The sequence below is a fragment of the Pezoporus wallicus genome, unplaced genomic scaffold (genome assembly GCF_028554395.1).
Source record: "Pezoporus wallicus isolate ANWC-B61680 ecotype Strahan unplaced genomic scaffold, APGP_CSIRO_Pwel_v1 contig_6936, whole genome shotgun sequence".
Taxonomy (NCBI): Eukaryota; Metazoa; Chordata; class Aves; order Psittaciformes; family Psittacidae; genus Pezoporus; species Pezoporus wallicus.
The window spans coordinates 373,577-509,520 of record NW_026642285.1 but is presented as its reverse complement, the minus strand read 5'-3'; the positions used below and the strand labels follow the sequence as shown (position 1 = coordinate 509,520).

The 135,944-nt window shown below is 42.0% G+C and overlaps 1 protein-coding gene across 1 annotated transcript; it reads left to right on the top strand.

The window, feature by feature from the left end:
• Nucleotides 1–42,495: 42,495 nt before the first annotated feature.
• On the top strand, nt 42,496–121,980 carry CLMN (calmin). Its single transcript, XM_057428392.1, has 13 exons — nt 42,496–42,631; nt 101,016–101,077; nt 104,024–104,119; nt 105,381–105,464; nt 108,091–108,183; nt 110,117–110,307; nt 112,112–112,305; nt 113,283–113,365; nt 114,810–116,111; nt 117,122–117,303; nt 118,823–118,883; nt 119,905–119,966; nt 121,517–121,980. The coding sequence occupies exons 1-13, from the start codon at nt 42,550–42,552 to the stop codon at nt 121,668–121,670; spliced, it is 2,646 nt and encodes an 881-aa protein (XP_057284375.1). The 5' UTR covers nt 42,496–42,549; the 3' UTR covers nt 121,671–121,980.
• Nucleotides 121,981–135,944: the final 13,964 nt, after the last annotated feature.

Sequence of the window (135,944 nt, the reverse complement as noted above, 5' to 3'; positions counted from 1 at the left end):
CTAAGATGATGACAACTTGCCATTTATTTACCTAAGCTTATGCCTGATCTATCAAATTTTTGAATATACATTTTAAGATTGCCTTTAATTTAAAAGCAATTCTCACTGTACTGTGATGCAGCCATTCTTAGTAGTGTTTTTACCCAATTGACTCATGAGAGAAAAGGTAATTTCTACAAGTTTGTGCCATTTCTGAAAGCTATCCCTTGTCATCTCATGTTTTTAGCCACAGTAGTAATCATGGAAAAAAATGTATTAACAGAAGAAACAGTTACTTTCCCGTTCTGGCAGTGTGGCAGAGGAACTTGTCTTCGGGGTATCAGTATGGTGTATTCAGTATTGTTTTCCAAATAAGTTCCAAAATAGTATTAAATTTGTGGTACAGGTAAATTATGTAGTGGCTGAGAGACTGGAGGAGGAAGTCACACTTTAACAAAACCATGAAAGTTTTGCTAAAGGAGCAAACGTGGGTAGAACAGGGAGGCGTAGCAGCAAGGAGCTCATTATGAGCGCATATGAGGGAGAACAGGCAGATGTGAAAGAGAACTAACTAAAGCTAAGAGATGAGAGGTGTCCAACAATTTATAAAGCCTAAGAAATGGAGTCACGGTGAGCACAGAGGACTAGGAGGTTCTGTGGAGGAAAAATGTGAATCTTTTTAGTTCCCTCTCTCTGCTACAATATTGGTACTACTGCATATTAAACAGTTTTTCTTCAGTAAGGTTTAAAATGGGGTAAGTAACAGGGACTCTACCAGTGTCCTGAAGAGACTCTTCTACCACTAAGACTCTGTCACTGTGTTTCTAATAATGCTTCCAACTACACAAGTTTGCTAGAGTTGGATAAAAATTCTGATAAAGTGGAGAGTAAATTAGAAGGGTGAGAGTAGGCATGGTGAAGGTATTCAGGTAGAATGCACAGGGAGCATGAGGAGGAGCTGAAATGATGCTGGTTAAAACCTGTCAGGAAGTAGCAGAAGAGCTCTAGAGAGCAGGCAGAGAATGTACACTGAGCAATCAGACATTCACATCTAAATGGGAAGCAAAGGAAGGTCTGTGATTTCATTCATGAAGGAGCCAGATGGAGAGGAGCTATAATTTGTCTGAAAATGGGGCAGATGAATTCCTTCTTTGCAACGGTTCTTTCTGGTGACAGAGGACATACCTCCTCTCCTCTGATTAGCTATGCAAGAGCCATGAACTTGCCCACAGCTTTCCTCTAAAAATTGCTGCCAGCCCTGAGGGAATGAACCCCTGTGGCTGGACAGCAAGGAGCTAATAGTCACACACATCTCCATTTCAAATTAAATGCACCAGTAGTAAGAAGTGTGGGGAAAGAAGGGCAGTAACAAAACTTCCTGTATGTGGTTGTGGATATTTTTACTTGTGCACACACTTTTCTGTGACATACCAACATTGCACTTCTCTGGCTTTTGGTGAGCTGTTCCAAGTTAATTTCCAAAGCAAAATGCCAGTGAGAAAGTAAAAATAACAAGAAATAATATAGCTGAAGGTGAAAATCAGTAGGGAGAGAGACAAGTTTTTCTATAAAAGCACAAAATTTCACATCAGATTTCTTTCTGCCTGGTCTGATCTGAATGATTTTTATGGGTTCACAAATGTATGGAACTGTAGGATAAAATTGCTACAGAGAGGTCCATAACAGAATAACTGCATTGTTACCTTGATGTTTCAGTGTTGTGGCAGGTTTAAAAAAATCCCCAAAATAACAACAACAAAAACCACCTGAAACCAAACAACCAAAAATCCAAAAACCAAAACCTCAAAACCTAAATTAGAAACATGCTTTTGCTGCTGGGTTTGCATTCAGTTTATTCTGAGCTTGTAAACTGTTTGTGCATCTAGCTCAGGCCACATAGCCTATGCTGGATGGTGATATCCACAGAGCAGAGCTCTTGGGTGTCTCTCCAAGCTCTTTTTGCCTGCATTGTTGCACCCAGTATTTGATCAACTGTGTTAATGACCCTTCAGCATTGAAGGCAAAACCCTGCACTCCAGTGCCCATGCGTTAAACTAAGAATTCTGCACACCCCCAAAGGTACACCTCAAACACAATCTTTGGAGTGAAAGCAAGCCTAATCATAGGATCATAGAATCGGCTAGGTTGGAAAAGACCTTTAAAATTATCAAGTCCAACCTTTACCCCAGGACTGCCAAGTCCACCACTAAACCATATCACTGAGGGCCTCATCTACATGGTTTTTGAACACCTCCAGGGACAGTGATTCCACCACTTCCCTGGGCAGCCTGTTCCAATACTTGACAACCCTTTTTGTAAAGAAATCTTTCCTAATATCCAGTCTAATCCTCCCCTGGTACAGCTTGAGGCCATTACGTCTTGTCCTATCACTTGTTACTTGGGAGAAGAGACCAGCCACCTCCTCTCTCCGTCCTCCTTTCGGGTAGTTGTAGAGAGCAGTAAGGTCCCTCCTAAGCCTTCTCTTCCTTATATTATACACCCCCAGTTCCCTCAGCCGCTCCTCATAAGACTTGTGCTCCAGGCCCTGCACCAGATTTGTTGCAGTTCTGATTTATAATTATAATTGATTTTGTATCCAGATGCTTTCAACAGAATTTTCCATGACTACAATACAGTGAGGTAGAAAACTGCCATTGTGCCACATGTCTATTAAGAGCCCTTTCTCTAATTCCAGCTAGCACTTTAGGTTGTATTAAATGTTATTTATATATGCACATGCCAGAAATCTCCATATGAAAATCATGTTCAATTCTGTGCACACACATTAAAAAGGTAGTCTCCTTCTTTTACCACAGAATCCCCAGAGCAGTCATGATTTCTGCCAAGTACTAGCTTTTTTTTCCCTGATAGAGTTACTTAATAATTTCGAGAATTTGGGCCTGAAAAAGCAAGTTATGAGCATAACTAATCAAACCACTTAATGATCGCTGAATAATCTGGAGAGATTTTAGAATGGCCTTCTGATTCTCCTTAATCCTTTTCACTTGGGGTAGTTGAAGACCTCAAAGAGAAGAAATGTTTCAAAAAATATCCATCACTCGATAAGCAGATGGTAATCTCTGCATGTCAGAAGAAATAGGATGTTCTCTTTAGCTGCTCTAGGAGCTCAGGAGTTTGCTCTGTCTTATCTCCTCTTCAGCATTAAATAGGAATTGTTTTATTTTGATGTGTGTTCACACACATCTCATTAGCACTAAAGATATTCGAAGGGTGAGTTCATATACAGGAGTTCTTGTAACCTGTGTCAGCAAATGAGTACATTGTCTTATTTTCTCCAGAAAAAATAGAACTGCTATATGGTAGAGATTCCCAAAGCAAACAAAACCTTTAGGAATAACTGAAGATTACACACTGAAATTAAATTATCCACCCTGCTAAACTGAAGAAATAGTTTTTCCTTTCAAGAAGTGCTGGTATAAATACCCCAGTAGAAATATTTTTGACAGGCATCATACATGTCTTTCAGGTCATAGGTTATGTACCATCTGGCTGTAAGAACTGCTTTTGGACACTTTACTGGATAGTATCAGTTGCTAGTCTGCAGCTGAAAACACGTTTGCTCAATGAACTGTATCAGCTTCTTTCAGAGTTGCTGAGGGCTGTTGAGGTTATTCTTAGTACTCAGATCGTTGACCTGCTCTGAGCCAGTACAAGTTTATTGCATTAATCTGTCAGCAGTTGGCAACTCTCAGAAACCAGTTTATTAAAATACTAAAGATAATATTGTTGATAGAGACATCATGATTCAGTCAGAAACCAATCTTATTTTTGCCATATTTAGACATAATCATCTATTGGTCATGATGGATTATAAACAGATTAGTTGTAGGTGTTGGGTAACTGAGTGGTATGTTTTAGGCACAGATGACTTTTTTGACTTGCACACACTGAGAATTGTCAGTTCATTTTGCACTTGCACAGTGGTAAAACAAAGCAGACCAAAAGTTCTTGAATGTAGCATTTAAAAAGAAAAATTTAAATCAGGATGGAATAACCTGTCATGCAGTTTATTTTTGTTATTATCTCTTGTCTATCCAATTTAAAATATGAATGTGTCTACCAGAGAGTTATCAGTAGATCTGGAAAGGAAAAGGATGTGTATATCAGGGATATACCAATTCAAGCAGCAGCCTACATGGTGCCTGTGTTACCAAACCTAGTTCAGCAATTGCCAGATTTTAGCTTATTGTACCTGTGAGCTAGCCAGTTTACTCTTAGTAAAGCATGCATGAGGTGAAACTGCACAGGTTAAGGTACAACATCCCAGTGGACACAGCAAGAGGTATTAGGTCTTCAAAAGGCAATCTGTTATCTTGATGCAAGAGTTGAACATGTAGATTTGGCATAATGAGAGCAACCCAGGACTAGTGGCATAGGATCAAGGGTTAGTTGTCCTCTGCCAGACAAAATTTTGACAGTGTCCTCACTGTCCGGTTTCACATCCCTGACTGTGGGAGGAGGCTCCCCTGAGCGTGGTACACTCTACCTGAGATTTGAGCCTTGGGAGTGTTCTTTTCATTAAATGCAGGAGAAACTGTTAAATCAACCCCCTCAGTGACAGATTAATGGTAAGTGGTGGGTGCTGATGCTCCAGGAAAAGATGGAGGAAATGCATAGAATGATAGTCATGAAGGCTTCTGTTCAATCTCTAGGAATTAGAGATTCATTGTAGAACTGAAGTGGAAGGTTTTCTGTTTCTTTGCAAGTAAATGCCAGGTGTTGCCTTTAGTTTTCTGGATTTTGAGGACAAGTCTGTTCAGTGCCTTACTGAATGCTAGTGGCTTTCTGGCTTCAGAGCCATTTATGGCAGTGAGTTCTACATCCTTCCTATGAGTTGTGTGAAAAGGTATTCCCCTGAATTAGTTTTGAATCAGAAAGCTTTTGTTTAGCTGTGGGGGCTGTTTGTTTTTCCCTTTTTGGCCTCTACATGTTGAATTCGAGGAAGCAGAAAGACCAACACTACCCTGTCCAGACCATGCTTTGTCTTTCCTTCTTTTATCAGAGCAGAGATTTGGCTTGGTCTCCTACCTAAAGTAAATGATCTCAGTCTTTTCTGCTGCTTTTCATATTACAGTTCTTCCACATCCTTGATCATTCCTGTCACCTTTCTGTTAACTGTCTCTGGTGCCAGTTCTTCCTCCATACATACAGAAAAAAATCTGGTGCTGTTTCAGTAAATTGAAATTTAATACATTTTTCTCCCGTTGAGGTTCCTCCTGCAGGTTCTCTGTCTGTTTCTGCTGCCCCTGTGTCAAAACAGCCTTCATTGCTATCTGAGGGGACTCTGGTCCTGGCCACCCATCTCTTCCATGTCTCCTGGCCCTGTCCTGCCCTCATTTGCCTTCTGTGTTGGTTCAGGGACTGGCCTTAATATTCACAACTGCAGATGGGAGTGCAAAGGTGTTGCTTGACAAACAATTATTAATAGTGAAAGCCTTGCCATTAGCATTGTTCTTAACCTGCCCAGACCCTTTTCTCTCTAAGCAGATTTTGATGTGTAATCCCATTACTGCATGCAGAAAAATGCCCCTTTATCAGTGAGGAGGGCTGTTGTTTCAGTTTGTATTATCCTTTCATTGTCACTCGCTGTGAAAGTGCTCCCATGTACTGCTGGGCCCGGGGCCCCAGGATGTGTGCCCTTGAGCAGCCAGGGGTGTTTGAATGTGCTGTTGTGCACCCTAATAAGCCAGGACCATTTTTTTAACTTCTGAGCTGGGGAAAAGGGAGAAAAAAAAAAAAAAAGGAAAGAAAAAGAAAATGGTCACTTTGGTCACTTTTGAAAAACTGATTTCACAACTCATTTGTCAAGCCCTATAGCAAACCATTTATTTTAGCTCCTTTTTGCTCCATCAAGAGCTGTATGTTAAAAGGGAGAGGTGAATTTTGAGAGGCTGGGAACTGAAGGCAGGCTGCAGTGCCACCCACCCTCACTGGCACTTTCCCGGGAGGCCTCCAGCCACAGTTCAGGGGTAGGAGCTGTTATTTTCCCTGAATTGACTCTGCTTTCAAAATCAAATTATTTCTTTTGTCAAGTCCCATAAACATTGAACACCACAGACTTCGTTTCACTACAGATATGAATGAGTGCCTCTGTATAGTACTTTCCATTGACATGAAATATATATGTATGTATATATATATGTAATGGGGAGTGTAATTATTGCTCTACTTAAAGGTGACATTCCACTTCAGTGTAACTTTCAAGTGCAGCTTTTAAGAGAAACCTTGACTTAAAGAGAAGCTGGAAGAGTTTAGAGGTATGTGTTTTAATAAGCTTTAATGAGGTTTAATAAGCTTGGAGTTAGGGCTGCAGGTTCTAAGACAAAAAGAACCCAAGATGATTTTCCCATCACTTTCCCAGATCAGACCCTGTAAGAGTTTAACCTGGAAGTCACTGCTTGAGCACTGGTAGTTCTTAAGGGTATTTGGATGCTGCATGGTACTGTGTGTCTGTCCCCAGACACCAGTCTTTATTCAGTACATGTACTTGACCAGAAGGTGAAAGACACAGCTTTGTCTTGCTCCAAGACCCTGATGGTCTTCTTTTTTCTTTTGATTTGTGCTAATTGAGTTTATTGGGTGATCCTAGTAGGGCACACTCCACCTGCCCAGCCTCAGAGCTTCCTTTCCAACAGCATACCTTCTTCTCATTTGTTTACTTGGGTATACTGGACCACTGTGAAGTAATTACACAAGCAATAACACGGGTGTTGCATTTTCCTGTCATTGCCTTTTGTAAGACATAACACACCACTGACATTGAAAAAGGGTACAAGACTCAGAAGCTGCATTACTGTTTGCTAGCAATATAACCGATGTACCGTGCTTCTACAGGGGACCTGTCCTCACTCCTCAAAGCAGCTGGCTGTCTTGGGCCCAATTTAATTCACAAGGCCAGATTATAAACAATGTTGGATCCCTTTACCAACACTCCATCAATCTTGCTTCCATCATTTTTTGTGCTTTTGCGTAGTTTCAAGCTAGAAGAAAGTTTAAAGAAATGTGCTAACACTCCCATATAGGGTGAGTAAACATCCCATTTATTTCACAAAAATTACAACAAAATGAGGGGACTTACTCTATCTTGTACAGAATTAATAAGTAGTTACTTTGGACATATTAAAAACTTATTAAGAACAGCCTGGAGTGAAGTTTCCACAGTCAAACTGTTCTCTGTTTTTCATTTAAAAATCAACAAATACTGAGGTACGTTTTGCCACCTTCTGGTAGAAGTGACCTGAAACTGAACTGTGAATCCTCCTGAATGGGAGTTTTACTGAAGCAAATGGAAATGTTACCAGAATGTCCCATGTTAGATCACCCACTTCTGGGCAGAGAGGAAACGTAAGGTTGTGCACAAGAGAAACTCCTATTGTGAATGGTTTTAAAGTCCTTCAGATCTCCTATCTATTTCCAAATATTGAGAATGGGAAGGATCAGAAACCTTCCCATAAACCCTGTGCATTTTGTGTGTTGAAGTCCCTGGCTTGAATTCAGGTCTCCAGCTGCATGTAAATGTTAATATTCAAGTAGAACAAAAACATTAGAAGCAATTACAGCATGAACATCTCTTCTTGTTTATGTATAGTAGCTGATAGCAGAGTCTGTAATAATAATCTGTGTTTATACATGTGCTGTTCAATGTAACAGTTGGGTACAAAATACTTTTTAACTGTCACAAGAAAGTAACTGGATTGATGTCACTTTTTGCTTGTATGAATATAATTATTTGCTTTGCAGGGACCAGTTCCACTTTTGTCATGTTATTTATGATTTTTAAATACATTTGTGATAAATTAGGCTCTTTTCTAAGGTAAATAATACTGGAGCCAAGCAGCTCTCTGTACATGTGCATGTTATCACAGCTGATATCAAATCCAAGTCAGACTCCTTGTCTTGCTTGGAGCTTTCCTTAACCTTTCTAGCTTATTCAGGGAAATGCAGACCAGTCTATTTTCTTATTTAAAATACAGCATTTTGAAAAGCTGAACTTATTTTTTAAATCCTTTCTTTTTACAATTACTGATTCAGAAAGACTGTAACAATTGTATTTTTCTAAACTACCAATTGCTTGTGTTGGGAAATTATGTATAGATATATATTTTATTCTACAGATTTCTGTGTAGTTTTGAAACTCTGTTTTCATATATATCCTCCTGTTTGCTGAATTTATCTCAAAAAGCTGTAAGCTTCTGTGTACTGATCTATGAAAATGTGTAAAAATGTAGCTGCATAAAAAGGCTGACTTTTTACTTAAATTGTTAGAGCTAAGTTATCCCTAGTGTTACACCATGCAAGATGTACTGGAAGAAATCAGGTCATTGTTTCAAAATGCTGGACAGTGTTACATGACACTTCCTAAAATGCCTGGACTGAAAGGTAGGAGAATTTACCCTAGAAATGGTGCCATTTCAGGGCGTGATTCTACAGTTTATTCACACTGTTTAGGCCCGTATTTCAAAATTACTTCCATGAAATTTCATGGGAAATATTAAAAAATAAGAGTCTATGATTTGTGAATAGCAGTGATAGAATAAAGGTCTTTTCTAATGAAGAATGGGTCCTTTTAACCAGTTAAAAGGCTGTATTTTGAGTACTTCAGGGCAACTTCTTGTGTTCTTTTCTGCACTGTGGACTCCTGCTGTGTATTCTGGATTTATTCCATAGCTGAAATGCTAGATTAAATCCATCTAAGCCTCATGCACAGATGAACTTAATGGAAAGCCGCAGTGAAATGTTGCAGAAAATGGCCTGATCTCATTCTTCAGAACAATAATTAAAGTAACTCACAGCTTTGGCTTCTGTGCACCTGTGAAGCAGAGGCCCTTGCTTTGTACCTTGGCTGTGGTGTAACATGTAAGGATTTCTGCTCTCTGCCTGGGAAATACTGTCAATTCCTCAGCCTTGTTAGAAGCGTAATATTTTCTCAAGTAAAAAAATCTGATTCTGTAAGACACATTGGGGAGTTAAAGGGCAGTTGGGACCTGCAATCAGGCTGCATTATTCCAAAATTTTATCCCTCAGTGGAAAAAGAATAAAAAATGATGTGGCTTTTCTGTTTGCAAGTAGGACAAAGAGACTGGAAATTCATTACCCCAAGCCCTAGCCTTGTGACTGTTCTGTGATGCTCCACTGTTACCAATGAACTATGTTGAATCAGATTATAAAATCAGAGTATTTTACTGCATGTGTCCTTTTTTGTAATGAAATATAGTTATATCTGATGTTGCAGTTACAATGCAGTAAATAAACACACATGTGTTTCTTTTTAAGGACTTTTAAATTATTCTGGGGGGGTGGTTTCACATTTTTGCTGTGCTTATTTCTTACTGTCTGAGTATTTGGGCTGACCTAGAAATACCCAGAACAAGTGAAGCAAGGATAAAATTTGCTGCTGCCTGTCTTGTCTGCCCATGTACTACTGAAAGAAGATTGTGCTGAATGGTACCTACTTCATTCTAGCCCTTTAATCGAAAATACCAGTTTTTCTATGAGACTGTGCAGTTGTTTGAATAGAATTGCCCCCACAAAATTAATTTGCTAACTCACATTGCAACTCAGTATGATTTCTTCTGGTGCTGGCCTCTGATGCTCTCTGTGGGGTTCCCCAAGATAAAGGGAAATTTTTTGAGAACCTCAGATTTAAAGTCAAAGCCAGTTGCATGTGGCGAGCAAGCAGTGTATGAGTTTAACCACTGTTGATTTGTCTGGAAAGTAATCACTGCAGCATGTATGTGGGGATGCACAACTCTCATTAGTATCCAGGTAATTGCTGGTTTCTTTCCTGAATCTTTATGAGTTGAAGTCTGCCAGGATCTCTGACATCAAAGGGCTCCACAGGCAGTTACTTCTGGGGGAGTGGAAAACCACCACAAGTTTTGGTGAACCTGTAGCCTAGGTTCCCCGTTGCTTTTATGAATATGCTGAGCATTATCCAAGGCTTTGACTTCTCTCAGGTATTTGGACCATGTACTCCTGTGCCTTCCTGTAAGCTGTCTTCTGCTAAGCCCCCAAATGTACTAATGCAAACACTTCCCCTGATTATAACTGAGTCAAGATCAGAGCAGCAGCTCGAATCCCTCCCAGAAGAGAAGAGAGTAAAATTCCAGGGCTGTAGGAGCAACAGACTGTCATGGTGGGACAGTTACATTCCCATAAGGGATACAATGAGTGCACAAAAGAAATTTCTGTTGGATTTGCTTGGGGTTTTTTTGTTTTTCTCCTTTGCAATGCATTTTTTTCATCTTGCAGTTTGTTGGGTTTTATTTTTGGAGCCAGAAAGTAGGCTTCTTTGTGCATATCGGGCCTGCTCTTCTGGAACCAGCGAAGAAACCTGGGACTTGATTTTGTCCCAGACACAGTACATAGACCAGGAAAGACTGATGTCCAGTAGGGGCAAAAAGTGGCTAAGAATAGCTAAAACAGCTCATGCTTGTATAGTGAATGAATATTTGTTGCCCAGGTTCAGGCTGCAAACAACTAGAGCTGATTGGTGGGAGTTGAGACCATCACGAGAATTATTATAAACACTGTTAGACGACAGTGCAATAGTCCAGGCAGTTATAAATCTCTTAAGTCATATATTACTGGAGAAATACCTGATTTAGATAGCAACCCTGCTGCTAGAGGATGGAAGTATCTGTTTAGGTTGTAGCAGCAAAAGGTGGCAAGTTCAATAAATAAAAGTAATAAGGTAAGACCCTCAAGTGGAGTAAATCAGTGTAGGTTCATTGGAGCTGTTGGAACTGAGTCAATTTGTGGCAGTAAGAATCTGGCTTGTAGTCAACGGGGAATTTACAGAATGCTTAAAACCTCTCCACTTAGTGAGTTCTCCTCTGCCTTATGCCTGTGCACTAAATTGCATCCACACAAAAGTCCTTGCCAGTATAATGAGGTCATTTCGGATGTGAGCATTCATTATACACTTAGGTAAATTAAGGAGAAAAAAATATGTCATTAGCAAAGTCTTAAATAAAGGATGGAGCAAGGTTAGCGAGTGAGGACTATGTAAATAAAATGTATCTCAGTCCTGGAGAATTAAAGGGGAGTGGTTTTCCTTGGAAAAAGGCTGATGGTGTGTTGATGCTGCACGTAGAAGCTGAGCCCTACAGCCATAAGAGATTAGAAGGGGTGGTGAGGTTTTTTCTGCATTAATATTTCAAGCTTTCTAATTGCATTCTGTGACATACCATGGATGCAGCCTTGGTTTCCAACTGCAGCAAAAGATAAACACATATTGCTGGAGCAAATGAAACTGAAGGCTCATCCGGTTTTACTGTAGCAGTCGTGGTATTAAGAGGGATTGTAATATAATCCTCTTCAATGAATAACCCTAACAGATGTTATCAGGGTTGCTCTGTACGAGCCGTGGACCTCTTGCTAGAACTCCCTCTGTGGAAGTCTAGTTCATAAATTGTCCTAATGGGCTGCCTGCTTCGTCCCGCTGCTCCAGCAGCATGAAAAGGGGGTGGTTATCGGTGGCCTTGAAAGCTGGCATTATTCCCATCTGGTTTGCATTACAATACTGCTAAATATTTCATGCTTTTTGTTTTACAAACAAATAAGAGCAGAACTAATCTTTTTGCTTAGTGGTTTTTTTTGTTTAATGTTCCTTGATTGGCAGCTCAGCCAGGAAAAGAAGTTTGGGGTTTGTTTTGATTTTTTTTTTCCCCTCTTCAGATCTTAGCGTGGCTCTGCAAAAGCTTTTAGTGGAAGAGCAGATTTCTGTCAACTTTTCTGGTGGGCTTTTTATGGCACCATTGGTACAGGAAAAGATACAGGCAAAATCCAGATGATGAATGTGCTGTTCAATCAGCTGGGATTTCTTTGCTTGAGAGGAGATAACTCGATGAAGTGCAAACGGAGACAGGGAGCAGACGCTGACTGCTTGTCAGCTATATACAGAACTATCTCTGGCTGGGGCTGCTGGAAAAGACAGCAGCTATTAGTACCCCTTTGCCCTTTCACAGCGCCCTGTCAGAGGGTCCCCAAGCACTGCAGCAAGAGCCATCTATTAAACCACAGAGGAAAGAGTCTGTTTAATCACTGCTGCTTTTCGGGGAGGGGAGCTGCAGCCCCGAGAGGATTCAGCCAGTATATTAACCTCCTGGTTCCCTGACCTCCTGCCATCCCAGGTGGATGAGCAAAGGCACTCCCACCAGCGCTGCATGTCCCTGGCAGTGGATGCCACCTTTTTCCCCATGGGATGTGGGTGACCCATATCCACACAGGGACTTTCATCCACAGGGCAGAGATTGCAGGGTATCAGGACTCTCCATGGGATGCACAGTCAGCCCTCAGGCATCCACCTGGGAAAATGCCTACTGAAGGCTTTGGGCAGTTTACTTCCAACCCAAAGAAAGCCCTGGCACAGAGCAGGGCCTCTCAGCCAGCATCTTCAGCAGGGTAACCATTAGCCTGCCTTAGCAGTGAGGGCCAATTGCTGGGTGGAATGAAAGGCATGAAATGTCACTCAGAGAGGGCTCAATATTGAGCAAAGATAAATATTCACTCAGCCTGTTGCAGCTTGGCCATGCGCAGGGTGATGGTGTGTCAGTATGTATAATTAAATCACCGTACTACATTTGACCATTAGCAATATTTTTTTATGTCATTACATAAACAGAATCAAGTTTGTCCAATTCACTCTTGAGACAAATTCCCTGCACCTATTGCAGGATGACTTTTCCCCTGATGACACATCAGTCATCCCACCCCTTCCTCCCACGATGGCTGCCCTGAATTTAGAGGCAAAAGTGAGTCTTGGGGACTAACCCTCATGCTTGCTTGCAAATAGGCTTTATGACTTACCCTGAGCAAGACACCCAAGCAGTAAAATGATATACTGCTTTCCATATTATGTTTCTTATTTTTCTAGCATTTCCTCCTGAGGAACTCAGGGCCTACTGCAAGGTTTAACTAATTCTCAACAGTCATCTGTGAATGAAGATCTTTTTGCTAATTACAGGTTGCAGCTCTTGAGCATCTCTCTACAGTAGCACATGATAGTTCCACTCAGGATTGTAAAAATAAATTGTAACTTGTAACTGCCACAGTTCCTTGCATTCGATCATTTTCATTGTGGATTTTGACTTTCCACTTAAAAAAAATTCAAATTCAGGAACAGTAAATGCCAAGTCATAAAAGCTTAGGAAATGGGTTGAATCCACAAAGCAAAGCAGCATTACAGTGTCTGATCTGCTGTCGCTGATAATACCCTCACAAGACAAGGGTCTCTCTTTTTTTTTTCTTTTTTCATTCCTGAACAAATGAATTGCAGCGTGTATGAAATCTCCAGAGGCCATCTGTGACTGTTATTCATTTACCCACCATATTATGGAACAGATTTTCGACTGAGTTCAAAACTCAGGAAAAGGGGGAAGGGAATAGTACAATGCAAAGGATCTGTGATCCATATCTGCAAATAAAAATATTATTCAATTGTCATATTTGATGGATAAAGTGTCTAACACACCAGGCGAAGCCATAGCAACTAGATAAATATGTTTAAAGCATTTAATTTTGATATATTAAGAATGAGTTGGAGCAGGGGCTTATTGACACTGAAATTAAGCAGACATTTCTAAGTTCCTAAAAGCCTCTGATTTTGTTTAGCTTGGAAGAAATTTTACTGTACATAACTTGGAAGTGTAAGGGGAAGTTGGACTTGGTGCACCAAGGAGCAGCTCTGACAGGTCAGGACTAGCAATTACCTTTCTTCATGTTCTTTTCCAAGCACCAGCAGCCCCTACCTGATTAGCGTTAGACCACACGAGGCCCCTCGGCAAACTTACAGACCCTTGGCTTCTGCTTTCAGATTGAAAATACTATGTTCACTTATGACCCTAGCTGCTACAAAAATATTTTCATAGAATCATAGAACAGTTAGGGTTGGAAAGGACCTTAAGATCATCTAGTTCCAACCCCCCTGCCGTGGGCAGGGACACCTCACGCTAAATCGTATCACCCAAGGCCTTGTCCAACCTGGTCTTGAACACTGCCAGGGATGGAGCATTCACAACCTCCCTGGACAACCCATTCTAGTGCCTCACCACCCTTACAGTAAAGAACTTCTTCCTTATATCCAATGTAAACTTCCCCTGTTTAAGTTTTAACCCGTTACCCCTTGTCCTGTCACTACAGTCCCTAATGAAGGGTCCCTCCCCAGCATCCCTGTAGTCCCCCTTCAGATACTGAACGGCTGCTGTGAGGTCTCCACACAGCCTTCTCTTCTTCAGGCTGAACAGCCCCAACTTCCTCAGCCTGTCTTCATACGGGAGGTGCTCCAGTCCACTCATCATCCTCGTGGCCCTTCTCTGGACTTGTTCCAACAGTTTCATGTCCTTTTTATGTTGAGGACACCAGAACTGCACACAATACTCCAGGTGAGGTCTCATTTTTGTATGTGTACATATTTGTATGTAAGTTGCTCTCAATACTTCAGTACTACTGCTGTTAACATTCAATAATTGTAATTAATAACACACCGTCATGAGCAGCCAATTGCTAATGTGGCTGTAAGCATTGGATTTCCTCACAGAGTAATTCCAAGGATGCACCAAAGGTATGTCAGGAATGAATCCAGACCACAGTGGCTGGCAGGGTTAGTGTTTATACTGTGTGTCATGTTGGTACCAGCTGAAGGGTTGTATGTTCTGCCAGGTCCTGTGTTTCTTCATCGAGTGATACCGTGCAGAAAAGGGAGACTGAAAACTTCTTTCTGTAGACATTTGCCCAAGAGTTATGGCTGAAGGAGGAGAATGTTCATTTCCATGCAGTAATTAAGGGGATGTGTCAGAGCAGAGAGGGGTGGAAAGAAGGCAAGAGAAGGAGCAACATCCAGGAAGAGCAATTTAGCTTGCTATCAGACTGAAAACAATGGTGTGCCCACAGCCCCCAGCACTTGCAAGCACCAGCATCAACTTCTTCCTCCTGCCACATCAGGCTTTGAAGTACCTTTTTATGTGCTGGTGCAGAAGTGAAGAAGACACACACAGCTGCTTGGTTTGTTCTCCTCCTCTTCACAGGACTGCTGAAGCACTCATCCCACCTAGCTGACATGGGTGCTGTGGGGCACAGGCTGAGAAGGGGCTCAGGTCCATCTGAGTGTTAACAGCCCAGCTTCCAGGCTCTGGAGAAGGACCCACACCTCTTCAGTTGCGCAAAGCAGGCCAAGCGGGCTTGCTTGGGGGGCTAAATGTAGCCTAACACTGCTAATACTGCTACATTACTGCTTTCAGCATGACCACCACAGCCCATTAAGGATGAAATAGCTGGAGATCGTATTTCTTTCTTGCTCACACCTTCACATGTATAGCAGATAAAATTCTTCACAGAATCCGTACTGCTGAGTGTGGCTTTTTGCCTGGAACATTACAATACTGGCAAAATAGTAAGTGAGAGGACATGGTTTACACCAGTAAAACTGTGTCTTTTTAACAACATTGCTTTTTTTTTTTTTTTTCCAGTGGAGAATTAAGACACATTGGCAGAAATATGCTTTTAGTGGTACAACTATGTCATGCAACAGGCTTTTTTTTTACATGCCTATATATCTATACCATGACACTCCTGATCAGCAATATTTGTAGTGTCAGGCTTGTCTTAGTGAATGCAGACACTAGGCAAGATATTGGTGAGTAAAAGCAGTTTAGGCTCCTCTGTGTCTCAGCTCTGCTTGTTCCTCTCAAATATGGGAAGATGATGAGAAATGTGGCCACTTTGGCATTACTGCTTAATTGACACAGGGTGGCATCTTGGTCCCAGAAAAGTAAAATCACATTCAAAGAAAACCAAAAATCATTCAACTCCCAAAATGTCCAAGGCAAAACCAAGGAAATAAAAATAAAGGAAAGATGCGACAGCAAGGTTTAAAAATATAAAAGAATAATAGCATTTATATACAGAAAATAAAAAGGGTAAATGACAAATGAAGTGACAGCTTTCTAACAAAGGGAAGAGGAAAGTGAGGTGAGCTGCAGAGGGAAATGCTGCACCTGGGAGAAGAGGAACAACCCAGCACGGAGTGGGCAGGAAGGAGAGGGCTACCCACGATGTCAAGGGCAAGGCTGGCCCAGTGGGAGGGTGACACAAAGGTGGCAGCTTAATGCCAGAGCGGGACTTTTGTGGAGGCACCGGATGGGGCTGAGATCTCTGCTCTGCCTCTGGCTGGGTCACAGGTGTCCTTTGGTCTCTGAGGAAACTGGGGTCAAATCCTGCTGCCTCCAGGATATCATTGCCAAAACTGCCCTTGGGTTTCATTGGTGTTGCAGTGCAATGGTGATTTCACATTTTGGGAATCTGGCTCATATAAGTGAAGAGGAACTGGGGGTGGCTCAATGTTTTCCATGACCAGCTATGGGTACCTGACTTGCAGGAGACCCACGGGAGGGAGTACTCCGGGTTGGAGCAAAGGCACAGTCTTAGGGTTGGAGCAAAGGCATAGTCTCAGGCACAATGATGTACCCTGGGTATGGGAGCCTCATTCTGCTGCTTCTAGGGGATGCCAGTGCCACCTCCCTTCCACCCTGGATAGCCAAGGTGCAGGGAGACCTCCAGGAGCTGATCTGGAAAAAAGGGATAAACAGGGCTCCACAGTGCTTCCTATGGGTCTGATGAAATTGAGGTCCCTGATACATGCCCTGAAGCAGTGCTGGGTTTCCCAAGGGGGAGGAGGCAGCAGAGCAGCATCCTGGGCAGTCAGGCTCCAGCATGGGAATAGCCATCAGCCTGGAAAAGCACAGCCACACTGTGGATCAACCTGTTTCCTCAGAGATGAGCAGTAAAACAAATTGCCCTCTGCTAACAATCATGTCTAGAGGTACTTTTTAACAACATCTCCTGTCAGAAATCCCATCGCTTGTGGTGAGGAATTCCAAACTGGTCTTCTTCCATGTTGTCACTGTCTTGCTGTGTTTGGCTCTCCAGCCTTCTTTTGGCAGCTAGCAGGGAAAGAGTGCTCCTGGCACAGGGGGATCCCCATCCTCTGCGGAAGAGCCAGAGGCTGCACAGCAGCTCCAGCCTGCCAGGCAGGGAACCTCGGGGCTGGTGTCCAACAGATGTTTGGTAGAACTAACTCAGGATGTTATAACCAGCAGTGATTTAATGGCTCCAGTTTCCCTCCAAAACCAGATCGACAGTGTTGTACTGCAAGTCTGAGGCCAACAGAAATCAGCTTCTGTCCATGCTTCTTGACACACAGCACCCACATGCCGTGTCTGTGCCTCCTGGGCTATCTCCATCTGCCTCGGCCTTCTTTCAGCCCCTGCAGTGGGGTGCTGGGGGGGGGGGGGGCAGCATGGCTGCATGCCAGCATCACAGTCCTCTCCAGAGGGCAGCCAGCAAATTCTGAGGAAAGCTAGAGGGGAAAGTGTGCTGGAGAGCAAGGTTAAATTCCTGCATGAGCGCAGTCAGCCCTTGCTAGTGCCAGCCTGCAGAATGGTGGCCAGTGAGTCTGGGTATTTCCTTTTGCTTCAGAGCAATACCAAAATATGAGCTTTCATCCCAGGATGAGCAAGCTTGGGCTCTCTTGCCTTCCTGGGATGGAAGTTTTGAGAAGAGCTCTTGTACACAGTGCCCTTTCTTGCAGTGATGAATGGTTTGTATTTGTCCTTGATAGAAGCCTGGCCTTGTCTGAGTAATTTTTACACTATTTATTTTAGGCACTAGCCATCCACCTTTGTTTTGCTGTGGGAAGAGCTAAATGCAGCAGTTAGATAGAAGTGGTAGGGAGCCACAATATTTCATGGTGTATTTTGTAGCCCTGTCCCCTACCCCCCCTGATGTGGTTGAGTGCATTACCCTGTGAGTTGGCAAGGGTCACACAGATGGGGATGGCCAATACATGCATTGCTGGGTGATTCCTCCAAGACAGCAAAAAGGTGTTCAATTTCTTATGACAGAAAACTAGTTCAAGAGAAGAAGACTTTTGTTAAGGAGGAGGAGAAATGTAAGCATATTCTTTGGTGCCGCTTTCTTCCCAGCCTCTGAAAATGGAAGTCAACATCCTGGAGAGCTTTGTTGGACCAAGCTGGTAATCCAAGGTAGCAGATGCTACTGTGAGCATGGGTGTCATGCTGTCAGTATCTGAAGCTGGATGTCACACTGCTCTGGACATCTTTGCCTATACTTGGGGCAAAACTTGGGTTCAATAAAAACTGACACTAGTTGTATCAGGGCACAGGCAGTTCTTGCTTGCACTTGTGCAAATCTGTTGACGCTGGAGAGGGACAAAAGCCAGAAAATTTCTACTGGCACCTAACAAGTATCTAACAAAAAACACACTCACGTGTGCATGCCATGCTGCTCACTCTCTCCTCAGATGAGCAGTGGTAGAAGTGTCAGCAGCTGTCAGTAATAGGACCACTTCTATTGTTAAACCCATTCATGTTAGTTTCTTACCTGAATTGCCCAGTATCCAGGGTCTTCACAGAGAGGCATATTGCCATAGTGCTGGACATTCACTCAATAGAAAAGTGACACATGAGAGGGGCTGGGACAGGACTATGATCTGCAGAATGAGAAATATTCTGATTTTTCAGTGGTTTGTGGGTTTTTTTGGATGACATGGCTGATAGGACCCTTCTTGGAGAGCCCATATGCTGACTTTGGAGCACTTACGTTCCCAGTTTATATCTCCAATTTGCACTGCTGCTATGAGAAGATTTTCTGAGGGCACATGAGCGTGCATGCACCCATGAAGCTGTGCATGCTTCTCAAGGAAAGGTGGCAGGCTCCATTTCCTCTGCTTCTTTCATACCATGGCCTGAAACATTTGTGTTTAAATTCCGTCACATCATGTAAAACCTCTGTTTCAACTGGCCAAAGCCAGCTGCTATTTCTTCTTTTGTTGGAAACAGCAAAGCAAAACGGTGTTTACTTTAATTCTTGAGAGTGTCACAGATAATCTGTGGGATGGAGTCCTCATTTTCCATGCACTCTGAAACCTCTGAGCATCACGCACAGCTGTCGGTAGTACATAAAATGAAATCAAGTTGCTCAGCTCAGACAAAAGCAGATTAAAGTTCTGTATGTGCTTTCCTACAATAAAAAGGGAGGAAGGGATGAGAAGAATCTTAATATAAAAGAAATGTGAGGATTTTAGACACTCACCAGAGGATAAAAGAATCTGAAATCTGCCAGTAAAGAGGGATCTGTTGCTTTTGTGAAGCTGGGGATCTAATTACTCTTCCCCCCCCTTCATTATAAAGCAACTATTGCAGAACATAAATGACCTTGTAGACTCACTAGATATTCCTGCCAAAAAGCTTATCCATTATCAAGTAATACATTTTCTGCTTGTGTAGTTCCAGTGTGCTCTTTTGAAAAGCAGCAAGTTCTCTTCTGACTCCCTTATCACATTTCAGGATGCCTTTAGTCATGGGACTCTGCTTATTCAGTAGTTCATGTCAAATTTACTTCTCTAAGCAAAACCTAGAGTTCTTTGAGAATTGCTTGCCTGCTCCCCAGTGAGGGAGGTGTTGGGCTTGCACCTTTTCTCACTAAAACATGTTTGAGGTTTGCTATTGATTTCATAGAGGACACAAAGGCACAAAACAATCCTTCTCAAGACCAAATCTCTCTGGAGCTATGCTAATTCACACCATCTGAAATGTCTTTTTGCAAGAAACCAGCAGCAAAAAGAAAACCAGCATTTGGGAGCAGCAGTTCAGAAAGTTAGTAAGTAATTTTAATTTACTGCAGAGTTCAAATCATCCTGGCTGGCTGTATGGCTACCCAATTTGCATATCATGAAACCTGGGTCTCTGGTAGGAAATAACTTTAGAATGACCATTCTGTGATTCTGTGTGGTCAGAGAACAGTAATCCTCGATAAACAGTAAAACCCCCAGTACTAGAAGCAATCTGAAATGGTGCAGCTGCACCTCAGTGCCTTCGGGTGACAGTCATGGCCAGCCCTCCCTCCTGAGCTGTTCTCAGCAGCAGCTCAGGACTGTGCTAGTTAGCATCAGCTGCAACCACATCACAGGCTATCCCAACAGATTAACCACATCATAGCTAACCAAAGAGTGGAAACGGTCAGTGTGAAAAGAAGTACTATAAATGTATTTTAGATTCCCATGTTGAGGTAAATATGTTGGCCTCTGATGCCAAAACCTCTGTTTGAGTACTTTGCTTCATGAGACATTAAATGCCACAATAATTAGAGATTATGGCTTTGTTAAGTGAAAAAATATTCCCTATTTTTGGCTTAGAGAGGAAGCATTTTGTTTGCTCAAAGCAGCTCCTAAATGGGATTTGTGCCCTTAAGAATATAGCTAATTGCTTTCATTTAAGAAAAATTAAAATTGTTATTTTTATTGTGTCCCACATTTTATTCAGCGATAATTGTACTTGGGTTTTTATTGTTAGTGTAAAATATTCAGGCATTTGAGTCCCATGGGGGGATGAAACACCAACCGTCTGTGTGTGTTGCATTGCCTATTTGCAGGTTTGCAACAAAAGAAGAGAAGAAAGAAGGGTTAGCAGCAAAAGCTTCCCAGAAATGCAGAAAAATGTTCTGATTTTTTTTTTGTTTCTTGTTAGGATCTGTCGGTTATGACAGCCTCCCCAGCTTGCTGAAATACTGAGTGTCCCACATTCACACCAGGGTCCTTAATGGCTGTCTCATGTGCTCTGTGCACCCAGAGGAAGACATCGTATCTCTGTTGTTTTGTGGTTTCCCTGAATTTTGACACAGAGAAAGATGGACTTTCTCTGTTCTGCATTAGATATTTCAGGCTTTTATTGGCCTAAGAAGTCCAGTGTCACCACAAGGCTGAGATTCATAGCTCTTCCTGCTTCCAGTCTTGCCTCCCACCCACCCTCTTGACACATGGGAAAAGGGCAACATCTAAGCGTGCTTTAGTAGAAGTCCAAGACGTTGCTCAACAGGCTACATAAATGAAGGTTGATGTGGATGAATAGTCCACTTCAGCAGCAAATACTTTGGTTTTGGCATTATTAAGGTTACTCTTTATTTCTTGTTGCAGATGGGGCCAGAAAGTTCTTCTGCAGGATTTGGAATGACCAATACCTAGCCCATTATGTTGTGGAAATAATAACAAATACTTGAAAGAAGATCCCCTTCAAGATTAGTGCCATTGTCGCCACTTGCAGATGTACAGGGAGGGAACATAGTATGCCTTGCACAGGGTTTCCTGGCAGAACAAGGGCTTCAGGATGACAAGGCTGGTGTGACAGTCCTTCATAAGAAGTCCAGGTTTGGGGGTGGGGAGCTTTTCTTGAGCCGAGCATCCCTCTTGAGCCAATGTCACCCCAGTGAACTGTGCAATGATGCTCTAGGGAGAGAGATGCCTGGGATGGCACCTAACTGCTCAATCTCCCCACATGCTGTGCTGTACCACAGTCTGCATGTGACCCAGCCATGGACAAAATGAACCTGGTTTATGGTTTGCTGGAAGGAAACAAGCAACAACCCCCATTGATTCTGCAGGAATGGGGCTTCTGGCAAAACGTTCAAGAACCACTCATATATTGGACCAAGCAGTCCCTAACAGCTCGTCACAAAGTTCTCCATGTTGGTTTGAACAGAATGAATAAAAAGTAAGGATTTACAGCTTCTGTTTTAATTTCTATTGATCAGTTATTTTTTTTCTTCTTGTTTGCAAATTAGGCAGGTAATATTTGGTTTTTAAACCAGCCTTTTCCCCACTGATAGTGTCCCAAAAAAACTATTGATATTTTTGAGACTACTAATAAAATAAATGACATAGAATAGCTTTATAACTAGCTCTAAGCTAACATCCACATCTATCAGCATCAGAAGCAGCAGATCCTGCTTTCAGGTGCATTTGCAACTTGTAGTGGATTTTTGGTTTTTAATCTGGGTCAGGCTAAAGCTGCAGCATGTGTTTGTGAGGGGAGAGAGGACTTTATGAGTGCCCTTAGTACCAGAAAAAGCTCAATTGGTATTACCTTTTATTACACACAGGATATGTTCTTCATCTGGGAAAGACAACTTAAATGATGGGTGGATTTTTATGTCTAATAAAGCATTAACTGTGATCTGAACTTTGCCTGCAGTTGAAGTATTTAGAATGTCTCTTTCCTGTGTGGGTTCTCTGATGTCTCTCTCCTCTACCTGGCTGCTTATTTAATATAGAAATTGCAGGAGCATCTTATATTTGTGACTTCTTCTTCTTGGTCACATCTGGTTGAAACTGGTCCATGAGTTCAAAAGTTATGGGAAGGGCAGACAGAGAAGCACAAGCACACACGCATGCAGAGTGTGATCACATTAAGCCCTTTTATCCAAGCTAAAAATAGAAAACCAATGAAATACCCCAAAATTACTTGAAAAGATGAAGCTTAGGCTGGAGACAGACCTTTTTTCATCTCCTGTATTAACCATCGGTGTTTTTCTGTCTGCCTATGAGGTGCAGGGCAATCCACTGGCCCTGCAGTGGTTTCTGTGGTGTGAACACTGGGCAATTGTACCTCAGCCTCATTACATGATGTTAGTACACGGGTGCAATTGTCACATTTGGGGAGGAAAAGCTGCTGGTCATACTCTGTACAGCTAGGCTACCAGATCATCCCTTCTGCAGAAGCCTCTCCAGAGCATGACACAGTCCCCCAACTTACATATTTGGACATCACAAATAGCCATAGAAGAGGGATTAAGCCAAGACTCAGATGAGATTTTCTGTTGAAATCTGAATCAAAATCCTCACAGCATGACCCTGTGGGCACTGGGAGCATCCAGCATCAGTTTCTTGCTGATGTGCCTGTGATGGGTACACCACTCTTTTGTTGTAGGACCTTCCCCAGGACAACAAACCCACTAACCCAAAAGACACCAAGTCCATCTCTTTAAATGAAGATGAAGTACCCTGATGCACCCGAGTGGGGCACGGCTTACCCAAGCAAAAGCCATTGGGTCAGTTTATCAAAGAGTAGCTTTTTACAGACATTCAACCTGCTTTGCTTTGTCTATCAAAAGCCCAGGATTTCTTGGTTTTGTAGAGAACTCTTTGCATTTCACCTGCTGCCAGCCACAAAGGTGTATTTGTGCTGCCATGCGAAACAGAGGTGGCTGCAGAAAAGCACCCAGACCGCCCCCACAAAAGGCCCTAAATGTGAGGAAAACGTAAAAAAAAAAACCAAAAAAAAACCAGGAGGTGTAGCTCAGCCAATACAAACATGTACAAAACTGCAAGGGTTCAGTAGAGAAACCAGACTGCTGCTGAAATAGCTGGTTAACATTTTTGTCTGGAAGCACAGCTTCAATAAAATAGGTAAGGAAACCAGCTAAGGACCCCCAATGGCAAACATATTTATTGAGAATCCAATAAAAGTCTCAGAACAAATAGCCTGAAGGACCTGTAGACACAGCCTCTGCTGTAATAAAAATGCAATACAAGGCATGAGGGAAATGGTAAGGGAAAAGGGCTCCTCCATGAGAAAACCAAACAAGAATCCCAGAGCACAAGGCCTGGAGACACAGGCTGGGATGTAATAAAATATCTGCCACTGGGGAAAAAGAAAGGAAAACAAAACATCTAACAACAGCACAAAGAAGCCCCAGATACCCCAGCTAGTCTAGAAAATCACAAGTTGCCATAAAAACACATGGGAAAATAGGAAAAGAATAATGGCTGCAAAGTGATCAACTCCTGCAGGTACCTAAATGCAGCACGTAGGCAAAAGTCCACAGGAAGCCATGTCAGCTGCAGTAAACTCTGAGGGTGCCTAGGAGACAAAGCTGTAAAAGGTGACAAAACAGTGGCCTCAGAGAGGCTAAATCTCTGCCGTGGAGTGAGCTTTACATTAAATGAAAATGCCTCCATTGCACAGAGCTGCAGCTCTTGTGTTGTTAATTTTGGTCAGCAAAACATTTCAGTAGGTACAAAAAGATGCTGGAGAATTTCTGTTATAAGTGCACAGGAAAAAATGTTTTTAGAGACATCTGTTGGCTCAAAGGGTTCAGTCTGTACCTGCTTATTATGACTTTTCATGTACCATAAAAGCAGCCAGAAAAATGGGCACTTATCGGCAAAGTCATTGCCGTGCTAAGTGCTGTTAACAAAAATGGCATAAAATACAGGTTTGTAGGAATAAGCAAGATTTTTTATTAAGGCAAATGTGTAAATTGAGAAAGAGGGTGATTTTCATTTCCTGGCTTCAGTCGCACACTGCAGGTCATGGCCATAAAAGTGCAGTGCCTGTCGCAAGGCAAGAACCAGCATTCTCAAGCTCTGCTGCTGCCTGGACCCCTGCCCTGTGAATGGAAAGTGTGTGTGGACAACACAGGTCTAGGCTGGCATGTCAGCAGCACATCCACCTGCTTGATGGCAATTCAGCATGCCTCACTGCAGAGAGATGTTTCATTATATGTAGGTCTGCCACAGACGTTCCTCATCACTGACCCTTGTTTTATCATCAGTTCTGACTGGGTTTGGGTGAGGATGCCCTCAGGACAACCCAAGGTGCAGATGTCAGGTGATTTTCTCCAAATAAATGCCTTGGAGGAGCTGTGGCACACACTCATGCCATGGATAACACAGCTCTGCATCTGGGATTTTTGAGTTTCATGCCCAGAGATTTTTATTTTCTTTTTTTTGTTGTTAGATCCATATACTTCTCCTGGAACAACAGCAGAGTTAATTTGTTTAGAAATGCGCTAGAAGTTGGCAGTAACAAAGTATAGCTTTGTTTACAAGCCTCTGAACCAGGAAACCGAACACTGACAGTGCTAGGTTAGACCCATGAGTCCACTTGTCAAGTTCTACTTGCTGCCAAAGAAGTATGTGCTTTTCCAACAGTTGTTCTTTCACCTGTTTGTCAGCTCTGTTCCTTGCACCAATCCCTCTCGACAATTTATATTCCTGCAGTTGTACTTCCTGAACTGGACTTCCTGGGCTGCAGTGGCCTCCAGGGCTTACTAGACACATGGTTTAATAGTATAGGATCGTACCTTTCAGATTTCTGAACAACTCTTCAGCTGAGCAGGCAGAGGGTGTTCCTCACAGCCTAGATCTCCCCAGCTCCCATTGACATCTTGGGGTAGGTTTTGCTCTCCTTGGGTTATTTTAGGTTACAGCCACTTCTTCCAGTTGTCAGCTCTCCTGACATGCATTTATCCATCATTACCCAAGTAGTTTCCTGCTACACCACAAATTGCCATGAGGACACAGCAGTGTCTGCAGTTCACAAAGCCATACGTGCAGAGGTGCTCTCATCACATGCAGGGCTGGAAGGAAGAAAACCCACAAACACCACTTACAGCAGAAAGGCTAAGCTGTTATGTCTGTGGTCCAAAAGAGTGGCGAGCTGAGCTCATTCCACCAAGTCTCTTGCTACTCTGGTGCTCTCATGGGTGTGAAATATTATCGGCTGTTAGAGTTATTAACCAGTGTTAACCAGGTAGTGCGTGCACCAAGCTGTGTTTAAGGTTAACTGTGCCATTAAGGGCTTACAAACTCAATTAAAGATTTTTAGTGCTCAACAGTTAATAGTTAATTTCTGCAGATGTCCTGTTTTCAATTACTATCCATATATAATGTAAGCAGCATGGCATCACACTTCAACTCAGGCAGGCCAATTTGTTTTTAAATACATTTTATACCAGCAGAAGGTTTCATTTAATTGTGTAATACCCAATATTTAGTATTCCTGGAGTGTCTTTGAAATCCCTCTTAAACCCCAAGTATTTTCACCTTTCTTTTTCTATTACCATCACTGCTCCTCTCCTCATTTGTTCTTATCTGACCCCAAAGGCGGATGGAGGTGTTCTCTGTGTTGTGCCATGACCCTGCTCCTCGATGGAGAGGAAACTGTGCTCAGAAATGGCCCTCCTGGTCCCCACAGCCACAGAGAGAGAATTGGAGACTTTCTTTTTTCCCATCTCATTTGAAATGATGTGGAAGCTCACAGCCGCCAAAGTGACCTGAGGAGCTCAAATGCAGATTTAAAAACTTACATTTCAGCCCTCTGAGTCTGGAAAATTTTAAACAACAAAAACCCTCTCGTAAGGCTGACTCTGATAAGGGAATAATTGACTAAATCTGCAGATGGAGTTAACTGAGTCCTGGAGTTCTACCCAGGTGAAAAGAAACCTGTTACTGTCGGTAAAGAGAAAGAGTGAATAAATCAGCTTTCAACTAATGAGACAAATAAATTCATAACTTGAATCACCTTTTAGGAAAAATCAATTCCTTTCTATACACACAATTGTGATATTCCTCCTGAGAAATACTCTTATTTCAGGGAAGAACATGAATGCAAGGACCTAACTGCACATGCAAATAAATCTAAGCTTAGAATTAAATTTAAGTTAAGAATATAATTAAATTGAAATTAAATATCAAATGACTTAAGAATTACTCATGAGCTTGACATTCAGCCATTTAAATGCAATGTTGAACTGAGGCCTCTGGGATGCAATGTTGAACTGAGGCCCCTGGGAGGAAAGGACCTGGGGAGATGCACACTGTGCTAGGCTTGCAAAACCCTATGGGACAGTTTCACAAGCATTTTCAGCCATCCAATGATTGCACTGCTATTAAAAAGGCATGTCCTGCCTCTTTTCCCTGCCATGCTTCCCCAGTACAGCAACCAACGGGTTGTTTGACCAACAGCCTCATCAAACTGATCCGGACAAAAAGCAATCCTGCAAAACCTTCAGCCATTTTCATATAGGTGTGTTCTCTGATTCATCTAATTGCATGGCCATGCCACTGCAGGTGCTGGGGATGGGGTGATCTCACCCTTTTGGGTGGCTGCAGAGTCTTCAGAAGGGCAGGTTGATAAGGAAACCTTTTGTGCTCTGAGGGCCTGTTACTGCTACGAAGTTCACATAACTTGGGAAGTCCCTGCAGCCACTTCTGATCTGTTCTGTTGCTTGTGACATTGTGGCTCTTTGAGTCATTCGTCCAGGTACAGGAGCTTTCTGGAGGATATCTAAGGAGATGCTGTTCTTTTAGATTTACAAATATGCAGCTTCAGTGCCTCCTGTGCCTCTGTGGTCTCTGCAGAAAAGGTGTGAGCCACTCAATGGTATCTACTTTCTTCTAAAAGAAACATCAACAGGAGTCATTAACTCCAGTGGCATAATTGTGCTCAGCCATTGTAAACTGGGAAACATCCCTGGCAGTGTTCAAGGCCAGGCTGGACAGGGCCTTGAGTGACATGGTTTAGTGTGAGGTGTCCCTGTCCATGGCAGTTGGGTTGGAACTAGATGATCTTAATGTCCTTTCCAACCCTAACTATTCTATGATTCTATGATCTGAACATGAGGTTAACAGAAGAAAGGTACAACTTCAGCTATTAAATACTGTCCTGGGTTCAGCAGTAGCAGTCATTTTTCTCCTCCTTGGTAGCTGGTGCAGCGCTGTGTTTTGACTTTCAGCTCAGGAACAGAGCTGATAACAATGATGTTTTGGTTTGGCCAAGGACTTTGTGAGCCTCATGCTCTGCCAGGGAGGAGGGGAAGGTGGAAGGAAGCAGAGACAGGACACCTTACTCAAGCTAGCCAAAGAGGTATTCCATACCACAGCACGTCATGCCCAGGATGTGACTGGGAGTTAGCTGGAAGGGCTGGGAGACTGCAGGGTTGGAGGAGGTATCAGTTGGTGCTTGGTCGGTAGTAGGGGGAGGGCAAGAAGAAGGGGGGCAGTGAGTGAAGGAGCTCTGCCTGGTTTTAAACCACGACAAATACAAAAGAGGCAGTGCTAAGTTCCTGTGGTGGCTTATCTAAAAATTATCATATATGAAGACAAGACGGTTGGGGCTCAGAATTGCCTAGATGTCTCTGAAGTTCTGGGGGGAGACCCATCTTTATGAGATGTACACAGAAGTTTTACAGTGTGGGTAGAGCTGCCCTGGGCAGAAGTCTGCACTCCAGAAGCTGTGGCAGAAATCGAGCAGGATGGTAACACCCATCCTTATACTCAGTGTTCTTGCTCCAAATGTTAGAGGCACTTCTCAACCTTGGCATCTCCCACAGAAATACAGGCTATTGGGCACCTCTAAATGCCTGATTTAGTTCCCAGATGGAAGAGACCAGCCCACACAAGCCTGTAAATGGAGAGCAGGTGAGGGGAAGAATGAAGCACGTACTTCCAACCCTAACTTTTCTATGATTCTGTAATTCTATGACAGATATTCAGCATGTTCTTCAAGGCATCCCTGGATGAGGTTAACTTGGGCCATGTGAGTATAAGCAGTGCAGAACAGATACAAAACCATAGGATTTATCTATTAAAAGACAATATGTAGCTGACTTTTGACTTCATGTAAGCTAGTGAAAATGAAGGAACAGACAATCCTGCTTAAGGGCCTGTTTCCACTTAGTGCAGAGCACTTCACTATGACATCTGTTTTTATCAGGCATTTATTTTACAATAGTGGTGGCACCTCTAACCAAGACCAGGCCACCAGAGCAGAGAATAACCCAGCTCCCTACAAAGAGACAAAATCAACTGGCAACTTGAAACGGTTTCTCAGGCCTCATAGGATTTTTCTTTGCTTTTTTTCTTTCTCAGTGGAGACTCAGAAAAACACTCAGGTGGATGGCAAAGTGTCTCACGAGTACGTTGTATAATCTGGCAACCACCATGTTCCACATCTAATTTCATTACAGCATGTTGAATGTTTTGGGGTTTTTTACAATGGTTTTTGCACCTTTAACAACATGTTGATTATTGCATTCTGAAATAACTCACTTCTTTAAGAACAGCTTAAGTGAAAATTTCATTTAGAATTGCGACACCTGGAGAAAATCAACATCATGTGACATGTAGGCACTTCTAAACAGGAAATACTCCATTTATTTTTTTAGCTGTGTTTGTGTAATAAAGTCTAGCATCCAAGTGTGAGCAACACATTTTCTTGTTTTATTAAACAGCATGAAAGGATTTATTACTTCTCCACTGAATGCACTTCTGGCACCAAATGGAGCTGGACAATAATTGTCAGGCACTGAGTTTAACATTACAAGAAAACACCTTTGGTGGAGTTCAGAGTTTACTGTATAATGAAAAATACACCTAGATGGTGAGGCTTCCTTTGAGAATTTGCTTGGTGAGTGTAATCACAGGTACTGCTGCTTAATAAATTGGATATTTTGAAACAGAAATTAAAGCATTGAAATAGTATCTAGGAAGGATATTTTTCTTTTCTTCCTCCACTGTGTGAAGTTCCTTGAGAAGGAAAATAAAAATAGAGGGAATGGAGAACATTCCTTTTACCACTCAGCAGGTTAGGGCTGTAAGATGCTCTTGAGAGTGTGTACCCTGCTTGGGACTTTTCTCCCCCTCTTCTCTGATCTTCCCTGACTGCAACAGCTGCTCCTGTTCTTGTGGTCCCATCCCTGGCTGGAGCCAGTCATAAAGGACTTTCCTCTCTAAGTTTTATTCCCTGAATTCCAAGAGAAAGGTGCCCCAGGCAGGGCAGGAGCCTTGAAGATGGGCTTGGTTGGAGAGAAGTCATCATGGGTGTCTTGCAGATGTGCAGCATTCTTGTACCCTCAGGAGTTCCCCGGAAATGAGAAAAGAGAGAGATGTGGTTAAAATCAAAGTCCTGTTCTTCAGAGGATGAGCAGAGGGGGCTGATCCACAGTGCTCTGCTCACAAGTACCTTGCACCTTGTACAGGCAAAGGTGCCCATTCAAGGTTCTTGGAAACCATGGGCAGCAGAGCTTTATCCTCTCTTGACACTGTCACAAATGACTGCTCGGGGTTGAAGTAAGAAGATGACCCTATATATCTCTATGGACCTGGACTGACAAATCCTCCCCAGGGTCTTAATGGAGCGTTGCAACACTCAGTGCATTCCCCCCAAGACTGGGGAAAACAGTGCATGTGTTGGGGGTTTTGGGTTAACTACAGGAATGGGAAAATGCTTTACACAATCCCCAAATTAGGGGTCCTAACAAATGAAAGAGCTCTCCCACTAACTGCTGTCCTGTTGGACAGCAGGATCCAGGGACCACAGCACATCCCACCCAGCTGCCCTAGTGGGGAAGGCAGGAAGATGGGGAGGGGAGCATAGGTGGGCCTGGTCCCCCTAATGCAGGGAAACACTGAAAAGCTTCTTTCTGAGAATTACCAGAATCTTTTAACACACAGCTCCTTTAGTGATCTGTAGATGAGTAAGTTGGGTTCTAACCAGGAAATCTCATTTTTTTTTTTTCTGCATTGCACCTGATGTATCCCTATGGTGTACTTTTGTTGTGGTTTAAACCCAGACAGCAATTAAATATCATACAGCCACCCCTTCACTTCTCCCTTCCCCAGTGGGATGGGGAGCAGAGTAAAAAAAATGATGAAACCATGGGTTGAGATAAGAACAGTTTAATAATTAAAATAGGTCATAATCTAATACTAATACTGCAAACAAAAATAGCAGAGAGATATTTAAAACAAACAAACAGAAGCAAAACCAAACAGCAGTGATGCACAGTACACAGTTGTTCACCACCCGCTGACGGATACCCAGCCCAACTGGAGCAGTGATGGGTGGCTTCCAGCCAGTTTATATAGTGGGCATGATGTGCTGCGGTGTGGAATACCCTCTGGGTAGTTTGGGTCAGGTGTCCTGTCTCTGCTTCCTCCCGACTTCCCATGGCCCTCCTCAGTGTCAGAGCATGAGAGAGTGAGAAGTCCTTGATCAGGGTAAGCACTAATTGGCAACAACTAAAACATTGGTGTGTTATCAGCATTGTTCTCAGATTAAAGCCAAAACAGCACTGCACCAGCTGCTGGAAGAAAATTAACTCTATTCCAGCTGAAACAGGGACAGCTCCTAACACCCGCAGCGCCAAGCGCCCCACGCCGCAGGCAGCACGGGCCCCCCGAAGCAAGCCGAGATGCAGGCAGGCGCCAGCAGAGGGCAGCGGTGCCCGCGGCTGGCAGGGGGCGGCCGCTCCCCCGAGCTGCTGCCCCCGGAGCCTGCTATCAGATCTGTCCATAGGTAAGTAATACTAAAAAATGCATTCCTTAGCTCTAAACAAAGGAAATCAGAAGCAATGTTAAACATAGCGTGTCAGCTTTTATACCACTCTCTGTTTAAGGAACCAGGAAGGCTTCTAACACAGAACAGACCAATTCATGTCTGCTTAGTAAGAGCTTCTTGGCTTGCAGCTTTTGATTCTGCCAGTGCTAGTAACAATTCCAGAAGACAACGTAGGACAAAATGCCCCTCCTGACAGACCCCAGCTGACCAACCCTGTGATCCCATTTTCTTGTATGTTTTCTTGCACTGGCAAACTGGTAACAACTGATGAGGAGAAGGCTGAGGTATTCAACAACTTCTTTGCTTCAGTCTTCACTGGTAATCTCTCGTCCCACACCTCTTGAGTGGACAGACCGCAAGAGACTGGAGAAGCAAAGTTCCTCATACTGTGAGAGAGGATCAGGTCTGTGACCATCTGAAGAACTTAAACACAGATTAGTCTACAGGACCTGATGAGATTCCTTAGGGAAATGGGGGATGTGGTTGCCAAGCCACTCTCCATGGTATGTGATAACTCATAGCAGTCAGGTGAAGTCCCTGGTGGCTGGAATAAGGGAAACTTTGCACCCATTTGTTAAAAGGGTACAGTACCATGGGAATGACCAACCTTTCAGCCTCACCTCTGTGCCTGAGAAGATCATGGAACAGATCCCCCTAGAAGCTGTGCTAAGGCATGTGGATGAGAGGGGAGGTGATCTGAGGCAGCCAGTATGTCTTCACCAAGGGCATTCAAATGATCCTTTTCAGTTGGGTGTACTACAGATCTCATTGGCCATTCAAGAGAACCACAAGAGAAACAAACTGGAAACAAAAGAAAAACCTGCCTATTAATATCTGCTTCTTGTACTTACTGAAGGAAATACAGAAAATCACAGCTGCTAAATAAAGTTAAAAGATAAATGTCCAAAATTGCTTACACTTTTACACACTAATATCTTGATGCAGAAAACAGTTATGCATCTAATTAATTTTACTACCATGATAACCCCAGTATGGCACATTTGCTGTAGTATTTGCATTTTTATAGAAACAGAAGCCATGATAAAATCTTTCAGTTCTACCTCAGTTATTGCGGGATATTACATCCTTATGATCATGTGGGTAAGTGACATTTTGAGGAAAATTATGATAATTAATAGATCTTATAGAATCAAGACCTGGTTATAAATAACAAGGTCATTGCTAAATTGGGGATATTTTCCTACCAGTTTTAAAATTTGTCTGGCAAAAAAAAAGTCAGGCCACCCTACATGGTATTTGCAATATGCTTCCAGGCAATTCTGAAATCAGTTTGGAGGAATATATTTAAAACTTATATGAGATAAATCATATAAATTACAACCTTAGGGAACTCAGATCATATTTGTGTGATTCCACTCTAATCATGAAATTGTTGTTTCAAAAAGCAGAATAATACCTGAAACTAGGAAGTCAAATGTGAGAGAGAGGTAGTCAGAAAATGTCCTGAGAACAGTTTTTCTCCTATAGTATAGGTATGTATGGGAAATGAATAGCAAACTTTCCATGGAGTTCATAGGGCTATCATTACCTTCATAACCCTGCCTCTTCACAGATCATAGATGTCTCCTTGTAATCAGACCCTGGAGTCACTTATCCAGGACATCAAGCCTTCATTTGGCTGGAAAATTACTCCTTCTGAGTATTGCAGTTACACACACACAAAGGCACACACTGTATGAAGGCTTGTTCCTATGGAAAAATGCAGCTGGGATTCAAGCCATTGCTTATATTTATACTTGCTCTGTTTTTTTCATAAGAGGTCTATCCTGTGTGATGCTGGTGATAATTCTTGGGTGACTAGACAGCTCTGTGCCTGGAGACCTTTTCCACAGGCAGAAAACACTAGCCTGATAACTCATATTGGTGACACTGAAGTCTGGTAGGAATAAAAATAATTACAAGTATTTTTAAAAATGTCTCTACTTCCAAGTTTCTACACAAAAATCTAGAGCTGGCAACACTTGTTATGTTTCAACAGACTGGACATTGCTCCTGTCCGACAGTTCAGCAAAGCAGCTAGCATGTCCTGAGATATGAATGACCGCAGGAATGGAGGGAGGGAGAAAAACATGATCAAAGGTAGCAGTTCTTCCTAGGTGGGCCTGGAGCCTGGACGTATCTTGGTCTGAAGAGGTGGTCATTAGAAAAGAGGTAATTACATCACTGTTAACCAGAAAATGTTACCTCTCAAAAGAAAGAATCAGGAAGATGCACATGGCATTGTCTAAATGCATAATGATCTAAATCCAAGCCAATAAATACATAGCCAGTCTCCAAGTCAAGTCCTCTCCAGGATCATCCCCACAAAACCCAGGCACATGGCAATAATTCCACCATCTCAGTGTCTGGGACCTGTGCAGGAAGAGGTTAATTCCCTCTGAGCCTTTATGGCACAAAGTAAAAGCTTTTGTTATTTTTGTTTTGTTGGTTTGTTGGTTTTTTTAAAATTGTGTGGAGAAAAAGGCAGGCTTTAAATATTTGTGTAGGCTGCTTGGCAACAAATTGCATGTGATCTTCATAAAAACAATAAGTTCTCATAGAATTTACATTTTGTTTGAACTGGGTGCTAGTGGCTCCTCACCAATGCTCAATGGCTGGTTTGTGGGAAGAAACAGCAAGAGACTGTTATATTGTGCATTGTGTGCTGCTACTCCAGCTCTGAGAAAGACAGAGCTGTCAGAAGTGGAGGACCAGGGTGGGAATAAAGCTGTGGCTTTTACAGTACATAAAATGCATTAGGTGTGACCAGACAGTGGTTGTGGTTGTGTACTTAAGGCCATGGCTGTAGGGGGTAATCTGCTCACATGACATGGTGCTCCCAAATATAACTGATGCCTGCAGGCCTGTCTCCATCCTCAACAAATTAGCTGCCTACCCCGTATTTTTCCTTCAGAAATTGTATCTACTTGTCTGTGGTAAAGACACTCTTAAACAGATTGCAATCCTTCCCCTATCAACTGAGAACAGATTGAAACTGTTAGCCATGCAGGAAATGCAGAGCATAGCTGCACTTGCATTGCTCAAAGATCCTTGAAATCGGCTCAGAGGAGCTCAGAAGGGTAGAGGGGTTAATCATGTGCAGCACCAATTGGGGTTGTTCTGAAAGAGTATGTAAAAGGAGTTGAACATAGGTGTATCTGAATCTCTACCTTAAAACGTGCATGTGTAAAATCTCTGTTCAGTGTTGCTTCATTTTACCAGTCAAAATACTGCCGTTGCTTTATGATTACACATGTGATAATGAAACCACACAGCTTTCCTGAAAATTCCTCCACATGAAGTCATGCAACTGTAGTAGCTCACAAAAGCTGGGGGAAGTAGCGCATGATAAGCAAATAGCATCCAGTCCTGTAAATAAGATAATAAGAATCCAGAAAAGCTACTTACATATAATCATGTATGCCCTAAAGTAGACCCAAAGCCAAACTAATGTCTAGATTCTCCAAATTCAGGTGCTCTGAATTCAGTGAATGATGATGATAACTCCCTGTGGGTGTGTAGCTATTTATGTTTTAACTCTCAGAACATATTTCAACAAGGAAAAGGAGCTCTTCAAACTGTCACTCAGTAGCAGGACACCCACTGAGTATCTGAGCCTCTCTCTGCAGATACCATGTGAATGTTCTGAGTCTTTGTAAAGTATCATGAGAGGAGCATGAGGTTCCTTGTGCACAGATGTGTACGACTGGTAGGATGGTGCTGAATGAGAGCAAACATGTTCACATGTTCATATTTCACCAACAGCATTCTTCTATTTTCTCCCATATTCATTAATTCCATATATATGTGTGTGTATGTACGTGCATAGACAATTTTATACACACTGATGACAGAAAGGCCATACAGGCTACACACATATGCAGGTATGAACTGTGCTATAACAAACATCTAACATCGTGTAGTTTCCAATTTTGTGGCAATGGTTTTGTCTATAACTGCAGGATAACCTTACAAAAAATGGACTGTGTGTTTTAGTGACTGTCCTGCTGAACCGATAGCAGAGGATCAAATTATGACTATCAGTCAAACCATTCACCTTTGCCAATGGATGTCATTGCAACCTGTTTGATAGTAACAAAGAAAAAAAAGAAGAAAAGCCATCTGATGGCAGCTTTGTAGCTTTGTGAATGACTAAATTAGTTCTCACTGGCTAGGCACTAACAGAAAACTCTTACAAATTCCCTGTTGCTGTTACTACTTTTGCATTACTCAATAGCTCCATTTTCCAAGGTAGAAATCTGTAAGGAATGGAATTAACACTCTTTTGATCTAGTCTGTGTAAGAGCTGGGAAGTGGAAAAAAACCCAACAAACAAAACAATACCTTTTTAAGGTAAACCTCACTCGCAAAACTAAAGGCAAAGAGGTCCATTAAGACAGATCCTGTGATATGGCTTTTATGTTACAAGCCATTACACTTCGCACAATCAACCTACTTTTGAATAAACTGTACTGTGTTCGAGTATGCACATCTTCTAAAAAGGCATGCTCTGTCTCTGACGACAGCAAGAGTTAGCAAATTGTCATGTTTGTAGATGACTGGCTCACTATTAGAATCTCATTCAGATTCATCTTGGCTTCAGCTTCTGGCCACTGGTTTTTGTCTTCCTTGTCCCCAGTGCATTTGAAAAACTGTTGATGCCTGTTTTCTTTGTAAGAAGAAAACTAACTATCTGTGAAGAGCCCTGAACATTTTGCTTCCACATGAAACACTTCAGTGGTATTTCACCAGTCATAAGGAAGAGCTCCTGGACAGATACTTTATTATTTTTAATTTTTTTTAATCAGTTGTTCAATAAGATGCAACAAAATGTGTAAAAGCAGGTAAAAATTGCTGCAGATGAAAGACAGAACCCTCTAACATGATTACATGTGGTCACACTTTCACCTCATCCTAGAATCTCAAATAGTTCCCATAAAAGTTTGCTAAGATCAAATAGGATAAGCCATTGACTTGTATAAAAACACATGAGATGAACAAAGAAAATCCTTAACTGTTCAAGCCCCTGGCATTTTGCTACTAAGTTGGTACACATAAACTTCACCTTGGTAGCAAGCAAATGAAACAAATCCAGCTGAACTTGCCCAAGTGAGAAGTCACCATAACTCCTGGCATTATTCAGAGATCTGCTTGATGAAACTTATTTACAGCACATAGAGACCTTTTAGCAAGACCCATAGACTAGTTATTGCCATTGTGTGGCAACAGTTTCATGAATCAGTGTGGTTCATCAGTGTGTCTTATGTGGTGGACTTCTGGGCATCAAGGAAGGAGGAGGCAGATACAACAGAGTAAAAGAAGAGAAGCTGGTCAGCATCCCAAGTTTGCATGTGTGCTCAGCAGTACACTGAGGTAGGGACAACTGTCACCACACCTCTTCCTCTGCTAGCATATGAAAGGGACTAAGGGGAGGACTGGTTTAGTGAGGTTTCTCCTGTTTCTAAGTTGGTTTCTATTTTATTGACTATTTCACTCTTATAAATTAAGTCATTGCTTATTATCAAACTTTGGTTGGAGAAGTAGAACACACATCTTAGTGTACCTTCCGTTGCCTTTAAAGAAGTCATGAAAATCTTATTTCACAGTATCACAGTATGCTAGAGATTGGAAGGGACCTCGAAAGATCATCTAGTCCAATCCCCCTGCCGGAGCAGGAACACCTAGATAATATTACACAGGAATGCATCCAGGCGGGTTTTGAATGTCTCCAGGGAAGGAGACTCCACAACCTCCCTGGGCAGCCTGTTCCAGTGTTCCGTCACCCTCACTGAGAAGAAGTTTCTTCTCAAGTTTAAGTGGAACCTCTTGTGTTCCAGTTTGTACCCATTACCCCTTGTCCTATCATTGCTTGCCACTGAGTAGAGCCTGGCTCCATCCTCGTGACACTCCCCCTTTATATATTTATATACACTAAGAAGGTCACCCCTCAGTCTCCTCTTCTCCAAACTATAGAGACCCAGCTCCCTCAGTCTTTCCTCATAAGGGAGATGCTCCACTCCCTTAATCATCTTCGTTGCCCTGCGCTGGACTCTCTCCAGCAGGTCCCTGTCCTTCTTGAACTGAGGGGCCCAGAACTGGACACAATATTCCAGATGCGGTCTCACCAGGGCAGAGCAGAGGGGAAGGAGGACCTCTCTCGACCTACTAACCACCGCCCTTCTAATACACCCCAGGATGCCATTGGCCTTCTTAGCCACAAGGGCACAGTGTTGGTTCATGGTCATCCTGTTGTCCACTAGGACCCCCAGGTCCCTCTCCCCTACACTGCTCTCTAACAGGTCGTTCCCCAACCTATACTGGAACCTGGGGTTGTTTCTGCCCAGATGCAGGACTCTACACTTTCCCTTGTTATATTTCATCAAGTTATTCCCTGCCCAACTCTCCAGCTTGTCCAGGTCTCGCTGGATGGCAGCACAGCCTTCTGGCGTGTCAGCCACTCCTCCCAGCTTAGTGTCATCAGCAAACTTGCTGATAGTACACTCAATTCCCTCATCTAAATCGTTGATGAATAAATTAAATTTCATAGCTTATTTGAGGGTTTTTTGCACACGACCTCACTTTTTCCACTTAATCCTACTATTACACTCTCTCTCACTGCTTTTGCACCTTTTCCTGAGCGTCTCCTGTTTACTTGGTTGAATGAGACTGCCTTTTTCCTCCTGACTTTTCTGGTGCTTTGCTTTGAAAGTCTGTTTTACACAGTACCCCTCCCCTTGTTTACATGTGTGTGGGCAGACAAGCCAGACTGAGGGGTGGCTGCTGTCAGACAAGGTAACAGAAACAAAACCTTCACGTAGCTATTCATCTGGCACAGCTAATGAGTCTTTTCTCACGGCTGGCACTCCTTTGTGGTTCAGATATGGTCTAAACAAGGGAAATGAAGAGTTGATGAGACCTATGGTGGCATGATTATTGCCTTGAAATGAAGTCACCATTCAGGTCAGGCTGTATCTGTATCTGTAAAATATGAGTTAAATATGAACTTGGATCACTTTCCTGTGTTACAGACTTCAACTTTCCTCCCTTTCCTCATACAGTTATAGGGTAAGAAAGCCTTTGTTTTCAGTTGTCTTCCAGGAAGACTTGAGAAAATCTAAACAGATTAAAAATTGAGTGAGATTCACCTTCTCTGTAGCCCCTTCAATGAAGCACAAGAGCATGCAAAGACTCCAGGGCTATGCCAGTAGTGCAGGGGCAGGACTCAAATGCCCACCACCTAAATAGTGTTTACAGAAACACTGGTTTGGGTTGAAGATACACAATGTGCTCATATAGGCATACCTATTGCAAGACAGACAACATCTTTTTCTGCTTACCATTAGTCTGGAACTGATTTAAACAAAGACAGAAAATAATCCACTCCTGGAATGACTGTTCATATGGGAAACTCTGCTTATAAAGCCAAAGCAATTTAGCCACAGTGGCATAAATATATTCCTTAATTCCATTAATAGCTTCCTTTGTGTCAGACATCTTCCCTTGCCATTTTAAGCAGGAGCCACATGGTATTGTCCATCTGAACAGGCACAAAGTCTAGATATAGGAGTTGAGGGTTTTTTTGCTACTATCAGGCAATCTTTAAGTATACGTTTTCTTCTCAAAATGAGAATTCAGCTCATTAAATCACAGGTAAGATATGCAACGGACGGTAAACTGAAAGCTTTTTAATATCTTTATCCTACATACAATACTAAGGAAAGAGATGAAGGAGATGTAGAACAGTGGTAAGTTCCCCATGAACTTTCTACTAGACTCCCTCCTTCTCCTATGTGACCAAAATCTTTTCTTAATAAACCTGTTACTATAGTTCAGAGTCTCTGCCAAGTGTTTACAGTGTTGCTCTAAGTAACAAGTCTGACTGAGCCAAGGGACTTAATTAAATGTAACCTGTTTTTTTTTCAGTTACAGAACTGTCTTTAAACATGAAAAGGCAAGGGGACTTTAATAATAAAATCTGAAATCACTTTTTGCTTAAGGGAAGTTCTTTAGTCCTCACTGTATCAATCAGTTACTTCTTAGAAGGCATATAGTATTTTCACAGGTAGTTTCCCACAACCATTTACAGATTTTATGCCGAGTAACACAACCTTTGGAGTTCTGGCTTTATGTGAGAATCTCAGATTTCATACTTTCTTCTTGAGCTGATTCATAGACCACATGGTTGCAGGGAAGAATGTAAAAACATAAAGAAAAATGTTTTATAAAGGATGCCCCTTTTGATCTTACAATTTTTCTAGTGTCCTTACAGTTTCAGAGTCTTAGCTTTTCATTTGGGAGCACTTAGTCCTGCATATATTGCAATTTTTTTATGATCAGCTCAGAGATCTGCTAAATGCAAAGTTGTTTTGGGGAAGGTGCTGAAGACCTCTCTGGGAGTCTTGGATGGACAAATGCAGGTAATACGGCTGCTGCCTCCCTGGACAGCTCATGGACCAGTGTATTAAAGTAAGATGAGATCAGTGCAGCTTTTACTGATGTGTGGGGCAAGGAACTGGAGTGGCCAAACTTGCCAGGTAGGCCTGTACCCCTGACCAGGGCTGAGGTCTTGACTCCCTGGCACGAGAAGGGCAAGCTGCCCTGTTGCTCAGGCCTCCCATCTGTGCAGGAAGAGTGGGAGGTCCCAATCTGTGCTGCCTGCTCGGCCACACTAGCCAGGGCCATTCTGCCTTCAGAGGATGAGGCTGCACAGAGCAGATGCTTTTCCAGGTAAGAAAGTTTTAATGCCTTTCTCCTCTCCCTAATCAGAAGTTTTAACTTCCCTGTGCCAACACTGTTAATAATTTACAACATCTTAAACCCAACCTGACTCTGAGACCCAGACTGTGCAGGTCAAATACAGCTATACCTGGCAGGCCTGGAGATGTCAGAGGCACACTCTGCCACATGGCAGTGGAGCTGGGCAGCTCTAACACAGGGGCAGGGGCAGGGACAGGGTGAAGGCAGTAATTAGCCCCAGGAAAATATGAGAGAGCAGTGAATCACAGCTGTAATATCACACATCAGGTGGGGCTGGCAGCAGGGAGCTATTGGATTGCTTCCTCTGACCTTTGCTCCTTCTGCTGCGCCTCAGTGTCCACCTTCTCTATCAGCAATAGTGTGGCCAGCAGGACTAAGGAAGTGATCATCCCCCTGTACTCAGCACTGGTGTGGATGTACCTTGAACACTGTGTTTAGTTTTGGGCCCCTCACTACAAGAGAGACATTGAGATGCTGGAGCATTCAGAGAAGGGCAATGAAGCTGGTGAAGGATCTGGAGCACAATTCTCATGAAGAACGGCTGAGGTAACTGGGGTTGTTTAGCCTGGAGAAAAGGAGGCTCAGAGGAGATCTTACTGCTCTCTCTAACTACCTGAAAGGAGGTTGCAGCAAGGTGAGTGTTGGTCTCTTCTCCTAAGCAACAAGTGATAGAAGGAGAGGAAACAGCTTCAAGTAGCATCAGGGGAGGTTTAGTTTGCATATTAGGAAGTTTCTTCACTGAAAGGGTTATTGAACGTTGGAACAGGCTGCCCAGGGAAGTGCTTGAGTCACCATCCCTGGAGGTATTTAAAAGACGTGTAGATGTAGCACTTAGGGACATAAATTAGTGGTGGACTTGGCACTGTTGGGTTTACAGTTGGACTTGATGATCTTAAAGGTCTTTTCCAACCTAAACAGTTCTGTGACTCTGCTGCTGAAGTTTGCAGTCTGTTCCAATTCTCTTTGTTCGTTCACTTTCATCTCATACCAACTCCCGTTCTCCAGCTGACATACGGACCATAGTAAGCAGCCACTGGCAGGTCTCAGGAGCAGGAGCAGGACACTGCAGACTGGAACAGGCTATGTAGAGACCTCATGCACCCTGGGTGCTGGAGGATGCCCACGTATGTTGGGATAAAGCCTCAGCTGTCCCCATCCAGCACTGGCAGCATCAGAGTGGACTAGGGACCTCCAGCCACCCCTTGTGGACAGTATTTCACTGATGCTGAGAAGTCTTTCACGTGTTTTTCCCACAGCCACACCAGCTCAGTTTCCACTTTCACCTCTAAACACAGTACTGATGCATTCATCCCACTTGGGTAACAGGTCCTCCCAGTGCAAAATAAAGTCAAAGCGCAGCACTGTGATTTGTGCCAACGCTGCCTGAGTTTAGACGTTTCTCTTCCTTTTCACAAGCTTCTGCTTCTGCTCTTTGCATTCAGGTTTATAAACTCTCCAGCATGGTATTCTTAGATTTATATGATGTCCTTACCTTTGTGCAAAACTTTTGAGCTTTGATATGTAAACAGCTTGAAGACACACCCGCCACCCCAGCTCTTGGTGATCAAATTTTAGGATAGTTGACTGGTACTTGTTATAGTGCTGACATATTTGTTCACCTATGAGATGCTTTATGGATGATTCCATTTGATTCTAAGATGTAACAGAGATTCACCAATGTGGGCTGTGGGAAAGAGTTCCTGAGCTGGGTGAAACAACTAGTTGTGTGTTTACTTGGGATAACATAAACATTCCCAACTTGAAAGAGCCCCAGTTTCTAGATCCCAATTTGTTTATAGGTAACTTTGTAGATCTTGGCTTGTGTGTTTTGCTAGTCTAACTAATGATGCCACACTAGTCCGACTGGATTGTGTCAAAATTTGCTGTTTACATTATACAGTCTTCATGGTTTGAAAAGAAAATAGGCACAAAAGTACAAATAGTGGTACACTGTAATGAAATGCCTTGCATGTAATGAAAACGCTTATGCTGTTCACCAAGTTTGTAGAGCATAGATATTAGTAATACTGAAGGGCCTTGATAACAACCACTGTCCAATTTTGATGACAAACTGTGTAAATGAAGGTATTCAATATGAAAATTCACCATAAAGGAAATGTGACAGCCTAAACCTACTAGCAAGAGCAGGCTAAGTGAATATGCAAACAGCACATTATCCCTTTTAATGAATAGTAGTGCTTATTTAATCTCCACGAGGAAAACCCCTTTGCCGTTCGGACTTTCTTTTTCATTTCTGCCGTGGACTCATGACATTTCTTCCGAGGATGACACTTCTCCCGTTACAGGCGCGGCAAGGGAAAGCGGGCAGGACCCGGGTACTGTTCGCAGTCCCCCTGCTGCTTCAGCAAGAAAAACATATTTATCCAGAGTGCCAACAGGCCGTGTCAGGGAGAGACGAGGCGAGAGGCCGGCGGTCGTGGGGGGCTACAGCAAGGCCGGGCCCGGACACGCCTGCGCCCGGGTGGGGGGTCGGCCGGGGCGGAAGGCTCTGCTGGTGGAGGCGGCGCGGGAACCTCGCCAACGCTGGCTGGGAGGGCAAAAGGGCTTGTCGGTGCGCAGCTACCCATGGTGGGAGGTACGGCCAGACCCGCTCCGCCCCGCCCCAGCTCTTCTCCGCCCCGCCCCAGCTCTTCTCCGCCCCGCCCCAGCTCTTCTCCGCCCCCGGCCGCCGGGAGGAACGCGGGCAGGAGGGGAGTGCCTCGGGCCGGGGCGGGGACGCCCCCCCCTCCCCGCCGTCGGTGCCGGTGCTGCTGCTGCTGGCTCCCGCCGCCCCGCTTCAGCCCGGCCTCGCGTCCCCATGGCCGGGCAGGAGTGGGACTGGTTCCAGCGCGAGGAGCTCATCGGGCACATCAGCGACATCCGAGTGCAGAACCTCCAAGGTAAACCGACAAACCCTCCTTCCCCCCCGCTCTCCTTCTTCTCCATCTCCCCGGCCTCCCTCCCCCGTCTCCCCCCGTGCCCTGCCGCGGGCTCCCGGCTCCCCGGCGTGGGCGGTGCGGGGCTGGAGGAGGAGAACGGCGGGGCCAAAGTTTCCCCCGTGCGCGGCGCCTGGCCCGCACAGCCCGCGGAGACCCCCGCGGTGGGGCGAGCGGCACCGGGACCTGCCGGAGGGACGGGGCGCGGGGACTCCGCGGGCTCTGGGGATGCGGCGAGGTACAGCACGTGGCCCCACCCCGGGGCCACCCACCGCCGCCTGCTGAGGGCTGTCGGGGGGTGTAGGCTGCCCTCACCTCGCTCCCTCTTGGGGAGACCGCGCTGGCTGAGGGGTGCGGAGCGAATCGAGCGGTGCGGGGGATCACCCTCCCTCTACCCGTTCTTTCTCCTGAAGCCTGGCAGAGGCGCTCGGGAGCAGGGGGCAGAGCCCACTTCGCCCGGGAGATGTGGAGGCACTCGGCCGCAGTAAAGATGCGGGTCTTGGTCCGTATCGGCGCAGTCTGAAGGGAAGCCGACGGCTATCTGCGTACTTAATTTAATGTACCTCCCGTAAGCTACTGTTGAATAAACATGGGCAGAGTTTATGGATAAATCATCTATGAGATGCTTCCCTATTGTGCCATGGGCTGTGGTAGTGGAAAGGATGCAAACACCTAGCTTTGAACGTAGTTCGGTATCAGTGTGGTAGTTCTTCCAAAGTTATGTTTGCCCCTCAGGAGCTGACTCTTCGTGATTGGCAAGACAGCAAAAATCGATGAAAGAAGAAACAGCAGCAGTTGTTTATGAGAGAATGATTGCTTTAATGTAACATACCAATCTCAATCAACAGTTCACACTATACTGCAATGTATCTTCGTGTTCCATAAAATAATAGAGTTGAATTACAGGTCATTATCTCTTCCTGTTTATGCATAATGATATTAAGGCACTGTCTACTGGCAGAGGCAGTGCAGTTGCTGGAAATTAGTTTTGGTTTGGCTTGATTATAGCAGATGTATAATTTATCGGAAAAGAGACTCCAATTAGCCATTCTGTCATCTCTGATGTTGTATCAATGCTGTAACTGCTGGTGTGTGCGCTCCACAGTATTTTGACCTGTATCACCATAACCACTGAAATTCAGATTTTGAGGGCTGCAGATTCCAGGTTGAACTCCCCTTAGGTTTTGTCAGTCTCTCATTACGGTGTAATTCTACATTTCTGACTGCTGGCTCTGTCTTTTTTGGTTCTCTGTGGTAGCATGGATGGTCTCTGTTTTCTTGGTGCTCCAAGCTGTACCAGTTAAACCTGGTTTAATCCTTAATTCATGGGCACTTTTTGAGAAGGAATAGAGAAGAAATCTGTTCTTAAAAAAAGTAGTATGGTTTTGGCTTTGACTCAGCCATTTGTGTAAGAAGGAGTTAAATTTGTTTCCCTTTCTGGAGCTTAAAATGTATTTGTACAGATGCACACAGCCTCATCTAAAATTCCTATAGTTCTGTAGGAGAATGTCATCCCACAGGGCAAATTCCTTTGAATAACATGTTCATGAAAAAAATGCTCCTGTTCCCCTCTTACTATATGAGAGAGAGAGTTTAGTTGTCACCTTGCACTACTAAATAGCGTTTAAAGAGTTTTATGCCCCATGTGGGCTCTTATAAGGGAGAAAAGGTGTTCTGGGATGCTGCTCCAAAGCAAATGATAATATCTGTCACTTACAGTGTACATGATTTGTAACACATTATCTTCTAGAGATGAAAAACATTTTACAGATGGTGAGTCTGATAACTCGAAGAGTGTGATTTTTGTTCCTCAGGAGCTCAGTGGCAAAGCACGGTGCTTCTCCTCAGGATACTTTCTTGCAAAATGGCAGCATATGCTCTATGCTCATACGTAGTAATTAAACTTCTCCTGCTTTATAATTCAAAATTCATTCTCTCAAAACAATGAGATCTGAATCACTGCTAGTATCATAGCTTATCAACTGTAGAGTGAATAACAGGTTTGATGTGCTAGAAAGTCACGATTCTAGGATGAAAAACTAGCTGAGGATCATGCAGAGGTTCCAGCAGCACTATTAGAGCTGTTGCAGGGCTCTGCTGCTCAGGGTCACACAAGACCTTGGGTAGGGATGGTCCCTGTCAGCTGCAGTGTCTCCTGCTCCTTCAGTGCTCTCTGTAAAGGCCAGCTGTGTTTAGGGTATGGTTTGTCTTATTCCAGAACACTCCCTTGCAATGGGACATTTTTCATATGTGAATGTGGTTCCTGGTCTCTGGGATCCCCATGATGCAAATATAGACCCAGGAGGGAGTATATTGTAAGGAGAGGACAGGAGGCAGCAGTTAAATATTTGTGGGTATGAGTAATGCATGGAAACACTGGCATGTATTTGTGCAGAGATGGAGACTTCTGCTGATACTCGGAACCAGTCAAATATAAGGTCTTTCAGGTGTGGAAAGCAGAGTCATTACATTTATGCTGCATCTGAGCCATCCTGCCCAGCAGCTGATGGAAGAGCCCAGGGAGATAAATCCAACTGGTAATGACCATAAGAAACTGTACCAGTAGCACCTGAGCAGCCTAGCTGGTATGAAAGTTTCTGCAGGCATCATGCAGCCATCTGCTGCAGCAGTTTTCCATGCCCTTTCCGCCTTCTTTTTTAAAAGCTAAAATTATTCATTTCTCTTAAAAAATTCTTCATTATGCCTTAGCTAAGCTGTAAAGCACTGATGGTGTAAAATACTATTTGAAGATGGCATATGCTCTTTCAGTCTGTTGCATATTCCCTCTCTCGTTTGGTAGTTCCACATCCAGGAAGGATCCAGGATTCCGGTTACTGGGAAGTATCTGCTCTCATGAGAATGTTTTTGCAGTGGTATGCTCCCACCAAATTGAGATGTTCTATATACATGTGCTTGGTGTAGAAGTAGCTTGAGGAACTGTATATTCTGTCATGTAAACAATGAGAGAAGTTGTGGCATGTGTGGTTTTTTCAGCTTTTTCACAGGGAGACTAGAACTGACAGCCAGGGGTGAAATTTGACAAATGGACTAGACTTAGGGGGAAGAAAAAGGGATGGTTTAAAAAATGGAATTACATCTTGAAATTTAGGCATAGGCATATGATGATGGGGCTTTTATTTTCCCTTTCCATCAAGGTCTAAGATTTTTCCACTTCATTTTTCCAATGGAGGAAGTGAATAGTTCAGAGCTGTTGCAGGTAAGTGATGCTAAAAGCCAGGCACACTGCTTCAGTTCTTGACAGAGGTAATTTCAGAGAGCAGAACAAAAAGTGACAATCTGATGGAGGAGAGGGGAGTGTAAAGAGGGAATAAACATCAACTATGGTCATGCACAGACAAAGTTGCTCATTCCAGGTCTGTTCGGTTTCTAAATGCATTTAATAAACTGATATTCTTGTGCTCTTTTCTTTTCTGCTTGTATATTCTCCATAGTGAATTTCTCCACATACTGAAAGAAAAAAATGGAAAGCCTCTGCCCAATGTAGGAGCACATCATCAAGCACTGGAATGCTCAATAATTAATTTCCTGTCAGGAGATGGATTTTTTTCTTTCATTACAACACCAGTGGGAACATTTTGTTACAACGCAAAAATATTTTAAAACCTTCCCTACTGGAAGCTTGATTTAGGATTGTCAAAAATACACTCCCTTATGTGATGGATTGTGCTTACTAGGAAGAGGCAACATCCTCAGCAGGAGTCATTCTCTTTCAGATATTTTGGTCCTGTGCTTTGCAATAGTCTGAATGTATGTTTATAGTACATATCTTTCCTTGCTTTCCTGGGAAAGAAATATGTGGAGATGAATACTTGTGCAATCAGATGTTTTGTCCATCTCTGGCAAACAAGTGCTGTTATCACCATTTAAAAGTAATTATGGTTTGAATGTTCATTTTGTATATTACAGTAGAATATATGGGCTGGGTGTGTAGAACTCTACTATCCTTCTGTCAGAGGACTAGACAAAGAGCCAGAAGTCCTGCTCCTTGTCATTTTGCTACTCAGAGTTTGATCCAGAAACCACAGAAATACATCGATGTTTATTCCTTGATTTCAGTAGGTTTAAATACTTTCCTGAGCCTCAGGCTTCCTCTGATGAGGGTTGCGTGGCCTTCAGGCATATTTGGAGGGCTGCATGGGAATATATTGTGTTGTTGGAAATAACAACTCCCAGAAAAAGTGACAGGCTGGAAGAAATAAATTGACCAGTACCAGCCCCACTGGTTCCCCATCCTTGCCTAAGTTTGTATGTTTGGTTGAATCAGTTAAAATCTCTCAGCACTCTCTGATTTTGCCTGTCTTCTTGTTTGGATCATTAAGATCTAGATTTTATAAGCTTTGGACAGCAGTAACTATACTTGTCACCGATAACTCAAAGGAAGCTGAGGTTTGTGTCAGGTCCCAAAGCCTTTGTCTTAAGAGGTAATACATATGCTTAACTCATGAAAGTTAACTCTGGCTGTGAAAGTATCTAGGTATCTTTACTTTGGGGGCTTAGGCATCTCTGATGGGCAACCAAATGCAGGTGCTATAGTCAGTCTTGTTTTTCTCTGTATTTTTGTTCATTTATGTATGAAGCATAATTCTTAAGACTTTTGTACTTAACTCCAGAGTAGTATTTTTCTTTAAATTACAAGATCCACAGAATTCAGTTGTTTGCTATAGTCTGACATGACTTTCAAACACCTGGAAATTATACAAATAGAAGGACACCTTTGTTAATGTATCTGTTTCTTCTGACAAAAGTAAGGTGCTGTAACTGTTCATTACTTTAACTCCTCCATAACTTGTTGCCATATTCAGCAGGATTTCGTTCTGCCTGTAGATGTGTTCATTTCAGTGGAGCTCTTTGTAGATTAGGGTGATATTTGGAAAGATTAAATTGCCTGGAGAACCTTAGACAAACCCCTGTAGAACCACTGAGTGATCCTATTCAATATAAAAGCGGAGATAAATAGGCCTGAAAGTTGCAAATGCAATCCGCCAAATAAAGATTCAAATCTGCGTATAAAGAGCCAAACATATTGCTGGAAACCTAAATCTTGTGGTGGGGATGGTCTTTGTGAGTGCACTCTCATACCTGACAGTGTTTGTCAGGAATGGAAGGAAGACTCACCTGCTCCTAAAATAGGAAAACCTGGCAGTGAAATAAAGAAGTAGTGAGAGGTAAGGCAAAGTACAGATTGCATGCTTCAGCATGCAATTGTAATAAGGTCAATGGCTAATTTCTCTGACAAGTTAGAAGTCTGGGCTCTCTGTCCCATTGCATGGGTGATATTACACTAAATTCAAATCATCCCTGGTAGCGCTGCAGTCAAGTGAACTCTTACACCCATGTATTAACTCTTCGTTGTATGAGAGACTGTGTTTGGCATCCAAGCATGGACCTGAATTGAGGCATGGGGTTGGTCTACTGCCAGTTGCCAACATCACCTTCTCTGTCTTTCCTTGGTGAGCTGTTGCTCAAGCACTGACCAGCCTCAGTGTTTGGATAGCTGGTGACATCTCAGACCGTACTACTTGCCTGAGGTTGGATGGCATTAGTTTAAAAATGAATTTCAAAACACTGTGCTAAAACTAGCACCGATTTAAAAATATGATATACTTATCATAGTTTCTTCTGCTTGCTTTTTGTTTTTTTCCAGCTTGGACAGAAATTTAAACCATTTTATTTCTCCAAAAGACAATTTCAAGGTTATGTCACTTAAATCCTGAAGTATGCATAACATTTACTTTGAAAATACTACAAAGGGATGACTTGATTTCCTTTCTCCACTTTAAAGACATTTCTGTTGGACTAGAAGAAGCAACCTTGGATATTTTTGCTTGTCAGTGTTCATTTAAACATTATTTGTTTATGTCCTGTGATGTTTAAACTCACTGTTGTTACAGGATAATTGTTCAGGTCATATGTCTAAAGGGAAAGAGTGAAATATTACCTGTCTTGCCATCTAGAAGGAAGATTCTTAAAATTATGTACTCAGGAGATGAAATTACCAGATAAGCAGTCATATTTGTGTCACTGCTGGGGTGGTGAAGGGCTTCACAGCACCTTTTAAGAAATAAGTGTATTTTTCTACATGTCTCTTTACCTGCTATTCTATTTTTATATCTGCACACTAGTTAAATATGGGGACTGTAGGTGGAGGATTGCAGGATGAATTTTACTTCATTATAATTGCTGCGTATTTCTGTGCAAACATCTGAGCTCTGTTTTAGCTGTAGTTTGAGGCTTTATAGCCGTGAACACAAGCTTAAGTTGGCATCTTCTAAGAAGGCTCGTAGTAGCAACAGCCTGGATATCTAGAGAGAGAATGCCTGTGAATATGTTAAGTTCCAGAGAGGATTTTTTTCTTTTTTTTTTTCTTTTTTTTTTTTTACAAAATTAGAAATCCAACTTGATCTGAAAAGGTGTTATCAAAACCACTTAAAACACAAGTCAAATATCTATGCCCATTACTTAATTTGATGGCATCATTCAAGAAATATGTGTTGAAACAGTGTAATACTTTGAGGGATTCTATTAATTATTTTCCACTATTCCAGATGTGTATTAAAACATATTTTATGCTGAAGCATCTTAAAAGTTACTCTTACTGGTGGGTTTATGGCTTTTTTGGACAACTGGACTTCTCAGTTTTCCTTTTAACTTTTGAGTTGGGTTAGAGACTTGTAGTTGGTTGTGAAATGAGTTTCAAGTGTCTAATTAACCACCATCACAGTGGTTGTCACGGCGCTCCTTTTCTTATACTGGCACCCCAGGGTGGGTGCTCCATGTTTTAGCCAGATTTACATGGAAGCTCGCATTTAGGGGCTGCACCTGAGGAACAGCTCTCCCAGGTGGCTGTTCACTGGCTCAGCAGTTGCAGTCTCCAGGTTAACAAAGAGCCCTTAGAAGAAAATATTTTTATGTTGCACCAGGAAGAAGATAGGGGAGAAAATTAACTTCAAATAAACCTCAAATTGCCTACATGCATCTCCCACCACCACCGCCCAGTTTACAGTTGCTGTCAACGATAACGTGGCAGGTCTTACTGTTTTGGATCTGTTCCTTAGGATAATTCACTTGTTACCACTTCTGAAATCTGTGAAAGGCCTCAGATATGCTCTAATCATGCAATTGTCTCCTAGCTCTCCAGTGGTTATGGTAAGCTACATTTTTATTCTTCCAGCTGTTTTTCCTGTGTTTTCTTCAAGAAACCCAAATAACAGTTCAGTAACCACCTCAGTGGTCAGGCAGCCATGTGCTATTCATATGCTTTTGGAGTCATATCACAGCCTGAACTGTTTGTTTCACAGGACTCCAGCTGAAGCTCTGAATTACAACCAAAGCACCTGGGACTGGTTATGTGCATGGGTTGTCTTTCTGTTGTGTGCTGATGGTCAGACAGTACTTTGCCATTTTGGTTTAGTCTTTGCAAAGAACCCCCTAATGCATACCAGTAGGTGTTTTGCAGTCAGTGTAGTTCACATCTAAGAGGTGGTTATGCTTCTCGTGGCTCAGTGAAAAATGGGAAGGGCAAGAGAATCCTGGCATTAAGACGAATGAAAGCAATGCCAACGAAGATAACTTCATTAAAAACTGATCCTTTATATGACTGCATCTGGACACGTATGTGATTAAAACTGTCTGGTTCTTACTGATGAGCATGATAAACATGAACTGCAGTTATAACTTAATAAAGATATAGTATTTATAAATAACATAGTATGAAATGTCCACTTCAGACTTATTGTCTGTGATATGTGTAAGGAAAGAAACATAAATCTGTCTGGACTGTTTATTCAGGGAGAGCAACAAAGCAAACAGAAGTACTCAAATAGGGAAGAGAGAAAATCATCAGAAACCTAATGATGGTGCAGGAGGGACTGCGGCCAGACCTTCATGTGATACTTAAAATTGGTTAATCATAAAAAATCCTGCCCAGATTAGAAGACGAGCTTTCAAACAAAATTCGAACTGATTTTCCCATTTTGACAAGGGACTCAGTAGTCCTATTTCTGGTACAAATCCTGATCAATTCCAGCAGTTACTGTTCAGAGTAGCTGGAAAGCATTTGGTCACTGTCCTTGTTCTAAGTTGCATGCCAGGTAGGGGACTTCCTGGCCTTGGTGATTAATGCACCTGAACAACATTTAGTTCCTGTTACTCTCAGGTTGTGTTTTTTTTTTGTCTTTTTGTTTTCTTTTAAAGATCTTCCTGGGTACAGGGCAAGGAGTGGTTTGAAGTTACAGGAACTCTTGTGAGTTTTTTGGGTTTTTTTAATAAACAAAAAAGTTGTTCAGGGACCCAATGTTGGTTAAAAAGGACTTATGCTCAAGCTTCTTACTGAAGTTAATATAATTATTGACCTTGACTGAAAGAAGACAGAATATGGATTTTTGCTGTCAAAGCTGCATTTCTTCTTTTGAAGGTAGAGGGTCTTTTTGATGTATTGAATGCTGGCCTTTAAAAACTTTAAAACATTGTGTGTTTATCAGAAGGATCAAAGAAGATACTATATTTAATTGTCTCAAAAAACTGTGTGTATAGAGAGGAAGCACCATATTTTCATTGTTTGTACAGCTAAGGGGCAGAGTAAAGTCCTTCATCTGTAATGTTGCAGCTGACAGTATTACTCATCATGAGTTTATTTTAATATAAGAACCTGGAGTCATACCAGTGTGACTACTCTGAAGTTGGGAAGTGGCTGTGACCCTGTTGATGGTAGCCTGTCTCTGTAGGAGAAGGACAGCAGATGCTTCCCATCCCAGATATTACTGAGAGGAGCCATCCTCAGGTGCTGAGAGATCCAGATGTAGCTTGGGGGGGCCTGGAAAGCTGATGCCCATCTGTCTCCCAAGGCTGTTTGGAAACTAAATCAGTGAAGCAAGTTATATTCAGATTTTGTTTCAACCAGTCAGATCTTGGGTACCTTTCAAGTCCTTGACTTTCTTTGATTTTGGAGAAGGTCTAAACATGGTTTTATTGCCTATTCCACACATAGCTCTACAGCTTTTTTTTTTTTTTTTTTAACGTAGGTTCACAATTTTTTCATGCGTATTCAGTTCTTCACTTTTAATTTGAGGCTGATTACAAAAGCCAGTTGTACAGATGGTCTGATGCCTACAACAAGCTCAGATGAGACCCCTGTGTTGTGTCAGTCAAGCCAGTAGACAGCTTTGTCATTCAGGCACTTAATTATGAACTGAATGTTCACTTGAGCTCTTATGTTCCCATTTCACTAATGAGCCAAAACTTAGGAAGAGCGACTGACCACAGAGATCCTGCAGTTTGGGCTCTTCAAGCCAGTTTCTGCTTGTTTCATTTGTCACACTAATGATCAGATTTGGAGGCTAAACACAGGAGGTGCATGGAAAACACAGCTTAATGTGCTAATGTGATGTCCACGTGACAAAGACTGACATGGGCTACCCACTTCATTTTGGCTTGCTGGCCCTGCTACACGTGTGTGTTCTCACATGTTGCATCCTCACAGAAGGATGGGGCTGTTATGGTTGTGGAAGTAGCATTTAATAGCTGTGGTTTTATACAGAGGGTCCAAGCTTGAGTTCTGGTACTTGGATAGTATTGATGCCCATATAATATGATGCTCACTGATAATATGGGCTTTCTTGCAACTGTTTTGCATTTGACTCAAATAAATTGAAATGTATTCTTACTACATTCTAGCAGGGGTTTATTTCTCTTTTTTTTAGTGTCTCATGGTTTTGATGTGTTTCTCTAGATGACACCCTTGTGTTAGGGTTGGGGATCAAAAGCACATGAAAGCCAGAGGATTTTTTTCAAAGTTATCCAGACAACCTAGTTACATATTTTTCTGTGCATGAACATGGAAAGTTTTGGTGGAGCAGGACTTGAACCTTACTATTCTCTTTTCAAGCTGACCATTGTAACTACCTGACCAAATTCTTCATAACTTATTTTTTTCTCCTTCACCATCTAGCATGCTCAGTAAAAGCTAACATCATCCAACAATTCACATGAGCTGTAATATGTGTATGCTGCCCTCTCTATCGTAAACTTTTACAACTTGATGATTCACATGAAGCTACAAACCCATCTTTTGTCTCAGCATGTGGTGTTCTCATGTTCGGTGGCAGGTGTTTCCTTAGGGGTTTGCTCATGCTTGTTGGTGTTCTCCCCAGTGCACACCAGTTGGTGTGAAGGCTGACTGAGTGCAATCAGATTTCATTTTGGCTTGGCTTAGGGGTGTTTTTTTTTAAATGCAAGAACAAAATGTTTGTGGGATGGAATCAACCTGCTTGCTTCTATTTCTCTCTATTTTGAAGATGTATTTTTTGAAGTCTCATGTTGATCATCTTTATGAGTTACCCTTTATTATCTTCAGGTAAAACCTTTTTTTCTCTTCAAGTGCTTTGGCATTACCTCAGTCAAGATGTAAATCAGCTGTGCATGCTCTGTCTCTTTTTACTATGTTTTCAGTTCACTGAGATTGTTCCAGGAGTTTTGTTTGCTTTGGTTTTAGTATGTGTTGCTATAAATGAGATAAAGTGGAGCTGGGGAGGGAAGAAAACTTTCTGCTGTAAGCTGGAAGAGGTTAATTCATGATTAACATCTCCAGGAACTACAATTTGTTTTCTTTGAGGAATGTATACTAATAAAAGCTTTTCGTTTGCATTCATAACTGAATCTGATTAAATTTTATCCAAGCCTGAACTTGCTGTCAAATCAGGCTCTTCAGTTCTCAGAATCATCCAAATGTTATTTTAACAGAGAGCAGTGCTATATCCACTGTCCTGAAACCCTGTCTCCCTTGTGCAGGGGTCTGAAAGAGCTTGGTGGGGTAGGGAGGAAGACCCAAGGGAGATCTTGATTAGGCCATGGATGAGACATATTTATTTTGCATCTACCTAAAGATGGCTGCCTGGGTGATTATATGTTCTGCAAGAGGAGGAAGTCAGAAAGTTAACAGAAACAAATTAGAAATAGGAGAGCAATTAGATTCTGTTTTTCTGTTCTGCAAAGGTCATAGAGGAATGAGGCAGTTAATTGCCTCACCTTGAAATGTGGTTTATAAATGGAAGCTCTGTGATACCCGAGTGTGTAAGCTGCCTTGACTTGAAGCCAGTTGAAGCCGGTGTTTTGTGGAGTTACAGCTTGATAAATAAGCCATTCTGACCTGTTCCTGGGAAGCTCCTTTCCTTCTTTGTTTTCTTTTCCCAGTTTCTCAAGCTCTTTGGTATTTGCCTGCTGATCTCCATCTAGTCTTGGCTTCATGGCATGAGCAGAGGGAAGTATGCTATTTAGTCTCATAATTCTTAGAGATGAGTTACTAATATGTAAAAGAATGAATAGATGACAGGTGCTTTGCTGAGCCCTTTCCCCCCACTTTCTCAATCTTTCCTCCCACCGGAGCATGGGAAATGCTGAGACCTGGTAACGTCTCAAGTAGCCTTGAGTCTTCCCTTAGCAGGGCCTTCCCAGTGCACACGGGCGCTATCTTGCCATCAGCATGTGTGTAGGAGATGATCCATTGCTCAAGGCTTCTTTGGGAACCCCAAAGAACAATAATATCCTATTGACAGGGATTTTGCTATTTATATCCATTGTCTGAGCAGCCTCCTCCTCTGCCTGCTCCCTAGTTGCCAATCTGGACCATGTTGTCAGTTGTGTGGTTGACAATATAGTTTTTAATTTTAGGACAAATTTGCTTGAGAAACTTAGAAGGGCAAATGCATTGATGAAGAAAGGTATTTTTCATGCTTTGTTAACCTGATAGGTTTTTGGACATGAGGCAAAGAGACTGGGAGGAAGCTAACCTAAAAATACAGGCTATCATTAGAAAACAGTACAAACCTATAGCAATGCAAAGAGGAAAACAGATAGATCACTTACAGGTATGTCTGTGGAAAAGTGCTGATATGTACCTGTCAGATTAAAGACTGAATCCTGACACCCACATACTCTCACAGAAATGTGTTCCTTCCTTTCTTCTTTCTTACCCCCTGCCATATTTTTCTGAAGCAGATTTTCAGTCTATTGGAGTGGAAAAGGTGTCATCTTCTTCCAGAAAAATGCTTCCCTGGCTTTGAAACATAGGGAAAAACACATCAAATTTAGCCTGGCATTTTCTAGGCTGCTTTTTTAAAAGTAAGCCTTTTAAGAGAGCCTGCACAATTTCCTTCTAAGAGAAAAAATACAGTCAAACCTGTGGGAGTCTGCTCGGATGAAGTGAAAATACAGAATAGAAAGCAATTATTTGACTGTGGGCTTTTATGAAGAGTTCTTAGGCACGTATCAGCAATGAAAGTGTGTTAATAATAGAACTTAGTTATAAAGGCCCATTGCTTTGGCTCCTCTCCCCATTACAGGGAGAGGGGGTTAAACCTGGTCAGAATCAGAAGAAGCCACTGCTCTCCAACTTGGAGCTTTTTTTCACATATATGAACACAGATCATGTAGTTCTTTGGTGTTGCTTCTGTGCCATTCTGCGTGACCAGAGACCATCTTCTTTTTTGAAGACCTTGCTAATGTATCCACCAGGGAAGAACTGTATAGCTCTTGGCTTACCAGTTCCTTCTCTGCACTTTGGGAATGTGGTTCTGCACAGCTACCCTCTCCTGTGCTATCGCTCCCCAGCTCTGCCTTTTGAGGTTTGCTAATGCATATATACATCCTCCTTGTTAAAGCACTGCGGACAAGATATAGGGCATGCTCAGCAGTTTAACATGAACTAGGAGTACTCAGAGAAACAAGTATATTTTCTGAAACCATTTTTTTATTATAGTGAAAGCTTTGCCCTTATAGAAAGTTTGGAATACCATCTGGATACCTAAGCTTGGACAGCAAATCTCTTCTGCCATAATGATGACAGTGTATAATACTGTGTTCTTCTAACCCGTGTCTCATTAATGTGGAAACACGTGGATTTTCCTGCAAAATGTTGATTCACCATCTGTGCTAGTATTCTTTGTATGAAGTGAAAGACTGTCCTTTGTGTTGCAATTGCAATAGATCCATTCTGCTTTTATTAACTTCTGCCAGTCACAGAAAAAATGAAACTACACCAAGCAGTACTTCCTGCTAATGTTTATTTACCTTACTTCCAATGCGAAAGCTATCAAAATTTATTAAAGGTAGACCTCACAAGATTGTGACGTTTTGTTGTTCTCACTTTGCCTTTCCCATGCTTTGGCTTCAGTTTGTTTGTTTGGGTTGTAAACCCCTGGTCTTCGGGGAAACTGTGAATTCCTTGTGTGTTCCTTGTAGATATCAAAACCTAAATTGGAGACTGTATAAAGGATAATAACATTTCTAGAGTTTTAATGGTATAGGTAGATTTAAAATAGTATAGGTGAGAGTTGCCTGTAATGGTTTGCAGCTTGGTTTGAGTTGTGTTTCACCTCAATTATAAAGTGGCATAGAGGTTAATAACCTTCAGAGTTGGGCACTGGTGTTTTGAGTCTGGTCTAAGTCTGTGGATCTTCAGCTTCATTGTACTTCTCCACTGACATTTGAACTGCTCTTTAAATTCTTCTGCCTTCATTGTGTGGGCTTTTAGATTTAAAGATTTATAGTTGCGATTCTTACATAGAAGGTGTTGCAGGGCAATCTTATCTCTTCACTGTCATGTGATTTGGAGTATCACCAAAAAGATGTTTCACTTGCTCAGAAACTTTATTCCATTATCATATAATTGTAGCTTCATTCATACTCAGAAGTACTGATGGTTTCCCATCAAACCCAGTGATCTTTAATCATCTTTTTTTGTCTTCATCTCTTGCAGATTATTCTGCTTTTTCATATTCTTGATGCTGAGAAACAGACTGGACGTCTATAAGTCAGTAAATAAGCATATGAGCAATAAAACTGTAATCTGTTTCAGTAAATCCGTCAATGTAGTATGACTTTGCACAGTATGATTAAGGGACAGACTCTGTTTTCTTGCACTTTCAGTAGTTTTACTTCGACAACCTTCTGCTTTATGGAAGATACTGATTTGCATTTTATTAAAGAGTTTCTAAGATAATTTTGATGCATCAGTAAATAATATCAAAGGGCGAGGAAAGGGCTTAAAAAGAGATTCTTTCTGATGTGTTGTGAAAGGGATGTGGGGTTAGATTTCTCTAAGGATACTGCAGTGGAAGACAGTTACAACAAGATAACCAGAAGACAACTGCTCTGGAGGGGCTGGAGTCGGACAAGCTGGCAGAGCAGAAAGACAGTTGATCCCCATGCTTTAGAGGCAAGTCCCATCTCTCTTCAGATGCAGTGAATGACTTGTAACTGGATTCAGTAACAAATTGGGAACAGCAATAGTGAGGCCTTTCTTAGGTCCTTGAGGCTAACTTCTGGTCCTGTCTCATAGAGAGTAGAAGCAGCAGTGGCTGGCGGCAGTCAGCAGGACATGATCAGAGAATTGGCTGGAATAGCATTTTCTGAAATGGGAGAGCGTGCATAGAAGATTTGAACATGTAGGTAGATGAAAGCCTATGATTTTGCCTGCTGGGATGAGAAGATCCAAGGATGTTCACTGAGGACATGGAGGAGGTGGTGGTTATGGCATAGGAAGCAAAAGGTATTTTTATGCTTTGTTCATGACTTAGATCCACCGAATTTTGCACATGTGCAAACCTCTGTAACTATAAGCTGTTACACTTGAATACTTGTCATACCTATATCTTTGACTGCAACTAGGATCTGATTTTGCACCCACTGAATTTTTTGCTATTGAGCTCAGTGTGGCTAAATCTGGCTACTGCAGCGGAGGAGCTGCTCAGCTCTGCCTGTCTCATGTTCACAATTCTGCATGCTAAGGCTCTGAGTACACAGTGACGGTCCTCCAAGGGCTACAGCATGTATATTTATATAAATATATTGCCTGCATCCTAAAAACCTGAATATGTAGAAATACATACCAGAATTAGATACAGATCCTTGGATCAGCCTGATATCCCATGCACTTGTCCTTGGTTGGCATGTTGTCAGATGGGCCAGCAGCGCATCTGTGCAAGAGGGGCGATGTGTAAGCCCCTAGGTGGATGTTACAACAGCTTTATGTGTGTATTTTCCTGGGTGTAGGAGTCATTATCGTGGCTTCTGCTTACTTCTCAGCAAAGCAATTAGCGAGTCCGAAAGGTCTTGCCTCAAGGCTCTCACAAGCCATGAATTATGCATTAAATTCTATATCCTGCCTTCCATTTCTCTAACAGGATCTTTCGGAAGATTGTGTAATGTCTTATTTTCCCCTCACATAAAAATGTGACGGCTTAGTGCCCAGATGAGGGGCACAGGAAAGCCTTCTCTTCTTTCTCTTTTTTTATTTTTTTTTTTCAGATGGTATTTGTGAAAGGAAATGCTTGTTGCCAGACAATAATATCTTCAGGCTATTCAGTACCTTCCCATGAGTCCTGAGAGCAAGAGCAATCTGCTGGGCATTCAGCAGCAACAGCTGCTGCCTGCCTGATACCACTGAAACATAGATTTAGTGTTTATTTACAGTACCAGAGAGCAATGACTCTGGCCACTGCTACTCTGATATGGAGCAGCTAAGAAATAATGTAGAGTGCGTCGACATGAATACACTCAAAAGTTAATCCAAATTAACTTCCCCAAAAGTTGATTGTTTAAGCCACTTTGGATGATGGTATGATGGTTTCTCTGCAGGTGACTCTACCTCAGGTGGTTATAGTTAAATGTAAACTGAACTAGGGATGCTTTTTTCCTCTGCTAGCAGTTTACTGGAGACAAGCTGTTAGCAGCACAAGTCTATTGCTTTCTGTTTGAAGTTGATTGAACTCCTGGCAGTGGAGCTGGATGCAGAGCAGTCAGGAGGGTTGCAGAAGAGAGGACCCTGACCTCCGAGTTCAGACTGTCAGGCCAAGCATGTGCTTTGTACCAGGATCAATACATGCGGAGTTGTGCTCGGGCACAGCTGCTGGCACTGGAGGCTGTGCTGGGAGAGGCAGCTAGAGAAACAGTTTAGCTGGAAAGGCTGAACACAAAGCCCTGTACGCATTTCTTGTTGCCTTGAGGCAGTTAGGACGAGCTTTGTGGCTAAACTAAACAAAAATAGGCTAGGAAAGAAGTTTGTGTCTCACCAAGAAGCTCACTGAGGATGCCTGAGCTCTTCTTAATAACAAGGATGCTGAAAAAGGGACACGTCTCTGTGTGTGTGTCTATGCTTACTGCACAGCTGACAAGGCAGGGCTATATACCTTAATGTGCTTGGTTCCTGGAAACACTTCATTAATCCTCTCCCTTCTTTAGGGTGCTACAGGGAAAATTCTGCTTCCCTAAACTTTCCTGGGTAGCCCTACACTACCCCATACTAATACATTACTTGTTCATCTGCTGGTCCAGGGCATACAATTATTCCTCCAGCCTCACAGAAAATGCTCTCTTAATTCAGTGCTGTGACAGTGAATATGGAATGAAAAATGGCTGTCAGCCACTTCAGGAGCTTGCTGTTGCTTCTCAGGAGTCCCTGAGGAATCCTGAATGGCTGCGAGCGAGCCAGCTCGTTCCTCACATCAGTTATTTGGGATACAGTCCCACCCATGTCAGTGATGGTAATTCCAGGCAGTGTCAGCTGGGAGGTAATCTGGTCCCAAGGCCCATCGTTTGCTGCTGTGGATACTCTGTGGATGCTAGGATTGCAGCATGTGGGGGTGGAGGAACTCACAGAGTCAATGCTTGTGCTGGTAAAATTGTGCAAGCTTTCTTTCCAGTACCGGTGTTCCCATCCCTTCGTTGCCTTTCTGTGCTGAAAATCTTGTTTAGCCACAAAAATCAGTTATAAACCAAGGCAGCTCTTGGACTTCTACTAAATGTAAAATTTAATGGTTAGGATGAGAAGTATTTGGGCAGGGAAGTTGCTGCCATGACATAAGCAAGGCAAGGTTTGTAGGGAGAGGTAATGTCTTTTATTAGGCTGGCTGATAAGTTGCTTTGTTGTTTTTCCAACTCCTGTTTGGCCTAATAAAAGCTCCTGCCTCACCTCAGACTTTTTTTCGGTGACATGCTTATCTGAGTAATAGAAATCACTGAAGTCAGCCTAGTGCAAGTGGTCATTTTTCCAGACTGCAAACTATGCAACAAACAAGTTTAATGTTAATTTATATAAATCCAGCTTATTTATTGCCTTGTTTATATTGTTTTCGTTGTCTAATTTGTGACCTTTGAGAAAAAAAAATATGTTCTTTCATTTATACAGAGTACTCCCTTGAAAATATGTCATTGCTTCAATAACATGACTACAAATAAGTAAGATTACAGCACTGACGGACTGAGAATGACAACCACAAAGCACAGCCAGGGCTTAGCCTGACTGCAGTTGCAAAATTTGAAATTTTGGCCTTGATAAGTAGCAAATGGATGGATTAAACTGCCTAGTCCCTGAACAAAGTCACAGAGCAATGTTCCATGGTAAAAAGCAATGCATAAAGTGAACCTATGCAGTTTCCAGGCTTGTTAGTAATTCCAGCATGTATAATGTATCAAAACAAGAATTTCCTTGCTCGAAATGTAAATATTACAAATCATACATACATTTTCCCTAGTTTATTTGACTGTGTAGGGTGAGGTCTATTTGAAGTTCATCCTATCTTTGTTGAGTTATGCATGGGAAGTACTTGAGTAGTACTCCAGCAAGAGGGCATGAGGGAAGGCTGGGAGATGCCTGGGTGTTTCCCAACCCCTTACCAGGCTGTTGACGTTGTTCCAGGATCATACGCTCTCAGGAGCAGCATTAGCATTGAATTCACCTTTTCTGTTCTTGTGATGGCTAGCAGAACAAAGTGGAAATGTACTTTAATTTACTGAAGCAAGATTGAATTTACTAATGAAAAAAATAGATTTGGGAGAGCTTCAGTCTAAACAGTAGAGAGGTTGTTCGGACTGCTCACTCCAAAACTATTTTGGCAAATTTTTCCATGATGAAAATACAGTCTACTCGTATCTGCATTCACTGTAACTGCCAGTATTACATACCTGAAAGGTCCCTTGTGTTGACTTAGCCTTCATTAAAGCTGTGTGTTTCTCGCAGCTGTGGCTTAATGGCAAACACCTTGAGCCATGGCACTTTGCAGTGGCTGGATGTGATTCCTGAACTGAGTTGCCCTGTCTCCTAAGACCCCTGACACTTTCTTTATGATTTTGGCTTAATGGGTGGCATTTCTCTCTCTTAAGCCCTAGCTGTCTGGAAGTTCAACTTCCTCAGCTGGTCATGTAGACTTCCTCTGGAGCTGTTATTTTACCCTGATTTTGATGGTTGTTTGCAGTATGTGGGAATATGGAATGGTAAATGTTGGGCTTGGAAAGGACTTTAATTTGCTGTGAGAGAATTAGGCTCTGTTTCTTGCCTCTGCTGTAACACCACAGACACAGAAAAAGATCTGGGGCCAGTGATGTAAACACAGCAAATTGCAGTGTAAACCCTGCTGCTACCAGGATGGCAGGAGCGGCAGGAGGGAGGCAGAGGTCCCCGATTTCCTTTTGACAGAGTCAGAAAACACTAATCCTTCTCTGCCAAAGGGAAGTTACCCTACTTGCTCACAGGGATCCCCTGGTCACGTCAGCCTGTGTGTAGGCACCACACACGGTAGGAGAAAAAAGAGCAGAGTGTTCTCAGCTGACACCTCCCCCCACATCATACTCTGCCTTGTTTAGGCAGCTTGGCTGGTCATTTTGATTATATTTTGCTGGCATAAGCTGCTTTCCTTTTTCTGTTTATACAAGAGTGTGATCCATCTATTAATTGTATGTAGCTCTTGCTCGCTGTGTCTGCCTTAGGAACCTCCAGGTTTGCACATGTGCACCATCCATAATGTTACGAATGAGTCGATTTCCCCTTGCCCCTATGTATTCCAAATTCAGTCTTACCTGCTTACCCATGTTCCTTGTTTTCTTTCCTAATGCAGTGTAAATATCAAGTGCTTATGGACATGTAAAACTGTGTTTGTTAGAATTGAGTTAATTGGGTTAATACTGAATTAATGGGGCAACTAAGTGAAAAAGAAAACTTGGTATGTTTGGGATGTTCATCTCTGGAGCAAGGCAGAGTTACTGACTTACTTTTTCATGTTTCCAGTAGGCCCAAAGAGCATTTCACTGTGGAAAAAAAAAAAGTAACTAAATTCTGAGTTTCTGTTACTTGAAGAAAACCCTTGCCAGGTGATTTAAGTTTTTGGCCTTTTTTCCATGTTGATACTTTGTTCACTTGGCCTCTTCTTTCCCATCCCACCAGCCTGTAATCATAAAGTATCATTAAATAACTTCTAACAAGGTCAGAGCTCTGGTAGTTGCAAACCTTTCCTTGCAGACCTCATTGCTTTTCACAGCAAAGCATGTAAGTGTGGAGCAGAAGGCAATTCTAGTCCTTCCTCCCACGTTGAAGAGAATTTTTGTGTATAGAACTTGAATAATACTCATAATGATGCTGTTTTTAAACAACCAATGAAGTGGAATTGCCAAAAAAAAACAGTGGAAAGCACCCACAGTACCTGCTTACCTAAGTGCTGTTTTCAAGAGCCACCTAGCTATAGTCACCCTGTCACCTTAGCATAGTGTGTCACCTTGTACATGGCTAAACTATGTTGAGCTTGTCTGGAAAGAGACAGAAAGTGCTTCAGGGTAGTGGCTCAGTGTGTGTGTGTATAGCTATGCAGCCTGGATCAAACTCTCCTTGATTTTAAGCTCTGCTAATAATTAACCTTCAGCTTGTAGTAACTATCCACCATAATGATAACCACACTGCTGGCTTTTGTCCAGAAGGTTATTAGGTACGTGCTACACAGCATATCCCTCCCACTCTGTGACTGAGAGCTGACATCTCTGAATGTGAATGAATGTAAGTCTAAATTAAGGACACTTCCTAGCATCTTTTTCCAAATTCTGCTACTTTACAGGCAGATGTCAGTTCACTGGTCCTTTGACCTGTTACATCAGGCTTGAGGATCATTCTTCTTGCAGAGACTTCCTGAAAGCTCTTGAGCACACACTGTGGGCTGTGCTCCTGTGTTTGCATTAGTGATGGTGCTTTTTCATGTCAAACTGGTTTGACTGTAAACTGCGTGAGCTTAAGTCCACATCTGTTTTATCTAGATCATTTTTTCCTTCCTCCATGTTATATGAGGGTGGTTAAGCAAAACAGTAGCTGGGTTTCTCTGTTTCTAATCACACTTTTTCTCAAACTCCTTGAGGTATGGAAGATGCAAACAGGCAGTAAGTGTGTTTATTGCTGCCAGTCACTGATGTTTTGGCAGCTCACGTAGAAAACATTACTAAGAGGCACAGAAATTAATGTAATTTTGCTTAAAATATCATCTGCTTTAAATATCAGCGGCTCTTGCTGGTCGGATGTTTTATTTCCTTTGCCCTAGCTGCGTTCCCTCAACTGATTGTCATCAGAGCTGAAATCCTGGCACAGTCGATTTGTGATTGACATTGACCCATGTTCTGGCAGCTGAAACTCAGCAAGGACAAACTTTTCATTGCAAACCAGAGAGAGCTAACACAGCCTAGAAGGGGAGCAGAATACTTGTCTTCCTGCTGTGCCTGCTGCCTGACCCAGTGTGGTGACCCCACATCTTGCTCCGCATCCTGAGTCCCCTAAGCAGCCAATTTATGGCCTCTCCTTCAGTGCATGGGTGAAGTAAGGAGAAAACTGAGCTGTAGTTAATCTCATGTTTCTAAGCAACCAGGTAATTCTCTGCAGCTGATCCCTAAAGGGAAATTCCTGTTTTCCTGCACCCCTGCTCAGCTGCGGTGGAGGACATCTTCCTCTCTGCCTTCTCCAGCTCCTGGGACACAGGGACCTGGGGCAGTGGTGTCTGAGGATGGTTACGTCTTCTCAGGATTTCTCCAAATGTCGTGGGGGAGGGAAGGGAAGCAAAAAAAGGGAGCTTTGTCAATGGTCTGTAACAGGTAAGGGTGTTTTCACTGCAAAATCAGTAGACTAGAGGGAGTAAAAAAGGTTTAATGTTTTACCCAGAGCTGAACTGAAAGTTATAGTCACAAGTGGGGGCTTCCTCTGCATCACAATGTCTGAATAATGTATTGCAAATCCTGTTTACAGTGAAACCTCTGTTTGCTGTGGAGTTTTGTTGATAAAATGACAGAATTCTGTTCTGAGCCCCTTGGAATGACTTGTAAGGGATTAGCCTTATAGTAATAAAAGATTTCTGAACTTGATACTGTAGAAATAGGAGTTAGAGGAAATACAGATCAAATGAGATCTCTGAGCTTGCCCGCTGTCTGAAGAATATGGATGCCTGGTTGAGGCTTCAGAGTAGTAATTATTAGACCTTTTTTTAAGGAAGCCACATGTAATTATTAGACCTTTTTTTAAGGAAGCCACATGAACTGTACAAAGCAGTTATACTGCAGGGACCTAAGTCTGCTCAGCTCAGCTAGTGAAGGTGACATGTAGTGAGCCCAGAGGTGTGCAGGAATGGTGAAGGAAAATGGGCAATTAACCTGAGTCCCAGCCCCAGTGGGGAACCTCAGCGCCTGTTCAGTGAAGCAGGGCTGGGGAACTTCAGAAGTACTGCTGTGGGTCCAGGGATGTAGGCTGCCTCCTGAAGGCTGCCCATTTGACAAAATATAAATGCTGGTTAGACCGAGTGGAAAAACCAAGGCATACTATAGTAGTCAACAGGAGGGAATATAGTTAAGAGAAATGGGCGTGCCTTGGCCATGTTGGACAGATGCATCATTGCCTTGAGGTTTGGGCTTTTTGACTTGCCTGGTGTTTGGTAATCTGAAACTCAACTGAGGACCAGTCCCTGTTGTCTTGTGTCCTGTATGTTGATAAATATATGCTATTGGCTACTGTTGCAGATGAGACTCTGGGTCAGATTGGTATTTAGGTCTGATCCAGCCTTATTGCTGTCCAGAAAATATATGCTAAACCACCCTGCATGAGGGCTTTATAGCTTGGTTAAACAGATGCTGGGAGCACATTTATTTAGAATAAGTTTACAAGCTTGATGCATTCAAGCCTGTAACAGGCATGCATTTTTACAGGGTGGAGTATTGGAGTACGTAAACTTTTGACAATATTGCCTCAAAGGGTATTGGATTGTGAGTTGTAATGGGAAAGGTACTCATGAGATGAACCTACCTTGGCTATGTGCCTCTTCACTGACCCCAGGAGGACCATTAGAGCCACACTTCTGTAATGGCCAAGTAGCTTCTTCCCCAGCATTGGCCTGGCACTTAACTGGTTTGCCTACTTGTAACACAGATAGATACAGCTAGACAGGAGTTGCTGTCCTGCCCATCATGCAGCCTGCACACAGGCTTGCCTCACGTGACTATGCATGGAGGAACGGTACCAGAGGGGTACCAGAGGGGTACAGTTTTTATTTCAAGGCAGGAAGTGCTGTCAGGGCAGATTACATGACATGGCCAGGAAATCTTCCAGTGAACTCATTTTAATCTTGGGTCTGGATATGTTTTATCTCTTTTCATGTAGCCATAGAAGAACACGTATCACAGGGCTGTGTGGTTCACAGGCTTCCACTCCAGTTTCAGTTGTGCAGCTAACATCAGCATGGCAGTTCCTGTGCCATTACGTGAGGCTATGGGTAGATAACCAAGGAGTAGTGTCTGGCTGATAATCCGGCAGCATGTGCAGAGCAGTAGGAAGCACAATGAGTTTTTTCCTCTTTGTAGCTTTGCTGACCATGGGCAAAGGCAAAGATTAATGGGCAAGAAGTGCCTGAGAAGAAAAGAGAGATTAAAGCTGTTGTAATTTTGGTTTAGAAACATGGCAGAAGCATTCTAGCATTCTAACTACTGGAGCTGCATTTGAGATAGCTGTTTTCTGTCAGGTGTGTCTCCTCTCAGCACCAGCATGGGCTTTCATCTGTCCTTTAATTAGTGATAATTAGAAGTTATTATTTATTTTTTTAACAGCAAAATGCAGCTGAAAGCAATTACCCCTAATTGCTAATTAGTGTATGTACACCCAAAATTGGAATCTCTTCATCTCAACTCCCAGTTCTTGCTGGAGTCAGTTGATGTATTGTTGCTACTGTTTTTTACTTCAGTTTTGGATGGCATGATACTTAGTCTTTTTAGTGGTTTCTCTGAAAGCTACAAAATACCTTCTTACAAGTGCTATGATCTTCTTGAAAGCATGATCTCATTAACTGTTAGGCGTCAGTAAAGAGAAGATGTTCTTTGGTTTTGGAAGTAAAGCTTAAATTGCAGTCATTGACATTGGGAATTACTCAATTCCTGCAATTTGTGACTAAAATCAACCTGAATTTCTGTTTGATCTCAATTTCATCTGTGAACATCATCATCCTTTTTCAGCACGCTAAAGGCCGTGCAGGCTGCTGTTCTTGTGCAGATGAATTCATGGTATAGTTCATCACTGACCTCTGCAATCTGAAGTCTCAGATTGTTTTGAAGTTTAAAAGTTTAATTCAGAGATACCATGGCTTCTCCTTCCATCTGCATAATTTTATCCTTAACAGTGTAGGAAAGACTCAAAGCTGCCACATTCTGCCAGTGGGAAATGGCCTTTCTGATACTGCAGGCACAGTCTTGTTAAACAGATTGTTAGGCGGGTTGAAAACTGATGGGACCACCTTTGGCTGGACTCCAGGGGATCAAAGGGCTTTCATCCAACTGGAACCAAGTAGTGAACAGAGTACCCAGGGCTCAGTGCTAGAGTCCACATTGCTTGACATTTTCATCAGCAGACTGGTGAAGACAGAGTGTGCCTTCCCCAAATGTCAGCACACCAATGTGGCCCTAAATTAGGGGGAGAAACATGGCAAATGGAAAAACCTAAGTCCAGAGGGATAAACCTGGGGACTAGGCCAACATGAAGCTCATGGAGTTCAGTAAGAAAAAGTGAAGCAGTCTGTACCTTGGGCAGAACAATTGCTTGCACTGGTAAAGGCTGGGAGGTGACTATGGCTTGTACCCCATCTGATATGGAAGTGGGTATTGCCATGGATGCCTGAAGTTGCCAGTAGGTATGAAAGTTGTGAGCTATTTCCCTTCCTCCAGGTGAAGTTCCCGACGACTGGAAAAAGGGAAATATAAGCCCCAGTTTCGAGAAGGGGAAAATGGGTGACCAGGGGAATTACAGACCAGTCAGTCTCACCTCTGCCTGGTAAAATCTTGGAGCAGATTCTCCTGGAAGGCATGCTAAGGCACATGAAAATCAACCAGGTGCTTGGTGACAGCCAGCATGGCTTCACTAAGGGGAAATCCTGCCTGACCAATTTGGTGGCCTTCTATGATGGGGCTATGGAACTGATGGACAGGGGTAGAGCAGTTGATGTCATCTACCTGGACTTGTGTAAAGCATTTGAGACTGTCCCACACGACATCCTTGTCTCTAAATTGGAGAGACATCAATTTGATAGGTGGACCACTCAGTGGATAAAGAACCAGGTGGATGGCCGCACACAAAGAGTTGTGGTCAATGGCTCAATGTCCAGCTGGAGACCAGTAACAAGTGGTGTCCCTCAGGGATCGGTGCTGGGACCGGTCTGGTTCAACATCTTTGTTGCTGACATGGACAGTGGGATTGAGTGCGCCCTCAGCAAGTTTGCTGATGACACCAAGCTGTGTGGTTCGGTTGATACGCTGGAGGGAAGGAATGTCATCCAGAGGGACCCTGACATGCTTGTGAGGTGGGCTGATGCCAGCCTCATGAAGTTCAACCATGACAAGTGCAAGGTCCTACACCTGGGTCTGAGCAATCCCAGGCACAGCTACAGGTTGGGCAGAGAAGAGATTCAGAGCAGCCCTGTGGAGAAGGACTTGGGGGTGCTGGTTGATGAGAAAATGAACATGAGCTGTCAGTGTGTGCTTGCAGCCCAGAAAGCCAACCATATCCTGGGCTGAATCAAAAGGAGCGTGACTAGCAGGTCGAAGGAGGTGATCCTGCCCCTCTACTCTGCTCTTGTGAGACTTCACCTGGAGTATTGTGTGCAGTTCTGGTGTCCTCAACATAAAAAGGACATGGAACTGTTGGAACAAGTCCAGAGGAGGGCCACGAGGATGATCAGGGGACTGGAGCACCTCCCGTATGAAGACAGGCTGAGGAAGTTGGGGCTGTTCAGCCTGGAGAAGAGAAGGCTGCGTGGAGACCTCATAGCAGCCTTCCAGTATCTGAAGGGGGCCTATAGGGATGCTGGGGAGGGACTCTTCATTAGAGACTGTAGTGACAGGACAAGGGGTAATGGGTTACAACTTAAACAGGGGAAGTTTAGATTGGATATAAGGAGGAAATTCTTTCCTGTTAGGGTGGTGAGGCACTGGAATGGGTTGTCCAGGGAAGTTGTGAATGCTCCATCCCTGGCAGTGTTCAAGACGAGGTTGGACGAAGCCTTGGGTGATATGTTTTAGTGTGAGGTGTCCCTGCCCATGGCAGGGGGGCTGGAACTAGATGATCTTAAGGTCCTTTCCAACCCTAACTATTCTATGATTCTATGATCCAACAGTCCACCCTGACTGTGAATAAGGCAAACCCTCTACTAGACTACATTGAGAAGGTCACTGCCACCAGACTGTGGGAAGTTATCATGAGCTTCTGCTTGGTTACTGAGAGGCCACAGTTGGAGTGCTGTTTCCAGCTTTATCCCCCACCCCAGGTCAAGGGGGCTGTGGAGAGGGTCCAGTGGGGGACTACGAAGATCATAAGATGACTAGAGCATGTCCTGGGAAAATATATTGCAGACTGGGCAGAGAATAGATTGAGAGCAGTGCTGAGGAGAAGGACCTGGGGGTGTTGGTCAATGAGGAACTTAACATGAGCCAGCAGTGTGCGCTCGCAGTCCAGAAACCAACTGTATCCTGGGCTGCATCAAAAGGAGCGTGACCAGCAGGTCAAGGGAGGGGATTTTCCCCCTCTACTCTGCTCTGGTGAGACCCCACCTGCAGTACTGTGTTCAGCTCTGGAATCCCCAGCACAAAGAAGGATGTGGACCTGTTGGAGTGAGTCCAGAGGAGGGACATGAAGATGATCAGGGAGCTGGAGCACCTCTCCTATGAAGACAGGCTGAGACAGCTGAGCTTGTTCAGCCTGGAGAAGAGAAGGCTCCAGGGAGACGTTAGAACAGCTTTCCAGTACCTACAAGAAATCTGGAGAGGGACTTTTTACAAGAGCCTGTAGTGATAGGACAAGGGGTAATGACTTTAAACTGAAAGAAGGTAGATTTAGGTTATATATTAGGAGGAAATTCTTCACAATGATGGCAGTGAGACACTGGCAGTGGTTGCCCAGTGAATTTATGGCTGTCCCATCCCTGGCAGTGTTCAAGACAAGGCTGGATGGGGTTTTGGGCAACCTAGTTTAGTACAAGGTGGCGCAGGGGGTTGGAACTAGATGATCTTTAAGGTCCACTCCAACCAAAACCATTCTGTGATTCTATGATAGTGGCTTCCAGAGGTCACTTCCATCGAGCATGCCTGTGACTGCATGAAGAGTGACCTGATGTGCATTTGCATAGTGTGTATTTTCATGCTATTCTTGAACTTTGCCTGTTGGCAATTCTAAAGGAGACTTGAAAAAATATTAATATGCTAAGGCACCCCAAAAGCCAATGGGTAATTACCAATCATTAAAACAATTGCTTTTCTCTGTCTGAAAATAGCCCAGCTTAAAAAAAAAAACAAAAACAAAACCAAAACAAAACAAAAAAAAAAACAAACCAGAACCAAACACCTGAAGGAGGTAATCCAAGTGTTTTTTATGCCACCTAGTTTTAGCAATGTTACAGAACCACCTGCCCAGAACCAAATGCAGTGTTATAAGTGCCTAGGCATGTCTTTCCAGAGATCCAGAGAACAAGACCTGCACCTGAGCCCAGTGCCCACTCTGCACTCTGCCTTCAGGCTTCTGTTCCCACAGTCAGCAAATGCCAACTGCAGTGTGATTGCTCCTCAGAGAATATTGGTTGTGACTGATGCTGCAACATTTCATCCTGTAGTAGTGAGGACTCACTCATAAGTGGAGGTGAGCATCAGACTCTTCCATGATCTGTTTTCCAGTGTTTTCCCCCAGTTTAGTAAGTTGCGTATTTGGAGGAACTTTGTCTTCAAAAGCTCTTCTAAGATTACTTTCCTTGTTTTCACATCCTTGCCTCAAATGATAGATCCACCTTTTAGCCTGAGGGTATATCCATAGTACTTTTTCCTCCCACTAATGAGGATAAGAGCACTTCTGGCTATGCCAACGGCACTTAAAAGCTGCCAGGCTGGTGTGGAGGAAAGTGCACTGCCAGCTCTGCTGCAGACCTTGCACGTGTCTGTGGGCGGGACAGCCAGCCTTTTCTGCCGCGCTGTGACACAGAGATTTCTGGAGTAGAGAAGCATTTGTTCTACCTCTTGCCCTGCCTGGGTGGGTGTGCACCATGCTGTGTGTGCCCAGCCAATCTCAGGGAGAGAGTCCCACTGGAGCTGCACCACGGAGTCCCCTTGGAGGGCTGCCAAAGTCAGCAGCAGGCTTTGCAGCTTCAGTGAGAGCAGGGAGTTTAGTAGGCTTCACCTATGGAAAGTAATTTTGCAGGCATGGTCTATATTTAGCTGGCTTCTGTTTGTGCAGCATGAAGTCATTGGAACAAGTTAAGTTTATTGTTTCATTTGCACCAGTGTGGAATCTTGCAGCTAATGCAAGTCAAATCCCACCCTCTGAGCACTGCTCTTGTTTAACTAGGTGGCACGTTTGATCCTGAAGCAGCTTGTAAAGTTGAACTGAAAAAAAGAGGGAACCTTCATCTGCCTGTAACGTGCCACCAGCATGGGGAAAACAGGACAGTTGTGTGAGTCCTGTACAAGGCAGGGATATGCCTGTGCTGTGAACACGTCACCCAGTGAGAGCCACAGTGATTCAGGACCAGTGGGTGTGCGCTTCGCATGTCAGCCTGCTCTGTGTCTGAGTGATTGATCTTTGACTCTTCTAAGCTTTTCTTACTTACAAAAGTCTTGATCTGCTAGATGTTGTACTGCTTCTAACTAAAGAATTAGTTTCTACAGAATACCTACTGCCTTTTAATTATTCATTCCTTCAGACATGAAATAACCAATATAGAGGATCCTATTATGGTTAGCTCTGTTTAAAAGGTAGCAGCCCCTTGTGATTTTGATATTTAATGCATGAGCAGGGACTGAATTCTCCTATTGAGCCTCCTTAGATGGTGCATCAGCTGCTGCCTTTGGGCAGCCTAATGTATAGATGCCCCAGGGGCATTTTGTTCATTTTATCCTGACCTGAAATGTTATAGCTGGAGTGACTAACCTCTTCTAACCACAGCTGTCTTGGAGCAGGATCAGAAATGGGTTATGCATTGTTCTAGTTGTCTGGTAAGGAGGGGAACTACCTCTGTAGATCTGTGCCACTTTATCTGCTGTGAGACTGAAAGAACAAACAGAAGGGAAGAGGAACAGATAACTGTGTACCAAGATTACAGACAAGATCAAAGACTTATGGGAAAATCACCAGCAAAACAGGGGGGTAGGAATGAGAAATGCAAAGAAGGAAAGGAGGTAGGTAGTTCTCAGTACTTACGTCTTCAGCCACTTGTGCAAAACAAGTTCCTCTGTACATCTTTGGGAATATGATTGGGATGAGCAGCTAATAAATGTGTAAATTAACTGTTCTAGATCAACAATATGCATACTTTATTCTGTGGCTTATCAAAGGGTAAGTAGAGGTAAGGACAGAAGGGAGAGAGAAAGTGAATGAACTCTTAAGATAAGGACTTCTCTTGTAGTACAGGCATGCTCTCTTGAAGCAGCCCTGCAGATACACAGGAAAGAATGGACAGCCACCCTGTTAACATACATTACACTTACTCAGTTTATATCACAGCTCTATGTTACGTTTTTAAATGCTTTTAAAAATCTTAAGTTGTTGTCATGTTTGTTTGTTGGTTTTTTTTTTTTCATAGACACACAATCAAAAGACAAGCTCTCATCCCGAGACCTTACAAAGTGCTTGTGAAAGGTAGTGACACTGGGGCACAGACAGATTCATTTGTTTGCTTCTCTCATGTTGGTGGCATATCTTGGCCATCCTCTGTTCTAAATACCAGATTGCGAATATTTCTGAAAATACAGCCCTTACATACAGCCGTTGGATCACTGAATGTTTGATTAGACATATCATAATTTCCCATCCCCTGTGAGGACTCATGCTTTGTTTATGAAGTGTCTCCCGTCTGGACAGCAGCAAAAAAAATCTGTGTGATGTGTGTGTGACTCAGGAGACTAAACAAAATGGCTTGAGGGCTGTTAAGGCATACTTTTACATACAGTTTAAATAGAAATAAGCCAGTGCTGCTGCCAAGACAGGCAGAGCTATAACACACCCTTTCCCCCTTGGCTCATACAGGCACAAGTATTTGTGTGACTGGGTGGTGAATTGGATCGAGTGACCAAGTTAAAATAAACCCTTTTGTCCACCAGGTTAACTTTAGCTGGCATCAAATCCTGCATCTGGTTTGCCATAGAATCACAGAAGGATCTAGACTGCTCTTTCCTATCTCCCACTTTGCCCAGACCACTTGTGTTTGGGAATTGCTGGAGAACAGTAAGCAATTCTTTGCACAAGGGTGCCTTCGTTGGGTATGTAAGCTGTGAATCTGTGATAAAGGTAGGGAAAAACATACATCATTAAGCACTGGGTTTAGTTATGTAGCAGTTAGAGAGGTAGTTTAATGTTTTAGTTACAACCACTGTTTCCAAGACCAGGTAATAATGAATGACATGATTGAGTTATAAACCTATTCAAATATGATATTCATATTAAAGTAGTAGATAACACTTGTTTGCTTTTAAAGATGTCTCTCACTACCTTCTGTGAGAGTATCCCTTCCCCTGTGATTAAGCTCTGATCCAGGCTTTTGCCAGCCAGTATACTTGCAGATATAAGGGCTTTAGGTTGCTTCTAGACGTTCACTGGCAAGGAGCTGAAGTGGGACAAACAAAATTTGCTCTTCTTGCTCTGTATTCAGATACCGTCAGTTGGTATAAAAGGAAGTCTGAGGCTGGCCTTTGTTTGGATTGCAACTGGCTGGGCTAAAATCTGAGATGAACCAAGAACAGACTTGATGTTAAATTTTCCCCTCCTTCTGTTTGATACTAGGACATGGTGCACAGGCTAATGGGTGACAGCCTAACTCATGAGGGAAATATTTCCTAATGCCCTAGATTATTAAAACCAGGGGTTATTTTAACACTGCCTAGCCCATTAGCTGTTAATATTGAATGTATGTTGTTATTGTATGATAAAACAACACAGAAGTGATGGAGATCACACATGGGCTCACAGTTACTTCTCTGCTGAAGTCACCAGAAGGTGCAACAAAGAGTTTGGCAGCTCTACAGGAGGCCAGCTGCAGGAGACCAGATACTAATTGATGTGGTTTAAAACTTGTTAAGGCAAAGTTAACTTGCAGCTTCTTTTAAATAATAAAGCTGCTAGGTTAAGTTTATGTTAGTTCAACATTTTGTATGATGTGGGTTTTAATCTGGTTCTACAAGCTTTAGGATGGATTTACTGTACTGTTGAACAAGCAGCAAGTTTCCTTTGCTGTTTATGCTATTAAGTTATTGTGTTTATCTCTGAAGATAATGAAATTAATTCAAAATTGACTTTACCTCACAAAGCTTTTAGGAGGCAAATTCTTGGCTAGGGAAACCAGCTTCGACCCAGTATTAAAAGTATCTTTTTGAATGATTCTGGAAAAATTACTAAAACCTACATTTGGGACCCAAATTACCATACAAAATGAGGAAATTGAATGTGTATGGGGAAAAATGTCTCTTAATTGTTTTTCTTGTCACGTGTCTTGGAATATCAATAAATGTTAAAAAAAAAAGACATTTTTGTAAGGGTGAGGGTGCATTTTTCTGAACGCATGAAGCAAATACTTCAGTCGTTTCAGAATGCAGCATAAAAACTAAGCTGGCAAGGGAATAAAAGATGATGAAAGTAATCCAGTTAAAAAAAAACCCACCAAATGTGTCCAGAAAACACTGGCAAGTTACTAAAGAAATACCCAGTGAGACATTTCAACAGTTTGTTAAACAACAGGTACATTGTTTGGGCTCTTAACATGTAAGTGACCTGAGATCTCCAAATAATACTTCGAGCTCTGGAGCTGCACCAGGATACCTGTCCTTTCTCATGAACATGACCAGTCTTCCTGTGGCACCTTCTTAGCTCATTCTTTTCCTGCTTTTGTGCCAACAGAGTAGTCTAAGGAATCTCTCTGGAAATGTGGCTGCAGGGCTTATGGCCTACTCACAGTTTGAACTCACATTTTTCAACTAGCAGGATTACATTTGGGGTTTTGTAATTAAAAACTTCTTTCTGAGAGGAACTTTTTATTCCTTATGATTGAATATAACTCAGTACACCTTGCATTTAAAAAAACCCCAAACTATCGTCAACACAAGATAGCATTAACCAAAACTTACAAAATTAATGCTTCAGTAAATTGCAGTTGTATTGGATAATCCTTCTTTGGAGCTACAAAAAATCTGAGATGCTAACACTGCTGTGAAGACAAAATCTAGAGACTGATATATACTTAATAATGTGCATGAATACTTTCTTTTCTCTCTTTCTTCCTTTCAGCAAGAATCCTTTTTGTATGTAAAGTGTTATTTTCCATCATTTTGCAATTACATGGCTCTTTTTGATGCATCACACTTGCACACTTTCCACAAGCTCTGAGCTGCTGATTAATTTTACTAAGGATTTGTTCCCAAATTATACAACAGGAGTGTCGTGGTTTAAACCCAGTCAGGTAATTCGTTCGCTCACTTCCCCCCCTTTCTTTCCCTCCCCCTGCTCTCGGAGGGACGGAGAGGAGAATCAAAAGAATGCAACTCCCACGGGTTGAGATAAGAACAGTTTAGTAACTAAGGTATAACACAAATCACTACTGCTACCACCAATGATAATAATGATAAAGGAAATAACAAGGGAACAGAATACAACACCTCACCACCCACTGACCGATAACTCGCCCCCCAAGCCCGACCAAGCTCTGACCGATACCTCCTCCAACCCTGCAGTCTCCCAGCCCTTCCGGCTAACTCCCAGTTACATCCTGGGCACGACGTGCTGTGGTATGGAATACCTCTTTGGTCAGTTTGGGTCAGGTGTCCTGTCTCTGCTTCCTCCTGGCTTCCCCTCCTCCCTGGCAGAGCATGAGGCTCACAAAGTCCTTGGCCAAACCAAAACATCTCTATCAGCTCTGTTCCCGAGCTGAAAGTCAAAACACTGCACTGCACCAGCTACCAAGGAGGAGAAACATGACTGCTACTGCTGAACCCAGGACATTATCCACCCCTTATTCCATACCATTCACGTCATGCTCAGATCCCACATTTTCAATATACCATCACTCTTATCTTGGTGCACTCTTATCTTAGTGCATGGACCAGTCCCTATAAAGCTGCTGCGTCCATCTGGTCCATGTCAGGCTCCATCTCTTGTAACAGTCTTCCAGAGCAGGAGAGACTGTGTGCAGTGTTCACACTCGTGAATAACCTGGGCAATAGTGTCCATTGTTAAGTCCACCCCTCGATCATGAGTCCATCTCTGTGTTGCATCTCTGCTCTGATGGCCTGAAGTGCCATGGGCCCACCAGGCTTAAAATAATTCACTGTCCCCTTAAGCAGTTTCTGCAGCTTGTTGCTGGGGACTCCATACAGCTGCCTTCCATCTCCGACGCTTCCAAAGCACTGGAGGGGCCCAGTGGACTAGATACTTGCCCATACTGTCCCACACACCCTGCCACTCATGACTCTCCAGCCTTGGGGAAAACCTCTTGGTCCCCCTATATTGTTGTCTAACCCCAGACAAGACCCAAACCTGACTCTGCTTAACTTTTGAGATCAGACAAAATGGTTGTGGGTAAAACACAGCCTGTGTGTGTGCCAACATGCTGATCCCCATCACAATCAGCAGGCAGGTCCCAAGGATACCCAAAGGCCATTCAGAGCCTTCAGAACTCTCAAACGATGCTGCTGTGCTTGTCACTGGGGCTGGTGTAGCTGCTGTGCTTGCCGGCTCTCCCACCACCGGCTTCTCTTTTCCTGAGTCCAGCTCTTCCTCCTCTGCCTTGCTGGGAAGTGCTGCGTGGTCTCCTGCATCCTCCTGGGGCTCGGCGGGTGGCTGCCGGGGAATGCTCTCGGCCGTCGCGGGGCTCGGCTCCTCCGCGGGGCTCGGCTCTTCCGCGGGGCTCGGCTCCTCCGCCGCCTTATCCCGCTGCTCGGCAGCCGCTTCCTTCTGCTCCTCGACCGCCCCGGCCTCCTCCACCGGCAGCCGTCCCCTGGCGGCCTCCGGCCCCGCTCCCGCCGTCGCTTGGTCCCCGGGGCCGCTCTCCCGGGCCGCTTCAGCAGCCGCCGGCTCCCGGGACCGCTCCCCCTCAGTTCCCCGCAGCCTCACGAAGATGGAGAGTAGGGCGAGGGCCAGGACGGTGAAGAGCAGCCGGACGGCCAGGTACAAGTCCACGGCCACGTCCGTCCCGCCCTGCTGCTGGAGCCCGCCCGTATTACAAGTCATTGCCATAAAGCACAGTGAGACAAGAACCTTAGCCCAGGCCCACACTTGATAAACACTAACACAGCAAATACCGGCTCTACGTAAGTTACAACGGTCTGAAGCTGTGAGATCAAGAAGAACAACTCTGATACCCAATAAATCAGCATTGTGACAAATGACTATTAATCCAGTCAAATCTGTCGTTATCTCAACCCTTCGTGCCCCACGTTGGGCGCCAAAAAGAACTGTCGTGGTTTAAACCCAGTCAGGTAATTCGTTCGCTCACTTCCCCCCCGTTCTTGCCCTCCCCCTGCTCTCGGAGGGACGGAGAGGAGAATCAAAAGAATGCAACTCCCACGGGTTGAGATAAGAACAGTTTAGTAACTAAGGTATAACACAAATCACTACTGCTATCACCAATGATAATAATAATAAAGGAAATAACAAGGGAACAGAATACAACACCTCACCACCCACTGACCGATAACTCGCCCCCCAAGCCCGACCAAGCTCTGACCGATACCTCCTCCAACCCTGCAGTCTCCCAGCCCTTCCGGCTAACTCCCAGTTACATCCTGGGCATGACGTGCTGTGGTATGGAATACCTCTTTGGTCAGTTTGGGTCAGGTGTCCTGTCTCTGCTTCCTCCTGGCTTCCCCTCCTCCCTGGCAGAGCATGAGGCTCACAAAGTCCTTGGCCAAACCAAAACATCTCTATCAGCTCTGTTCCCGAGCCGAAAGTCAAAACACTGCACTGCACCAGCTACCAAGGAGGAGAAACATGACTGCTACTGCTGAACCCAGGACAAGGAGTCAGTGGTTCTTTTGGAAATCTTAACAAATAGCATTTAGTCAGCTGAAGAATCATGTACTTGCTGGCAAGAATGATGCTTTTAAAAAGAAGTGTCAGGCATAGCTGTTTCCTAATTGTTGAAAACATTTAAACTGAAAACAGTGATGCTTCTGTGGATGCTGCTTTACAGAACCTTTCATGCCCCTAAATTATTTACAGTGCTGTTTTGCTGTTTTGCTTTTCTATCTACTTTTTGTATGTATGCAGAAAAAATGAAACATAAAATGCTTGTGATTTTTTCCCTTCCCACATTTTCTCCTTGCCCTTGAATAAAAGAAGACAGTTTTGTGTCACAGTAGTGTAAAGGGACATTCCTACTGGACATCAAATTATCAAACCTGGAGAAAGAGCCAGAGAAATAGTGAACAAGGAACCACAAGAACTGCTAAAAAGCAAGATGGAGCAATTTGCTTTCAACGTCAAGAAATAAACACAGATAACAGAATGCAGGAATTTGCAGAGCACCAACAAGCCTGTGTGCACCTAGTGAGATACAGTCGATCCTTGCAGTGTTTCCACAAGCTGGTCTTGGGAGTGTCCTAAGTATTTCTGAAACCAGCCTCTTCTGATCTCTTCTGAAACATTATGTTTTCTGGTACTTGGTATATGTAATAGAGTTGAACTTGTCAATTTAGCAAATAAAGAATAGAAAGAGAAAGCAAAATAACACTAACTGGAAAGACTATACATCCAGCAGAAACTACCTTTAAAAAGGGGGCTTCTTGGCAGAAAATGCTTGTGTGCATGTGGAAGCAAGAGTCAGTAGAATGTGTGCACGTGGAAGCCTGAGTCAAGAGAGGACCATAGGGAGAAAAAGAAACAATAAAACACCTTGATCTTGTTCTCTGGTGGTAGAATGGTGGTGAATTTTGGCTGTTCAAAGTATATATTGCATCAGTTTTTAATGGGGTAGAATTTTTTTTTGAGGTGGGAGGGGAGAGAGAAGTGTGCATGTTGTTTTTTCTTTTCTGACTTGATACAAGAAGCAGAAGAGGGATGGATGGTGGGACAACTTGTGGAACATGTGACTCTATATCCCAGAAACCACTGAAATTCAACCCTAGAGAAATGCCTGTAAATAGCAGAGACAGCTGAACTCTTCAGTGAAGGGATAAAATAATACCAGCCACTAGAGTGGAAAAAGCTTCCAGGCTGCAATTAAAGGAGCTCAAAGAGATTAACAAAGATAGAGAAAGTAGCATCTCATCCACTGTGTGTGCTTTAGACAGTAGCGATGTATGAAGTAAAACTCCTCGTTGCAGGCTGGGGCAGGGGAGAGAGGAAGGACAGCACCATGCGTGTCCCAGGATGGCAGAAATCTCTGCAGGGCAGTACTGGGTGTCTGGGGAAACCTGGATATGGGCAGGCACAGTGCTCCAGCCATTGCATTGCTACTCCTGGGGTCTGCCCTGCTGTGTGCTGGACCTCCTCTCATGGCTCAGGTGGTTTAGCAAATGGTGATTGTTTTGACAGAACTGGGTTAGCTGTGAGTTTCTCTGCAGTTTTGAGAAGATTTGGCAGGAGGGTACAAATCTGGGACAGTGATCTGGGACACTGACAGTACTGATGTGGAACACAAGGTCATGCGTCTACAAACTGGCACCCAGAGGACATGTGGATTGTTGTATTAGGCCTCATTTGGTCTGTAGCTTCATAACAAGGAAAAAAACTTCTGTCTCTGTCTAAAGCAACAGAGTATAGGCCAGAAATCATCCATTTCCAAGGAATGACTCATGCCTGGTACTGCCCACACTACCAGCTCCAGGCAAGGCAAAGGGTTTCACTGTTTTAAACTAGGAATGAGTATACCGGTTTGCAGAGCTAGCTGAAACACCTGCTATCACAAACTTGTAAGTACAGACAACTGCAGACGTTAACTTTGTTGATGAATGTTCAGGTGCAATTTGAAGCAAGAAGTAGAAGGGCATCTGAGGGAAAAACATGAGTTGGTGCTTCCAAACTGAAAGTGGAAATTCAGGTGTGCTATACTGGCCACTGACCCCTCATTGATCCATGTTACAACCTGAGAAACTGTAAGCTGTTAAAAAAAAGTCTTCTCCAAAATATGCAGATTGCTGACAGCATTCCTCAGTGTGAAATAATTCCACCCTCTCACCCCCATGTCTGATGCAGATATGGAGTCTCAAAGCCATAAGAAACTGCTGATGAGAGTGTCCAGACACTGGACACAGTGCAGATCATTTGAGGTTTCAGGACTACAGAGTGAGAAGTTCCTGCTCAGAAACTGCATATGATGGCAGATCCTCTGAAGGGGACATGTCCTTGGGAGTACAGAACAAGTGGCTTTGTGGAAAAAGCGCACCTTATGTGTATGTCATGAGACAGGTAGTTGCAGTGCTTGGGGACTGAATTGCTTCCCTAGTAAGAACATGGAGTCCATTCTGACAACTGGGGGGCTCTTCTCTTTTGCTCCAGATGCAATTCCTGAAAAAATACCAGTTAAGAAATACTTTCCCCTCTCCTCGCCCCTCCTCAGAGAATAGAGGAAGCAATGAATTGCTTTGAATTGAAAGAGCATTCTCATGTAGCACCATGCTGGCAGAGTTTACCAGGGTGAAATTCTTAGCTTGGTAGTTGACTGATAACTTCTCTGCCCAAAGCTTATTCCAAAGTTCCAGGATGCTCTTACAGGTTGATGGCAAGTACATTGGTCAGTAGGTGCCAGCACTCCTGGTAGCTGCAATTTTCTTTAAAAAACCCTCAGTTGATATTGTAACGTTTCCTTTTTGAAGCAAGCAAATACCATGGTGACTTCATCTGTGAAGCAACTACATTATTACGAAAACCTTTAATAGCAGCATTTTCCATATCCCTAGCTGTTTAGCAAACCTACACTTTAAGCACAAGGATCCCTCCTGATGAAGGAAGGGAAAAGAACGGTGTTCATACAGCCTAGTTGGCCCAAGGCAAAGTAGCATTTTCTGATCTCTGAGATGCAATTAGGGGGCAGGCTGAACTAAACAGACTTGCAAAGGAATGGAGAAAGAAATCTCAGGAGGATGCTGGCATCAGTGGAATAGTGCTCACAATGAGGGTAAGAGAAAGTAAATGCTTTTTGCATTCTCGTCCACATCAAGCAGGCTGTTTCTGTTCTAAAAATATTATCTGTGGTGACCTGCCTGGGAATATTTTTGTAGCACTTTCCGGACTTTATTTCTGGTATTTGATTTCCCATAGAGATCTGGAGTCTGATGGATTAGACCTGTTTCTGGGAGTACTTGTGGCAGTCCTGTCTTGGCCAGGAAGGGCCCCATATCTGGAATGTGCTTTCCTTGGCAAGCTCTGGGTGGTGCCAACCTTCAGAGTGTGATAGGAGACCTATTTATTTACTTTGGTTCTTATGCTTACTATAGGGGTTTTTCTGTGTTTGTTCAACTTTGGATGCCAGTACTTCTTTCCCACCCATGGGCCTAGTGATAGCTATACCCTGTAAGACATACACTGCAGAAATTTTTCATGGCTGTTTTATTAACCGACAGATGGTTTAACAAGGCCAGCTGTTTTATAAATAGGAAATACATTTTGAATTAATAAAGTCATTTGTTAAAGCAGTTGACTATACCAAGTAAAAGTGAGTGAAAACCTCTTGGAGCAGGAAACCAAAAGGGTTGTCTTACCTAGGTTCTTCCACATCACTGATTTTTGTTTTAATGTTTCTGTCTGTCTAAGGCTGGGACCATCCAAGATCACTCAAAAAAAAAGACCGTAAATTGATGTCTGTCTGGAATTGATGTTAAATTTCATATTTAAGTCATATTCTTACCTGCAGTGGTGGAAGCCCTACTGTAGAGTGGACAGAGTGGGCAATAGTAAAAAAGAAAACCATATGCAGACCTCTTGCCTTCCCATGAGCACACAGATTGCTATACAAGCATAAAACTACAAAGGTTTCTCACTTCATCCCTGACTCACAGGACCTTTTATCCAAAATGATCCTTTGCTTCAGCCTATGGCTATGATGGAGTGCCTTCAGCCCAGGTACTCTCTGTTCTGTCCCACAGCTGAGACTCGTCTGCTGTAAACCTGGTAGAAGAACATACTGGAGGCCATGCAGTCACACCAAAGATCTGTCTAGCCAAGTGTCTCTTATCTTACAGTAGCCAAAAGCAGATGCCTAATATAAATAGTTTTTACAATTTCCTCATCTACTCTGCCACCACTTGCAAACCAGGCACTCCCAGAGCCAGAAGGGAGTTCACTGTAGTTAGTAAACATGGGTCGATTTCCCTTCTGTGAATGTGCCTCCACTTAAGCCCTCACTTAATGTGTTGAATCGACAGCATTTGGCAGTGAGCCCTACCAGAGTGCATTTATGTTGTGTGTGAAGAAACAATTCCCTTAATTTTGTTTTTAAACCCGTGGCCTGGTGTTTTCATTTGACATTCCCTGGTTCTTTTGCTGGGAGAGACACAACAAATTAGTCTCCCTCAGTGCCACTCATGAGAGACCTCACACAGAGAGAAAAAATCCTGTAAAGTCTTCCTTTCTCCAGATCAAATAATCTTACTCATGACACCTTCCTTGTATCACAAGGTAAGAGCCTTGTTTGTCACTGAAAAAAATCTGTCTGCCAAGCAGGTAGTCACAAGAGATCAGCGTGATGTCTTACAGCACCTCTGTTCTGGTAAAGCATAAAGAAGGCAGGGCAAAGGCTGGTATTACCCGCCCACTTTTTTTCAGAGCCAGCTCTTTTTAGGCAGAGACACAAAACAGCAAGCGCTCTGCCAAACCTACTGCAACTTGGAGATCTTGTTAGGAAACATGCCAGGACCAGCACTGCCTCCTAGTTGTAGGTGGATATTGTCAAGAAGTTCAATGTAGGGTAACCAGAAGAGATGCTGGAAATATGCAACTCCTTCTTCATCTTGCACTCTTAACAGTGAAGTATTCATCACCACTTATGCTTTATGCTTGAAGAAACTAAGACTAATGCATACATTAGTGCCTGAGCAGGGAGAAAACTCATCTCCTGAAACCAAGCATGATGGTGACGTCACAGATTTCCTCCACTGGCTCCCAGCAGCAACTCAGAAATGTGTATTTCATCATAGCTTAGCTGGGGACGCTCCAGATCCTTCTTTTACAAGTGATTGTTGCTCCAGCGCACCAGGCATGGTACAAAGTCAGGGTACAGTCCCTGTTCTGGAATGCCTGTAGTGCCAGCTCAAGTGCCAGCTGTCTCAGATTTGAAGAACATTTAGCGGTAGTGCATCTCTATTTTTAAGCCAGAGGTCAAAAATGCATGAGGACTTGCATCCATTGACTTCTGTAAGTAACTTGGACCACAGGTTACTGTTGTTGCACTCTCAATTGTTAAAAATAGATGGATCCTGAGAAATTACAAGATTTGACTAGAACAGGCAAGTTTCAAGGATACTGACTTAGCACTGATTAGCCCACCTCTGTACTTGAAGAACAAACTGTTAGTACAGAGTGGAGCAACTGTATTTAGACACATGTTTCCAAGGAAACATTAGTTTCTGTGGAAGACAGCCCTGAGACATGAAATTTTATGTGACTCTTGGGACAAATGTAAGTTTGAAGACAATTTTTTCTTTTTTTTTTTTTTCTTCCCCTCCCCACTTTTTATAGTGAGTACATTCTGCTCCAGATTTATTTGCTTCAGATCTGTATGGTAAAATCTATTTTAACTGCGGAATCCAGTATCTTGGTGACTTTCATTAGGAAAAGGGCCCACACAAGCTGCAGTTTAAAGATCCATTGCTTGCATAGCAACTGAAATCAGCACTTACTAAGCATATCCTTGCACACCATGCAATGTGTGACTTAAAGAGCAAGGCTCAATATTTAACTTGGCTTCTTGTATGACAATAGACAAGTCAAGTAACTGTAACTTGTTTGTAGAATTGGTATAGTGATAATTTCTTTGTCCCTAAAATTGCAAAGATGAATTTATTGAGCTTCTAGAAATCCAGAGAAAAAGGGCCAGTTTATACTGGCCCAGAGTTTTCCCTTTGAGTAGCTTGTCCTCCTGGAACCAGACAGAGTTTCATTTCTTAACTCCTTGGCAGCTTCCTTGCTAGGCAAGTTCTCTAGAAGACTGTTGGCTCTCGGTTAGTGCGCAAAGTTTATGTTCTTTATACCAAGGAGACTTCTGTTGAAATTGCAAAACTCAAAGCTTTTTCTTGCCAGCGTGTTGTTGGTGACAAAAATTTGCCATTATTACTATGTAATAATACTTCTATACCTGATTGTATCTTTTGTAATATATATATGTGTTTTTTAATGGAAACAGTGGTCTGGAAGTATGTAAGGGGAAGGAATTACATAATTAAGCTTTACAATCATGTTTATGTGGACACAGAAGTAAATCAATTGGGTAATACTTTGCCAACAGAGACATATGAGCCACTACTGGCATTTGTAAGTCAGCATTTATCTCCATTTTTAGGCCAAGGTAGGAGAGGGCAGATAAAGTTTGTCTTGGGAGTTTGAAAAGCCCATGGTCCTTGCTTCCCATCTGTTAATGTCAAAGAGCCTTTGTTTGCTTACATGTGTGAGGTTTAATGTGACTGTCTGTGAAACAACTATAAAATTAAACCTTTTCAGTGTTGTAAGAACAGAGTAGCTATTACTTATGTCATAATAAAGTGAACTACACATTAAATCTGTTTGTTTCAGCAGACAAATAAAAGCTAAATCGTGATGCCTATCTTTAGCTGTGGGTGCTGTCAAGGAAGAGCCTCTGTGGGACACAGCTGCGCCCAGAGTGCTGCAGGATATGAGATGAGTGGGGGATGGAGGCTCTCCAGACCTTGAAGAGGTATGCAGCTTGTTGTGGTGTCATACCATCAAATCCTGATCAAGTTATGTGCTTAGGGATTTCTGACAAGCTCTTCCTACTTAATTGCTGCCCACATATTTCATTTGGGATAGAATTGTAAGTAATTATATTGCTGACTTTGGTCCATACTTGCTTTCTTTGTGTTTATTACCTGCTGATCTCCAGCAAAGCAGGAAAAGACCTCTTCTAATGACGTATCTCCACTCAGATGGTCCCCAACTACTCTGCACACACCACAGAACATGAAAATGAAGTGTGTGCATGTTATCGGTATTGCTATTGCTGACCATTTGAAAACAAACGAGAAGTGAAATAACTGGTCTGGTGGCCAGACGCAGCTGTAGTCAGTCATGTGAGCTGACTGCAGTAAAGCAGCATGGAATAAAGTTATTTTTCAATCAAGTTCGGCTTTACCATACTAATCCACTGAAACTGCAAAGGCTGTTTTCAGTAAACTCGTCACTTTATTAAATGGGAGCCAAAGCCAAAGGAAATCCACTTAAGAAAGAAAAGTTGAACAATGTAATTCTGCAGCTGTAGAAATAAATTGAAATGAAGAAGGTATATTTTCAAAGCCATTCTTACAGCTAAATTTCAGTCATTATTATTAATGGAGAAATAAACTAAAAGATAATAATAACGAAAAGTTTCACTCTCTTCTTCCAAGTGAAGTTACACGAAACAAAATTCCCACCATGACTTTCCTGATGACTTGCTTATGAAGGTAATGTTGGTGGGCAAGGGAAGAATCACAGTATCACAGTATGCTAGAGATTGGAAGGGACCTCAAAAGATCATCTAGTCCAATCCCCCTACACTTTGATTATGCCTTTAAAATTCACACTCCTACAAATATGGAGATTTTCTTGTAAGTACTGAGTTATTGACTGAGCAGTGTAACTGGACTGCACCATATACACAGTATCACACAGTATGCTAGAGATTGGAAGGGACCTCGAAAGATCATCTAGTCCAATCCCCCTGCCGGAGCAGGAACACCTAGATAATGTTACACAGGAATGTGTCCAGGCGGGTTTTGAATGTCTCCAGGGAAGGAGACTCCACAACCTCCCTGGGCAGCCTGTTCCAGTGTTCCGTCACCCTCACTGAGAAGAAGGTTCTTCTCAAGTTTAAGTGGAACCTCTTGTGTTCCAGTTTGTACCCATTACCCCTTGTCCTATCATTGTTTGCCACTGAGTAGAGCCTGGCTCCATCCTCGTGACACTCCCCCTTTATATATTTATAGACACAAATAAGGTCACCCCTCAGTCTCCTCTTCTCCAAACTATAGAGACCCAGCTCCCTCAGTCTTTCCTCGTAAGGGAGATGCTCCACTCCCTTAATCATCTTCGTTGCCCTGCGCTGGACTCTCTCCAGCAGGTCCCTGTCCTTCTTGAACTGAGGGGCCCAGAACTGGACACAATATTCCAGATGTGGTCTCACCAGGGCAGAGTAGAGGGGAAGGAGGACCTCTCTCGACCTACTAACCACCCCCTTCTAATACACCCCGGGATGCCATTGGCCTTCTTGGCCACAAGGGCACAGTGTTGGCTCATGGTCATCCTGTCGTCCACTAGGACCCCCAGGTCCCTCTCCCCTACACTGCTCTCTAACAGGTCGTTCCCCAACCTATACTGGAACCTGGGGTTGTTCCTGCCCAGATGCAGGACTCTACACTTTCCCTTGTTATATTTCATCAAGTTATTCCCTGCCCAACTCTCCAGCCTGTCCAGGTCTCGCTGGATGGCAGCACAGCCTTCTGGCGTGTCAGCCACTCCTCCCAGCTTAGTGTCATCAGCAAACTTGCTGATAGTACACTCAATTCCCTCATCTAAATCATTGATGAATATATTAAATAATACTGGTCCCAGTACTGACCCTTGAGGCACTCCACTAGATACAGGCCTCCAACCAGACTCCGCCCCACAGACTACAACTCTCTGGCTTCTCTCCTTCAGCCAGTTCACAGTCCACCTCACTACCTGATCATCCAGACCACACTTCCTCAATTTAGCTGTGAGGATGCTGTGGGAGACTGTGTCAGATGCTTTGCTGAAGTCAAGGTAGACCACATCCACCGCTCTGCCATCATCCATCCACCGTGTTATTTCCTCATAAAAGGCTAAGAGATTGGTCAATCATGATTTCCCCTCGGTGAAGCCATGTTGACTGCCCCTCATAACCCCCTTATCCTTATGCCTTAAGATGGCACCAAGGATAAGGTGTTCCACCACTTTCCCAGGGATGGAGGTGAGGCTGACTGGTCTATAGTTACCTGGGTCCTCCTTCTTGCCCTTTTTGAAGACTGGAGTGACATTTGCTTTCCTCCAGTCCTCAGGCACTCTCCCGTTTCCCAAGACTTGGTAAAGATGATGGAGAGTGGTCTAGCAATGACTTCCGCCAGTTCCCTCAGCACCCGCGGGTGCATCCCATCTGGACCCATGGATTTATGGATGTCCAGATTGCTCAACTGGTCTCTAACCCATTCCTCATCGACTAAGGCAAACTGCTCCATTGACCTGATTTCATCTGAGGTCTCAGGGGTACAGGGCTCTTCAGGACTGCCTGCAGCAGAGTAGACAGAGACAAAGAAGGCATTCGGTGACTCTGCCATCTCTGTATCTTCTGTCACCAGGGCACCCATCTCGTTCATCAGTGGTCCTACACTGCCTCTGGTGTTAGTTTTATCTGCCATGTATTTGAAAAAGCTCTTTTTGCTGTCCTTGACCTTTCTCACCAGGTTTAATTCTAAGGAGGCCTTAGTCATCCTAGCTGCCTTCCTACATCCTCTAGCAGCAGCCTTATATTCCTCCCAAGTGGCCAGCCCCTCCTTCCATGACCTGTAAACTCTCCTCTTCCACTTGAGCATACCCAGCAATTCCCTATTTAGCCACGCAGGTCTCCTGGCCCTCTTCCTTGACTTCCTACGTGTCGGGATGCTCTGATCTTGAGCTCGGAAAAAGCAATCCTTGAATAGTCTGCTGATGAAGTTCACTTGTAACTTTTTCTCCTTGGTCACTTTTAGTATGGTAGGGTTAGTAGGTAAAAGGTGCTTCTGTCTTTGCAACTTTAATGCCCTGGGGTTGAGCTTAATACAAGTGCAAACAAAACTAGCATAAGGGTGTCACACTGTTGTGTGGCATTCTTATTGGCATTCCTTTTTTTCACTGTGTACAGCACCTCCCATAAAGACAGGCTGATAAAGTTGGGGCTGTTCAGCCTGGAGAAGAGAAGGCTGCATGGAGACCTCATAGCAGCCTTCCAGTATCTGAATGGGGGCCTATAGGGATGCTGGAGAGGGACTCTTCATTAGGGACTGTAGTGATAGGACAAGGGGCAATGGGTTTAGACTTCAACAGGGGAAGTTCAGGTTCAATATAAGGAAGAAGTTCTTCACTGTGAGGGTGGTGAGGCACTGGAATGGACTGCGCAAAGATGTGATAAATGCTCCATCCCTGGCAGTGTTCAAGGCCAGGTTGTACAGAGCCTTGGTGACATAGTCCAGGGTAAGGCATCCCTTCCCATGGCAGGGGGGCTGGAACTAGATGATCTTAAGGTCTTTTCCAGCCCTAACCATTCTGTGATTCTATGATTCTATGTTGTTCATCAGGAGTTGTGATATTGTTAGATGAATCACGAAAATCATGTCATGAATTGCTTATTTTCTAAACATTTGGGCCTGACTGTGTAGTTGTCACCAAAGTCTCTGCCTTTGCAGTCAGTATTTGTAGGTTTAATTTCAAGATCCTTTCAAAGCGTGAATGATTCCACTCTTAAAGATGAGAAGCACAGAGATCGTGGAAATTTGCCTAAGGTATGAAAGGGATTCCTTTAGACATCTAAGACTTGGAGCCTTCTCCTCACCATCTTCTACAAAGTACTTTTTTAATAGAGGTCATACACTGGTATCCATGACCTTCCTAACAATATGTTGTAGCCAGGTCTAAATGCCGTTTGGCTTTGAGAGTCCTTTTACGTTTTTTTTATTGATAGCTTAGTTTTGAAGTAGCATCTTTTGCTTAAAGACTTATTGTTTCCCTGCTACCATGCAAGAGGCTACAATCAGGTAATTGCATTCCTTTTTTTGTTCTCTCTCTATGAAGAATTCATTGTGTTTCTAATCCTGAGGGGAACTGACCGTGTGATCATGTTTTAGTCATGATTACTCAATTCTTTGGTCTGACTTTGCTTGTACCCAGTGTGCTGTGAGTCTGTGATGAGGTTCATTGCCATGTACACTTCAGACATTGCCAGAGTCCTTGGAATACTTAATAATGTCTTTCCATGACCCCAAAATGACAGACTTTGGGTATCCATGGACTCATGCTCTCAAAACATATGAGTCAGTCAGGTCTCATGTTCTTGAAGAGTTTGGTTTGCCTTAGGTAATTTCATACACCTGTAAAGAGTAGAAACTGTTCACAAGAGTTAAACTTCTCACCTTAAAACCAGGCTCTCTAAGCAGTTGCTGAATGGTGTGAGCAAGGCACTGATTGCTGCACAGGACCTTGACCATCCGCAAAAGCTTCTCAGCTTAAAGCACCGTGAGAAGATGGAATGGCTCTGACATGGCTGTAATACAGCTCTGTGTTTTAATGGGGTTTTAATAAGACTCTTATGCACATTTTATCCAAATAGTACTAAACCAGCTTTGTGTAGGTCTAAGCATAGACATGGCATTAGTAAAGAGAACATCTCATCATCCTCTGTCTCCCAAATTCAATATCCATGCTTGTCCTGGCTCAGGTGATCTCAGTGTTGTTGCTAAGGTGTTGCTGACATCAGAGGGTGTGTTGCATGCAGCTTTCCTGGTGCTTTCAGTGTCTTTTCCTATTTTACTGGATTGTTAGCTGAGTTGCTGTAGGGAATTGGAGTGTGTAGTCCCAAAGCAGTGGTGTCCTCACTGTCCTGTTCCATTGCTCATCCATCTCACATCATACAGATGAAGAAAAATGGAGGTCAAATAGTGATTTTTTTTTTTTTTTTTTGTTAGAGAGCATGCACATTCCAGCTCCATAAGTACCTGCAGGCCTAAAGAATGTTGTTATATCACCTATTAACCATATCCAGCACATAGCAGCAGTCCTCTGTGCTGAAACTGGCAGGTGTGCCTGTCAGAGGGAGAAAAAGAGACAGAACAGGAGCTGACTGATTAGGCCTCTTCTGACTCCTACGGCAGTAGGAATGCTGTCAGTCCTCATGTTCTGCATTATTCCCATTGCATAACATTCATGATTTGATGTGGGAAATGGAAAAAAAAATGCAAGGAACACACACTAATCAGAATCCTGTCATTCAGGCTTGAGGTGAGAGATGCAAGGCAATGCAAGAGCAATGCAGGGGGGAGAGTGAGCTAATGTGATGGTGTTTACACTTACAAGTGCTCTCAGGCCAAGGGCTGATGCACACTGTTGGCCAGCTCTGCTGCCAAAGCGCTGTTTGGTGCCTTCTCTTGTGCTGACAAACTGTTTGCTAAGGTTCTTAGTGGCAATGTGAAGCTGTACTGGGTTAAAGGGTATGTGAAAGCATGCTTCTGCGTGGTGCAGCTTTGAAGTACCACCAAGCAGGCTGCAGTGGCTGAACGGTTCCTTGTCTTCATCTCCCTAATAGTCTTGGGGAGTGGCCAAAAGCACCAGGAAGCTTGGAAAAAAATCATTTTAATTGGCATTAAAAAAAAAGTAAAAGTAGGGAACTGTTTCAAAGGGCTGTAGAAAGCAGAACCTCTGACAAAAGGTCCTTCTCTTTCCAAGTGCCTTTATTCCTTTTGTGCTATGGACTATGACATTTGAAGGTCCACCTTTCCTGCAATGTCTGATTACTGTTCTTCTGAATACAAGCTAACATTGCAAATAAAATGGCTTACGTCCCAGTTTGAAGTATATCACTTAAATCCATCTCAGGAGGGATCGTTATGCATGTTGAGCACAGTTCAAAGCAACAAAATGCCTGTTCTTTCCATAAGGGTTTTGTTTTTTTAAGGAAACCCTTGTCTTTTGGAAAGATGCAATGCCATGTGAACACCACTGAGTGTATTAAAAGAAGGGCTTGTTGTTTGCATTATGATTAGTCGTTGAAGTTCTTGGTGCTCCTGTTTTTTCCTTTGTAACAGGAGACAGTGCTATGTCTTGTTCCCAAGGATGTGAAAGTCTGATAATAAGGATCACAGAGCTCATCGGGTTGAAGGTACAGTGCAAACACAGGATATAGCTATGTAGTAATGGATTTTTGAGTGAAAGAAGTTTGTTGTGAGTAATGTACATGAGGAATGCCTCTGCTAACTTTTGTTTTTGGAAATGTCCATAAATAACACAAATACTTGCTTTGCACTTTAGTCCAAATTCTTTCATGTTTGCTTTTTCTTCTGGATGGATATTCAGTGTGGGCCATGAAGGATAAAGGGTGAGTTTTCATGGTTCCTGTCATGTTCTTGTTTGAATTTTGGAAGAGAGTTGCAAAAAAATAGAGAAGCAGAAAGGTGGTGGTTGTGCTGGAGGTTACAGGTGAACTATTTAAGGCCACATTGAAGAGGCATGAGAATGTCAGTGTTGAAGATGCATACGGTGTTTACAGCTTATGGTGCTCTGTTCTTTTCATGGCATTGGTTTAATGCCATAAAATGTTCTGAAATGTCTGTGAACGAGATAACCTGTCTACATGTTTCCTTGGGTTTTCATGCTGGCAGATTAGCTGAAATATGCCTTCAGGCATACAGATAAAAATGTGGAGCTGCATCAAGACCTTCAGTCAGTCACTTTGAGGGCTGCATTGCCGCATTCTAGGAGCTTCTTAGAAAGAACTGGGATCCTGAGTCTTACAGCAGGCCTCAGTCCAAGCCTGGTCCAAGACTTATGGTTTCCTGTACTAGCTAAAGCAGTGCTTACCAACATGCAGAGGGGACCAGGCTTTCTGCTGTGCTGCCCACGAAGACTGTGTTAGGGTTACTGGGGAGCAGAGTTAGGGTCAGAGTCTCATGGGGGAGGCTACCTGAGTGACTTAGCTGAGCACTCAGAAGCTTGCCATCCTTGATCTGCCTGTACTATCTGCCTGTACTATTCTGTGGCAGCTACCCTTTTCTTAGAAATGTAGGTGTGACTCTCTCGAAGCATACCTACTAGAAGGTCATTTAAGACAAATGACAACTCCTCAGGGGTATCTACTGGTCACTGCTAGGTTCTTGCATCTTAAAAAGGACTGTAGTTTCCGCTTTTTAGCCATTTTAATCTAATTTAGGCAGTTTACACTCTGCCTTCATCTGTTTTTAAATGGCAATTGCCTTGCTCTGTGGCACAGCACCTTACAGTGTAGCTCCAGTGTCTTAGGTTGTGGGTTTGGTTTTATATTCCTCTCCATCCCTCCAAGAACGGTCTCATGCTCTCTACCTCAGATCACGTGTCTGGCTCACAAGAGACAAAGCTTATTCCTCCAAAGCCACAGGATTTGTGCTAGTTAATGTTAATCTCAAAAAATCTCTTCATTTTTTTTCTCTTAGAGTTGTACGTATTTCTGTATGTTTCTAATGTTCATCTTGACTACCATGCTCCTCACTCCATTTCATCTGTGCTGCTTAATGGCTTTTATAAGAGACATCAAAGGGATGGATAAGTGGGAGAGAGACAGAACACTGTGATTTTTCACTAGGGAGAGCCATCTGAGGTGACTCCCTTTCTTGAACAAACCAGAAGGTTTTGGTGGTCCATGCAGTGGGTTACTGTTTTTAGGGTTTTAATTCTGTTTTTGAAGTACTGCACATATATAATTAATTTTTACTTCTTAACATCTTCTAGTGCTGGCTTGTGGTGTTCAGAAGCATTTCTTGGTTTGGATAATGTACTGACTAGGTAGTGTCCCCAAGTTGTTTGGGGATAATAGGGGAAGTAGAAAGGAGAAATGCAGAAGCCACAGACACCCCAACAGGCAATTCTTTGTGATTTCATGGCTTCTGCAAGGTAATTCTGTGTTACACATTTGTGATTGCCTTTCCTTACTTGATTGTAGAAAACAAAACTACTGTCTTATAAGTACAAGTTTCCCACAGGTAAAGAAAACTATATGTCTCTGGCAGTTGTCTCCTCAGCCCTTCTGTACCACCCAGTAGTTCTTTGAAGGTCCTGGCTACTAATTGCGAGAGTTCAAATTTTGTGTTAAAGACTGACTCCTGTAAAGATGCTCATGAAGTTGCCCATGACTTCTGTTGGAAATGAATGTGTTGCTGCTCTCCTGCACCTGTGTTTTCTTCCTTCTACTCACAGATTCAGTTGCAATGGTTTCACATGCATAAAAGTGCAGTTAACCACCAACCTATTAACTGCTGAATATAGCAAGCAGTGGGACTCTGTGCACATGCTAGTTCTCATCTGACTCTGCATGTCAAGAAATAATCCTGACACATAGTGTGGGTTTTGTTGGGCTTCTTTGCTCATCTCAAATTATTCAGGCTTTAGCACTGTTGTCAAAACTGATGTAAAGCAGAATATCCTACTGAATTTCAGCTTTTGATATCTTAGCAAAATTAACCAGCAAAAAGGACTTTTTTTTTTGCTCTTTGGCAGGAAAAAGCCACAAACAATAAGGAATTTTTCACAGTCTAGGCCTTCTAGGTTTGCCACAACAAATAAGGGTAAATGCCGAGTAGTGGAGATGAAACAGACTGGACTTTGTCACTTGCCTTTACTTGGTTGAGGTAGGATGGCTTCTGGAAGATGTTGTTCTTCTTATTTGAGCACTGAGATCTTCAGTTAGGAGTGATATGTAGCCTCTGGTGCAGATATTGGTATAGATAGGGTGCATTCTCCATTTGGGAAGGAAATGGTTGTGCTAATGCTAGTATAACCATGCTGATGTGAACTTGATTCAAGAGCCATTCTTCTAACTAACAAGAAGATGGGGCCAGTTGGTACTTGTTGAAATGCAGTGGCTATAAATTTGTTAGGTTTAGAAGGGCACTCCTAATTTTATTTTTAAGCAAGTGAAAAGAATAAAGTCAAGTTGATAGAAAAGGTGCAAGGAGAGGCTGAAGTTAAACTTAAGCATTTGAAGCAGAGTCCAGCAATGGCAAGGGTTGGATGTTTTGCCCTGGGGGGCAACTGGGGGGCCTAAATGCCCCCAAGAAACATCAGCAGTCCCAGGAGGTGAACCATCTGTAGGAGCAGCAAACAGCCCTGGAACACAGTGAACCCTGGGCTAGGAGCAACAAAAAACTACGACATTGTAAATATGCATTGCTCCTAGTGGCCATTGCTGGTAATAGGAAATCCTGTTTATTTTCACTTATGGAAGGAGGTATTTTCCTTGCACAGCATGGAATATACCACAAGAGGTAGTGTGCACAGTCTGAAAACCCCTTTCTGGGTCAACACTGAAATCACTTGTTAGATGAATTCCAAACCCATTTAATTTACCCTAATTACTGCTTTGCTGGATCCAGTAACCTTTCCTGTAGACACTGGATGTTTGTTTCATTCAAAGTATTCAGAACAAAATTGTATTTCTTTTTTTTAACATTATCAAATTTAGTTTCATAAGAACATTCCTGGTATGTAAATGAGAAATTTTGTTAATCTGTTCAATAACATTTTCCATGTGTAATGAGAACAAATATGTTTGCTTTGTGATTGAAGGGTACAGGAGGGAAATCTACCATCTGCCACTACCAAATTAGTTTTCAAGGGGGAAAAATAAATCCCTCTCATTGGAAGCTATTTTGATCATCTCTAATAGTAATATTTTACGTAGGATTTCTCTTCCAGAGCTCTGTAGAATTTACAACTAAATTCATCTTTCTGATACATTGGTAAGAGGAACATCTGTCTCAGACATTGTGAGGATTAAAGCATGAAGAGTTTTTCAGAAACCTCATGTTCATCCTGCAATATTTGTTTGGTGTATATAATCCTAATATACCGATTACAGCAGTAAATATTTTGCTATAACCAGACCCTGAATTCCAAAGGAAACCTGTTTAGCTGCAGCTAAATGGAAATGTAATGCTCCTGATCCTGCAATGTTTGTGTTCTGCAGCACCAACTTGAATTTTAAAGAACTTTGAGCCAGTAAGATTCAGCCTCTGCAACTTTGATAGAATGAAAAAGCTTCAAGCTTTCAACACCTGCCATAGGAATTTAATAATGACCCTAATAAATGGGTCAGTTTCAACAAACAATTCACTTAACAACTTCATCTGGAAGGCTTAGAGGCCCCATTTCATGGGAGGTAACTTGAGAGCAGTCTCATGTTATATGGTGTAGTTAATGTTTCCTTTAGAAAACCAGGGTTTTTAAGTTTTAATATTTCATGTGCTCCAAATTACATAAAATTGGCATATGGTACACAACAAAGCCTTCAACCCCTGTATAGCTGAAAAAGAAAATGTGTATTAATCTTCTAAGCTGTTTTGAGGGAAAATACACAATTCCCAGGAATTCAGAAGCTTATAAAATGTATTTTATGGGCAATCTGGAAAAAATTATTCCCTACACTTTGATTATGCCTTTAAAATTCACACTCCTACAAATATGGAGATTTTCTTGTAAGTACTGAGTTATTGACTGAGCAGTGTAACTGGACTGCACCATATACACAGTATCACACAGTATGCTAGAGATTGGAAGGGACCTCGAAAGATCATCTAGTCCAATCCCCCTGCCGGAGCAGGAACACCTAGATAATGTTACACAGGAATGTGTCCAGGCGGGTTTTGAATGTCTCCAGGGAAGGAGACTCCACAACCTCCCTGGGCAGCCTGTTCCAGTGCTCTGTCACCCTCACTGAGAAGAAGTTTCTTCTCAAGTTTAAGTGGAACCTCTTGTGTTCCAGTTTGTACCCATTACCCCTTGTCCTATCACTGTTTGCCACTGAGTAGAGCCTGGCTCCATCCTCGTGACACTCCCCCTTTATATATTTATAGACACAAATAAGGTCACCCCTCAGTCTCCTCTTCTCCAAACTATAGAGACCCAGCTCCCTCAGTCTTTCCTCGTAAGGGAGATGCTCCACTCCCTTAATCATCTTCGTTGCCCTGCGCTGGACTCTCTCCAGCAGGTCCCTGTCCTTCTTGAACTGAGGGGCCCAGAACTGGACACAATATTCCAGATGGGGTCTCACCAGGGCAGAGTAGAGGGGAAGGAGGACCTCTCTCGACCTACTAACCACCCCCCTTCTAATACACTTGAGAGGAAGTCTTTTCCTACATGTTACCTTATGTTGTGAGCTATCTTTTCAGCCTCTTGTGAAACTACATAATAGAAATTAAGTTTCTGAGGGTTCATAGTTCAATTTATTTAATGTAAGTCTGTGTTGAGATGAAACACTGCCCTACTTTGCACATTTAATCTTAAACTCTCCGTTTATTTTGCTGTCAGTTGCTACCCCAACCCCAGTCTCCCTTTCTTACCACCCCTATTTTTTTTGCTCATCTCTAATCACCCTTCCCATGTCAGATGTGTTGCTTACATGTGCCCTGTCTTTTGTCTTTGCATCTGAACTTTGTCCCATGTGTTGTGTTTGAACAGTGAAAGGTCTTGTAGACAAGGATCTGTGCTTCCTTACAGCTGTCGGTATTCTGTGCCTACTATCACCCTCCTGTACCTAATGCCTGACTGTTGTAAGTAATGGCATGGCTTGTTGCATATACAATTACTTGCATCTATATGCGCAAAAAAACAAGGTAGAAGGTGCTAGGATTCATGTGTCTCAGCTGTACTATATACAGAAGCTCAGTGAGGCAGATAGTAGTCCCATACCAGCCTCTTTTTTGACACTTGGCTTAGCTTGGCTACTCAAGGCCATAGGTCTGAGTCTATGTAAAAATGCATTAATAATAAAAAAAAAAATTAAAAAATAATAAACGTTCTCTTTATCTAATGGTATTGCTGGGAGAGCCTTGTCATGATCTGTAAAAACAGGATGTCTGGAAACATACTCTTCAGTGTTTGAGACACAGTAGCACAAGCTTGGAGCAAATGAGCAATTTCAGGTAAAACCATTTTCAAAGCTGTCACTCCGGCTTCCTTCATGAACATAAAGTTTGCAGAGAAAACACTATTCAGACTTGATAGTATGATGAGTAGCAATCAGAAATACTTGGGCTGAGTCACATTGTAGGAACAGCATGAAGCCCAGTTTAAAATCCAGTTCTCGTTTTATTTAGTAGCCTGAGTTTGAGTTGTTCAAAAGTAGACTGTTCAATGTGTATTCTTTGAAGACTGATCCGTTGCTTGGCTGTGTGCACCACAGTTTTGGGGTGAGGAAGGTGAAAGGAGAGGGATTTGCATTTCCCAAGACAAATGTCTGAACCATGTTTCATTTTGGAGTTAGGTTCTAGTATTTAAATATCGTACAGTTTCCCATATATATTTTTTTATGTAATAAGAAGTGCCATTTTCTTCTGATCTATGACTTTGGCAGATGCTTGGATACCTCTGGAGCCATACACATTATAAGCTGGTCTTATGGTAGCCTTTGGTTACTGATGAAGTGGATATATGATGATTCTCCTGGCAAGTTTCTGCCTCTGAAGCCAAGGGCAGTCAAAACATCCTATTTCACAGTTAGGTTGCCAACACCACCATTCCTGTCTTTAAAACTTGCTCAATGTTAATGACAGGTGTATCTTGCATCTATAGAGGTTATAACTTGCAGGAGAAACAAGCTGGCTTTTGTGTGTGTTATAAAACCAGTAGTTAGTAAGATGTCTTCAAGGTAAGTTGCAAGTGGGTCTAAAAGCCAGCTTGGCCTGTTGTGAAGGTTTTAATGGCATCTGATGATGATATCCTGGATGAAATGCTAAGAGCTTTGGAAATGAATTCAAGTGAACTTCTGTAATATACATACATGGAAATCAAGCAGTTTTCTGAAGCTACGTAATTACATGCTGACAAGTATTCCACTCACATCAGCTTCCACATTTAATAGTTACTTGATGTGCCCAGCCTCATGGTGATGTGTCTCAGAGGAGTATTCATAACTGGTTCTGCAACAACAGAATAAATAGTATTTAAAAGTAAATCAATATTTGCTATCTCTAATTTGCTGTTGAATGTAAATGCTCTTAGGGGATTGGCTTCTTCTAGGTATTGCAACAGTAGTGACCTTTCAGGAGATCTGAAGAAGGAGGAAATGGTATTATCAGTAAATGCCTGAGGAATTTCTAGGCTGGTGGGGAAGGAAATAGTGCCACTGAGGAAAGCACCAGAACTCTGTTGTCCATTAATGACTTAACCTTGAATTTACCCAAGTGGTTTTTGAACTAGCTTAGTTTTACTCTATAACAAATGAGTCGCCTTTGCCATAAAATTTGACAAACCAGAATATATATCTTTGTAAATATTTCTTTGCAAACTGACTAGGCTGTAGATACTGTGGCTGAGCCAAATTCTGCCAAATTCTGCTTTTAGGTCACAGTTGTGGGCAGAGAACTGTGTGGGTTATACAATAAGCTCATCATCCTACCAGTACACCTTTTGCTTCTCTAGGGGTTCCTTCCCTTCTAAATTAATGCAGCAAATGCCTGTCAGTGCCTTACCTGTGTACTTCGATATAAAGCTGTTCCTTTACAACATCTAAGACCCTACTGTAAAAGCGTGTTGCAGCTGAGCTTATTGCAAGAGTATGGAAGACCCAGCTTCTCTGTGTGGTGGTCAGAATTTCTCTTCGTAATTTTTCTCTTTTGTCAAGGTCTGAGTTGAGCTCAACCGAAATGGCAGTTCCTAACTGTTTACTACCTTCCAGGATTACATCTTTGATTCCAACCCTCACAGCAGACATCCTTCTTTTCCAGCATAGGATTTGTGTGCAGGCCAGCCATATGGTGTGTGTAATTATTATTTTATAATGGTGTTATTGCTCTCTAGCTGCCCAGTAAACACAGTGCAGTTTCAGTAAACTATATACATAGGCATAGGAACTTTAGACTTGAACGATTTTCTTCATTTTTATACAATAGTATAAAAATGCGAAGGAGAAAAAAAGATTACATTTAATTTATAAGAACTGCATAAAGTTCATATAGTCTCTACAATCGTCTCAAATGAAAAGGTTGTGGAGAAGAGGGGCTGTACTGAAACTGGGAGGTCCACAAAACTGGAGAAGAATAAGTTAAAGGCTGAACCCAGGACAGGCATGTCAGTAAATACCTGTGCTGAACTTTTCCCATTAACTCTACCATTGAGAATATGGCCTGCATTAGGTGTTTGTCTGCTTTAGGGATTTTATAAACACATTTCCTTCTCTTTCCTTTTGCCCATCCAGTTACTATTGCTTTGGATTATTACAGAATCAAATAGCGTCTGTTCTGGAGTCATCATTCTTACTTGAAAGAGGCTGCTTGCTGTAGGAAGGATCACTGGTTGGTGTCAGAAACCTGTGTATATGTGCAAGTTCTTTCCTGAATGAGACTTTTAGGGATTTTTTTTATTTTCTTTTTTTTTTTTTTGGTGTGCGAGCTTCCTGAAGCAGTAATACCAGTTTGGCTCACCCATCTTTTGAGGCATATGTGCAGCTCTAATTTGCATCCATGATAGAATTTCTGCAGCAGAATTAGGAGCCAGTGTGTGCTCAGTTTCATGGATGATCTGTAAATAAACACAGCTCTCTTTTTTATCCTTATTTACTGTGAAAATGAAGGTTGCCAAAGTGACTGGTGAAAAATTGGACTGAAAACCAAAAAGCCAAGGTGCTGATGAAATCAGAAAACATTCATTTTGCTTCTGTGTACCTTCTGTGTTTCCTCTTTGATTCTGGTCAACACTGAGATTCTGTATATCCAGCCCATTTGATAAGGTCCCCCATCCTCCCTGAAGCATGGTGCTGCCCACCTGAGAATTCCTGAGTATTTTCAGACATGCTTAAGAGGTGGCCCTCTTGCCTGCCACTGCTACGCCTGTTTTGTCTTCCCCTTTTCACCAAAACATGCATTTGAACAAAAAGAAGTATATCTGGGAACAGATTTGGCTTAACATTAACCTCCACCCACCCTCAAAAGTTAATTTTAACAGATCAGTTGTGGAAGTTACACCCTAGGTGACACATAGCTGTGGATGTGTGAGTGATTGGAAAGCCAATTCTGGGGTCAAGGTGTTGAAGGAAGGGAAGCCCAGGAAAGATACGACACATCTCTTAAGTTTATTGTACTTTGAGATTTGTAGGTGGTAAATGCTGTGGGGTTTTTATAGATATTCTGGAACTCTAATATAACTTACAGTTTCATTTGTAGAGAGCTGTTTCAAATCTGTGCACATTTTTCTAAGATATCTTAAAAGCCAGCAGCAATAATTAGTTTGGCATTTTCCATGTTTTCGAAAGCATTTAAATGGTAATGACTTTTTTTAACCATTCTCACATAAAATTAGGTTTTACAGGAGTAAGAGGACTTAAAAGGCCTGAACAGCCATCAGTGACAGATGTGATTCATGCTGAAAGCTGTCTTCCAAGGCATCAAAATAAGGAAAGCAATTATACATATGATTAGAGACTGCTGACCCTTAAGTTAAAATGATCAAAAGGAACAATATGAAAATGTGATTTACATAAGCTACTACTTAATCTGTAATTAGTCTGACCAATAAAAACAAACCAGACTTTTACAGAAAGTGATTTCCCAGTAGATAGGTTAGCTATTTTTGTAGGGCTGAAGAAACACAAAATGATTCTAAAATGTATTTGATATGCTCTTTGAGTAAATTGAAATACAGCATATAACTAGTTTTAGTGGTTTTTGTTCAGAAATTGTCAGATTTCCTTAATTCAAGTGAAATTTGAGAACCACTTGAGAATAATTGTCTCCACAATGAAATATTACTTTGTCAGTTTACTTCATTTATGTTAGATATATGGTTTACTTTTTTATATTAGAAGGTAAATGAATGTTGGTCAGTAATATGATTCCCCTTACACTTTTGCTGTAGTTCACTATGGAAATGGATTCAGGAAATCGCAGATGTGATTAAAAACTCTTCAAGAGCTGTTTGTACAGCACCTAGCCTGTAGCACTTCTGGCAAGGAGCAAGCACTCCTCCTCTTACTGCAATATAAGTAAAATGATCCTTCAATGTAGGGACTTGGAATTTTGATTTTAGATGCACTAGTTAGGTGTCCTGGGTTCAGCAGTAGCAGTCATTTTTCTCCTTCTTAGTAGATGGTGCAGCACTGTGTTTTGACTTTCAGCCTGGGAACAGAGCTGATAACATTGATGTTTTAGTCTGGCCAAGGACTTTGTGAGCCTCATGCTCTGCCAGGGAGGAGGGAAAGCCGGGAGGAAGCAGAGACAGGACACCTGACCCAAACTGACCAAAGAGGTATTCCATACCACAGCACATCATGCCCAGGATGTAACTGAGGGTTACCTGGAAGGGCTAGTTCACTGCTGGGTATCAGTCGGTACTTGGTTGGGCTGGGGGGGGCCGAGTTATTGGTTGGCTGGTGGTGAGATGTATTCTCTTCCCTTGTTATTTCCTTTATCATTGTTATTACTGGTGGTAGCAGTAGTGATTTGTGTTATACCTTAGTTACTAAACTGTTCTTATCTCAACCCGTGGGAGTTGCATTCTTTTCGATTCTCCTCTCCGTCCCTCCGGGAGTAGGGGGAGGGCAAGAAGGGGGTGAGTGAGTCAATGAGCTGCCTGACTGGTTTTAAACCACCACATTAGGAGACTGTGAAGATGAGATTTGATGAGGTTTTTCCATTCATAAGAATGAAGACAAAATTGTTGTGTGGCTAATGTGGTCCTGTTCCTTGTGCATACAAGTAAGTACACTGGAATCCATGGCAGCCTGATTGGCATGAGGCATCAAAGCAATAATCCTATAAATGGACATAGAAGGGTCAAGCTGCCTGCTCAGAGGCTAACATCACTGAGGAGCTGTGCACAACATGTAAATATTCACCTCCCAAAAGCTGCAGTGAAGATTGTGAAACTGAAGAGAGATTTCTTCCTACATCCTTTAGAATGCATCTACAAGTGCACAGCTTGTGTCTGGGCAAAGAAATTTTATAAAACACCATAGCTCAACCTTATATTTCCTGATTTGGAATATATTTGTTTTATTCGCAGGGCTCTCATGAATTCTGACTGCTTTGTGCGTCAGTTTTTGAAATTTCGTACAAGGTTTTCCTCTTCAGGAAAATAAAGTGCTGGTTTTTTTTTTGTTTCTTGTATTTCTAGTGGAACGGGAAAATGTACAGAAGAGGACCTTTACCAGATGGATAAACCTACATTTGGGAAAGGTAAGACTGACAAACAGCCTTGATATTGGGATACAAGGACCAAACCATAGATGTATTGCAGGTCATGTCTTTTAAAGTAGTTTAAATTTGGAAACAAATTTGACTTCTGTGCATATGGGGATGTTTGGAGGAGAATGACGGGAAGCATATTTCTGGTTAAAAAAAAATTGCTTTTGAGGCACAACAAATGCTTGGCTGGCTTTAGTTCACCTCAGGTGCATTTAAGCCCGAGTTTAATGTTGTCATGAGGCTAGAATTTTCCCACAGAACTTACTCACATAAAGTCAAATGTGGCTGAGTTTGCTCTGAGGTGATTGTGTTCTTCCATGGACTGGAAGTTCAAGCATTGGAGTCATCATGGCCTATGTTTTTCAGAACCTGGCTTCATCCCAGAGCTGCAGATGGGAGCCATTCGTTACTTGTCAGTCATGAGGGGAGGAGGGCTGTATGATGGGATCTTTATGTATCCACTTCCACTAGAGAGCTAATTTTTGGACATCATATTTTTAAGATGTGATTGTTTCTTAATCACACCCTCATATGGCTATTAAACCTAATTTACTTTTCTTATTGATAGTAGTGATAACTCTCCTGAGTAGTCTGCCACTTGGAGAATGATTTTCCTGCTGTTGAGGATGGAAAGAGATAAGAAAACATATGTAATATTCCTGAGACAGAAGTAATGCTTAGTGCAGGATCAAGGAATCAGACCAGCTTCCTAATCTAGAAGAAGTCTTAACTTGGACTGGAGCTTGAAATTCACAGTGCTTCTAGTACCTGTGTCTGAATTTCATAAAGTACAGACTGGGAACGAGTTTGGGCTACAAGCTGACTCTCAGTTTAGCTCCTGTAGTTCTTGGGAAGTGATTGCATTTCAGACATAGTAAAGTAAAGGAGTTCTAGAAGAAAGCCATCACATACATAGCTGCTTAAGTTCTCTGTTCTGCAACTGAGTCTTGCTGAAGAAGGGATCCTCACTGGAAAGTCGGAATAAGACTAGTAGGAAATGTTTTGACTAGCAGGTGCTCCCAGAGGTCTCTCAGAACAAAGGCAGTGTTACATGATGCCTTTTTGAATCAGGATCTAGGGCTTTATACTAACAGTAATTTTGGAAGTTGCCAGAAAAAGTTGTCAGATATGTGACTGTGGAAAAGGTCTTTGATTTACAGAAGGAATCAGATCCTTAAAAGGCTATAGGGTGCTGTTAATTCTGCCTTGCTAAACATGTGAAGTCTTAGAATCTGAGTGGGCAGGTGAACTGTTTTCTCTGGATTCAACCAAGAAAAGTGCTTCTCTGAAGAAAAAGCAAAAGTCTTCCCCTATATTAAATGTTTTTCCTGGAAGTGGCATAGTAAACGTACCCATGTAAATAACCAAAGCTTTGCTAAAGCTCTCTCTAATTACAGGTGATTCTCTGAGGACACCCACTGAGGAAGGTGACCTTTATCCTCAAAGGAACACTTGTGTCAGAGTGGCTTGTTTATTTTAAAAACAGCAGTGAAGTCTTCTTCTTGTACTTTTTCAGGAAACTTATGGTGTGCTGTGTCCTCTTTTGGAGTAGACAGTCCCATTTGGGTCATCCTTTGATGGCTCTGCTGGTCATGGGATAATTAGGAGTAGACTGCATCTTCTGAGTTCTGGTTGCTCTTAAGTACTGAAAGGATAAAAAAGGTTTGGGTTTGAGGCTTTCAGATAGGTTATTTGATTTTTAAATGAAGGATACTTTGCTTTCTTTCAGTATGGATCATTACTTAGTACTCTTGGCTAGATTAAAGGCTAGTAACAAAAACGTATTGTCCAGTTTTCCAGAAGCAGTGCTTAATTGAACAGTAGTGCATTGCCCAACCAGAGATGAAAAGATTGTGCTCTTTAGGGATATGTAAGTGAGTGACACCTGAAAAGAGCATAATTGCTGCAGTCGGGACTGCTCCTAAGGGCTGAGCTGACTTGGCTGTGTGCCTCATAGCGCACACATCATCAGACACCTCAGTGAAGTGAGGAGATAGTTCCCTTTCGGAGGAGTCTGCTGAGAAGAGAGAGGCACAATAGAAGAAGCTGCTATTTAAAGTAGGAAAAGAAATGGGCAGCAACGGAAATGAAAATAGTAGGAAACAGAATGACACCACCAGAAACCTTACAGAGGAGACATTGTGGATTGCAGGCTTATTTCAACATAAAGTGGGATTTGCTTCTTCTGAACTTGTTGTAGTTTGAGGGATCAGCACCCAACCCTTGGGTGGTCACTTCCTAGGCAGACTATTTAGGGTGAGACTCTGTTATGGGAAATCTGGAATAAGTCTTCATCTTATCTCAATTACATGAATACTGTACCTCAGTTCTAACTCTGACATTCCTAGGCCAGAATTGCCACTGATACGAAGAACAGAGCACCTCCCATATGAAGACAGGCTGATAAAGTTGGGGCTGTTCAGCCTGGAGAAGAGAAGGCTGCGTGGAGACCTCATAGCAGCCTTCCAGTATCTGAAGGGGGGCTATAGGGGCTCCGGAGAGGGATTCTTCATCAGGGCTTGTAGTGACAGGCCAAGGGGTAATGGGTTTAAACTTAAACAGGGGAAGTTTAGGTTCGATATAAGGAAGAAGTTCTTCACTGTGAGGGTGCTGAGGCACTGGAACAGATTGCACGGTGAAGGTTCCATCCCTGGCAGTGTTCAAGGCCAGGTTGGATGGAGCCTTGGGCAACATGGTATAGTGTGAGGTGTCCCTGCCCATGGCCTAGGGGTTGGAAGTAAATGATCTTACAGTCCTTTCCAACCTTAACCATTCTGTGGTTCTGTAGTTAGCCCTTTCTTCCTGCAGGCTAAGTTTTACTCCTAGTATCTCAGTCTTGTAAAATTCTCCTTCTTACTCTCTGAAATCATAGTGACTTATCAAGCAGTACTGCTTTAAAAGCTACCTGTTTTGTTTTTTTTTTTATTTTCTACACAGTGCAAGCCTCCTCTGAAGGTGAAAGACTTGTTTGTTGATGTACAAGATGGCAAAATCTTGATGGCACTACTGGAAGTCCTGTCAGGACAAAAGCTGGTATGTATACGTTAATGCTCACATATTCCATTTGGAGATCACCCAAGTCATGTTACCAAGAAAGGATATATTTGCTGTATTGTTTTTTTTAATGAATTCTGTTTCTGTGTTGTCTGATATGCGCTTAATAGGTCTGCTGATGCTCGATGTAGTTGTGCGTTTAGTTCTGGTGTCCTGGCTAAGACTTCATTAGTCTTACTGATAGGGTATATATCAGAAGAGCAAAGCTTCACTTACCAGAATCTTTTTCCCTCCTCCTTTCTTTGCAAGAGCTGTAGAAAGTTGTACATACCAGAAGTGGAAACACCCAGTACAAATATAAATGACCAGCTAGACTTGGCATAATGTTTTCTTTCTCCATCAGTCCTGTCAGCAAGTACTCTCTTCTGTGTCGGTATCACACTTGGATAAGAGGAAACCTGTTCTGCAGCTGTCTCACCACTGCAGATGCACTCAGACGATGATGATCTACAGTGACTGAGCCATCTGCATACTGCAGCACGAATGGCCTCTGCGGTCACACATTCACAACTGCTTGTTTTGTAATACACTTGCAGTTTTGGGGAGCAGTAGTAGAAGCTTCACTGTCTTTGTGTGCATTCACAGAGGTTGCATTGAAAGCCAGGCTGGAAAGGAATTGAAGGGGGTGACACCTCATGGTAAACCTGAGGCTGTGCCCAGCAGGTCAGGGAGGAGGGCAAGGCAAGAGGTAAGGTCAGCTGGCTGGACTTGTTGCACTGGCAGTTAGGTGTTCCTGCACACGTGTGATGGAAACTGTGCTAAAGTGGAACTGCAGGGAGACAGGCATGCAACAAATCTGTTTCATTTCTGCCAAAGTGAAGGTATCTGCTTCCCACCTGCCTGTGCCTGCAGTGAAAGCTGCTCACACTTCCTAATTAGGATCATGCAATTCAGTTCAATTTAAGAAAAAAAGATAAATCCATTATTATGTATTTTCAGGTAAATTTGATCCTGTGACTGAACATAGTTGGGGCATGATTACATAAATAATCAATGTGGCAGGTTGAAGAGAGGGATAACATCTGGAAAGCAGGAAAGCTGGTTGCTAACCCTGTTTTGCTACAGGAAGGGCAGATCATGTAGTTGAAGCACTTTACTGATCAGCAAAGATGACAGTAATTTTACAGAGGTAGGTTACCTTAGTCTTATTTTGCCTCTGTGTCAATAGTTTCTAAGCTTCATATGACATGGTGAATAATTCTACTGTTTTTACAAACAGTGTGGCTTTTATTTTTTCTAGATGCATGAATACAAATCTTCAAGCCATCGCATTTTTCGTTTGAACAACATAGCCAAAGCACTGAAGTTCTTGGAGGATAGTAATGTGAGTATATCCAAAGGTCTTAATGTTTTCTCTCCATGTATGTTGCAAATTATATTGAAATTGTAATTAATCTGATGTGCTGCATGTATGTAAGAGGAATGTACCACTTAAAGGCACTATGACTTACCTTAGCAGCAAGGCTGAAAAGCACATAAAAATGCACAGCGAGAACACCTACAGAGTCTAAAACAAGGATTATGTCTTCATTTTATAATGTAAATGTTCAACAGGATTAAAGGATCAGGAATCCGATATTAAAAGGAATTAAAAAGAAATGCAAGTAATTCTTATGAACTGGGTCTTAGTGGCATTGCTTCAGTTCCGCTGAAGGTAGATGACTTGGTCAGTAATATTTACAGTATTACAAATCATGTATTTATCTGGCAAACTCCTGCAGCAGCTGATCATGAGTCAAAGGCAGGAAAAAAATAAATCTGAGAACATGACATAAAAGTATAATTCCAGGAATCAAAACCTTATAAGGATATAACTTCCTTTGCAGTCAGTGTGGTATTATTGCAACATCACTTTCTATTGTAAGTGACCAAGCAAGATGAGAGCCTGTAGCTTGAAATTATTCATACTTTTTTATTTGTTTATTTCTTTCTTTATTATTTCTCCCATTAGGGCTTTATTCTAAAGCCCTGTGGATGTGGCTCGTATTTTGAAAAATTCCTGCTCTTGAAAAATGTGAGAAGCAATGGAGGCAAGAGAAATCCTAGCCATGTAACAACTCATATATATGGTATATCTAGGTCTTTCAGAAGGAGAAAACAATTATTAGACTACGTCCTATAAAGGACTGCAGTAGGGTTTGAACTTTATGGGTGAGGAAAGATCCAGTGTGTGCTTATGGGCAAAACCCTGCCTTACGTGGAATGCCACAACAGCAACTGATGTAACTTTGCTGCTTCCCTGCAATGAGCTTAGCTCTTGCTCCAGAGATTGTGGCGCCAAGCTAGTCATGCAGGACAGTCACTGAGAACCCTCTGTGGGAATGAGCATGATGTGAGGTTCTTAGTGGATCTCTTACAACCTCATGGATGTGGGAGATTTAACCTCCTTTGCCTTTTTCCCCAGGCGATGATGTGAAAGGTTAAGAGGTTGTCCAGTAACTTGCAGGTATTCCAGTCTCCTTTTTGAAACTCCATCAGTAGGGGCTGATCTGGCCCCTCGATGTGTATGTCTATGTGTCCTGCTATAGAACTGCTGAGAAATATTTCACATTTTCACATATTTCTTAACAGTTTCCCAGTTGATGCTTTCTACCCAAATGCAGCTCAGTTCCACTGGCAGATGGCATATTTTTCTCTTGGTTGATATCAGCACATTACAGAGCTGCAGCTGGAGCATGTCTGGTTGTCAGGACCTCACTACAGGACAACCTAGAACCAAAATGAGCAAGGCCAGGCCTTGCTCCAGGAGAAGCCTTAGACACAGGCAGCCTTTTAATTAGTAGTGCTAAAACACCTACTTTTCTATGGATTTCTTGTTTCCTTAAGGGCAGGCATCCAGTATCTTGTAGCCAGGTATCTCTACTGAGCTGGGTGACAAACATAAGCAGCAGTGAGAGGACAGAGCTGACACTGAGAGCAGTCTAATGATAAGTACCACTCACTCACCATTTTGAAGAAACTGCTATTCAGACGTACTAGGTCTTAAAGGTTTTCCCATGCCAAATACCTTGGAGCTAGCAAGAAATCTGAGCCTTGAAACATGACAGCTAGAGGTGTCTTCTTGCTAAGATTGAAAACTGTTGTGCAAACCACGAGATAAAAGTTATTTTGCTTTACTTTTTTCAGTTTAACCAAGCCGATTAGTGAAAGTGTTGGCAAAATGCCTTGGTTGCCAAGAGCTTCAGGGTTAGATATTAAACCATAGTGGGTGGAACTCATCAGCGGACGCTTCTGTAGAACCAGGACAGCAGGGTAAAGCAATGCTAAGTGATTCTTCATGCACAGGATTTCTCAGTGATAAATGAGCTGTATGCTGGGCTTTAACTCTGTCTGGGTGCCATGTGTAGTGCGGACGGCTTCCTTGCTTCCTCCCTCCTCCATGACCTTTGCCAAAACCAAGTCTGTGTTGTCAAAGAGAATAACATCCTGGTGTTACCAGGTGAAAGAAACCACAGTGTGGGAAAGTCTAGAGTTTGCTTGGATTAGGCAACTCTATCCTTTGCTAACTGATTTAATCAGAACTCTGTGACAAGCTATGTGAGGTGAGATAAGCAAGGAGAAGGGGGATGCATAGCAAAACAGAAGTAAGCAGATCTTATTACGACTTTATTTTTGTATGAGAAGTGACTCTACTTTTTAAGAATAGGATCCCCTGGAGACGGCACCATCTTGTTCAATTTTTATAAGAAGGAAATGCATTTGTGGTTCTCAGGGTGCAGAATTGGGCTCATTTTTGTTCTGCAGACTGTGCTGGGGGCTTGAGACAGGAGTTCCATGAGCAGGGCGTTTATGATCAGGACAAATTACCAATAACGTAAGATTTCAGAATTGGTTTTTGGCTGGTCAGTCAGTGGCAGAAGTGTTCTGGACATGCCCAGAAGTCTGGGTGCACTTTTTGCATTTACCTTGCTTCTTTGAATTTGGCTCTGAATTTATGATCTCTTCTACAGGTAAAGCTTGTTAGTATTGATGCAGCAGAAATAGCAGATGGAAATTCCTCTCTGGTTCTTGGACTAATATGGAATATAATCTTGTTTTTTCAGGTAATGCAACTTGAATACTCTAATCATACGTGAACAATCTTCCTAATATCAATCTATTCCAGCTGAACACTGCTTTTCAAATTTATTTTTCATCCTAAAGAACATAATTAAACATGTCAAACCTGAGCTTTTGCCTCCTAATTTTATACCTGCAGCTGTTTCATTTTACTTCATTTGAACTATTTTGGTGTAAATAGGAAACAATTTAAGACTTGTTTCACTTGGACCAGAATTAGAGCTTCAGATTACCCCTTTCCCTTCTCTCCTGCGCTTTGTCAGGGTTCTGTTCCAGATTCCCTGGATCTGAACCAATGTCTTGGGTTTGGTTCCAGGTCACAGTTTATTTTCAGTAACCTTTTCTAGATTTGGTACAATGTGGTGGGAAATTCCATGTAGAATCACTGATCTCTGGAGGCTTACTCAACATGGCAAAAATTTGCAACTGATGTATGATACGGAGAAAACTCCAGGAACAAACTTGCCAACAATGTTTTCAAGCTGACAAGCAGGTATTCTTTATTGCAGCGCCGGGAGACACGGGGCATAGCTCCTCCTAACGTGTGTCTCCCTACTGCCACACAAGCCATCCTTTTATAGCCACTGGGCATACATACATATTCATGAGGCTACATATGGATTACATAATTTTCCAGAAAGTTCCCCGCATGCGTACAGAATTGTGGTGGTGGTCTCTGAGGGTCGTTTACTTCTTCCAACAATCTTCATCACTTCTGGCAGCCTTTGAAGCATGTGCAGTAGATGCTCATACCAGTTTAATTGGTTCGTTAGCACCAGAGACATAATAATCCTCCTATCCTCCTACTTATCAGTTAAACTGTAGCCCATCCTGAACACCTGCGTTTCCCAGAAACTCCTTATCCCTGTGTCCTGTTCTTCTAGACTGCTTTTCTTAAACTATGTCACAACTATAACGATTTATCTTGCGAGAATTCTCAATATGTTCTCTAGCTGTACTCTATTTTTTTTCTCTATGTATCATGCACCTCAGTAATTTTCCATTGATACTGTTACAAAGCCATCAAACTTAACATTACTTAAATCTAATTCTAAAGGTTTCTATATTCCATTTTGTGATTTTTGTGCCCCCTTGTTTCACGTCGAAGACCAAATGAAAGATCTTGAAGGGCCTGGAATGGATAAAACTGATTTGAGCTTGAAAATTGATTTAGCCCCAGGCTTAGATTAAAACTGGTCTATAATCTACATGTATTTTGAAAATTACCTTCTAGATAATACTAAATTGTAATGAACAGAGAGAGATGGTGGAAGGGTTCTGCAACTCTTGTAAGGCAGTGAGGCTTTTCACTCTCTTTCATTTAAAAAATGGCAATAGTTTAAAAATTTATCTCAAAGTTGCACTGGGGTTTCTCTCCCTAGCTGAGCTCCTCAGGCTGAACAGTGCTGCACAGCACCAGTTTGGCCAGACGGAGTCACAGGCAGGGATGCTGTGATGAGAATCTGCTGCGTCAGCAGCAGAGGGCACGAGGGACCTAAGAGCAGCAGAGTTGATAATTTGGAATCAAATGTCAATGCTGACCAAGGACAGGAGTGCTGCTGCAGGTCACCATTTCCTAACTAAAAATATTTCAATCAAGCAAGACCTGTGAAGAGAACAATTTCAGTTAAACATTTTTGTCAAGGACATTGTCTCTGTGCTTTTTAATGCAAGTTCGCTCAGTTCAGCCTGCACTGGTACTTTGCCCTTTCTGTTTCCTGGGGTGGGCAGCTGGGCTGCTGCTGGCTGTCACGCCTGTGCAATGCAAGTTGGGAATTATAATGGGCAGGTCTATAACTACCTCTTAAAATTCAGTTATGCCACTGTCATCTTTAAAGTTTTCATGAGAACAAGCACCGAGTTCTCTATGCAGCCACTGTTAAACAAGAACAATGTGTGTTTTGCCTTTTATTGCAGATTAAGGAGCTGACAGGCAACCTCAACAGGAACTCCTCCTCCTCCAGCCTGTCCTCCGGGCCCAGTGGTCCGGAGTCAGACACATCCCACCCCAGCACTCCTAGCGTGGAGAGAAACATGTTCATTACAGTGAAGGATCAGCGGAAAGCCATCAGAGCCCTTTTAATCTGGGTACAGAGGAAAACCAGAAAGTAAGCTAACAAACCCATGTACAAAATCCTGTTTTGCCACCTGCCGTCTTGAAGCTGAATCTTTCTTCTCTTTCCTTTCTCTTCCTTCTCTCTTTTCCCCGTGTGTGTGTTACTGTGCACGGTGGCTTCTTCTGCTTTCTAAGTTTGGAGGTGCAGGGTCTCTGCAGGGGGGTATTACTGCTATTACCATCTGACAGCAGCCATTTGACCCTGAAGCTGTGTGCGCTGCTGGCTTAATGATTTGAGCGTTAAATGTTAACTTGTACGACTCTGCTTGGCACTGTTTAAAACAGGATCGTTCCCTCCTCCTCCTGCTCCCTGGCTTTCCTGCAGTCTTTTTGATATCTTTCACTGAGTAAAGGGTAGGCACAAACAAGGGGTGAACTGAAAAAACAAGTATATTGAAAGGTTTCAGCAACAGCCTTTTAAATTAAGTGGCAGCCCCGAGGCAGCTTCTTGTGTGCTGCCGAGTGCCTTGAAGGACAGAGCCCCTATTAAAGTCGCTCTTTCCTCAGAATTAGAGAGGGGAAGGCGATGAATCTTGAGTCGCTTCTCATGAACATGTAATATTTGGATCCATTTCCATCGCTCAACCTATCTCTCTATAATAAAAAGGCAGTTCTTTCACCAAAGCATTTTGTATAGTAATACTTTAACCTGGCAGCATTAGATTAAAAAACATTAATGTAAGATGTCTAGCACACGTGTAAATGCCTAGAATGTATTTTATATGTATTGTTATCGGGGGTGACGACTGCCAGAAAGTATTAGAGAGGGCATGGGTCAAACTTACTTGTAAGTTGGATAACTGAACATTTGGCATTTTTGTCTGTTCATGGATTTTTACGTCCAAATCTGTCTATGAACACAAATGTTCTGTGTCTAGTATTGAAAATACACATCTACATTTTAAATACTTGGTCCTGCAGGTCACATAATCCCTTGGTTATCTTCAGTGAAGCTAAGGGTGCTTGTTGTGCAAATAAATCTGTCCCATCAAGATCCGTAGTTCACTGCTGCCAGTGCAGACCATAAAGAAACCACAGGTTTAGTCCCAAAATAATGCTGATACTGTCATTAACAAGGAGGTGGTACAAGGAGAGTGAGGACGAAATAAGTAAAGGCCATAGGCTTTTCAGTTCAGACAAAGAGTACAAATTGAAAACATAGGAGAAAATTGTTCTTGCAACTTCATTATTAGAAGCATAATAGCATCATTATAATCCTGCTATGCAGTGATCTGTGCAGAAGTTTCTGTTCTGTGGCTGTACTTCATTGCAAGTTTGACAGTTGTTTTTTCCTCCAAAACTTTGAGCATCTAACACACTCGTGGTTTCTACATATACTGGCACCATTTGCATTTGGCAAAGCAGTTTGCTGCTGTAGAAGGCCAAGTACACAAGAATGTGAATCATTCATGCTTATATTTTTAAGTATTTAAGTGTTGGCAGTCTTCCCAAGCTATGGTATTAAAATGCTGGAGAGCAACAGAAACAGGAATCACATAGACATTTGGTTTTGTGAAAGTTAAATGTGGTTGCTGAGTTCTTGAGGGCTTTGTATTTACTAGCTGCTTCCTACAGGCAGGTTGATGTCAGCTGTTGGCCACGTTGATCCAGTTTGTGAATCCGTGTGTTTTATGATGGTATTTTGTGTGTTTCAAAATCCAAAAAGATCTCAGATGTGACTAGTGCAACTTCAGCAACCTTAATTCTAACCTTCAGGAGGCTTTGAAAATGATGATGCCTTTTCTTTGGATTTCGTAACACAACCATCCATGTGAACTGTGTGTAATTCTGTTTAGGTATGGTGTTGCAGTTCAGGACTTTACAAGCAGTTGGAGGAGTGGTCTTGCTTTCTTAGCTGTCATAAAAGCAATAGACTGTACTTTGGTAGACATGAAGCAAGCACTGGAGAAATCAGCTCGAGAAAACCTGGAGGATGCTTTCATCATAGCACAAAACAAGCTGGGTGTTCCTCGGCTCCTAGAACCAGAAGGTAAAATGCCTACATCAACCTTGTTGGGTAACATTCAAGCTATAATGAATTCACGAATATTGTGTTGTGATACCTACCAAAAACCTCCCAGTGATTAGGCTGTTGACATAATCAGTGTGTTAGGCTGATTGATAAGAAAAATAAAAAAGAATTGGTACTGGCTTGTAGTTGCATGCTTCCAGTCACGTTTGTAAACTACTTGGGAGCAGAGATCTTGCTACAGTTTTAGTTGGGTATGGTGGTCTTGGTTAATGTTTAGATGCTATGTGACATCTGCATTACTAGTGGACATTAATCCCCACCCTGTTGTGCTGAGAGGTGTCTCAATACATGAGCACTGTTTTGTAAGACCTACAGTCTGCAGACATTAAACGTCACTCCAGGATGAAGGGTATCAGTCTGCCATACCAGGAAAATGGGTAGATACCTATTCAGATGTGTTTTCATCTCCCGATTTTTCCTTTACAATGCATATACACACACACATATATATATATGTAAATATATGTGTGCGTATATGTATATAAATGAAGCTTCTTGCAGTGTTTTTTACTGAACTGTACTAGACAGGTATTAGGCCTTGCTTTTATGACTGAAAGCAAAGATTGGTTATGTGTGCTTTCATGGGTCACCTGTAAGGTGACTGGGCCATCCTGCTAAAAATAAACCTCTGTGCTGTCACTCAACAAGATCACTGTCTAGTGACAACAACATAAATGACAGTATGAAGATGGATGAAAAGGGACCCTGATCAGGGTTTGGTATGTGTTTGGAAGCAGGAAAAAATTGGTAAGAGTAAGACATTGAGAACTCTTTCAAGTACCATCAACAGTGAAAAGTACTTCTTTTATTTGTCAGAAAAGTGTTTGTAACTGTTTCTTTCATCATGAAGGCAGGATAAATGTCTGATGATCTCTTCCTCTGCAAGAATGTTTTAGAGCCATGTGTGCTTAAGCACCTTGTGCCTGTCTCCATAGATATTATGGTGGAATCACCTGATGAACAGTCAATTGTGACGTATGTGGCGCAGTTTCTGGAACACCTCCCGGAGCTGGAAGCGGTATGTGTTTATTCCTACATCATGCCATTTTTTTTTATTTGCTTTGGTGTACTTAATAAAGTCAGATATTGCTGTATTTATCTTCTAGGTTTCTATTTAAAATAAACCACAAACTCAGGTTTAATTTTTCACAATTTTGTTAAATCCAGTCAAATGGACTTTCATTGGTGATTGCTGAAATGCTTTATGTAGAATTATGCTTTTAAAGATTTACATGCAATTATAACTTTCAGAAGTTAAACCTGGTTACATAGGGTTCTGCTATTTTGCTGTATTAGTCTTAAATAAGGCTGAATTTTATCCCTTCATCTATGATGATTCATTGGACTTTGAATTTCATTTAGACTTCTAGCTTCTCAAGTTTGAGGACCACAATCAATCTGAATTTATCCAATATCAGAGACAAGATACCAGAGGCTGGATCTTGTCAGTGCAGCAGTCAAAGCCCTCACTGTAAGCATGAAATACATTGCAGCTTAAAGGTCCAGGACTTCAATGCAGACTTTATCAGAAACAAAGAACTGAGTAGTAAGTAAGGGCTGACAGTGTCAGGGATTGACAAAGGTCTTTTGGAGAAACAGAGGGTAAATTTACAAAAGAATTAAGGGATAGGAGACAGAAAATGCAAATTAAAATGGGAAGTCCCAGGAACTGGGGAAAAGATCTGCATAAGTTGAAAAACTCTTCTGGAGGCTACTTGTAGTTCCAGACAAACTAAGTTCAACATAGTCTTTTTGGTTTGAAAGGATCCCTAAGGGACTCAATGTCCTTCTACTATCTGGGTAAGTTTGTTGCTAGAATATATGCACATAAATGATTGCTCCTGCATGAAAGGCATTTCCTCTCCTTTCTTGACTGAAGGTTCCAGTTGGTATGAATTTTGTAGTTTATAAAATTGGTGGGCATTACTAAAGTCACTGGAATTAAAATTATTACAATAATCTAATTACTATTTTTAGATTAGATGAGCAGTAAGATTTGTTGGCATGAAGTCTTGTGGGCATATTAATGGACAAAGAAAAAGACTACATTTTTAAAATACAGTATATTGGAATGGAATTAACTACTATATTAATATATTTCACAGTGAATTTAGTGGGCTTGTTAGATTTATTTTATTCCCAGGGTTTGGGATTGTTTCAAAAGGCCATGTCAGTTGTCACTACAGGTGCAGCAGGGAGAGATGAATACATTAAGAACTGAGGAGTAGCCTTGTCTGCATTCTAATCTTCCTGTACAAGTGGCTTCTTGACGCTCAGCTTTGTTCAAGCCTCTTGACTTGCCAAATTGGTTTCTCTACTTTCACAATAAGTGAGTCATGAATTGGCCATTCACAAGGTAATGGGATGATGGGCTAAGCAGTTTTTCTTCCTGTAGTGTTTGGGAAAAGTAAAATGGTATCTGAGGTATGATTTGTCTTTTAATGGTGTATCATCACTTGTAGGAGGACTTTACAGATCCTGACAAGGAGCTTCCAATTGAGTCCACATATGTTCACATCAAAGACACACTATCAGAAAAAGAAAGTAAAATCTTGATTTTAAGTGAAAGTGAAGAAAACATGTATACTGTTAATCACGAAAGGAGTCATCCTGCTCCTCCAAAGGTTCATATTCATGACACCTCTGAGAGAATCCTGTCAGAAACTGTTTCTGAAAAATGCAATGGGAAATTGAATCGCATGTCAGGTGATTCACAGGAAACGTTTGAAGAGGAGCCTCAGAGGCCTACCTCACTGAAAATTGTCAGTTTAGAATCCAGTTCCTCTTGGGACGTTCTAAGTGACAAATTCACACCAGGTGAAGGAGGCATGTCTGATGATCCACTGAAACAGAATGATGACCTTTCTCCAGCTGTTCTGACAGATCAGAAAAATTCTGTTGACTCTTTCGAAGACTACTCTGAAGAATTAACTAAAGAAACCTCTACTGAATATGACAATGAAACTAAGAGCCTTTCAGCCAATACTTCTTTAAGTCCATTATCTTCGACTTCAGGTATACTTACAGATGAATCTATAAATAAGGTAGAAGGAAGCAAACCCCAGACTTCAGTTCTTTTACCAAAAGATACCTCAAAACAAGAAGATACGCGTAAGTATGTTCTTCATCTTCTAAATGAGGAAATACTGAATATTCCACAAAATGAGCATACAGAGCAATCACCTACCTTTGAGACGATAGAAACTAACCATTGTTCACTGAATGGTTCTGACCTCAAAAGCCAAGAATTATCTACACAGCATGAAACATCTGATGACTCTCTCTCAGATGTACCTAAAAGTCCAGAGGATCTGGACAGCTGTGATGAAGTTGAGTCTTCAGCTGAAGTGCTGCCAAGTTCTTCGAAAGTATCTGTAATACCCCATGATCTCTTTTATTATCCACATTACAATGTTCCCATATCAGCAGTTTTGAACGCTTACCTTGAGCCCTGTATTGAAGATTATGATGCTGGAAATGATAAAGCTTCTTGTGAAACAGTAAGAGATGTTTTACACAAGAAGGTCTTACCAGAACAGGACCACAAGGAAGATGCTCCAGAGACAGACTTAGGGAATAAGCCAGATGTCCCTTCATCTGAAACAGAAAGTGAGAATGGCAAGGAGGAAGCAACAGATATTAACAGTCACGTGAATTCTTCCAGTGAAAAGGAAGTGCCATTACTAGTAGAAGAGTTAGAAACTGAAGAAGATGGCAAAAAGGTCACCAACCATCGAGATTCCACTATTCTACAGCATCCTGAGGTTTTTTATTTTTTGTTATTACCAGTGTTTCTTTGTGTGTATATGGGGGATTCACATCTGACTTTAGTGGTTTTCATTTGTTTTAATTTTGCCACATTTTGTAGAAATATGTAACATATACTTGGTTTCCTGTCCCGTAACTCTGCCACAGCCCTCTACTGGAATGAGTGGAATTGCAGATCCCTGGGAAGTTCTGATATTGAAAGATAGAGTAATTCCTAATATTAAGAGTACTGCAAAAAATGTGAATTTTAATTCTATTTAAAGTAGTTTGAGGCTCCTGTATAATACTTACGCACAAAGATTACCACAAAGGTATTTTAATAACTTGTAATGAGATGAACAGAAAGTAACATTGCTGATGTAGAATATAGGCAAAGGTAGTTTTGGGCTGAATCCAAATAAATTTCCCTACAAAAACTTAAACTAATTTGAGTAGGATAAATTACATGGGTAAAATGAAGGCTTTTCTATACTGAAGGAGGAGGAGGGGAGATTTTTGGTAATTATTCAATATATTGGATTTAGGCAGCTCTTCTTGCAGACATTTACTGTGAATTGTCTTACATGTTTTCCAGTGTAGTAATTTTAGATAGTGTTGTTTAGGAATGAGTGTCTATTTGATGTTACTCTATGTGTTGCATAGACGTGCTGGGAATGTTCTGGTCCTGACACTTACTAGAGTAATGAAGTCAGTCAATTTGCAGTTAGCTTCAAAGACTAATTCAGGATAGAGTTAAAAGTTTTAGCAGATTACTTCAAAGAGCCATGTCATGTCATGATTCCTTACATAAAAAAGAACTTACAACTAATTGTATGTATGTTGAACTGATGATGCTTTATAGCTGCATATATCCAAAATGACTTTCAAGAAATGAATTGCTTTTTGTTTTCTTTCAATCTTGTACTACATGCAATTTAGCATCTGAGTAGGCTGCACCACTAAAATACTTGGAAAAGTGGGGAATCAGTGTTGTTGTCTAATGCAAAATGTTTCTTAATTCCAACAGGACATAGTAGAATATGTAGAAGATTTATCAATAGACATAAAGAGATCAGAAGAAAGGAGTAATGGGGAGGAAGAAGAGGAAAACATGATAGAAGAAGAAGACTTGCAAATCTCAGAAGCTTCCACAACTATTCTGTCACAAGATAAACTGGAAAAAATTGCTGTTTGTCAGGAATTGACCAGGTATTTCACATTAACTTTGTCTTAAATGCATCTAACTGGTATGAATGCCTGGTCTTTTGGAGTGTTCCCTGTCCGCTGGATGTTTCTTGTAGACTTCTCTTAGGAGCAGTGTACTGGGACTCATTGGCTTCTTCCTCTGTTTCTCTTAAACATGTTGAATGATTTATTGCCAATGGGACTTGATTTGAGCTTGCTATGCAAACTTTGTTACACAAAACCCAACTGGAACCCCACACATTTTGAACATGGCAGTGTTACAACTGTTTTTCCAACAGAAAGAGTTTTTTGTAACATAGATGAAATAATCTGTGTGTATTATGACACTATGAAGAAGCGTAACACTGCTTCACTCCAACAGATATTTGTTAGAATTTTTTTCTGTCTGAACAAGTGAACAGCCTTGTGGTAGACTGACCTTGGCTGGCCACCAGGTGCGCACCAGGCCACTCTCTTTCCCCACCCCCAGCAGGATAGGAGGAGAAAATAAGGTGAAAAACTAATGGGTTGAGGTAAAAGCAGTCTGCCTCATTACCTGATGAAAAAAGCAAAGGCCACATGTGGAAGCAAAGCGGAAGGAGACAAGAAAAAAATAATTATCTACTTCCAGTCAGCAGGCAGTGTCCAGCTACTTCCTGGGAAGTAGAGCCTTGACAGGCACAGTGGTTGCTTCAGAGGACAAACGCCTTAATAACGTGTGTGTGTCCCTCTGCCAGCTTACTCTTTTCTCTTAGTTTCAGTTGCTAAGCACAGCATCATATGGTATGGAATATCCCTTTGGTCAGTCATGGTCAGCTGTCCCTGTCGTGTCCCCTCCCAGCCTCTTGCCCAGACTAAGCCTACTGGCCATTGAGGCAGGGGGTTAGAGAGACAGCCGAGGTGCTGTTCAAGCAGTGCTCAGCAATAGCTGAAACATTGGTGTGTTATCAGCACAGTTCTAGCTATAAATACAAGGCTTAGCGCTACACAGGGGCTGCTATACTGAAAGTTAACTGCACCCCAGCCAGGCCCAGTAAAGTTAATTTTACTCCATTTTTCTGTTCCCTCTTACATTTTAATTTAGTTCTTAGGTAATGTATTCGAGTGGGACATGAACTGTAATTTGCTGATGCGTATCACTGTGGCAGTCTAATGAATTTGAGAGAATTAGAAAAACTCACTGTCTCCTTCAAGCTCTCTGTTCCCTACAAAGTCTGTTCTTTATTTATAGACATCCATAAAACCTGGGGTATATTCTCACTTAGATGTCAATGATGTCAAAGATGGAAGAACCATATCAGATACCATTTTTCAGAAAAGATTGCAATTTGAGCATATAGATTTTTTATTGTGGGTTAGATTTCCTAAAGCCATTTTTTATATTACTGATAAATTCAAGTCCATATTCTAATACATGCTACAGTGCATGTTTGTGGTTTTGCATAGTTTGAAACTAGCATGTGCAATTGCAGTGGCTGTCTTTGAACTACAAACAAAACTTAGCTTTATGAATTTAAAAACTTTGCTTTTACATACATTTCAGAACCGGTGATGGTGATTCCAACATTTATCTCCGAAAAAGATCTCCGAATACTTCTGAGGAGGTAAGTGTGTGAAATCTGCCTATCGCTGTTTCTCTATTTCTCTTAAACTCAAAAAAATTCACATACTGGAAAAGAGTCTACTCTATATAGAAAGCTCTGTAATAATACAAAGCCGTGTGACTTCTAATAATTTTAGTGCCAAAACCAGGCATAGCTGGAAAGCTTTACTGAACTCTCCTAAATATGTGGAACTGAACCTTATTGAACCTTGAACAAACCCACAAAGAAACAGCTAATACTACAATTAAGTGTATTGTAACTTTGAGGCTTAATTTGTCCTAACCACTTTGCTTCTTTGAAGCTGCCTTGATTTGCTGCTCGAATTTTTTTTTGTTTGTACATTCTTTGCATGTTCGACAGTGTGCTGGTCACAGCCCTGCAAAAATGCTGAGTGTCTTTTGAGGTGTACTTTTTAATGAAAGATTGGGCTCTTTCCCTTTCCTTCACAGTAGTGCTGTATTATCTCAATAGGAGTTGCTAAGCCTAGAAGAATTTTGGTTGTAATGTGAAACTGCATCCTCAATGGCAGATGTAATTCATACTGGTTTCTTGAGAACACACTATACAACTGAGCTCTGGAGTTTCTATTTTCTAAATCAGAAGGGAGGGACAGAATCAGTAATCCAGATATGCTCAGCATGGATAGGAATATGGCTCTTTTTGGCGCAAAATAAAACTCTGAGCATCCCAATGTTCAATGAAATGGAGATTTCACATAGATGCTTTAGTTTTGCAGTGCTGTCAGAGCTACTGACATATATATGAATGAGGAAACCTTTTCAGATGAATGAAAGCACTTGAAAGAAAAAAAAACAATCTTATTTCACATTTTTTTCCAGTTCTGTGTGTGACCCAGACTGCAGTGGTAGATGTCCTGGCAGGGAATAAATTTATAAGCACACTTTTAATTTATTTGAGCAGAAGTTAGACTTACTGTGTATAAAACACACACACAATTACCATCTTTGTGAGATGCTGATTTATTTATTTTTTTATATAATCTATTCCTGTTTTGTTTAAGGAAACCTATGGTGTAAACGAGCAGAAGATGACAGGTATGAGTGAAGATCCATTGATCATCAGGTGAGTGGTTCTTATTCAGAGAAGCCTTTTGCATGGAATCCATAACTACTAGGTACTTCTAACAATGCTACAAAAGGATATTACCTGTAATGGTAGAGATTGACTTCATGTCTTGTGTAATGGCTCAGAGCCCATATTTCCCATAGGTATAAGGTACAAAACTTCTTTACTGCTTGATCTCCCCCTTGGCTAAAATGCTTTATCTTGACTTGAGAGGAAAGCTTCAGCTGTCTAAGCAAGATTGTCAGCACTTTCCCCACATGGTGGATATTTCAGACAAAGAAAAGTGGGATGATTTCCAATGTGAGGTCTTCAGACAGTGATGACTCTTTCCTGGTTTGGAAGACTGTCTAGACAATGTTTAGTGTGGTCAGTGCTAAGGAAATACAATACTTCAGTGGAGTTCTGGCCTCTGTTAGAGCACACATGAGTTTTTATAATTTGTATGTGTGTTTAGTTTAGATTTAGCGTGATGGATCCTGCATGCAGAATGTCTGTCCCTTTGGTATTAGGACTTACGTATCTATGAGAAAAAAGGATTGCTTTAGATTTCCCCTCTCAGCTGATACTGGTTAATACCTCCCAGAACTTCTAGTTAAAATAATGGTTGCATTAAATGCAGAAAACACAGAAAATATTATTGGGATCCAGCATCCTGGTCTCACTTATGCTTCTGTTAAAAAAAAACAAGCATGAATATGTGTCACAGTTATGCCTGTTTGCAGACTGCTGATATCGAGCAAGTGTTTTGCAATACTCAGGTATATATCCAGTATAACAGCTGAGCAAGTAGGATGCCCCAAGCCAGAAAAAAGGACTCATTAAAACATGCAAAAACCAGTTTTCTCCAAAAGTAGATTTACAAAAAGTCTACCAGAGGGTGATCCCTATAGTATTACAAAATCATAAAATGAGTATACCATCTTGTGCCTTTTTAAGTCAGTCCTTTTCTTGCCTTTGTGAGAGCTCAGTGGGCTGACAGAGTCCATCAAGCTTTGCCCTTATGAAACGCACCTGGAATTTTGGAAAGCTGGAATTCTGGAGTTGTCCTGCAAAACCCCAACTGCTAGTTGGTTTCTGGAAGCCTTAGTTTTACTTTTTTTTAATGTTCTGGTGTCTGACATGGGTACCTCTGAAAGTAGATGGCTTCAGGAAAAGGTATCAAGTCAGATATAGTGTATGAGTATTGTGAAAGTGTGGTATGTGTTGCCCACAGCTATGTTTACTGTTCTGGATATAAAAGGCATCTTTTTAACTGATGGAAATCACCTTAGATCAAACAACTGTACTGTAACAGCATGTATTTAAAATACCTGAGAATTTGTCTGGGATTCTCAGAGGATTAATGGCTATGTACATTGGCTCCTAAGAGAGCACACTGCTGAAGCCCCTTATGCACTTTCTAGTCTAGCTTGGACACCAACTGACTATACTGAAATGGTTCATTAAAGGGATGTCTTTTACTCGGTCTTTGATCTTTACACTAAATATTAACAGTGAGGAGTTTTCTTCTTTTTCCTGCATTTTACCAAATTCTCTCCTGTTTTCAGGAAGAAAAAGGACTTGGAAGCAAGTGAGACTCCAGCACCAACTCATGAAATTACAATTGTTGAGCAGCCAGAGCTATTCTACTTCATCATTTTCTTCTGGGTGCTGGCCTACTGCCTTTTACTCCTTCCACAGCTTCTTAGCAACAAAGTTTGAGCTCTATGATGTGTGAAAAAGTAATAGATGGTGTCTGGATTGCTTTGTGTATCTGCATATGAATATGTTCCTTCGGGTGAAGCACAAACAGAAATGTAGGACCTGGTATTTGTGTTTATTATCAGGCTGTCCTCAACTCCTCTACTGTTGTGCTATGACAGTGTCTTGGCACATTTTATATTATGATAATTGTGTAAATATATATAAAAATTACCTGATTTAGTAGATGCAATTTTGTACATTTGTGCCTTGCTTTATAAGATGCTAAATAAAACCAGATATTTATCAGTAGAAATATAAACAGTTCAGAGCTCTAGTCTTCAAAAATTGTTCTTCTGGCTTCATTTGCTTATGTAGGGCCTGACAGCTGTGGAAGAGGGGTAGTGTTGACTTGCCCATGAATCAGCCCACCTGAATAGAAATGTTTTATCATGTTTTCCGTGAAATTCTTTGAGAGACCTAGAGGCAGAGCGGAGCTGCAGGTGGCGGAACACACCCCAAGAATTGATTACAATTCCAGTGGCAATCCAGTGGAGCAACAAAATCAGATTAAGGGTTTTATTTGGGTAGGGGAGTTTGGGTTTTTAGGACTTAAATTGATTTTTATTCTGCACCTTCTGTTATGTTTAATTTGCAGGAATAAGTTGGGTGTAGAGAAGTGTGAAGAACATACATGCTACCTGCTTCTTAGGGAGGGATCATATGGGAAATCTTAGCCCAGAAACTTCTGTAGAGAACACCTGAAGAAATAGATGTTTTATATGTTACTGATGGCCATCTTTGGGAAGATGTTCAAGAAGCTTAATAATATATCAGGAACAGATACCATGGGTTTTAGGGTTGGTTGTTTTTTTTTGTTGTTGTTTTGGGGTTTTTGGTTTGGGTTCTTTTTTATTTAAGCACCTCACTGCTTCGGAGGCTGCTTCTGCTTCCTTTTCTCTGCTGCTTTTATTTACCAGATATGTGAAGACTTCTCTTTCTTGAAGATACAAAAAATAATAGGTAACCTAATTTGCTGAGGCTACTGTTAAGTCGCAAGTGCATGGTAAAAGGATCAGAAATATCCCTTGAGTGCTAAAGTCAATAGAGAAAAAAAATACATATGTAAAACAAAATACGGAGGAATGTTGACAGCCGGTATTGACTTTCTAGTGCAATTGAATAGACTCCTGTGGCTTGTCCATGGACACTGTTGAGCCACTTCTGCATCTTGTAATTTTTGTCCACATAATGATCACTTTAGGATAATTTGATTTAGGATTTTTACCAGAGAAGGTGTACCCATGCATTACAGGATAAAAGGGAAGTTTTCAAATTCAGTTTAATAGCAGTAACTTTTCTCTGTGTGACTTACAGTGAAGTCATAGTTTTGCATCAGCACATTTTTAGTTTCATAGTATGCTTTATGAGGCCACACGTGTTGCTGCTTCCCCCTGTAAATTCATTAGATTAGTTGCACTGTGCTTCATAAAATGAGAGGCTTCATAATTTACACTGTGAGAAATTTAGAACATATGAGTAGAAGTTTTACATATTTTGGTTTAGCATAAGGTGCATCTCTGCCCTGGCTTAGTTTTCAGCTAAAGTACCTGGGACTGGGACACATCAGATATATAGCAATTTATTTGCAGGTATTTAAAACCTGTTTGTAGTTATGTTACCTGCTGGGGTAATCCTAACTGTCCATTACACTTCATTGTTCTTTATAAGCTTTTTGTTTCCCTGGGATTTTTCTTCCAAGTTAGAATTCAGTAGCAGCAATGCATGGCAGGGGATCTTGAACACTGAAGATAAAATTCTGATCCTCTTTCAGTCAATATAAAACTGGGATCTTTCCTATTTTGCCCTGTCACTGTTGACTATAGATTAAAAATCAGATCTTTTGTGCTTGTTAAGGAAGAGATCCAAACTTCCCGACTTAATTCAGTGTAAATCAACATAAGCAAAAAAAAAAGTTTTTCATTTTGCTGGTGAAAATTTTCACTATTTTGTGTAATCTGGTTTTGTGATGCATGAACCTGTTTGTGTTTGTGAAAGACGACAGTGGTACTTTCTTCCAAAAGAAAACCTTACTAGAATTTTTCAAGATGCTTTCTTGAAGTAGGCTAAAATATAACATTTGAAGGGCCAGTGCTTTTTCTCTGAAAGAATAAAACTTAATACAAGAAACTTTATATCCTTAATCTGAAAACCAGTGAACACCAGGCTGAGGTACAGCAGCTATTTAATAGCGGCAAGTAACAATGTATGTTAGTTCAGAGCAAAAGCATTGACAGCTCTTCATTATTTGCCACTCTTCAAAGGCTCATTTCATTTATGACAACTTTTTCTGAGCCTTTTTCTTCTTTCTGAGCCTCTCTGGTTCTTCCATGTTTCTTAATCTTCAGCAGAGATTATCTGGGGTTAGAGTACAGACGCTTCGTGGAGCTTTACAGCTATCAAAGTTAATCAAGTAAGATCCCTTCTGTCTTCTTCTTGCTATGAAAATGAATCAGAATGAAGAGGTCTTTGGCTGTCTCATCTGAACAACTGTCATCTGTAAAGAATGAAAAAGCGAATGGGAATGCACTGATGCTGGCAATTTCATTACACAGTATTTTCTTCCAAGAGGGAGAAACAACAAGGTTTTCTTTCTTACCTCCCACTGATGAACAGTGACTGAAACAACAAAATGAGCAGTTTAAATGTCAAACAGCATCCAGCAATTGTCTTGATCATCATCTCCCAGTATTTAAACTCATGTACGCTTTCCAGCCTATCCCATTAAGAAATGGAGATTGTTTCTTCCATACAAAATAGATCAAAAAAGTACTAAATTGGTCCACAATTTGGACTGAAAGTTGCTTTCCATATTTGAGGTTGTTTGTGGTTTTGCTATAACAGAGGCAGTGGACCTCACTCAGCTCTCCCATAGGTAAGGATATCCAGGGTAAAGAGTTAAGATTGATTATACTGGTATGCTCAACTGTGCATAAGAAGAGACTGTACTCTTCATGAATTTTGCCATTACTTTGCACTGCAAAAATGGCATCTGCGTAAACAGCAGCTTCCCCCACCTACATTGACTTGTAAGCCTGCATTTCTTCCACAGTGCAAGATCCAGGCCCTGTGTAAGTGCCCTATTCTGAAAACATTTCTTGTTGTCAAACTTTGTGTCCTATTCTGAGCTAACAGTCTAAAAGCCTGATTGTTAAGCATTCAGGCCGGCAAAGCCTATTTTAACTTTCTGGCTAGAGGACTGGCTTGAAGTAGTGCAGGTTTTAAAGACTGGTGGATGAACCATCATCAGTCCATTTTCCATAACATACATTTGAATAAGGAAGTTTTTCCTGAATTTTTGTCTGGGTTTTTGGAAAATGCCGAACTTGAACTGACTGCGTTTGGTATTTTGATTTAGCATCAAATTCAGATACACAAGGGTACTGATCTGTTACGACTGCTTCTAAAATCCATTGTTGAAGAAATGTGTGGGTAGCAGAGTATTGTGAAGTGTGTCAGGAAGTGCTTGAGGATCACTGGATAAAGAATTGTGTTCACAGAAGTGCCATTAAAGACTGAGACAACTATGCTGGATGGTTCAATGTTATTGTAGTCATGTAACTTAACTGCAAAATGTTTCATTGTGATTTTATTGGAAGTGCAAGGAAAATATGCTATTGAAGACAGAACCCTGCTAAAAATTACGGGACAGATGTCTTAGAGTTCAAGAAATAATTTAAATAGTCACATATTCTACAAAAACTTGAACACAGCCTTTGCCAAATTGTAGGAAATGATCAGTGCAAAGATAGGGCAAGCACAGATTACAGTAAAAAATGACAATCACTTTTCCATGACATGAATATTTTTGATGGTTGAGCTCTAAAATGTATTTTTATTGAGTTTCTAGATTGTAATGAATGTGTCTACAGAATTTTATGCAAAGCTTGGGAGTTCAGCTGTTTAAAAATGATTTTTTATATAACTGATTATTTTATCTATATATTTAATAGTAATGTAAAACCATTTTAAGAGTAACTATAAAATTCTGTGTATGTGATATGATTATTTATTAATTACAACTTGTGAGAATGAACATTAAGCTATGCATCGATTGTGTCATCCATTTGAAAACTGGAACTGCAAATAGTAGAAGAGTTTCTAATGAACAGTAACTTGAAAAATGTGGGAAATGATTGAATATGATTGTGTGATTCTTAAAGCTGCATAGCAATATGTTATTTTGTGATACTAAACTTTCAGCTACAGTTGCAAAGTATACTGAGTGATTAAGCTACTTTCTTCCATTAAAACTTCCTGAGGCTGAAATTTGTACCTGTTGGTATTTGGTGTCTAAATACACTTAAATCTTCTACATCTTCTGGAGACTCTCGGTTTACTCCAGCCCACTAGACTGACTGTAACTTCTTTATGCAAGTAGTGTTCCACTGAATTTACAGGGGTACCATGCAATACCCAGTGATTCTGGTTTTTAGGGTTTTCTGCATCAATCCCCACAGAATCAGAGCTTTAGAAGATTAATTTGACCAATGTATTTGGGATCATACTCAGCTGTCTAACAAGATAATAGTTATAATAGTGCATTATCACTTATGCTGGCTTTAAGTACTTAAGAGTTCCTTCTTGCCAAGCGCAAACTTGAACGCATTTAGTGATGCGTTCAGCTCTTCTACTTCTGTGGAAGTCAGTGCAACACATCTGTGTGCTAAGCAGACACTACAGGATCTTTCCTCAAGGGAACTTAAACTGGGGTTGATAACACAGGCCAGGAAGTAGCTGTAGCCTCTGCATTGCCCTTTGTGCAGGATCCCCTCAAATCCAATGTACACACACAGTGCCAACGACTTCAGTTAACCCCAGTATACAAATAGCATTTGTTTGCCTAAATTCTGCAGGATCAACCCTCTCTTTCTTTTAGGAAGTTAACAGCTACTTCCTGTTTCTATTAAGAGAAGAGCAGCAGAGAACAAATGGCTGGAAGATTATGGTGAGGTTATAGGCTGGGATGTGGCCATTAAAGTTCCCAAACCTGTACAGCTGAAAGCTCTTACCTTGATAATAGTTTGCTTGCTGTTTTCCATTGAACTCATAGGTAGTGGACCTCAATAGAAGTAAAAAACCCTTAAGTTTTGTTATTTCCACACTGCAGGGTTTTTTTGTCAGGTAAATAACATCAAATTCTTCCCCTTGACATATCAGTGATAACACTAATTTACAGCTGCGCAACTTAGGATTGTTCACGTTCCAGGTCTGTATCTAAACAGGAGTTGCAGTATGGCTTGTTCCCACCCATGCCACCCCAAGATCACGAAGCTATTCACGCAGACAATGAGGGGCAGATGTATGATTTGGAAATGATTTGGAAAAGTCACAGTCTGAATGTGATGGCTTGCTTATTCTGTCCATTGCTTGACATGACTCCAGAGCTAACAAAGGGTGAAAAATTAACCCTTTTATTTTCAAGTGCCATGTCCATTTCAGGGTTAACTAAAATTGTGGAACATCAAAATATTTCTTCTCTCCTCTAAATGTTATACATGGGAAACTTACTTCCACCTCAGTGGCACTTTTGATGACTCCTTTCCAGGCAGCTGCTACTGCTGATATTGGAAAATGAGACCTGTAGTATTTTCTAACCATGAGGGGAATCTCTCTGAACATAAAATGGGCCCTCAAGTGATCAATATACTTCTTTTGTCATGAAAAGGTTAGAAGGAACAATACAAATAATTTTACTTCAGTGAGAAATACTAAAACCTACCATTCCAGAAAAGGATCGATCCTGCCCTCACTGCTGTATTAGTTCAGGTAATGTTTTATTCCCCAAGTAGTTTTATTACTTTCACTGGGCCTTCCTGGAATCTCCTTGATTCATGGAATAGATCTGCTCTGTGTCTGGGGACCAATTTGTACAGGGAGATCCTGATTAATGGCCATTATTAAGACTGTAAGAGAAAATCACTGCTGTTTACTTAGGAATTACCAGTTTGATTTAAATCAAGTCACTTTCAAATTCTATGCTGCTCATTTTCTTTGAGAGAAATAATGCAGTCACCTTTTTGTGTCAAATAACACAGGTCAAATAAGTATATTTTTATTGTCATAAAAATTAGACTTCTTTTGTTTTAAATAAAATATTTTAGTAGGCATACCACTGTGCTATTGTATTCTGCTGTATAAAAAGCTGAATAAACTTTTTTACCCTTCTTGTTAAAGTTCTCCAGTTTAAAGTGTACTCTGGAATGCTAGTTTGCTAAAGAGCTAATGAGGGACTTCTTATCCTGGAGAAATAATTAATAAGGAATGTGGTATTTAAAAGAAATGTTTCTCTTTGGCAAGTGGTGAAGAATGATAGTTATTTAAATGAGAACAAATGCTGGGAGGATTTGAGTGGTACTAAAAGATATACTGAAGGAGATGCATTTTAATGTACTTTCAAATACATTTCTTCTGAATGCTTTCAGTCGGTATGTATTGAGTGTTTGCACTTTGTTGCTCAAAGCTAATTTTTGTGAGAAAGAAATATATTCTTCTGTATAGTTGGTACACTACAAAAAAAAATGTTTTTAGACACCGTTATGACATAATAAGAATAGTATTTACTAGTGAATAGTTCCAATTTATTTTATAAAATCTCCAATTTTGAAATAAATGGACAGACTTCCTGTATACGATCTGTTATCTGTGCTTTTGTCCTTTTCCTCATGAGAAAATATCTTCAAACAGTTCAGAAGAGATCACCATTTAGTTCTTATTAAAAAAATAAAAATTATTATTAATAATGTAATAATAAATTACATTTTTTGTATTATGTATAGTACATACTTTATATATTATATTGGGTTTTATTCATTTTCATGCCCAGAAATATTTCTCACTTTTTAGCTGAGAAGATCTTAGTAAGTAAACACAGCAAATTCATAAAGTGCATTGGTTTTCCACTTACCCAGAAAGTGACTTTTAAGATTGGGAAGAATCTAAACTTTTATTCCAGACAACAAACAGAATTAATTTTTAATTTTTATAAAGGTGAAGATTTATTAATTTACCAATGCCTAGAAATAGGCATTATAAAGGCAAGCCATAGGAAAGATTACAAAACCAGTTATGCTTAATTACTGACTGTTCTTACAATGCAGTTTATCTGGTGTGTTTCTATATAAATGCTTAGACATATGGATTAGCAGATTACTAGGTGCAGTACTGATTCCTATTTACTATGTCCTTCCCCCTACACCTTAATTCACTTTACAGTATATGAGAAAATGAAAATAAAGTACAACAGAGATGCAATACAGTTCAGAATGAGCCCCATGATGATGAAAAATATATTTAAACTGGATAGAGTATATATAGGATATGGGGAAGGGAGGAGGAGTGCTGCTTCTCTAAAAGTTTGGTGGTCATCACGCTTTAGGAATTGTAAATATTCTTCTGTTCCTTCTACAAAATCAACCACCTCAAATGCTTTGAGTGCATTTCTCACAACAGCTGGAGTAGCTGGTGCCTGCCTGTTGGATCATCCTCTCCCACACCTAATCCTTGTAAGTGGTAAGAGGATATTCATAATGCTGTTGAGAATTTGGGGTATTTGGGTCCAGTCCTGTTAGCAGTGCTGACATACTGAGTCATAGAATCATGGAATGGTTTGGGTTGGAAGGGACCACACCAAAGGTAATCTTGTGACCATCTGTTTCCACACCCCCCCCCCCCCCCCCCCCCAACCCCCCCCCGGCAGTAAGGAGGGACACCTTCCATTAGATGAGGTTGCTTCATAGCCCTGTCCAACCTGACCTTGAATGTTTCCAGGGTCGGGACATCTACCATTTCTTCAGTCCTGTATCTTTGAAGTTTCTAGATACAATTTCAGACCAGTTACTTAGTTACTTTTACTGGTGTCACAAGTATCACTTGTGTCACTCCAGTATCACTTAAGCGGATGCTGCAGTAGAGAATAAAATGGTCGTGATGTTGGGTTTTTGGGGGGTTTTGGTTGGTTGGTTGGTTGTGTTTTGTTTTTTTTTTTTTAATTTCAGTTATTTTTTTGCAGCTGACACTGTGGTTAGGAATTTTCACATGGACTGTGGGGAGTGAAGTTCAAGCATGTAAAATGGTTCAGTTCAGAACAGGGGAGTAGAGTAAGCTTTTACAAGCATACGGGATCCAAACTTCAGTTCAAATTCAAACACAGTAAGATAGGAATTGTTGGACTTGATTTAACAGCACTGGGATAAAAGTCATTCTGATAGTAACTGCAAAAATAATCTCCCTTACTCTTGCTGTGTAAACAGAAGTTTTGTAGCTTAGACAAGATGCAGATGCAGCGTAGGAAACATACCCAGCTGGATCATGGCAGCAGTAAAAATAAGCATGGTGTTTATTTCAGATAAAGAACTATACGCCAGTGTGTGTACCCAGTATGCACACTTTGGTTGTGTAGGAGCCCAGACCGTGCAAGTATGACCCATGAACATCTCATATATATTCTGGCTGGTAGCGTGTACTGAAACCGTTGTTCTCTCTTCAGGGCTTATTTTATGTGATCGATAAACAAAAGCCAGCAGGGACAGGAATTCCTTCAAATCACTGGGCAGATATAATGAAGCCTTAGACTTGAGCAGTGACTTCTATTAAGATACCAATATACAGCAATAATCTTAAGATGCTGTTTCTATTGATGTTACAACAATTATTTCCAGAAGTTAATTACAATACATTTATGAATTGCCTTCTAGTGCCTAACTCCACTTCTTGGTTAGATGGCAACCCAGGCAGTTCTCTATCCTTGCCAAACCATATGCCTTACCTTGGAGTACCATGTAACATATGATCAAAGCAAAATATATAGCTCCATCTGCTGTAAATACTTTGAATTGATTATTTTTGCATTACTTTTTTATGGATGATCTGTACTCTGGGAAACTGATTTATCACTTTGCTTGTAGTATTTTCTGCATGTTAGCAAGAATAAGGATAAATACAACAGCTAAGTATATCTAGACATTGGACATTGCAAAGTGGTATTTCTTAGTTCTCAGGCAAAAAGGAGCTTAAAAAAATATTTCAAGGATATTAGGAACTTTTGTTAATTGTTGTATGATAGATTTGTTGCACTGTGTCATTGCAGATGCTTGTGAAATGCAGAAGTTACATGACTTGCTTAAGTCAGTGGTGGATGGAAAGACATTCACAGTTGTGCTTCTGCAGAGCAATGGCTTTCCACCTTCAGGCACAGCAACACTTTTTTTTAGGCATTTGTCACCAATGCCTTGTCTCTGCATAGGAAGAGTGAATGAGTTGATATCCCATTTTTTATACTGATTTTGAAATGTAAACCCGCAGTTTAAAAAGGACAACAGCACCCTCCATCTACCCCATCCTCCTACCCTCCCCCCCAACACTAAAGCAGTTAAAAATACTGAAGTTTCTCTTGCACCAGGGAAAACACCCTTAATCGGAGTTGTAAAGTCTGGGTCATTGAACTGTGAAAGCACACCCAAACCCCCTTTAAAATAGGTGAGGGTAAAAACATGTTTGTGCAATCTAACACCTGTTTAAAATCTAAGCTCCGGTTTTAGGAATGGAATCTTTGCAAAATAGGCTTTTTCTTTCCTTCTTCCAACTTCTTCCTCTAAAATCATACTGGCAGCTTTTTCTCATAATACATTGCAGGTGTTATTATTTAGCACTGTGGTTTCAAATGTTTGCAACTGCTCTTTTCTGCAGTGATTCACAGCTATGAACTGAAGATCTGGTAGCCAGACAAGGGACTGTCTGAGAGGAGTCTTAAGTTAAACTTTGTCAAGTGGAGTGCAGGACAGACACATCCTTTCTTGGCCAGAAACTTGAACGCAGCACTCTGGCCCGTATTTTTCTGGTAACTGTCAGCTCATTTCCAAGTGCATTATTGAAATAGTGTGTGATGCAGTAACAAAGTAGCATCATGGCTGGTACCAACAGGACAGAACAAGAGAGGTCACCATCATCTCATGGGAAGGAATCTCTTCAGAGTCCATTTCAGAACCTGATGAGACGTGTAGAGCCAAAAAAGCACACAGCCTGGTGTCCACTGGCATGATTACACAGTTCTATAGCATGAACAAAGAAAAGTACTTGTAACATAGTGATTTATTTTCTTTTAGTTGTAATTTTCCTCATTTCTAACCCAAAGGGATTTTTTTTTCTTCACTCTTCCCCAACAGGAAAAAAAAAAAAAACCAAAAACCAGAACACATACAGACACACACATCCATCTATTACTGATAGGATTTTTATTTTTTTTTAAAGGGGAGATAAATGTCTCTGTTTTCTTGTTGCTTTATCACAGTTATCCCCTAAAAATCAGTATTTCCAGTACTAAAGATATGGAGAAAGTTGTAATTTGTTACATTATTACTTCTCCTGCTCTGGATTTTAATTAGTTGGGCTATTCTATTCTTTTCATCCAAAGGCCTGTTTGTGGTTTTTACCAAACACTGAATGCCAAGCAGTGTGAAATATGTGCATTTTTTGGTATATCATATCGATGACTTCATCTTACTTTAAAAATCTTTGTCAGAAATTTGTGAAATCAACATAAATGTAATTTTTTTTCCTTTGGGCTTAAACTCTGAAAGTTAGCTGTCACTACACAAGCATAGGACACATCTCTTTCATATAATGGAGACAGGATAGTGGTGATAGAATAATAAGGAAGAGCACAAATTTTATGCTAATGTGCTTTTAAATAAAAAACTCCTCCCAGCAGGCAGGCTCAGGGAGGAAGTAACTGTGGAGAAAGATACCCTTTTTTTATGTATCAAAATAACTTCCAGAATTCTCCTGGCATTCATGTGTTTTGTTTTCTGTGTTTTAACTATTCTGCTTGCCTTCTCTTTGAACCTACTTGAATTGGATAAAATTCACTATTTAATCATGGCCTGCAGAGGATTAGGGAGGGTTTCTCTCTGCTCTATTTTATGCTAGAAAAATCAAGAATGCCAATTTCTTTCAGTACTTCAGCAAAAATTGGAAAAATAGACTCATATGTTCTGACAGCTCCCACTGGATAAGACTGAACAGCTGCTCCTCTTCCTAAGCTTTTGTCACAGTATATAATTATTCTTCCATCCATAAAAACCAGAAGGATGCTCCTTCAATGCTATAAAAATACCTAATGCTGTAATATTTAACAACATGGGCATTACAGAAGACATGCTCTAAATAGCAATAGAAGTTTGAGTCAAGAAAAAAATTTGATAATACCATGGGCCTCTATATCACTTTTAATCTGAAATAATTTTACTAAGGTTGGTTTAAATGAACCTCAGAGTGCTCCACTTAGCTTTATCTCATACTGATTTTGTAGGCACAGTTATATGAAGGAAGACACTAAGTCCCTGACAGAGTACAGAGGAATGAGGGAGGCAAGAGCTACAGTGGCAGATCTTCTGTTGCATACACACTGCCTTCAGCACAGCTTGAAAGGAGAGCGGCTGGCCAGAAATGGCCTTGTATTGCATTTATGGTCGTAGTCTTCCTCTTTAGTGGGCAGCAAGGATGATCTCCAGTCCCTGTGCAAGTTTATGTAACCTCTCCATACAGAGAGGATAATCTGAAGATCCAAACACTGACACTGACAAACATTCACTGACATTGCAAAAAGATGAGTGCAATTCATTGAAGAACAGCGTGATTTCAATCAGAGGCAGTTTTTTCATGGTCAGTTCCAAATACAGCTCTTCAGGATGAAGATGCAATTTTGTGCTCCATTACTATTGTAACCGACAGGTAGATATTCAGGTGAATGATTCCCCCACTTTGGTTCCATAAACTACCATTTATTTGGGGATGTGATTACTGCCTTCATCTCTCTGATGATTGATCAAGATTTACATTAGGCCAAAGAACTTTCATAGAGTAATAGAATCATAGAATGGTTTGATCTGGAAGGGACCTTAAAGATTATGAAGTTCCAACCCTCATGCCATGGGCAAGGACACCTCCCACGAGGTCAGAATGCTAAAAGCCCTTTCCAACCTGGCCTTGAACACCTCCAAAGAGGGAACATCCACAACTTCTCCAGGCAACCTGTTTCAGTGCCTCATCACCCTCATAGTAAAGATTTTCTTCCTAATATCTAAATCTTCCCTCTGTTAGCTTAAAGCCATTCCCCTTGTCCTACCACTACATGCCCTTGTAAGAAGTCCCTCCCCAGATTTCTCATAGGCCCCCTTTAGGTACTGGAAGGCTGTTCTAAGGTCTCCCTGGAGCCTTCTCTTCTCCAGGCTGAACAAGCTCAGCTCTCTCAGCCTGTCTTCATAAGAGAGGTGCTCCAGCCCTCTGATTTGTGGACTCCTCTGGACTTGCTCCAACAGGTCCACAACCTTCTTATGCTGGGGGGCAGAGCTGGATGCAGCATTGAAAGTGGGGTCTCACAAGAGCAGAGTAGAGGGGCAGGATTGCCTCCTTCAACCTGCTGGTCACGCTCCTTTTGATGCAGCCCAGGATACGGTTAGCTTTCTGGGCTGCGAGCACACACTGCCAACTCATGTTCAGTTTATTGACCAACACCCCCAAGTTATTCTCCACATGACTGTTCTGAATCTCTTCCCTGCCCAACCTGTAGCTGTGCCTGGGATTGTCCCAGCCCAGGTTTAGGACCTTGCACTTGGCCTTGTTGAACTCCATGAGGTTGGCACTGGCCCACCTCTCAAGCCTGTCAAGGTCCCTCTGAATGGCATCCCTTCTCTCCAGCATGTTGACCACACCACACTGTTTGGTGCCATCAGCAAACTTGCTGAAGACACAGTCAATCCCACTGCCCATGTTGCTGACAAAGGGCCAGTCCCAGTATGGACCTTGACACTGCCTGTCACTGGTCTCACTTGGGCATCAAGTCATTGTCCACAATTCTCTAGATGTGACCATCAAGCCAATTCCTTATCCACCGAGTGGTCTATTCATCAATTCCATGCCTCTCCAGTTTAGAGACAAGGATGTTGTGCGGGACATTGTCTTACACAAGTCCAGGTAATGTCTCACCTTTTGTATGTGATTTCAAACTCCACATTTTCAAGAATTACCTGTTTCATTGCTTGCCCACAGCATCTATCTGGTCCAGGCTGCAGCTATGGATCCAAGTCATGCAGTAAGCAAGCCTGCAGGTTTGGTTATTAACTACATCTCTGTGAGGAGGGTTCAGTTTTCTCACCAGTCACAAAGAGAATGATGCTGGTAGGTGATGCTATGGGAGATGGGAATGATGGAATTAGAATTAACTGAGATTGGAATTAAAAAAAATCCGTAAGGTACCTCCACATGTGCTAGTTCTTGTAAACTAATTCACTCCAGCCCTATGTCCTACCTTAGCAATCAGTTATTCACACTTACACCTGAACCTTCTACATCAAGTGTTCCATGGCAGTCTTGTAAGAGCCTTCTCATTGTCTTACATTTCCCCAGTTTCCTAACGACGCAGCTTTCAGACTTTTATGTCAGTTGTAATGAAAATAAAAGCTGGAAAATGGCAACAGTAGAGACATAAGAGAATTATGTTGCCCTGTTTTGGCATCACGTTTCCCTTTGGTTCTTCACCTGTGGCTGAAGGGATTGATAGCAGAAAAGAGTTAGCCTACATCAGCTGTTTAATCTGGGCACTTAAAAAAGTGGTTTAAGTGTTCAGCTGTTTAAAGGGCACTTACAATGGCAAAAGCAGATGCTGCTTGGGGAGTACACAAACTCAACCACCTCCAGTGGTCCTTTCTTCATAGAATAGTTAGGGTTGGAAAGCACCTTAAGATCATCTAGTTCCAACCCCCTTGGCATGGGCAGGGACACCTCACACTAAACCATGTCACCCAAGGCTCTGTCCAACCTGGCCTTGAACACCACCAGGGATGGAGCGTTCAGAACTTCACTGGGCAACCCATTCCAGTGCCTCACCACCCTTAAAGAACTTCTTCCTTATATCCAATCTAAACTTCCCCTGTTTAAGTTTGAACCCCTTGCCCCTTGTCCTATCACTACAGTCCCTAATGAAGAGTCCCTCCCAGGCATCCTTATAGGCCCCCTTCAGATACTGGAAGGCTGCTATGAGGTCTCCATGTAGCCTTCTCTTCCACCTTCTGGGCTTAGCACCAACAACAGCTGAGCGAGCCAGCTCCCTGGTGGAAAAGCAGCCCTTTGCCTTTGGCAGGAAGAACATTCCTGATGGAAATGACCGCCTGCAAGTATGGAAAGGTGGGATCTTGTTACACAGCGATGACCCAGCACGGTTCTGCTCAGACGCTGCCA

Excerpts from the sequence above, each read along its gene's own strand:
- CLMN (XM_057428392.1), top strand. The coding sequence starts at position 42,550 with ATGGCCGGGCAGGAGTGGGACTGGTTCCAGCGCGAGGAGCTCATCGGG. Across the intron at positions 42,632-101,015 it reads CCGAGTGCAGAACCTCCAAG|TGGAACGGGAAAATGTACAG; the intron begins GTAAACCGACAA and ends TTGTATTTCTAG. Across the intron at positions 101,078-104,023 it reads TAAACCTACATTTGGGAAAG|TGCAAGCCTCCTCTGAAGGT; the intron begins GTAAGACTGACA and ends TTTTCTACACAG.